The following is a 144,179-nucleotide window of genomic DNA, read 5'->3' as shown; positions in this document are numbered from 1 at the left end:
TACTTTCCCTATGATTCTACACTAGAGTAAAGAGGTTGAAAAAGTAAATAATTATATACACCTACTTACTTGTGACTGATAATTTTAATAATTTTATTTGGTACGTACCTACCCACACCATATAAAAACCTTCTCATAAAATTGATGTCACTGTAACGATTGAATGTCATATAGTCCTAATTATTATTAATCAAATACAGGGTTTCTAATTATTTCGAAATAAACATTGACTCTGTGGTATAATATAGCAACAATTTTAATCCGTTATGAAGTGGAATATGTATGTACCATTATATAGAAAGACTTTATCAAAGATATGAATCGGTTCATAGTTTTATTTAAAAATGTGTAGGTATATTCAGCGTCTACTCGTGAGTTCAAATAGATGTTACTCTTTTTATACTAATTATTGGAAAATTAAACAACTATAAAGACCACATATAATATGAATTACGAGTACCTAGGCTATTTCTCACGCGACTAAGTAATTGTATTACCACAATAAATATTCCGCGTCTGAAAAAGAGTTTATTGGCAATGTATTATTGTATACCTATTGTTCTAATTTATTTTCATATAATGTTAAAAAAAAACTTATTTTCTTTATCATTTAATATGGATGATTAAATTTAAACAATTTTTGTGTATATATAACATAAGTTAATAGTATTTCTGATTCACACAGTAGTTAATATTATTATTTTTATTGAAAAAAATACTGAATTGCCGCTAATTCATAAAAGCACCATATCATTCACCCTTGTCTATTTGGGTGCCTACCTATCGCTTATTTTACCTGTAATATTATAAATTGCCAAACTTAAACGCCATCAATGCTCGAAACACATCATCCCTTGTAGAATATGCTTCTCTTTTGACACTTGGTAAGGAAAAAAATATATAGATATTATGAAAATACAACATTTGCAAAATGTATAGGTGAACTTGAAATAAGTCAGAATGATAGCACATATATTATATTGTGGTTTATTGAGAATTATTGGTGCCCATTAAATATAAGTTTATAATTACCTAATTAATATTAAAAAATTAAATTAAAAGTCAGAACCCGTTTTGAGTCCTTACCATTTACACATATCGAACAAGGGTTGGTAAACTAGGTATATCCAGGCTGTCCAAATTTTTATTTAAACTTTATTTTATTTCCTTTCTTTAATTGCTTATGACTTTTCCTGCGTGAAATACAGATAGAAAATACAAAGTGACAAAGTGACGAAATATACTGATTTGTATTAGTAATTTACCGATTCCTAAGTGCGCGCTCACCTAATATTGATTTAACTAATTATCGCAGAATAATTATTTGATTTCTAGACTCGCGCTTCTAAACCCATGCATCACTCCATATTGTTGCAAGCGCGTTATCTCAGAAAAGTTTATTTAAAAATACCAAGAATTAATATTAAAGTCTACTAAAGGTCCGAGTTGATATCAACAATGTATCTTATAGACTGTGCAAGCTTAAATATCAGTTTATTATTTTTTTAGTTACATCCGAACAAATATACGAATGAACTGGACTGCAATTTTTTAGTAATAGGTACAGAGCTATATATAAATCAAAACTATTAAAACCATAAAAATATAACAAAACACCAATGGAAGGTACAATTTTTGTATTAAGTTTTGTTTATTTCTGCATTGTAATATTTGGCTTCTGAAGATTCAATTAATTATATTTGTCTAACGATTCTGTTCTTGGAACAATATGGATACTTTTTTGTTTTCTACCTTCAATCATCATGATTCAGCTTAAATTTTAAATAAATCGTTATATTTTTCCTGTCGAAACTTTTGTGATGAATATAAATTAGTAACTATAAGAAAAAATATTTATATATTTTGAAGGCTTCATCGCTATACAAATATTAACATAATCACATTCGTCTAAATAAAAATAAAATAAAATTCTCAGACGTTCGACCTTTGATTTATTCATTTAATAAAAACTACCTTCACAATCGCACTTTGAAAAATGAAAATTGCAACTACTGCTTTCAATTTTATGTGAGTTTTAACGTAAATTATAATAGGTAAAAATGTATTTAAAAAATATTCATTAATATACGTGCCTACTTTATTATCATTTTTGTTTCATCTCCGTTTCCGGTTGTCTTTGATGATTTCGTTCTTTTCTGCTATTTTTCAAAACATGGATGATGTCTTGAGGTCAATCCAATCTTTGAGATTTCTGAACCAAGACCTTCTTCTTCCGCCAAAAGTTTGCTTTCCAGAAATATTCCTTTCAATAATAAAGCATACGTTTATAGTTTTGGGGTACCATAACGCCACATCGTCATTATCAGCCAGGTTCGATCCACTGCTGGATTAAGACCTCCCTTAGCGCCTATCACTCTTACATATATATTTAAGTACATATATATATTCTTTTTAACACTACAAGTGGCCCGATGATAGTAGTGTATTTAGTAATAGAAAGGAAACAATCACAAACACCCAGACTTTGAAAAATTCATATAAATATATTGTATCTTCACCGGGATTGAGCTCAGAGCTCTCAGATGAAATGCCAGTACCTTATGCACTGTACCATGAGAGCCTCTCGGTTCCTTGTTTTTGACTGCCACGTACCTACATCATTTGCAGTCATTTAATATCCACTGTATCATTTCATGTATCTACTAGTGGTTGTACACTCGTTATGTGATACATGTCCAGCCCATTACCATGTTATCTGCTTGGCGATCTCTATCAAATCGCATACTCTTGTCTGCCTCCCCTTATCCATTAATGTATGTTATGGTTTTTTTACGTTATTTTCAACATGCACCTTTCCACCCATGTTTTACATGCATACATTAGCTCTGGTAAAAAATACTTTACATTTAAGACATAATGGGATGTTACTTTTGAAGACACTCTTCAGGCACTCCAGTAATCGGTTTATATTGAGTTTACTTTTAAGTATACATATTATTTTATTGTGGAACGATATTTTTCGAAACTTTTTGAATTAGGTACCTGTTAACGGTAGTAGTGCCAAAAATAGTAATAATTATGATTATGTTTTTTTTTTCAAAATGCATTATTTAGGTACATAATAATATGTTTACATCATGCTTACAGGTATATACTTAAATATTATGTTTGAACCTAGCTTAGTCAAAAATAACCAGAATGGACTTTGTTAAATATACTTGTGAAGCACTCATATGTCACTATAAATGTACGTATGACCACCGGTAACCGGAAACCTTTGCCAACCTTAAGGTAAACTTTATTAGGTCCGAAAGATGCTCCATAGCGGCGATTGCGTGAAAACCTCCCTTGAGAAATGTCTTTATATCTTACTATATATTACTGACAACATTGGATATATTTAATGAAAACACCGTTAGTGTAAAACTCTTAAGCTACTAACCAACTGTTTTCCAGGCGCATTATGTTTTAAAAATCCTTTTATTCAGTGGTCCATTCTCAGCATTCCGAAAGCTTCGAAGTAACCTCCTGGAGTTGAACCCGATATATTTTATTTTGCGTGGTCACGTGAGTGATTGACTACCGTCATAAATGAAACTAATTTCAAAGGCGCATCGTCGTGGGATGCCAGAGTTATTATAATAAATTTTAATAAATCTTCATCAACCTATGTGGATGCCTACACATAATATGGAAGAATGATATTACTCCACATTGGTAGGCTCTAAAGCCATTATCTAATATATAATATATTATTATGTCATTGTTATATTAGTTTTCCTTATACATGACCAATTGGCTTTATAGACTTAATTAATATTAAAGAAGTTCCCTCTTCTCCATCGTTCCCTCATCGCTAATGCATAGTTGTTATAAACACGACTCTCACAGTCAGCTGCTAGTCTTAGAGTAAACGCTACCAGTAACTACATTTAAAATGGTTACTCCATCAGATTGTTAACAGTTGTTTAGTATTTTGGATTATGAGAAATGAGAAATGGGAAAGCGCCTCCTAACTTTTGTTTGTTTTAGCTGATTGTGTCATATATTGCTATTTCACCTACAGATGAATACAAAATATAGAGTAAGTCTTACGATTATTTTATTTCTGCTAAACAAAAAATCATACCACTACCATTTCCGTCTATAATTACAGTTTCAGTTATATCATCATTAGCCGGGGTCAATCCACTGCTGGATGAAGGCCCCAAGCTTTTTCCAACTCTCTCGGTCCTGTGTCATTCGCTGCCACGTATTTCCACCGAACATAACAGTTCGTCAATCTAGCGGCTTTTAGAGCGACCATGTGGCCGTTTCGTGCTCCTTGGGTACTACTGGATGACAGCATTTGTCTAGCGGCCGTCTTTTCGGCGAGCAATGTGCCCCGCCCATCTCCATTTCAGCTGTTTGGCAACGTCTATTACATCGCGAACTCTTGTCTGCTTCCTAACCCATTCGTTTCTCTTACGGTCCTTTCGCGTGATGCCCAACATACACCTCTCCATGCCTCGCTGTGCGACTCTTAGCCTTTGGACATCTCTCGTGTTGAGGGTCCACGTCTCGCAGCCATAGGTGAGCACGGGTAGCTCACATTGGTTGAATACCCTACGCTTAAGACATAAGCAGTAGTATATATATTATATAAACATTACAAATAACTATTCAAGACCTTTAAGCGAATGATGTTTTTACTTTTTTACTTGAATTGTTAAACAAAACATTCTTACCTTTACAATCCTAATAATATCAATAACCCACCCCACCCATGGATTCAAGGTGTTTTATATAAGTGTTGTATCGACCGTATATCTGAAACTGATTAGTACTTAATTACTTTCAACCTGTTTTTCCCAATCTTTTAAGTGGGCTTTAAAAACACCATACGTAGAATTAAGCCGACCTCATTTTGATATTTTTTTTATAATTAGCATTGAGTGTAAATTTAATTGGATTTCCTAATTTCTTTCAGTTTGAATTTCCGTAGCTTGAAATAATTATTTCGATTTTTCTCGCACAGAGTAAGCAGTATGCAAATTATAATACTCAATAAATTGACATATTTTGATCATGATCGACTCCATTAAAAAAAAATATGATTCCTTATTTACATTATTATTTACTTGGTAAAATTATATTCAACGAAATTATTTCATAAAGATATCCTTTAAAAACTTTTACTATGATGATAATTGTACAAAATCAATATAACCAATCTCGATTATTTATTTTTCCATATTATTCAAAACTGCATAGTCAAAACCAAACCATCAACATATGACTGTATGGCATACAAGAATGTTTTCCTGTTCTGGGAAAAAAATCGTCATTATCAGTTTTATATATTTATATATTCACTGCTAGATGAAGACCTTTAAAAGCTGATTACGTTTCTCTGATTTCTTGCGTCGCCGCGCTTTTACGCAGAATTAAAATATTTCGTTAATCACATGGCCTCTTTGTTTATTTTATGATATTATCAACCACTTGGCTACTACTACAGAATATCTAGATTTGTCTAATGATTGCCTCTTTTTTGAACTATGCTTCCAGCCCATATAAGATTTTTAGCAAACTATAGTACCTAAATCACATACCCTTTCTGGTTTCTTTAATTCAGTTATTCCATTTTTATTCCTTACGCATTATGCCTAGCATGCACTTCTTTCTACGACGCTGTACCAAACTAAGCTGAAGTACCTACATATTAGCATTTTAGATACTATGAATGGTCACTTTTTAAGGCTACCAAAATCACTAAATGATAAAGATACTTATTTAAGCTAGTGCTACGAACCATACAGCTCAATGACCAACTGCACAACCGTTCTCTGGATTTCTCCACCATGATCTTTCTCCCTCCAGTCAGTTATACTTAACACTTTGTATGCCTTTCTACAACACGCCTCGAGGCCCTACGATAGTATTGTAGTAATATTAAATTATAAGTTTACGTAGTAGTAGTAGTAGTGAAAAGTCACAGAAACACTGAAAAAATAATCAAATATATTGTTGTGTCATTAGGAATCAAACCTTGAGCCCGCGGATGAGAGGCTAGTGACTTACGCATTGGAAATCCGTTGTCCATCCATCTTCTCTGCGCGCAGGATTCGTGACATTGCCTATTATATTAAATACTACGAAATATTAATATATAGGTAGTTCTTCATCTTTTAAAATATTGTTATATATTAATATATAGGTATTTTTTAAACTTTTAAAATATTGCTAAGTATACATATTTTGAGGGCACTGGTTTATACTAATAAGCTTCTTCGGAGGTGGTCTTGACTCCCGATGCATAATACAACAGAAGTCATTTCTCTTCCCGCCTGAATGAGTTGTATTAAATGCTATATTAATTTTTTCACTGACTTTGAAACGCACAAAAGATCAGTGCGTCAGTCGGATAATGAAATGAGATTAAGTGCGTTCTGGTTTATACACCTCTTCATTACTGTACAAATCGATTTTAGTTAACGATCGCCCATCCCAAGACAATGGACCCAATCTACATGGAAGCATCACAACAGCCTTTTCAAGTGCAAGGAATAATTACTTTGTAAGTGTTGTAAAGATAACGATTCAATGCAATCGATAGATTAACGATCAAAGATATGTTTGCAGTCTTTTTATAGCACCTATCTTTTATATATGGTTTCAATACAAAGTATACATCGACAGTTCATACAAACTGTTCACTACTTGATTTCACCAGATAAAGTTTTATTGAGTTATTTATATACATAAGTATCTACTCAAAATTCCCATTGATCAATAATAAGAGAGATATAATAACAATGAATCGATACCTATAACACAATATACAAAGAAAGAAATGCATTAAACAATATTTAGTGGATACCTACAACAAGTTCATTTTCAATATTCCTGTAATAATATGGTTAGTTTATTAGTCGATAGGCTAATAATCGTATGGCAACTAAAATAGCTATCGATAACAAAATAATTTATATACCCATAACAGGGCCGAGTGTCTTAAGCGTCGGCTTATAACGTCGTGAGTCCCAAGTTCGAATCCTGGGTCTGGCAGTACATATATTATTTTACAATTTGTGTTTGAGTCAGAGAGTGGACCTAATAGGTTGCGCAAGTGGCTAACATCCATTTCTCGTAAAAACAAATATGTTAACACAAACCCCCACTCCGTGGAGGCACATATGATCTTATTAGGATCGGACATGGTCAAAAAAAATATCGACTTACATGTTATATTTATTAAAAAAATGATTTTTGATTTTTTAATATTTTTAACATTCCATATACTCGTATACAATAAAATTACTGGAGGGCGTCAAGAGCCAAGGAGCTTAAAACTCTTAAATCGACTCTATGTATACAATATTTATTGAAATAACTTAGTTTCAAATAGCTACTAAACTGTCACTGTTTTTACTTTACAATCTTACAAATAACTAACCGACAGCAATATCATTTTTTATAAATATTCTTTATAGTACCTAGGTATTTTAATGGAATTTGACAAGGTATGTAAATCGTGTGCCCTCTTAACAATGATCACAACTTCTGGAGTGAAACTAGCTGTTTAAATAATATATGTATAAGAAAGGGAAAAATATCTTAGGTGGGTGTACGAGTGTTCAAGAATATGATTTTCGTTAATTGGATAAAAATATAAGTTATTTATTAGATACATAACATTAGTATTCGAAAAATCTATTAGAATACTTCACTCATTCGCTGCTGACTAGATAATGATTTTTTAATTACCACCTTTAAAATGCACGTTAATTACATCGATCGGCCGCCTGGTCATTACTCGCCAGGTGCGTCTTCAGCGTCCAAAGTATTAAATAACGTTTACCACGTTGGGTCAAACTATGTGCAAAATATTATTTTAGATACTGGGCGTAAAATAAACATTTTTTTATCTAACTAGTTACATACTTTAAAAACAATAGGCACATTCTAATATTCTATGAGTTTGTACTAATATATACTGTGTATAGAAAAAGGCATAACACTAGCAATAAATTTGTTGGATGCATTTTCTGGTTTGTGTAGGTGTATCAAATATCAGTTAAGTTATTATATAAGTTATAAGGTATATCAATCTCTCAAAAGATATTCGTCATTGTATTTTTATACAATAACTCTATTAAATTAAACACAAAACCGTGAAAACGTGTTCCGATTCGCTCTTTCGTGGGCTTTTTAAAACGTTAAAAAATTAAAGCCTCTAAATAACATTTGACGGCGTTTGTTGCTTTATAAGAGCGAGTTATAAAGCACAACAAAAGATTCGTATTGAGAATTGCGGTCGTTGGAACCATAACAAATTACCCGCCCATTAAGCTTTTAAACTTAACGAAAGCTCTGAAAAGATCTTTTGTCTTGTTCGTCGCGCTGTCTCGTGATATCGCTTCGCTCACCTGACGAGTGACACAATTTAACAGATATGCATAATACACGTGGGGCAAATACAGGGTTAATATAATATAACAGACATTTGTACTGGGTGTTTATAAATATTTTATAATAGACAACTAATTAACATATCACACATACTTACACAATTAGACATAAAAATGATAGATATCGTTAAGTCTAAAAATGCGCTAAGGCTAAAGAATAAAAGCTTAATTACCTGGAATACATTTTACAATGGTTGAATTTCGGAATTGTTCTTACCTATCACGCCGTCGAAAGATCTAGCCGAATTTTGAATTCCTCCAAAGTTGAATATTAAATTTAAATATTTCAACCAGGTACCGACCAATTCTCGTTCGTGCACCACATTCCATCTCATTATCCAAGACAGTATAATTACCATACATTTATATAAAGGTAACTCTTCTTTCAACATTTATATAGAAGTACCTAAGTCAAATACTACTATTTATACCCCGTTTACATGTGCATAGATTTACTACTATTGACAGTAAGTATTATCGCGGCCATAACAAGACAATGTATGGGTGAACATGTATTATCCTGCAGAGTTGCAAACTTGCATGCATGAATCAAAAAAGTTTGGAAGTTTCCAAATTTTCATGCGACTAGTGACGACTGCGAGTAGGGATTTTTTCGATCTGCGCCTACGCAGTAGAACGATAGTGGCGAACCTGCCGACAAAAAAACGAACTATACTCATTTTGGGGTCAACCGATTTTCACTACCCGTCAAATAGTACCATCTTCTTCTTATTGTGCCATCTCCTAGCGGAGGTCGGCCACCATCAAGGCGATCTTATCTTTGTCGTCTGCTACCCGGAACAGTTTGGTGGAGCTGCATTCGTACCAATCACGGAAGTTCTTAAGCCACGAAATGCGGCGCCGTCCTCTGCTACGCTTCGCATTGATCTTTCCTTGAATGACAAGTTGAGGAATGCTGTATTTTTGTCCTCTCATAATGTGGCCGAGGTATTGTAGTTTCCTGGTTTTGATACTACGTAGAACTTCTTGGTCCTTCCCCATTCGATTACCACCATACAATGACAATATACCGTCTCGCTTTCTCTTGAAGAATGAGATTGGAGAGACAGTCAGCACTTTTACGTGTAAACAGTTATTATCACGATAGTTTAAAAAACGCACTATTGCTGCCAGTAAATTCATGCATGTGTACAGGCGCTATTATCTTGTTATTATACATTATTTAAAAACTTCAAAGCTACCATGTACTGGTATTGAAATTTCATCGTGTTTTCATATAACATTTGACAAAAAATGTATTAAAAATAAACTTTATCTATGAAATTTTAATTAATATGTTTTTCTGCAAATCATTATTTTCTAATAGGAGAGCATATGTCTGACGATTTTAGTCATATTATTTTTAATTTGATCTCCTACACCAAAAAAACTACATAAACTTTAAAATAATTAGACTATTAGAGTATTGCGGAATTTATGATTTCTAGCATTAGTCACTTCATAAACTTAAATTACTAAAGAAAACGTATCAAGAAATTCTCAGACAGTCTCTTGTTTATTACCCGAAATAAATTGATACTTGCGCTAAAGCATGTTTTAATTTTGCTCATCAAATGTGCAACACTATAACTTTCACTGCATTAATATTTTAACGACAATCAATCTCTAACACAGAACAATAGGTAATAAACATAAGAGGTTACACTATACACTTGTTTAGATGCAAATGTGCATATATGGAAACTAGAAAGATATAAATGAATGCGTCAACATTTACCATCAATCAGTGGTGTCCTTAATGTAAATAAATAGCAAGAAATGTTTTATGTTATTGTAAATAATAAAAATATAACAGAAAAATTGTTTGATTTTTAAAAACTAACCAATACTTACCGTCTGTAAATTGTAGTCGTAGTTCAATAAAAACAAATACGTATTACAAACAACGTTTAATGTGCACTATTTATGGCGGATCTTAACAGTCTACTTCTACCCTTCACTACTGCTTTCAATCCTAGGAGTAAAAGTCCACCCAGGCTATATGTAGTTATTACTTAATTAAAATGTATATATAGCTAATTAAAATTTATTACTAATTCGATTAATTATTAGCAAAGTTGTTGAAGAAAACTTATTCTATAGAAAATGAGCCTAAATATATTTAAGAGAAGTTGAAAAAGTTACTGGAGCTAATTACTAAATTTGTTTCAAGTCATTTCGTATAGCAGATTTATGTCTATCAAACATAACACATTAGTATTCTGAGATTTATTTTCTCGTGATACACTGAGATAAAAATGTCTTACATTAGTGTTACAAGCATTTATATTATCCATCCACATTTAAAATAACAATCACAAAAAATTGCAAATAATAATACGTCATACGTATCTTTTAAATAAGAACATACAGAATGTTAAATTTTCTATAGCTACCAATTTCACTATAGGTACTTAAAAGCATTGTGAAATCCTCATCGTGTGATGTATGTAATACAAAAAGCTCATATAAATCCCTCCGATCATGTTCTCAATATGTTGATAAATATATTTTTTATATGTACTAATACCAAATAGCATAATGCTTAAATCCCCCATCAAAAATCCTCCAATCGACAGAGTTGGGAATATAATGATATTATTGTAATTGTAAATGAGTCAAGGCTAGACCAGGATGCACAGCGAAACAAAGAAAAAGAAAGCTACCGTTATCTGTTTCTGAGCGGACGAAGGGTCGAGAGTAGGTAGTACAGTCAGTCGGTGACCTACCTTTAAGCCTCGAGCGTCGCCTCTAAAAATACAACTTGCCCCATTTTAGCGCCAAAGCGTGCGTTTACAAAATAATGTTATTAATAATTAATTGTTACTTGTCAAGCGAAATATACTTACAATGTCCCTGAATCAGTGTTTTTAATAAGTAAAAAGTATAAATTAACACCCTACGTAAACCCATACCTATCAGTACATACAATGGATTATTGACCGACTTACTGGTAGGTATATAAACCAAATCAAAAGTTTGATTTGAAACCCATTTCCGTTTGATAAATAATTGAATAATCAAGTCCCTACAATGCGAATCTAAAGCAAGAAAACTGTATTTCAATTTTCAATTTATTTCAATTAATTTATTTATTTCTAGCATATTGTGGATATTACAAATTACAAGTTCAAGACGTTCACAACGTGTCATGAAACATTATTATAAAGAAGTGAGGTGATTATTCTAGCATAATAGCATAAAATGAGATGTGTATTTCATTATATATGTTTTCTGGCTACGTCACTGGTGACAAAACAGTATCTTAATATTGCTAATACTTCCGCCATAGAAGCGTTCAATGGCCAATGAAGATTTTTCGCGTCACATGCGCAGTAAAGCCGTCTCGGCATCGCGCATGTAATGCGTGATGAATTGAAAATGAATAAGACACAGACCTAATGCATGTCGATACAGACGCGCTTTTGCACAAATGAGTAATGATACATACCTACAATACCTACGATTTATCACACTATTAGCTATTAGAAAAATAATAATTGTTTGCAATATTGTGTTAAAATAAAAATATTATTATATTTTTTACTGTTAATAAATACTTCGCGGAAAAACAAAATAAAAAAACAAACACTTCAATATGTAAGTTATTTCGTACTCAAATGCCCATTTAGTCAAATGATAATTTATTTTCGAGCTAATCTAAGTAATAGCAATACATTTTTTAAGACCCGATTTTTTAACAATTATGCATTCCTATATCATACTGCATTAAGTTTGAACTGTGTTTGTCTGAAAAAACGTCACATTAAGATTTTGAAGTATCAAGAGTGAACTTTAGATAGATACAAACTTATCAATATGTGACACTTGGTGTTTTTTTTTTTTTAATATTGTTACAATGTTTTCCAGAAACATGATTATTAATGTTTTTATCATTTAACTATCTAACACAGGTATTTTGTACATTTTTCTTATTTTTCATGAAATGTACTGTTTTTATTTATTTTAATATCTAATTAAAAAATATATGTAGGTACATACATCGCACCATCGCAACTAAACTGCCACAATCTAAAAAACGTCAAACAGAGAAAATCAGTTTTGAAGTTTTTACCTTTCGCATTTTTGTACTGTGTTTTTGAAATATGTTTAGATATTGAATGAAGTTTTAACTTGAATTTGGTGACTTAGAGATATGAAATTTTCGGTACATATACTATGAACGATAGACAATGACACGTAGTAATTAACTCAAAACACGTAAATTTGGACTTGTGGCGGTTTAGTTGCGAGGTTGCGACATATCCAATGACCCAGTAATCGTATTTAGTCAAAGTAATTAGTTGCGTGTTTATAATTTCATATTTTATTATCATTTTTTCTTCCTTTATATTCAGTCTTACCGAAACTGTAAACAAATATATAGGTACCTATATATAAATTAACTCAATTTTATTGTACCTACATTTTTTATTAGACGTTGGCGATGCGTGGGTTATGTTTTATTCCTAATCTGGTGACAAGATAATAGGCATGTATTTAATTTTTAATGTCTTTATTTACGTACAATTACGGTATCAACCCAATAAAATTTTGTTTGCAGATTATTTAAAATCGTCAAGTTCTGCAACACAAAATTCATTTTCATAACTATCTGTACAAAATTCTGGTGATAAAATCATTTTAAAATAAGTGTAATATAATAATATCAAATTTCATTTTCATGATATCAATATTTTTTTTTGTAAATATTTGATGTCTGTGTATATTATATTGTTCCCAATTCGATAATTCTCTTGAGCGCACGAAAACAGCCCTTTAAGGGCCCACATGCGCCACGTAGGTCAAAATGGAGATTTTTATGGAATTTTCAGAGCATATGCCTCATTATCCTTTATATTTTTTTTAAACATTGGATGACTGCATAAAATATGTTAATTATTACATAAAATAGTATTCTTTTAAACCTCTCGATCTAATGTTTTAATAGTCATATTTCAGTACATCCATGTGCAGTGGTGTTAAGATTTTTTAGATTTATGAATTTTTAACGCATTTATAAAACCATTTGTAAAATTGTTGTTAACATTATATAGTGAAATATTTACGATAAAAAATTATATCTATAATCTCTGTGATCCCAAATTTGACAAGAATTAGGCATTTTATTATTCAAAAAATGAGCACGATTAACACATTTGAAGATAATTCTAAAGATACTGATTATAAGCTAGCTTCGCTATGAAACTGAGCTTTGACTGAGTTTACTGAAAGACGGAATTAATTTAAAAAAAATTGACATGGTCACACCGGTGCTTGGCACCAGAATAAGGTAGTATATTCAATGGCTGTTACGTGTTATTTATTGAATACTTGCCCCCCTCCGGGCTCCATTTTAATTCTTTTATTTACAGAATAAGTATGTATTGTTAACTGTACGCTGTCTATCTTGATCTGTAAAATATACCTAAACTGTTTGCTACATTAATAATAAAATTGGACTCGCCACCCTCCAGTCTTATCACTACTTACATATAATATATATTTCATCAAATGACTTGGTGCACAACATTTTCAATTTATAATAATAACAATTTCTTTTTTTACCTTATTTACCAAAACATTATTAGTACAAAATTTAACGTGCGGCACGCTACTTTTCATTAAAACAGAAACTTGTATGAATACATAGATAATATAGGCACGTACCTAATATATGACTGTAGCATTTAATATTATTTCGTATTTTTAAACACTGCCAAATACGATAATCGCAAGCTCAACAAAGTATACATATTACAGAGTCAATAAAACCGTTGAATATGGTGATGAAATAAATTTTAAAGATCAATAAAATTGTAATAAATTCGAGGATTAGTGTGATGCTACGTCGAAGCGTTTACTTCCTGTCTCACTCGTGACAGTACCATCCCACAAGTCCCGCCTTCGATTCGATCGCATTGAACTCGCGATCTGCGCAAAACTTATACATACCTCCATAATTTCCTCAGTATTAGACTATATTTTACAGAATGATTCCGGTATCGGATCGAAAACTTCATTTTACATCATAATTAATACTTTGGACGCTGAAGACGCACATGCACGTAATGACCAGGCGGCCGATCGATGTAATTAACGTGCATTTTAAAGGTGCTAATTAAAAAATCATTATCTACTCAGCAGCGAATGCGTTAAAGTGGTATTTTTAATTAACCATTTCTTTTAATCAACGAATAATTCACAAGATTTAAGAATGTACCATTCTCATTATTGAACATACATAAAGCGTTTTTCAAAATAAAGTGGTATTCTTTATATTTTTCATTAGACGATTTATTAATTTCAGTATTTGGTCGATAAATTGAATCATGAATGAAAGACATCGTAACAGCAGGTGTCTTATATAATGTTCGAGACTTTCATCATTATTTGTTATCGTATAATATTTCTGGAGAATGGCTTCTGTAACGAGATCGAAACTTCGAGAAACGAAGGAAGAAGTTCACACGGTGAAAACCAAGAAATCTATAAATAATACGTTTCTTCATTACACTTTTTCTCTTAAAGTATACCATATATTTATTTTAATTACCATGGATATTAATATTATTTAAGTGCCATTATTCATTCAATCATTTTTAAAAATGGCTTACAAGGATCTTTTGAGTATATACCTAAATAAAATACCTATAAGGCAAGAGTTTTTTTAAATTAAAAGTTAAAATTTCTAATAAATGAATTCAGTAATCTTATTTTTTTATATGTATCATACAATAATAATATTGAACTATCTATAAAATTATTTCGTTTTTAGATTCACTTAAAAATCAGATCTTTGAGACATTATCGATTACAATCTGGTGGGACTATTTCCACACCGCGGATTTTGGTAAATTTGTCAGTTAGACTCCGCCAAACATAAGGCAAGTCAGCATTTTTGTCTTTTCTATCGGATTATTTCATTAATTTACTTGAATAAAATGGTGAGATTACAACAACAAAAAAATACAAATACTTACATTTGAATATGAAAGCTTTCTAATAAATATTTGTTCCAATACTAAAATAACGATAAAAACAGCGTTTATATTGAATTCAGTAAACGGAAACCATGAATTAGGAAACCGTGGTATTGTGCATTTATACTCTCAAATATTTGATTAAAACTGGCGGATAGCCTTAATGGATAGCGTATAAATTCAATCACTTTATTCGCATTTACCATAACATTCATAACTTATGCCAGTGAGAATTTATCATTAAATTTGTCTGTCATTTGCATAAATACCTTGTAGGGTCCCGTCTGTATTCAATCAATCGTAGGCCACGGGACACATCATACGCGCATTAGACAGTCACGCACACAAGTCCAAATACATCTAATAACAAAAGTACTCACACGTGTTTCACTAATCACGCACTCCCAAAATAGTGACCCCAACATAATAAATAAATAACTAAAAATAAAAAATAGCATCAAAACTCAAACTAAAAAACTCTCCCACAGGCTAACTAGCCCAATTCAATTTCATCAATTAATTGGTACCTACTAGTATTATTGTTCGGTGTATAACATCCCCTAAAATATTCTTAAGTTTTAATCAAATCAGTACAGCAGTAAGGATAAACCGTTTCGAAGAGGTTCGATCGGAATACATAGCGTAAAGGGACTAAACGAAGTGAAACATTACAGAACGAACGAAGTACGGTGACATTTGTATTAAATTATTACGCTTTTTGAACGCCCCTCGAAGTAAACAATGCGATGGTAATTTCGCGCATGTGACAGGACGACTAGTGAAATGAAATATGGGAACAGTCGGGTGGCCGAACAGTAGTTTTGCTAGCCAGTAAATGAACAAGAAAATTCTTTTATTGTCCATGGTTGGAATATTACAAATCTGTGTTTAGTCCATATGTACCTACCTAATAACTATTGTCGATAAATACACAATAATTTAAAATTTAAAAGATACGATTGAACTAACTAAAAAGGACAAAATAGCTTTGAGAAGTATTTTCCAAGACGAAAATGAGATTAAATATTCCTTAACTAGAGTTATAAATCCAGAAAAATTGAAAATAACGGATTAAGTAACCATAACAAAAAGTGAATAACCCCACTGAATATAGTACTTATATGAACCTCTCTCTAGCTCTTTATCTGTATATTCAGCTCGAAATGGACCGGAGCGTACCGGAGCGCTGTTCGGTTCATGAAATCCTCAAAATCAGCGCTCCATCTCGTGGACAAATTAATTTAATCAAATGAACTATATATGATAATAACGAAAAATTCTGATATACTTATTTTTATAAAATATTCATAAAATTCCATAACCATTCGGGAAATTATTTAGCGCTCCGGTTCGTAAAATTTTCAATTTCGAGTGCTGTAAAATAATATTTATTATGTTCGCTAAATTTTTAACTTGAAATTTCGTACATTACGATAAATTTCAATGCATAATAATATATTACAGACAGATATTTCAAAAGCTATATTGTGGAAAAAATCTAGCATATTATTTATAATCGATAACCATTAACTTTGTCATCGAAGAGCTTTTTCATAAAGCTTTCCCATCAGCTTTGGCTTTTGCAGTCGTCTTGAATCCTGCCTTGAGGCACCGGAACATCCCCCCTCTACCTATCCCCGCAAAGTCTTTCAATATCCACGCCCTGCGCGACACAGCGTCCATTGTTATTCTTCCCGATGCTTCAAATTATTATAATAATTCGCATTAAATCAAAAATGCCCGCGCCAAAGATCGAAGCGTGGACTATTGTCCCAGGGGATGCATTGTTCTAACGTATGTGTGTGTTTTTATTGTACGTGAATTTAACTTCGTGACCTAAGTTTTGCAAAATATTACTTTCGCATTATGTACCAAATGCTTGATTTAAATGCAAGTAACATTTCCATACTAATAACTAGGTAGCAGAAAATACTGTTGTTTTTACTACATTTTAATTTTGGGGGACGCGTTTTATTTAATTCACTAGCGCAAGTAACAAGAAAAAAATATTATTGTAAATAATCATCGTTTTAAAGATTATTGGTTTTATGTCACTGTATCTATCGTTTACCATTTTTTTTTCTTCGATGGTACCTACTACCATTGAAATCATGTCCTGGCCTCCTCAATCCTACGCCTCCACGATACTTGATATACGGCCGTAGCCATAAATTGACAAATTATAATTGAAGTAGGGAGTAAAATGATGTTAACGCGCATGTTCGAACATGTAGGTACCTAACCGATTTTTTTTTAAACGGTACATGTTCAAACACGCGCGTTAAAATCATTTTACTCCCTACTTCAATTATAGTTTGTCAATTTATGGCTACGGCCGTATGTTGTAGCTTAACCACTGGGGAATGCCAAAAGAAATGGCGTATTTCAAAAAAACACTACCGTATTCTTAGGTCAATAATTATTATAAAGCAATCATTATTCGTAGGATGTTCATTACACTTGAATGGTCAAAGACATAGCTTATAATGAGTATCTTTAGAATTATCTTCAAATGTGTTAATCTTTCCCATTTTTTGAATAATAAAATGCCTAATTCTTGTCAAATTTGGGATCACAGAGATTATCAATATAATTTTTTATCGTAAATATTTCACTATAATAATGTCGATATAAATTATACTGATAAAAATTTTAAATGCGTTTAAAAATTAATAAATGTAAAAAATCTTTACACCACTGCACATTTATGTACTGAAATATGACTATATTCTAAAACATTAGAGCGAGAGGTTTAAAAGAATACTATTTTATGTAATAAAAATACTTTATGTAGTCATAAAATATTTAAAATAAATATAAAGGATAATAAGGCTTCAAAATTATATAAATAGATTATCTACAACGTTTAAGGTATGTCCAGGATCATGCTTTGAAAATAGAACAAAAGGTCCATTTTGACCTACGCTGAGCATGTCCCCCCTCAAGGCTTGTGACAAAGGTTTTGAAAAAAATATTCAACTGAGAGTGGATATGGTAATTACATCTCAAATCACGATTGCAGATATTCATATGAATGAAACAGCAATGCAAAATTTCTTGCAGTTAATTTTATCATAGTTTTCACAGCTTCATTTTCAAATCACGATTGCAGATATTGCTATGAATGAAACTGCAATGCAAAATTTCTTGCAGTTAATTTTATCACAGTTTTTACAGCTTAACTTTCAAATATATAAGCTCCATCTACTTATATAATAATATTCTAGGCTACACATTATTGGACAAACTTGCAGCTTTATTCAACGACACATTCTAAGTACTTTTTGATTATAATGTGTTCACAATGACCTCCACAAAGTCTTGGATATATATATATATATATCTCTATATATATAAAAATCTCGTGTCACGATGTTTGTGGTCGAACTCCTCCGAAACGGCTCGACCGATTTTTATGATTTTTTTTATGTATAATTGTTAGGTATGAGAATAGGTCAACAAGTATATTTCATACCGCTAGGTGATTCGGGTATCTCTATCCAGAAAAAAAATTCTTTAAGGCTCGACCGATTTTTATGATTTTTTTTATGTATATTTGTTAGGTATGAGAATAGGTCAACAAGTATATTTCATACCGCTAGGTGATTCGGGTATCTCTATCCAGAAAAAATTTTCTTTTATTTTTTTGACAATTTTTTTTTTGTATTTTTTTTTATTTGGCATCAAAAAATACCTATAACCCAAAATTTTCACTTTGCTACCTCCACTCTCCCATTTTTTAATCGCGATTTTAGTATTTTTGTATGAACAAATGAACCGTCGTTCGTATTTCAAACAGAACGAAATTATTTATGTTGTTGAATGACAGATGGCGGTACGTCCGAGAAGAATTCACGAGAAGCGTCACGTTATTTTGACAATTCATTCGGCATATCACAAGGCAGTGTGTGCAAAATGTTGTACGATTTATTTTAATTTATCTATTTGTGTGTGTGTGTGTGTGTTGTGTTACAGTGTACAATGCCAGCAAGACGTAAGGGGGCCTATTTGAGCCGTCAAACGAATAAAGCAACAAACATGCGAAACATTAGAGCAGAAATCACAGACGAACAAATCCAACAAGATAACGAAAATGTGCGTGTGAGCATGTCGCGATTGCGTGAATCTCAATCACAAGAGGCACAAGCTGAACGAAATTAACAACAACAATTGGAACGGAGACAAGCGCGCCGGTTCGCAGTTAACACGCGCAGAGCAAATGACCGACAACGCCAACAAGTACATCGAGCATTATCCGCTTCGTTCCTTCGTCTTGCATTCGAATACGAGCCAGATATTGACTATTCCGCTCATCCGAAAGTGCTGATTGGTGCTATGGACAAAGAATGTCCCCATTGTCATGCGCTAAAATTCAAACATGAGTCAGCCGGTATGTGTTGCGCATCAGGAAAAGTGCAACTACCAGAAATTGAGACACCACCAGAACCATTGAACGGCTTGCTCATCGGCACGGATCCAGATTCAAACCTGTTCCTGAAATCCATTCGCACATTCAATTCATGCTTCCAAATGACTTCGTTCGGAGCTACAGAAATAGTTCACAATACTGCGGCAAATGGTCAACAATTCCATTCAACGTTCAAAATCAAAGGCCAAGTGTACCACAAAGTAGGCTCATTGCTGCCAATGCCAAACGAACCACATAATTTTTTACAAATTTACTTCATGGGCGGTGAGGACATCAATCGCGTAGATGCACGTTGCGGCTACAATAACCTCAATTCGCCTAATGCTAGGCGCATCGTCGGCGAACTGGACACCCTATTGAATGAGCACACAATTCTTCAAATCATACATGCACGAATTGCAAAGTGACAACCACGCTATTGTCATCAATCCTGATAAAACACCAGCTGGAGAGCACGTGCGTCGATTCAATGCGCCTGTTGTTGACGACGTTGCTGGAATCATGGTTGGCGACCGCACATCGCCGCGAGAAATCGTGATTCGAAGAAGAAACAATAATCTGGAGTTCATCGCTGACACACACCGTTCATACGACGCTCTCCAATATCCGATAATTTTCTGGAAGGGACAAGACGGATATTGCATAAACATTAAACAACGAGATCCCGCCACAGGTAATTCATTCATTATAAACATCATTATTCATTTTGAATTAATATATATGAATGTATTAATATTTTTGAATATGTTGTTACAGGAGCCGAAACAAACAAGAAAGTGAGCTCGATGGATTTTTATGCGTATCGTATGATGATTCGACGCGGTCAGGACAACGTCATTCTGCGATGTCGTGAGCTGTGCCAACAATTCATGGTTGACATGTACGCGAAGGTAGAGAGCGAACGACTGCGATTTCTACGACACAATCAACAGAAGCTGCGTGCGGAAGAATACATTCACTTGCGAGACGCTATCATGAGCGACGCCGACACCGCCGAAATTGGTAACTCTATCATTCTACCATCATCCTACGTAGGCAGTTCACGTCATATCCAAGAATACATACAGGATGCTATGACTTTCGTGCGCGAGTACGGACGACCGTGTTTATTTATAACGTTTACATGTAATCCAAAGTGGCAGGAGATTACATCTTTGCTATTGCCAGGCCAAAATGCAATACATCGTCATGATATTACAGCACGTGTGTTCAAACAAAAATTGAAGTATTTAATGAGCTTCATTACAAAATTACACGTATTTGGTCCCACACGTTGCTGGATGTATTCGGTAGAATGGCAAAAGCGAGGATTACCTCATGCACACATTTTGATTTGGATAGTCGACAAAATACGCCCTGAAGAAATCGATAGTGTAATTTCCGCGGAAATTATAGATCCGTCTACTGATCAACTACTGTTCGATATTGTTACCACAAACATGATTCATGGCCCATGCGGTGATCTGAATCGTTTATCGCCTTGCATGGCAGATGGAAAATGTACAAAGCGTTTTCCTAAACATTTCACCAACGACACGATCACAAATGTCGACGGATATCCAATGTATCGTCGAAGAAATACTGATAATGGCGGACAATCATTTACACTAAATATCAACAACGCAGACATTGACATTGACAATCGTTGGGTGGTACCATATTCGCCTCTGCTGAGCAAAACATTCATTGCTCATATCAATGTTGAGTTCTACAGTTCGGTGAAGAGCATCAAATACATTTGCAAGTATGTGAATAAAGGCAGCGATATGGCTGTATTTCAAATTCAAAATACCGATGTGAATGCTCCTCTATTGAATGACAACGACGAAATAATGCGCTACCAAATTGGCCGGTACATCAGCTCCAATGAAGCTGTCTGGCGTATCTTTGGTTTCCCAATTCATGAACGGGACCCAGCAGTTATACATTTAGCCGTCCATCTTGAAAACGGCCAGCGCGTATTTTTCACCAACGAGACAGCAATTGAGCGTGCCATAAATCCACCAAAAACTACACTCACCGAATTTTTCGAATTGTGTAATCGTGCGGATACTTTCGGTGCCTTTGCACAAACATTACTCTATTCCGAAGTACCTCGCTATTTCACATGGAATCAAACAAAAAAATGGATGCCCCGCAAGCAAGGCACACCAATTGTTGCGTGCCCCGGCCTATTCAAATCAAACACTTTGGGCCGAGTATATACAGTCAATCCAAGGCAGATTGAGTGTTTCTATCTGCGACTGTTGTTGGTTAATGTCACCGGCTCATTATCATTTCAAGATATACGCAAAGTGAATGGGCAACAGTATCCAACATATAAAGATGCATGCCTTGCACTCGGCTTGCTCGAAGACGACAATCACTGGGACGATATGCTTGCTGAAGCAGCATTGGGCTGTACAGCAACACAAATTCGTCTACTATTCGCTATAGTGTTGACTACATGTTTCCCGGGACGAGCAGACACGTTGTGGGATAAGCACAAAGATTCAATGACTGACGATATATTGCATCGAATTCGTACACGGTGCAATGATCTAACGATTACATTCAGTGACGCTATGTACAATGAAGCATCGATTACTATCGAGGATCTTTGCGTTGTCATTGCCAATTTACCACTCAGTCATTTCGGTATGAGTTCGCCAAATCGAAGTACTTCTGATTTAATGGACACCGAAATGTATCGTGAACTGCAGTACGATACTGCAGAAATGGCAGCGATTGTTACTCGCAATGTCCCACTACTGACTCATGAACAAAAAATCATTTACGACCGCATTATGCTGGCAGTTTTGGCGGGACAAGGTGGATTCTTTTTTTTGGATGCACCAGGTGGAACTGGCAAAACATTTCTCATTTCGCTAATTCTCGCCAAAATACGATCAAATAATGGCATTGCATTGGCTGTTGCATCATCTGGCATTGCAGCAACTTTATTGGATGGAGGCAGAATAGCTCATTCAGCATTTAAGCTGCCACTGAATATTCATAATAACCCAGACGCAATGTGCAATATAAAAAAACAATCGTCCATGGCCACAGTGCTGAAACAATGCAAAATTATCATCTGGGATGAATGCACTATGGCACACAAACATTCTCTTGAGGCGTTGAACAGAACACTTAAAGATATAAAAAACAACGACAAACTATTCGGCGGCACTCTATTATTCCTTTCAGGTGATTTCAGACAAACACTTCCCATCATTCCACGTTCAACGTACGCTGATGAGATCAACGCTTGCTTGAAATCATCGCCACTGTGGCGTAATGTTGAAAAGGTCCAGCTAAAAATAAACATGCGCGTGCAAATGTTACAAGATCCATCTGCTGACACATTCTCGAACCAATTGTTAGATATCGGCGATGGAAAAGTTGCTGTCTATGAAAATACTGGATGCATAAAATTGCCCACTAATTTCTGCAGAATCGTTGATTCGCAAAATGCTCTCATTGACCGCATATTTCCCGATGTACGCACACAATACATAAATCATGCGTGGCTAGCAGAAAGAGCCATTTTGGTAGCAAAAATGTGGACGTTGACGATTTAAACTTCAAGATACAGCAGTCATTGCCAGGCGATTTGGTATCATACAAATCGATCGATACAGTTTGCGATGTCAACGAAGCTGTAAATTATCCAACAGAGTTTTTGAACTCACTGGATTTACCAGGCATGTCAACACACCTTCTACGACTGAAAGTTGGATCTCCGGTTATTTTACTTCGGAATTTGAACCCACCACGGCTGTGCAATGGCACGCGATTGGTCATTAAAAAATTGATGAAAAACATTATCGAAGCCACCATTTTGAATGGCAAATTCCAAGCCGAAAATGTTTTGCTGCCACGAATTCCAATGATTCTTACAGACGTGCCAATTGAATTCAAACGCGTTCAATTTCCTATTAGATTGGCATTCACAATGACAATCAATAAGTCGCAAGGCCAAACTATGTCTGTTTGCGGCTTAGATCTGGGCACACCATGTTTTTCACACGGACAATTGTACGTGGCATGTTCTCGCGTGGGCAAACCATCGAGCTTATTCGTGTTAGTTAAAGACGGACTGACAAAAAATATTGTACACTCAATTGCTCTTCAAAATTAATATTGATTTTCTTTATTTCATTTTCCTACTTTAGGATAAAAAAATTATAATTTTTTTTCACTTTACATTTAACTTTTAAGAGATCAAACAATGAATATGTTATCGGCGGTCATCGTCTACAGTGCTCCATTCCTCTTTCTGTCATAGATATCATCCCCACACACTTACAATACATTCGTTATTTTTTATTTAACAACCAAAATATTTACTAGAAATAATTTAGATGGCAGAACAACGTTTGCCGGGTCAGCTAGTATATATATATATATTTTTTTACCAGCAACAAACTTTTTACCAGCAATCTTCCTTAAAGATTTTCTTAACCCATTAGGTCTTTTTTCGCATAAAATATAGTGAAAAAAGACAGAAAAAAATCTTTTATTGGAATCGATCTTTTTTTCGAAATTGAGTTAATAATATACACAAAACTCGTATACGCATATTATATTGCATGTCCAAATACGATACAAATTTGAAAAGTTATTGTCTTATTAATTATACAAAATTGGATAAACAGCATCTGTGCACAAAATTATACTTATTAACTCACATTATAATATTCAGTAATAATTTTTGAATCAACTGCACAGCGAGACAGGCTCTTTTTGGGTGCCACATCGCATAAAAATAATATATAATATATATATATAAAACAGTCCATTGCCAAAATCATCACCGCGAAAAACCCACCACAGTGCAATATTGTTCCAAGTCGCGATGAATCATCACAACATGTCAGGTTTATAGAAAACTTGCGACCGAACCAGCCCACGAACCACTCGCGTGGGCTGCCATGGGAACCGCTCTAAGTACCTACTTACCGCTCTGTGTGAGATCGTATGTGGGCATCTTTCATTCATCCCAGGCCCGAATTGTATAACATTTCTTATTATTAATTGTCATAAGTCGTAACCTGTTATGATCGATGGATCCTATTAAGTAAGAAAGAACTTCACCTATGTCCAAAAAATAAGTCCAAAAAAAATTCTTTCAAGAAAATGCAATTCAAAAACTGTCGGTCTCTTCTTTTTGGTTTTCTGAATTTCAGGTTTCTGTTATAAAAATACACAATATGTGAATTAGCTCTGAAAGATCATCATTTATGGCACTACAACCCTTGATGGGTCTTGGCCTCTTTCAAAAACTTCCATTCCGGACGATCTAGTGCCGACACTTTCCAATTGTTTTGACCGAGCATTTTTAAATCTCCCGTGGCATAGTCCAGCCATCTTAATTTCAGCCATCCAGGTCGTCTCTTGCCATCGTATATATAGCGTATATAGCCCACCTCACCGGTATATCCTCTAGCATTTCTTGCACGTGCCCGATCCAGCGCAGTCTCTGCATTTTCATATGTCACGAGCTCTGAAAGATAATAATTATAATTTATACGAATAACAAACCTGTTCATCTCATTTTCGACGGAATTTGAGACACACTGGTTCAGTGTGGCAGAATCATAGATCTGCTACAATTATAGATAATTGTTGATAGTAATTAGGAGAGCGATAGCAATGGTCAACCAAATTGCATCAGATATTCCACCTACTAATTAATTATTCTGATTGTTTGTTTATATTAAAAATATATCTTTCTACCCTTTATAATATTAGTGTTTTGAAAACTTGTTTTATTTAATTTTATCATTATATATTTTTTTTTATTATTTTGTAAACTCGACGTGGAAACACTGCTCTAGGCACAGAAATTGTGACAATTTTCCATATAGTGTTTAGATCTTGAAAAGTTGCGTTTTTTCAATATTTGAGTGTAAAAAAACATCCAAAAATTTTAATAAATCCTAATTGGTAGATATTTTTTATACACAGGGGTGGTATCGCATTAACAAAAAAATAATATATTGTGGCACCCACACACCTAAAGAAACTATTAAATCTAATATCCAAATACAAATATTACAAATTATTTCCGATTTAAACCCGCGACCCATAGCTTCTGATAATTATATTCTATCACTTCTACACCTCGTGTGCTTCATAATAACAATTTTTACTTTTTTTTTTTCTTTTAAAGCGTACTGAAAATATTAAAAAGTTTTTTTTAAATAGATTCTCCAACACATAAATCACAAATAACTTGAAAAATGATAGCATAATATATGTTTGTATTTTTCCGAGTACGCGTCTGTCTCTTTAAGAATCAGTCATTGATAAAATAGCAAAATACGCCTTAACTTGTAACAATGTAATCGTGGTAAAACGTTCTAGATCATGTTATTATTTTTTTATATTTTCATCGAGACGTGAGGGCTGCAATATCTTTAATTTAACATTACTCTTCTGACATTTTATATGTTATTTCAATATTATAGTAGTTATTAAAATTCATCCCGTCACCTGTGTGTCATAGATTATAGAAAATCTGTTTCGTTTTATGTGATTCGGCTTTCTTTACTGTCCACCACGTTGATTAAACTTCTAAATACAAGTCGTTCACTATGTTTATAATATCAATAGCTAAATTTATTATAAATATTACGTCTGTATAAAGGCTCACTATAGTCAGGCCATGATATTAAACTGCGAATTCTAATTATAGTGCTAGGTCAGCTAGTTTGCAATGATTCTATATTATAAGGAGTATTTTTTCTTTCCTTTATGGCACGTTTTCAGCTCGGAGTCTATCTTGGATGCAGCAAGCATATTCTTCCTCTTTGCTGGGGTTTTGGCTCTCCTTCTCCAGGTTAAGACTCCCAGTATATCCAAGTCTTTTTGTATGCAATCAACCCGGTGAAATCTGGATCTTTCTATCATAAGGACCATTACATCATTAATTTACAAAATATATAAATTTACTTTAAATACTTTTAATAATTTAAGACAATACAACAAATAAGTGAAAGTAAATGCTACAAATAATATTAGTATTGACATTTTAGTTGTAAACCATTTTAAGTTTGATCTATTTGTTTTGAGTTCATGCACTTTTAAGATTGATTCAAAATACCTATATACTATATTGGAACGAACGGTATAGAGTAGATTTTGAGGTAGCAAAGACTAAACTTAATAAAATCTGCTAATATCTTATGAAAAGAAAACAAAACTTCATAAACTTATGTAATTCAATAAACGAATTCTTTCCTAACATCAACTTTATGTAAAATAACGCTTCACAGTAATATGTAAGTTTTTATAGCTTGACTTTCATAACGACCAAAAGGATGCTCAAATTGTTATGGTTCAAATACATTATGATCACGTTATGTGCTGCCATGTGCTGCCACAGTAAGCTGCGACTATGGGGAAAAGTGTGTAATGTTGTTTTTCTTGGTATTTACAATGTTATCAGACTGATGCTCCCATCCCGTAGCACATTTTCATCCTTTAAACGAATACTTTCAGTTAACAAAATCCGCCGAAATCACCAGAACAACAATAAAGTCACCTCATGCGTACCGCGTCATCATAAACTGCACTAGTCAATGAACGTTTTTTTTCTATTATCTGCAGACCTACACATTTTAGACTCGCGTCGTTCTTTGTTTTGAGTGGTTTTCTCTGTTGATTTTCTATTAAATTATTACCTATGTCTGCTGTTTACGTCTATTATGTATGGTCGCCTGATTAACTTCTGTTCAAAATATTATCTATGGATGCAATATTGCAAATTATTTTAACGTAAGCGCACGTAGATACTGTAAAAATTAATTGAAATTAACATGAATAATGGATTTGAAGAATCTATAGAGATAGTGATCATTCAAAATATTCTGCGGAATGACGAAGCCATCGACTAAATTTATCGACGTGACAGCACGGAACAGCACATAACGCGATCATAATATATTTGAACCTTTAGTGTACCTACTAGTATTGATGTCATCGCTGAGAAGTTTGCTCGTGCCCTGGCCTGGTTATAGAGAGACTTGTTCTGTAATATACTATTCGCGAAATGACTAATATGCTCAATTGAATTAATATAAGATATTTTCCAAATGCATATTAAATAATACAATTGCTTTTGTCTATTAAATCTCTACACATTTTAAACAGTCGTATGTAGGTGCTCTGCAATAATCTAAGCAGCATCTCCTGTTCAAAGCCTACGCAACTTTCTATATCCGAAGTCGTGAGATTTTAGCCAACTACGTATAGGCAGACAACGTTGTTATTATTTTTCAACTACACAATAAACTTTTTACCAAACTTTAAAACATCGATCAACCTCCATAATAACCCATTAGTATAAGATTTAATGATATAAATATCTGTTCTCTGCAAATTAACAGTGTATAAACTGTAGAAAAAAATATGTTTGGACGAAAAAACTGTATAAAATATTTTAAAATGTGCAAAAAGATAAACAAATAATTACAAGATAAAAAGAACTTTTTATATACAATGTTTTTAAATTTTACGTTGAATCATATAAACTTTACTTGACTAGCTTAAACGATCAAAAAAAAATGTACTTGAATGAAATACTTGAATGAAATGTCATTTTGACATTTCATATTGATTTCCATAGTACTGCACGTATATAATAATAATTTAGTTACTAGGACTCCAGACCCCTCCCCTAGCAACCAATAATAGTGTTTTACTTTAAACGGACTTCTTCCGAAATAACTTCATACGAAACAGAATTAACTGAAAATGAATTCAATTCCACAGATGGCTAAAAGTATTAAAAGAATGCGTTGGCATCGTGTTCTGATACAAATTGATTTGTAAAATTGTACTTGATAGAAATAATACTGAAATGTCATTTTGACATTTCATATAGATTTCCATAGTAACGCACGTATATATTAATAATTTAGTTGCTAGGACCCCAGACCCCTCCATAGCAACCAATAATAGTGGATTGGATTACGGATTTCTTCCGAAATAACTTTTCATACAAAACAGAATTAACTGAAAATGAATTCAATTCTAATTAAAGATGGCTAAAAGTATTAAAGGAATGCATTGGCATCGTGTTCTGATATATTCTAAAAGTTTCAAATGTCTAGCTAGTCGGGAAGTTAGTTAAAAATTGATTGCAAGATTTGTATTGGATAAACAACCACCGGACAAATAAGAATACGACCTAATAAAAACGTTGTAAGAAGTACCTACGTTTCATGAGAATTGGTTACTTGTTTATTATTGTTTCGATTGAAGCATGCAAATTTCTATGGCGTAAATTTTCTAATTTCAGCGAGTCAATGCATTCTGCTTTGGGGATTTTTTGATTCTTATGAGATGATTACTGTGTAATCTAGAAAGCACATATGATTCAGATACTTTTCGTTCATAAAGATTACTTTTATCCATTCCAGTCAAATTACTATTATAAATATTCGAAGGTAAATAATTATTTTTATTGAAAATACACAATTTTGAAAACACGAGAGACGCAGGTTCGATTCCTGCTGGTTGTCGTATTTTTTTCAAAAAATATTTTTCTATTGGTTAGATAATACTTTCTCAGAAGTGTTTTCAAAGTATGTTCAATAAAAAGAATGTTACATTCTTAAATCTTGTGAATTATTCGTTGAATAAAGAAAAAAGTTAAGTAAATAATTATGGTGAGATTGTATCACCTTGCTTGATACCGTTTCTGTTAAAAAACCTGTATAATGGTTTATGAAGGTTTTAATATAAACTACTCATAATAAATGTATATCAATTTCAAAGCAGTATTTAAAGAAGTATGTAAAGAAACACTCGGTGGATTTGTATAGGAACAATGATGACAGATGATTAAAGAAACAGTGATATATATGCGGTGATAATAAAATTGTATATTTTTCAAATATAGCATTGAATGGATCAACAAATGTATAGAGTGTTAAAATATATAGCTGTGAAGAGTTAAAAAAATATTTGACCCATCCATCCAACTTGGAGGATGCAATTATGCTTATTTTAGGGAGATACAATTAGGGTTATGCCAAGAGTGGTCGCTGCCCGGGTGACAACCAAAAATTACTCCTTCATAAATATAAATATATTTTTAATCCATCAAAATATTTATATCCAGTATAACAAAATTTATCCTGTTTTTTCTCTATAAAAAATAATACCTAATAACATGAAAGAAAATTGCGCCATAGACACCTTTTTTACTACCATGAGAATGTTTTTTGGGTATGTTTACACCCCCTACAATTTTCTGGCCAGGAGCTGCACACTCTTAACACCCCCATATCATAATTTATCATAATGTCGAACTTCCAAATAGGTATATGGAGTAAAATTTAGGAAGGCCCTTATCCAGCAGTGCATAATTTATTTCTCTCATTTCCGATGATAGAATTTTTTAAATCGAAAACTACACATACAATCCACCGCGAATAATAATAAAGTATCATTTTGGCGAAGATCGATTAATTAGTTTTCCATTTAAGAGATACATTTTGAAAATAATTACAATACAAATACTTGAACAATACCATGGGGTCTCTTAACACCATTCAAATAGGTATAATAACATAATAAGTAGTTAATACATTCGAACCATAAAATACCAAAAGTATAGAATAGCTACATGAAGTATCTTACGAGTTATGACAATGAATGGTGAAGTCAGATATTAATACGGTGTGATACACATAAATATGGTTTTATATATAAACCCAATCTTATGATAACGATCCAAGCTTATTTAGTCGATATTTTATGTAACTTATTTTTATTTATGTACAGTAAAGGTACTATAAATATATATAAAATTAATAAAAAGAAAACGTATTGTAGTCAGTGAAAACTCAACTTCATTATCCTTAAATATAACGATTACATTACATAAGATAAATCTAAAAATGAAAAAATAATTATCAACATACAAGATAAGATAAATATGTATGTAAGTATATAATTGATATTTATAACGAACACATAATACCACACCCAAAAACTGCCATTCTATCCTTTTGTTATGCTATGTTTCAACCTCTTTATTAGCCGCAATGACTGTAAAATATTACTATGCCCATGGCATAATTTTCACTATTTACGTTTTTTTCAAAACATCAATATCGCACAAGAAGAATGTTGTTTAATATTATCGTAATTTCCGTTCCACTATGTGGCAGAATTTTCCCACAGTTTATTGCACCAAAATTATATTATGATAATTTTTGAATGAGTAATATTATTAACAGTCATCGACTACTGGTTTTGAAAGGTGTCACGCGTCGTGTAGACATTATTACTTACTAGGTTAATTGAACAAGTTTACTGCTCAATATGAGTAAGAGAGGTATACAATATATTGATTTATAATCTTTTAATACGATCATTGGTTCACAGAAAATATCTCTATGATACATAATAACAGTATATAGGTACCTGTTTTTTCTTTCATAAACAAAATATATGTATTATTCTATTTATTGAATACTTCCTTTCTAATTCATATAGTTTTTTTGCAGTAGACTCTGCCCAGAAAACAACAAATGATATACTCCACCCCAAGTGAAATTAGTAGAATGCTCATATCTTATTATGATCTACGCACTGTTATTATTTAATTTTTGTTATAGACTAACTATGAAGTAAACCACAAACCTCAGGGATTCCCTTCAACGGTGCTACAAAAGCGATCTACGCACTGCAGGTTACATATATCGGGAGTCGCGAGAGTGGCGATTAACTGAGGCGATCGGCGCGACCTTCAATGCTAGAACGTGACAGGATGAAGTAAGTAATCCTGAAATATTTGTGATCCATTGATGTTTTGGAAGACATTGTACCATAGCAGTTAAATGCCCTAAATATGAACGACACAGAGTATAGCTGCGAATTGCGGATATTTTTGAAAATATCGATGAATTGAAAGGTGCCTTGGCGGTGGGTAAGACGGAAGAGCTTGGGAAAATTGTAAAGTTATTTAACAGAATTTAAGTGAAAACATGATCAGCGGATCCTTTTCTAGATGAAAAGATGCGGTATGGCAGCGAGTCGATAAGAATTATTGGCTACTATACTACTCTAATGCAGGTATTACACGTTCAACCTGGATCGCGATCATGGAGTAAACTGACTCGATCGTAATTTATTTGTAATTTTTAACCCAGATTTAACGTGTAATGTTTACTTAAGAAGTACAAACACATTGTAAGATGAGTTTGAAAAACACTGGTACTGTTCGGTTATACGGAATACAGCGGAAAACGCATTTTGAAAATACCCGATATACTGGATTATCTGTTAGTTTGGGTTAGTTAAGGTTAGGTTGGGTTAGGTTAGGTTAACCTAACAAATAATCCAGTTTATCGGCTATTTTCAAAATGTGTTTTCCGCTATATTCCGTATAACCGAACAGTACCAAAACACTTATTCTAATAGCTTTTTGCGTGTTTGTAGAGTTTTACAATAAAATAAGCCATGTAGGCAGGGCTCGAAATGGACCGGAGCGTACCGGAGTGCCGTTCCGGTTCGTGTAATTGGTAAAATTATCGCCCTTTCTCGTGGAAAAAATAATTTAACTGTCTGATGTATATAGGCCATATAACAATCTAACACAATTATTTTTATAAAATACACATAAAATTTGATAACTATGTAAATATCAGAAAATAGTCGAGCGCTCCGATTCGTAAACTATTACATTTTGAGGGCTTCGTGTAGGTATCTTAATATTATTGTAATGTAATCTTTGTAGTTGACCTGAAAACATTAATATTCATATTTGTTCATTCCATTTCTTTCAGCGAATACATTATATTTATTATATTAGATTAAGAGATGGGTACAATTAACGTAACATCATTAAATTTTCCAAAGAAGGCTCCTAAAACAATATGCATATAATTAAAATATACATAATCTATGATAAAATCATTAATTTCTCATGTCATGTAACTGTAAAATAAATAAAAAAAGTTCATATGCAAATTTCTTCAATTCAAGAAGCCGAATATCTATCAAATATTAAAATTATAAAAGATTTTTTAAGGTTAATTCTTTTGTTTGTTAATTTTTAAGAGTGTTATTTTATTAATACTGTCAAAATTTACCGTTAAAATGTCATACTCCAAGTCGTGAATTATTTAATTGTATCCAGATATTACAAAGAAATATGATAATGAGATAAAACTTCCGAGAACATTAAAATTTTGCCATTTCAATGCCACGATGCGATGTTATCTGTAATATTTTTTAGCAATATTATGAAGATTATGAATGAAGTCGGCTCCGTCTTCTAAGAACTTCTTAGATAAATCGAAAGTGAGGCTGTGGATCGTGACACATCTCGAAGAAACCTGCCAAACGGCTACCGCTTGGGAGTATACTAAACTTCGACTTCTCAGAATCATAATTATTGCCTGCTTACGACAAGAAATAAATTAAAAATCGTAATAATTCTTGCGGTGTATTATTACGATATGGAGACTTCGGTTAAAAGAGTCAAAAGAGAATGAAATTATTTCATCGGTGAATCTGTTTGCCAAGACTGATGTACTAACTTCGTGACTATACAAATAATATCTAAAAGTGATAATGAGAACGATCATAATAGCGAGGGCTGTGCGGCTGATCAATGCACTCCCTACAGATTCAGACATTTTTACCGATGCATTATGAATTCTGTTTTTAACTTTGTATTTTTTTTAAATATGTTGTTTTTTTATGTATTTCTTTTCTATAACATTATTTTTTGCATTGATTTTTTTTCTGTACCTTGTTTTTTCTTGAGTTGATTTACTTGTACTTTTTATTCTAAATGTCATGTTTTGAATATCTTAAATTATTAATTTGTTAAGTGCTCAAAAATAAATAAATAATATTGGTTAAATGTAAAGAATTTGGACTATAAATAGATGGAACCTTAATACGTTATTAATTTGTGTTATGACATTTTAAATTATTAAGTTGGTGAACTACACCTATATTAACATCGTTTGGTTGCCATTCTTACTTTTACTCACACAATGGCTGCAAATTTTATATGCATTGTGATTAATTACTCAAGTGCGGTTGATTTTTACAAGACCTTCCAACTAAATAATAATGCTAAATTGGAGTATTATTAGCTGCTTATCATCGTATTACTTGTTGTTACGGATTGTCTTTTCAGACAATCTGTATATTGAAAAATAAATGATATAGCAGCAGTGTGAAGTTCTCTGCAAATGTATTTTCAATAAGACGCTTGTAGCTAACTTAATGACTGTACCAGAGATCTTTTATTTGCTTCAATTTCATACAGTTAGGCCCCATCTCTAAACATTTTTACAGCATCTTTGATTATGATTATGTTCATTTACTATAAAACCTTCCATGGTTAGGACACTGCATTAGTGACTCAATGGGTCCATGACTCGAATTCCGTTGGTGAAATTTGATAAATATTGTGTAATCGTAGTTCTTCCTTCAAGTTATCAATCTAGATTAACGAAATAGTTGTTCGTCCTCCTGTATTCCAGACTCATAAATGCAGGTAAAAAATATTATCATATTCTCTTTAAAAGTATACATTAAAATACATATATATTTCATTTTTTATTTCTTTTTTGTAAGATACCTACACTATAATAGGTATTATATATGCACTGGCCAATTTTTAATTGTTATTTTTTACTAGGACAATAATTACAAACCAAGCTAAACGAGATTTAAGACATCAAAAAATGTAATTGGACCACTTCATAAAACAGCTTTACCTACTCGAATCACCGGAGACTCTTTTGGTCAATATTTCTCGGACGTCAACATTGCTCATCATTCAGTTCGACACTCTGTTGAGATAAGTACACCTTGTGGAAGTCTATTTTCTCTATCTGATGCGAATAGTGAAAATTTCTTACCGTATTAATTACCCAAATGATATGACATAATATAACACAAATTTTACTCTGTTCTGCGTGTATGTACGTTATGTATGTTTTATATGTATACATATTAATAAAACTGTCCTTTAAACAACCTTTTCACCGTTTCTCTCATAAGTATACAAATTTCGTTTCGATTGAATTTAATATTATAATATAACATTGTGATATATTTAGTCGACACTAACGCAATGAGCAAAAAATGCTCTCATTTGTGGCTATGACATATTTACGATGTGTTTATATATTTTTTTTATTTAATAGATACCTATCTCAATCTATATTTATCTTATTCTGAGATTATAAATTAATATATGGATCCATTGAGAAAAAGCGTTCAATAGATACATATTAAAACTTTTAACTTTATAACTGTTTTGATGTTATTAGGTTAGTATATATCTGTTTTTTAATACTTTTAAGACACGCAGTCTTATACAATTTAAATATTCAATAACTATGGATAAACTAAATAAAAATATTACCTATTGTTGAAGGTGAAAGAGGGAGAGGGAAATTTTCGGGTTTTAAATGAGACAGATATTCTTATTGGTCGAGAATATATTTGTATATCTATTATAACATTACCTTATATCATATTCTACATAAATAATAGCCTAAAAATATTAAAAGCATTAGTTAAAGTTGATAAAGTATACAATTTTTCAATTATTTCATACTTTCAAAGTAACATCGTCTCATAGTTCAGTTAATATACAAAAACAGTTTCACAAGATACATCAGAAAATTTTCAATATTTTTAGTAAATATCTTTGCATTTGTATACCTGTAAATATACAGAAGAAAGTACATTTAAGTGACTGAAATGATGATTTCAAATATGAAGATATTACAAGGGCAAGATGTTGATGGTATTATTAGGAATACAAGCCGAGTATCAATAGATTTTTGTAGTATATGAAAAAACTGTATACGAAAAAATATAATTATTAGATATGCCTAGAAAATGTTACAGATATAATTATGTTTTTCTTAAAGAGGAAAATGCCTGGAGGACTAGATTTTCATATATTTTCAGTTTACAAGTATACTTGATTTTAATTTGGAAAAATGTGATGTCGGTTAATTAAATAAATAACATTCTATATTGAACTACGTGTTGTAGTCCACCATACATTATTTTCCACTAAACATTTATTACGTATTTCAAAATTTCACACATAACGTCATAGTTTGATTATATTTAAAATGTTATAATATATGTATACAAATCACTATTTTGAAATTAATTTGAATTCAGAAAAACACAAAAATTTTATTACATTTTCAGGTCGCAAGAAAAATTTACTTACTACATTTTTAGGTACATGGAATTTTTAACATTTGATTTGACACACCTGTATGATTTATATAAGAAAATATATAGTACACATTACGTTTTTATTCATATAAAAAGCACATGTAGATTAAATACGATAATTCTCTTATACTTAAATATTAGTAGTACAAATTTTTATCGTGAAAAATTATAACATATATAAAATCTTGGAATGTTTAAAATAGTTATTATAATATATTAATATTATAAGGCAAATAGAATTATTAGCAATATTACTCAATGGCAAGGATATATTCAGGCAGCTTTATGGCAAGATTTATTTCAATAATTATATGAACTTTGCATACAAAAAATCTTACATAAAAAAAATATTATGGATGATTTATTTATTTAAAATCTGAACTATTTCTATTTAAAAAGTTAAATACATTTTAATACTGTTGTTAATCATTAGTGATATCTCATAAAAGCTTCATTAAATAATTATTTTTTATTTCATAAATTCTTAAAAATACAATATTTTAATAAAGACATTTTTATTTACATTTTAAATACTAAAATTATAGCAGCAGGGCAATATCATAGTTTTTTTTCTGCTGCTTTTATAGGTTTTCAATATAGTATTAATTGCAGGTAGAATTTTCATTAATTTTTCATTTATTAACATTGAAACGTGTCCACGTAGAAACTATTATATATGAGTGGTCTGCTGTCAAAGGTTGAATTATCACATAATTATAGTATATTATATACGGCATTGTTCTATTATTGATTCTAAATTATACAATATTAAGTATATATAAAAATCCTTTTATCAATGAAAAAATACCATTGTATTAAAAACTTTCTCTACAGTCTTAAGTCAATAAATTATGTAACACGTACAAAGTTATTTTTTGTTAGCAAAATATATTTGACTATTTTTTTTATTAAGTTGAGGAAAAACAGTCACGACTGTAGTCTAAACATTATTTTTCATCTTTATTAAAGTTAATTTAATATTGCCTTTAAAAACATAATATTATAACATGAAACATACGTATATTTAAAAGATCAAAAAACATCCCGATAGAGACGAAAAATACACAACCCCGAAGGGTTATTTCCTTGAAGATCACAATTTATGGCTTCACCTCAGACCACAATAATAAACTCTAATGAAACAGCAATGTATAATTAAAATTGACTGTTTATATATTTAACTGTATATATTATTTGAATAAAAATATGATAGTTTCGCCAATATGATAGTTTCGCCAATATGATATGTACTATTTTTTATTGCGATATAGTACCCATTACACATTTAAATTATTTTGATTTCCAGAATTACATTTTTTTTCAGTAAGTTAATGTCTTATATATTACTGTTTCATTAAAGGCATTGGCCTGCATACAAAAGCGTGGTTAAAATTTCGCTTTGAAACAAAAACATTTGATTGTTTTTTTTCTAAACATTCGTTCCGATGACAATGTGAGCTCTCCACAATTGAATATCTCTAACACATTGATGAATCTAATTATACACTTTATAATACTGATCCCAAATATACAATAAATAGTAATAAAATAAGCATGTGGCTTAATTATATTATATAAAATTTAAATGCAATATAACTATTTTCATTGTCTGCTGTAAAATCTCAAGCCTCTTGTTATATTATAAATACTTGTAATCCTTAAACATAAAAGTTTCAGAAACCATAGAATAACAAAAGTAAAAAATGACTGCAAGTGTGTTTTTTTAGAAGATTTTTTGACGACAGCTAGCTATAAATGCGTTGAGATATACATTCATTATTATTATAACGTGAACATAGTTTTGAGTAAATATCTTATAAATTTTTGACATCGTTTAAGTTAATGTGTACGCATACGTTGTTTTTTTTCGATAGATCAGTGTTACCCGAACTGTGGTAGGTACTAAGTAGAATATTTTATCGTAAAAATATTCCTTTTATCTGCTGCTCAAAACAAATAGATCCTAGGAAAGCGCTCAGTAATAGCACGACAACAGATGAGATGAGCTGATATGTGTATGCATGATATTATTTGTTTTTGTATTTATGATTATGAAAATATCGATAATTTAACTATTTTATTTTTGAATTATTAATAACCATATCCTTGATTTTTCGGACAAGGTAATTGTTAGTAATTTTGAACAATCACAAACAACCAAGCTTTGAGAAAATTACATAAATATTGTGTTCTCATCGGGTCGAACCCAGAACTCTCGGGTGGAAAGCCAGTGCATTACGCACTGCATCACGAGAGCCGCTTATCTTTAACTATTGTAGTCAAATTGTAATACGACGATTAATAAAATGTCTCTAAAACGGGTACGAGCATATAATAATTTTGGGAAACACTGCGGCCTAATATTTTTGATAGTTTAAAGACTCATGATTAAATAGTTTCATAACCATAGCCAATCTTTTTTAGTAAGTATATCATTTTGTTATTCTATGGTCAGAAACACTTTCTTAAAATGCTGGCTCGATAACTAAAATGTAACCTTTGTTGTAAGTAATACTGTTGGAGAAATAGTAACTTAAATATGTGTTATAAATATGAAATGTTTTGGTACAATATTAATAATACGTGAATACGGCTTACTATAAATAAAATAAATTATTCAGGAGAAGTTATATTATCATGATGATTGGTAAATTGGGATCAATATCTTGTATACGAGTTGTAGCTGCTTTCTTTTGATGGTGTACTGTGAATCGACCTGAGGAAGAAAACATAGTATTTAATAAACAATATTCAATATGGCAGGAAATTTAAATTGAAATGAGTGTAGCATGAGAACATTTTATAAAGTGCAGCTTATATTAACAGACTTTGAAAGATGGTTTTAACCATTTCTCAACATATTGTACCCTTGGTCTGAATTAACTGTATTTTTTTTTCAGATGAGGGATACAAAACTTTAAAAAAATTAAACATACATATTAGAAAAAAAAATGGTCAATAGTTTGAGCGGTTTATTCAAATCCTACTTTTTTCTTATAAGTACCAGAATTTTTCTAATAGCAAATTATTAAATTGACAAATTAATGTCCTAGTTTTTTTCAATAATAATAATAAATTCATTTTTTTAAATTGTTTAACGATTCAGTAAAATTATCAAGTACATTTTCTTCATAGACACTCTTCAATACATAATATAACATTTAAATGCGTTATATACTATTGTTTTTTTTAATGTAACAATATGCATATTGTGGACACTCTAAAATAAATATATTCTGTCGTCGCTGTCACCGGTGCAAGGAAGTATAATTTTGTGGTAATGTTAAGATCTTCAAGTCTTCCATCCAATCCAAGCGTTGCCAGTAAGTGCACCAAGACACCACAAATTTTGTATTCACAGAAATTTTAGTAAGACATGACAGCCAATTAATTGAGTTATCACTTCACCGGGCGGTTATTGTGAATGGTAAAAAAACAGCCAATTGAAGTAAAGAGATCTCCATTGATCAAATCCTCGTTAATTATTAAAAGTTAAATAGTTATAAAATAATAGTAAAGAGTAAAAAAAAGTGTGTTCTTACTCTATGTGTTAGAGAGAGGCCGCTGCTAGAGAGCGAGGAATCGTGCTGTCTCCCTCCCCCTCACCGCCACAAGCACTGACTACATCTACAACAGGCAAGTGGAAAATATTTTTCAGTTATTGAGTTGGTACGTTTTCATTTTCCGCACCGAATATTTAAGTAACATCGTCACAAATACGATAAATATTAGGTGTTAAATCGTATATGGAAAATTTAATCTTCATATACAATACCAATTCGTTTACCTTGTCTTAAGGCATGATATAACGTGTTATTACATACAATGCCTTAAAACGTGGAGCAGGTACCTTAATTATTTTTTCAAGACTGAATACACAAGATTTATTTACTGATACATAACTTTGTAAAACTTAAAATCATACATTTTAGACATTTTTCTCAGACTTTTTACCGTTACGTCTTTGAGGCTTTTAAAAATTATATATAAGGAAACATAAAATAAATCTTGGCAATAATCATTTTTTAGAATCATTTTCAATTATTAATTCACATTTTGATGTCCTTGTCTGTATGTAGGTAGGTACTATTTATTATGTTTATACATAAGTACACTATAAATTTACTTATATACAGTATCGATAATAATATCATTTCAAAATATTTCATATTTAAAAGATAATGAATCCATACGGATTTCATTCTTTATTATAAATTCAACATTCATTCAAAAATAATTACTCTAGTTAGAATAATGAAAATAAAAATATGAAGTAAATTCATCAGTGACAATAAAAATAAACATAATTAAATTAAGTATACGTAGACATGAGTTATATTTTGGAACTGTATTTTTGATGAATTTTAAAATAAATGTAATATAAAAAAAATCTTTGATTATTTGTGTAAAAAAATGTAACACCATATCTACTTTCAATAGGATAGGTATTGTATTGAAATGTTTGCTATTTATTTTGTAAGATTATTTGTTAGTAAAATGCTCTTGTCTATTATTTCAGGTGTTATTATACTATTATTAAAAGTGAGGATTAAGTCAAGCATGTTAGGGATTGCAAAATGTCAGGGTGTCAAAATATTTTCTTTATTCAATGTTTTCAAAAAAATCTTTGTGTTTGTATTGTAATATGACAACAGAAAGATGGCACGCACGCCTCACACTTCTTGGAACGGAAGTATCTTGTTGCGAAAGTTAATTATATTTGGCTATTTTTTGTAGTGTATTTTCATTATTACCCCTGGGATATTAAGGAAAAGCATTAGGTATAGTAAAAACTTACTTTGTGAATGTGTCGTGAATGGATCTTTAGTATACATAAATATAGGAATTGTGTTTGATATTGCAAAATTATTTTCTGACGATTTTCTAATTGCCATTTTTTTAAATATATAATATGAACATATGTATTTTAGTGAGTGAAGTATATTATTGTTAGACTATTATATTTACACGTATTGTTTTCACTTCTAAATGACAATACTCTAAAGTATTATGTGTGTGAAAATAGTATAATATGTGGTCTTGTGTGACTAAAAACTGATATTTTTTGAGTTACTTAATTAACTTAATTTTTCTTTATTTACCGGTAAAGGAAATTGTAAAAGTAATTTTATGATCTTATCATAATCATTATTTCGATATTTTGAATTAAAAAATTAAGCTTAGAAATATATCATTAAAGCTATTCCTATCTCGAAATAACTAGCTTCCAATAGTTTATTTATATTGCTGTACCTATACATATTTTTTACAGAATCTTTTTTGTAAGTTGATAAAAGTATATGCTTAACCATATATTAAATACCTATATTTATATATTTGTAACAATTTAAAATATGACGTTAATAACAATATGTATCGAATATTTCACAAATTAAATACTTCACCACTACAAGACAGCTTTCTTGGAATATTGAGAAAAAATTAGACACGCTTTTCATAGGATTAGTGTCAAAACCGATTGTCGCTTGGTGCCAAAGTGGAATAAGCCCAAAACCGAGACTAACTTATTGACACATTCATAATTAAATTTCTCGTTCAACGCTCCTCTTCTTTTGAAATGATAAATTGGTCCCTGAAAGTGTTACATTTTGTTTTTAACTAAAGCTGTAAAAGTATCTACACGTGTGTTAACAATAATTAAATGGTAATTAGGACAGGTGATTTAGTAGGTACGTACGATTAAAAATAACGTAGTTAAATTTTGTCTTAGAACAAGTTAAATTAATTTGTCTTTGTTTCGTTTTTATCTAGTAATCTTATCGCTTATGAAATAAACCTACATATAAGTATACCTAATAGCAGAACAATTATGTGATATGCAAACAAAAAAAGAAAAACCTTAATTCTGAATGAAGAAATTATTCATTATGCTATCAGTATACGTCAAAACTTTTTTAGTATCTTGAAATTTTTCATCTGAGTAACCAAAACATGCTATCTACGATATAGGTACGGTGAATAAAAAAGAGTAGGTACTTATTCTATAGTAATCGTATCATTCAGTAAAGGTGTAATACTTGGCTTGGGAAACGGCTCACCTTTTCCATTAATGGCCAATGTAGGAGGCATCTTCAGTCCTAGAGTTGAGTATTTAAACCAAATGCCAACGAGGTACATCATTGACAGGATCGCAGAGTGATCATTGAGATAGTAGACAGTCACGCCGTACGGCACAATAATGCAACACGCACGTATTGCCTCCTCGTGTTTTCTGTCCTCCTGGTATTTATTTGCCCGGCCGCCGGGTATCAGGCTACTATAACCGCACAGGCAGTTAGCGAAATACTATCCGGGTTTTGACAATCACGCGCGCGTTATTAACCACTCCTTATTACAGTGTGTGTAATACTTCGGTTAACGGTCCGCCGATCGAGGGAGATGAAGAAATATGCGCATGACGAACATCTTCGTATGGAAATGTTACTTTTTCTTTTAACATACGAGCTTGATCGGTCTTAATTGACCTCTAACCGTACGCGATGTTAACAATTTCACCAATAACAATAATAGATACATCACATACATAAACATTATTGTTTTTGTCCACCTATAGCGATCTCGGATTCAACAATATAAGGGATTGTACGCTCAACCCGCCTCAAGCTTTTAACGTAGATTACGTGTAGTTACAAAACCTATGTCAAAAAATTGTAACGCCGTGATATCACACAAATCTGTAAACATGTACTTTACAAACGATATTTTTGTGCGATCTTCGAAACTGTCCCGAACCGAAATCTAGCACTCCGCCTCTAGTCCACTAGTATAGTAAGCGCAGACACAAACCAAAATACCTAGAATAATAAAACTAAAACCTATTCTATTTAAGTCATATATATTAGCAAAAAATAAAACATATTAGGTATTATTATACTGCTGACAGTAACATGCCTGCGTTTTTATGTCTAAAATAAAATTCTATGCAATCAAGCGACATTTAAATATACAATCATTATTGTGTATATCAAATTATATAATGTTATGTTTAATTATTAATAATTTTAAGTATATATAATAAGTATATACACATACCTATATATTGATCGATTTCAAAGTTTATGAAAAAGTAGTTACTTCAATTTTATTGTACACAAAGTACATAAATTTTTAAATATTTGAAGTTTTGAATAATAATTGTCTTAGCTTAGCAAAAACGAATGTAGTATATTTATCAAAAATATATATTTACCGCTTATGAAACTATTTAAAATACCTAACTAATAGATATCTACAATTAATACGTATGTAACAACAAAATATTATGAAACCGTAAGCGATTTTAAAATGAAAAGTTGTGGAAAAGTAATCGTTTGCATTGTAGAATTGATTTTAAATAAACATATGGCATTTAAAAATCAACTCTATGTTTATTTCATTAAAAAGCCGTGATAGTAAATATGGAAAGTTTTGAAAGAGAAAATTTCAAAAAATAACAATATTGTATTTCCGTTGTAAACTTTCTTAGAGTAATGCTATTGATGATTAATGAATCATATTTAAGTCTGAAAAGACACTGCAATTATTTAGAGGTAGGTACTTTTAAAAAACAAAAATAATAATAATATTTTAAAGTGTTTGTATGTAAATTAAAAAATAATAATTCATTGTATTACTTAATTAATTTGTGTACCATGTGCAAACATAGTATATGTGGCTCCCTACATTATTCAGCCAGATGAATGAATCGGTAGAAACAAACGCGATTGGCACTCGAACCAGTGATCTGGAAGAAGCTTGACTATGACAGAAACCACTGGCCCACGCGACCTGCCTTGCAGACCGCACCGTTCACCTTGTAACACTAATGTTAATCAAAGTAATTCGCCTAACCCCTGCAGACATGTTGTCGCAAAGCGTGTGAACATTGCGAATTAACGCGAGCCATTATTGTAAAGCGCATTTTTTTGATTGAACCAATGATTAATTATTATTCGAATGCAAAATGTAGTTACATTGTTTTTTCATATAGACATGGATTTAATGACACGATTTAGTATAGATAATAGTCATAAGGATTTTTTTTTTACTAAATGGCAGTATGAGACAAATTGCAATTTAACAGGAGAGCAACATAAAATAATAAATGTTAACAAACTTCGTCATATATTTTTCATTGCCTATCCTACAAAAAGGTTTTTAATAGATTTCTTATACAATCTAACCTCACAAATATATAAATTATTTTTGCCAGCATTGAATAAGTAACTTCGGCATTTATTTTTTGAAAGAAATAATTATTGGAAAAATATTAAATTGCCATGATTCTACTAAGTCAAACATTAGGGCCTCCATAAAGTATCGGTTAATTGAAGACCGTTTTATAAAGAAATTATGCCGTTCGCCGAATACATTGGCTTTTTACTTTGAATAAAAGATATATTGAAAAACCAACATGTACATTTCCTGGCCCGGGGTTCGCACCCATGACGCGTAAAAAACGGATGCTCTGCTAATACTAAACCGCGTTGATTGCTTTATATTTCATTTTGTTGGTAGGTTTATTTTAATAATATTACGCCTATTTATTACATTTTAATTATTAATTAACTTGGGATTTCAAATATCATAATACGATGAGAACCACAAAGTAAATAATTTGCTGATAAGGAATGTTATTTTTTTTTAATATCTTCATTCCATTTTCTTTTTATTTTTATTATATCTATTGAAATCTTTATAATTAAATTATATTTTAATGAGATAATAAATTATTAAAGCTTGTTAGTTTTCTAGTATTAAAAAATAATAATTAATTAATTAAATATTTTTTTTAATGTATTGTCAACTATGTAATTAATTATGTATGTATGAATAAAGTGTAGAGTATGTAATGTAAAGTATTTGTTATACATTTGGAAATGGTACCGAAGCGAGGACAGGGGGTGAAAGCGAGTGGTGGAAGTGGAAGAGGGGCTGAGGTACTGACCTGTGCTGGCGCAAGTTGTCCTGCCGCTTGAAAGTCTTCCCACAGACCTCGCAGGAGTAGGTCAGCTCGGGGCTCTTGTGCGTGCGCTCGTGGATCATCAGATTATAGCTCTTGGTAAAGCGGCGCTGGCAGTATTTGCAGATGAATTCGCACTTGGCGCGCATCTTTCTCCGGAAGTCCCTCGTCCGGTCCTCGTTCTCTATTTGCATGATGGCAAACATGGTGACGGCGGTGGGTGGCGCCTCCAACTGAACGCGACGCCCCGGCGCGGCTTATATCCTCTCGGCTGCCTTATCTCAGTGACAGCGCCGACAATCGACGCTAATCCCTTTACGGCTCGATAGCGAGCAGCCGCGCGATTCGCCGGTATCCCCCGACGCAGTTTCACTTTCTCGTAGAGCCTCGTAGACCTTCGGGATCGGCCTTGGGTCGTCTTGGCGAGGCTTAGGTGCTTCCGCGGCGGCGATCTGCAACACAATGAAGGATCAGTAAGAAGAATGTTTGCGTGAGTTGCGAGTTGTGACAGAGGCTGGTGAGTGTGCGCGATTGCGCTCACGGATCCCCGCGAGTGGTTGCGCCCCGTTACTCGTCACGCCGAGGAAAGTCGGCCACCAGCGTTCCGCCCTTTACGTCATTGGCGGAACAAACATTTCCCGAACTATTTGTAAACAATATTTCCGGAAAAATTCTATACTTTTAGTATTATCGCCAATAAAGTGAAACGTGATTCTGACCATATTATATTATATTTAAAATTAAATAAATAAATCACTAATAGCACTAACAATCATACTATTGCAACTATTAAGCAAAATAATGGTTCATTCTAAGCAATAATTTATCAGATATTATCCGTTTGTACCATTTGTTTTTTTATATGTTATATGTTTTATGTTTCAAATCATATTTCAAACGTCTTGAATTTGTAATACATACTATTATGTATATATGTCAAGTGTAATTGTTTATTCGTAGTAAATCATATTAAACATAATTACATAATTTAGGTACCAACAAGAAGATTGAGGTTATTTAGGGGTCCCTACATGGGTAAAAAAAATTGAATAAACCTGCTTCAAATAACCTACATTGTATATGCCTAATTGACTGGGAAAAACATTATACTCGTATTTACCGTCAAAAAATATATATGTTGCATAAATTAAATAATTTTAAATTCCACCGATCACACCTGCTTTGCTAAGTTCAAATAAATTCCTAATTAATTTTGATTAGTTGTTCAACAAGAAAGAAAATTAACCCATAACAAACAGTTTAAATAATTGATTTTGAATTGTTGATAATGTTGGTATGTAATATGAATAGTATATACCAGTGGCGAAGGATGGGGGTAGGCCTTTACGATCCACCATAAATAGTGCACACTAAACTTTGTCAGTCAGACGTAATTGTTTTCATTTAAATAAGACTGCAATTTACAGATGGTGTTGATTAATTTTTAAAATTCGACTAAGCCTTGCAAAAACCAAGCCATAATAGATAATAGCAAAAAAATACTTGCCTATATATAAAATATCTAAAATTATGCAATTAAATTATACATAACTTTAAATGTTTTATAGAAAAAAAAAAATTTTATATATTATAGTTTGGTTCAGGCAGGGCTTAACGAATTTTAAAAAATGTATTCTCAATTCAACGAAAACAAATACGTATAAATGATTAGTAAGTGTGCAGATTATCGTGTCGCCTAAAATATATCAAAAGTATCATGGTTTGGTTTAGGCAGGGTTTAATTGATTTTTAAAAACTAACCATTACCGTCTGAAAAGTGTGGTCTTAGTTCAATAAAAACAAATACGTATGACTAACAACGTTTAATATCAACTATTTATGACGGATCTTAACAGCCTACCTCCACCCTTTGCTACTGGTATACACCTAATTTTAGATTTATATGTTCAATTAAATTTTTAACTTTATTTAGTGAAAATTTGCAGTAATGCGATAAACGGTAAGTAATATGTCGTGGCGCATACTGGTTTACCTGAGTATGAAAAATCGTTACTCGAATATAAGCCAAACAATCGCTTCGTCGAAACATCGGTTAACTAAAAGTTTACATGCTCAGATGTTTAAGACGCCACAAGGAACTGTTACACACCAACCGATTCATTGAAGATTGCTTTTAACCCGCTTTCGACTGCACCCAAAACCATTTGGTAATAATATTAACCTTTTACCGCAATATGACATTGATACCTATTATTAGTCATAATAGGAGAAGATGGTATTTACTTTCTTTTGGATCATTTTTTGCGGTTAATATATTATCTATTGTAGTACATACATATGACAGCATTATTTCCTCTCTGAGTACTTTTACGAATAGCCTACATATTTACATTCATTCTAAAATTTACATTGCATTATATATATTGTATTTGTTGACATACCTATTGTAGATATAATATAATGGCGCATTTTCCAAATAAACTGCAATAGGTACTTTCATATGATATGTAGTGGTGATTTAAGATACATAAATATTATTATTTTAGGACCAAAGCTGTGATCAAGTTAAAACCGGCATATGATAAAAATAAACTTTCTCTCGATACACCTAATCGAGTATCGGTATGGATATAAATAAAAATGATTTCAAATAAAACACATTTTTTTCTCTAGAGAAATTGAGTTGCCTAGAGTCATAACTCACATATTCCAAAAATCGAGTTTTGAGATAATCGCAAAAAAACAACCAGAGCATTGTTTTTTTGTAATTAGACGAAAGGTATTGATCTCCCTTGAATATTAATGAGTGAGTGAGTCGATTTAATTTTTTTTTAAATATATATTATAATACACATAAGGTTGCAGATACACAGCACACTATGAAAAATATAACTCCCTGATTGGTTAGAAAGACCTTGATGACAGAACTCACATTATTCGTTTCAATTTTTTATTTTTTTTAAATATAGAAACCATTGTTTATGTTTTAGGTACGTATTATTAATTTTAAATATTTTTTTTATATAAATCATCAGTAAACTGTATTAAATTGCATATTGCATCGTCACTAGATTCATCTAACTCTAGTAGGCACTTCATCTAAATTCTATAGCACCAACTGTATCGAATTTCTAAAAGAAAACATGTCTCTTTTATCTTAACTCATAATATTATTTATTGTTTATTATTTTAATTCGAAATAACCGTTTTTGTTAATTTGATTTAAAAATAATGTATGCAAATGGCGTGTAATGCCCATAATAACAGTTTACCTCAAAAAAAAATTGATTTTAAAACATGCTGAAATTGAGCTATAAAAAATTCATCGAGCAATAATTTAATATTCATATAACCATTACCTAAAGCTTTAAATAAAGCTGTGTTTCTATTCAAATTCAGAATTAAATTGTATTTTAAACGTAAATATTTCATTAGGGTACTATAAGGTTTTATTGGATAATAATATGAAGTTATAGAACACGTAGGGTTAAACAAGTAAAAATCACTTAGCCGCACATACAGTGGGAACCTGGCTGCCAGTAAACGGTTTAACATTAAACGCGGTGAAAAAGAAAGCTGCGCACCTCACATCACGCGCTACGTGATGCAGGGATGACTGCCTACCGGTAAAGACGACACCTCCTCGTGGCTCATCTTCGCCTGATACTCTAGTATTACAGTGTTCCGGAAAACAATGTATACTCTATCTATCAGATGCGGAGAGATTCACAAGCTTACAAAACACATATTATGTACCTACTCAAAGCCATAATAAAGAAAATAAAAACTGTTACATTACAAAACAATAATTATTTATTATCTGTTCACCACTTTCTTTCGCCATAAATAACGTTTAAGAATACAGATTTAAATTTTTTCCTTAAAAATTAAAAAAAATTTAAATTTCCGTAAATAGGAAATGGGATAACTGGACGCCAGGACAATTGGACGCCGCACTGTCGTAGATACGTAGGTATACAGAACGTAGACGAGGAATTTTAATCAGTTTCTATCTACTACTTAGTAGTTTTAATTCATTTTACTCTTAACATAATGTTTTTTATTGCGGATTGAGAATTACCATGCCTAAGGCTTAATATAAAAATAAAAAAACTCTTTTTTTCGTTGGAACTTAAACATATGCACGATTAAATCATTATTTACGTGTGCATATTTAAATTCTCACCAACTATTAAATCATAATATAATAATATAAATATAAATAATGATATTAAATATATTTGTTAAAAGTACCTAACGTCTATTTATTTTTTTAGAATTTCGTGGCGTCCAGTTGTCCCCTCGCCAAATCGTCCTAGACCCCAGTAAATACATAATTAAAATGTAACTTTATTTACCCGCAGCGGTGGATTTCCCTTAAATATCGTGATATATATTGTGATAATTATCTAAATGGATGTATTTTGGACCAGTGATGATCACGAAACTAACATTTCTTGGTTCTTGTCGATTTACAGGAACCAGCGGCAAACAAATTTTAAAAATAGCTGACATACTGGAATATTTGTAAGATTGGGATAGTTTCAGTTATGTCAGGTTAGGTTAGGTTTTCATTCTTGAATTCATGAATTTCGCCAAAATCGGCTATGAAAATTAGCGCACCCTGGCTTCCTGTAAATGAACTTGTAACCATTTTTTTTTAATAATTTAAGTAAATAGGATGTAGGTTCTACATCCTTGTCTACTTCTACTTGTCACTTTGTCGAGCAGATTTTTATGATATAAATAAAGTGTTAAAAACATTCACCGTTTTAGAAACATCATGAATTTAAACAGTATCTATCTACTTACAAAAATACAAAAAGCTTGAGGAAAATGTCTACGAGCTAATTCTTGCAAGTAGTTTTCAATTATAGATTTAAAGAAGCACACGTGTAGAAAGTTATCTCTCTAAACCCAATTGATTTCTTCTATTCATATTTTATAACAAAGTATTGCAATGACAGTTACTATTAACATATTATGATACATTAGCACCCACATAAAGAAAAAATATTTCTTTAAAAATTATCCTCGTTCATTATATTGCTATGTTGATTGGCTTTCGCGACAAATTTGACAGTTTGATAAGAATTCTAAGAACAATAAAAGCCTGAGAACATTTTGACAAAATGAAGTGGTTTGACATCAAGCTGATTAAATCTTTTGACAGATTTTTTGGATTATTAAGTGGCACAACGCTAACTATAGTAGCTGTTAGATACTTAATTATACACCACCTTCATTTCATCATTAAATCATTCAAAATTATCAACACATGCTATACGATTTTCTAATCAAACATTTATTTACACTGGTCAATTTAAATAAAACTCCATTTTGGTTTAAGTCAACAACTTTTCTTTCGCTTTTCTCATGTCAAATGAGTTCAATATTATGAGTTTTATACATAAGGTTTATAAAAGGTCGATGAATCCACTACCACGAATTAAAATAAGTTTGAAGCTCTTCATTTCTAGTCAATGCAAACCTTTCGGTATATACTTTTGTTATATCTAGATAATTATATACACATATATTCTATGGAATTACATATAAAGAACATTATTTAAATGAATCCAAAATTCCATGACACAATATTTGAAGACAGTTTTTCTATCGTGACATATCGTTTGTATGCGTAATTGTGGTAATCAAGGCGTGCCGCTGGTATACTCATATAAATATCATGTATAAAAATAAGTTTGTCACTTGGTATTCATCACATAATATAAACATTTTCTTCCTCTCAATAATTATAATTTACTCTATTTATTTTCCATATTATTTATAGATTTTTTCCTCCACCACATAATATTGACAATTATTGACATTACATATAAATTCAAACGTACATTTTGGTGCTCATACTAGAAAAAGCTCACCATGTGAAAAAAAAACACGTGTCATAATATCATAACGTGTTTTTATGGGTTGAATAGGTGTACCAAGTGATAAACCAAACATGTTGAAAAAAACTTTCTTGTATAAACGTGGAGCCTGACCATAATATTATTAAGTTAAGATTTAAAATGACCACTAATATTCACGCAAACTCTTAAAATAATGCGATCATTATATACCTAAATCATCATGAATTTACCACTAAAGATACTTAATTTTATTAATGAAAATTTTTAACCTGCTAATTAGAATGTGTTCTCCGCGACACATAATAATCATCACTCATCACTACTAACTCGTATCACTCACAGTATGGACGAAATTAAACTAACCTTAATGGGCGAGTTCTAAAATTAAATTAGTTTGCATACGCTAACAAAGTGCTAAGTAATTTCCTTAAGTCGTCAGTATTTCTGAAAAATCACACACAGTGGAAATATCCGTTTCTAAACGTAAGTAAATAAACATAGAACGGAACAAATCGATGATGTATTTTTTTAAAACCCGTTCTGACGTCACGCGCGATGACGTCGACAGGAAATAACGCGTGGCGATAATATATGATTAGTCCGTAGTAAATCCGCGGAATGTGATTCACCTGTCAATATTGCGATTGGCTATAAGTGCATATCTCAATAATTTGTAATCAATATTAATCAGCTTTATTATTTATATATTTTTATATCGTGGAAGTAGGGAGTCATAATACTAGTAATTTCATGGAGGCCGTTTGTATCAAGCGGTCACTACTGTTGTCTCGAATGGAGAACTGCTTCAATAACATCACATAGAGCTGTAGATAAAAATTGAGCTTATATATTCTTTTACATATGGAATTTGTAGTCATCAATACATAAGTGAACTGTACCGATTATCTACTGTAGGGTTTCGCAAACTTTTTCTGCAATGGAACACTTCGCAAAACCCGGAAATTTTTACGGAACAGTTCGCTTATTTTTTAGGTTGGGTAATTCCTACTAATAAAAATTAAAAAAAATGTTAATAAAACACATTGTTTAATTAGTAATTATTTTTTAAATATAAAACTATAATATAATATAAACATAAAAATATGAATAGGTAAATAAAGCACTTGTGTAATGACTTTAATGATTTTGTGTCCTTGAATTGGATATCTTCTTGATATCAGGCACAATATTGGTAAGTTGCATTCTAATAATATTAGAGCTACACTCAATGACATTATTAATGTCATTGGCTACACCAGATATCTGGTGTAGCGTCGAGCCTGTTCCTGCACTTTGACTTCGTTGCAGCATGAGAACGGTGTGAGAAAAGATGGTCCTTCGCCTGTACCTAGATATTTGACTTCATAAACATCAATGGAGATTGATCATCACTCGCATTCCAATATGAAGTAGATTCTTTACTTATTTTAGTTTTACTTATTTTACTTCTATTTAGTAGAAGATCTTTAAATATGTTGCAGTGTATAAAACCTTTCCAAATTATCGCAGAACACCTATTCAGGTTCCGATGATGTTCCGCGGAACATAGTTTGGGAAACCCTGATCTACTGGATAGTTTTTGTTAAAAAAATCAATTAACAATACTAATTGACGTTATTTATCAATGAAAATTTGTATAAATACCTACATGTTAAGAAATTAGTTTTATATTATATTGTAATATATCACCTAATATAAAAGTAAACAAGAAACTTAGATTTTCTGTAGATTTTAAAAGAATGTGTAGAAAAAAATATCCTATTGAAAATATACCTATTATTAGGCACAAAAAATAAAATAATATGTTACCAATAGTAATTATTTATACTTATATTGAAAAAAATGTTTCATTTATAAAACAGATAATATTTGAAAAATAGTCTGTTTTCATCATTTCTCACAACAGTTATGTATATGGATTTTGGCAAGGCATGCTGCTACTCACCCAATAACAAAAATGTTATAAAACCTTTACTAGATGACTTTGCCCACTTCTACATCACGTCGACTAACGTCGAGTTTCCAGTATTAGAAACCCACTCCATACATAATCGGTACAGCTTTCCTATTGGTATTAAAAATCCTTAGCATCTACCATACGGTTAACATATCACTAGAAATAGATATATAATAGAGGTAAATAAAATACCTACTCACAACTACATTAAAAGATCAATTTGTCTAAAATTGAGAGTATTTAGGTAGGTACATCAAAGATATCTCAAGTCTTCGCTTACGAAACATATTAAGTACTACCTTCTGTTAATGATAATATATGTAGCTAAATTACTCTGTATTAATTATTATCATTAATTATCTCGTGTTCTATGTATATAATCATAGTAAACTGTATCCACATAATATAATAATTTATTAATTATACCCACTTTCGCGTAAGTTTTATTTTTTTAAAGTGTGTCCTTAGTATGTAGTTTTAAGTACCTATGTATCTAAATACAACACAAAGGCAAATAACCATACAATTTGACATTTCACGTACCGAGTCGCGTCGTAAGCAAATAGTTATAGGTACCTACAAGAAATCGAATTCAACAGGGCTGAAGCAGGGAAATAATTGATATACAGTAGTGAGAAAAATATATAATTTAGGTTTATTGTAGGTTTCAACTAATTGTAAAATCTTCGACGTTTTACTATTTTCAATATACCTATATACAGTAGCGCACCCAGGGGGGGGGGCAAGGGGCCCTGGCACCCCCCAAAAATGAAAATTATCAAAATGATTTTAAACATTGAAATTATTGAAAGCCAATAAACTATACCTTTGGGCTAAGACAAATAAAGACATGGCAAAAAAATGATTTGTAATAATTCTCCAGATTTTCCAGGCACCCTTTTTAGAAAAATTTCTTAGATTTTAATTTCCAACACAAAATTTTCAAAACACTAATGTCAGGTTTTTTTAGAAACACAATCCCTAATCGAACTGTCAAAAAATTCTCGGTGTCCACCCGAATTCCGAAGTGGTGTAGGTCGTGGCTGGGGAGGGCTGGCAGAGCTCTAGCCTGGGGGCCCGGGCTGTGGGGGGCCCGGCGTGTCAGGTTGACCAGATAAGCGAGATAAACACACATCATAAATTAGCTTTAATAGTAAAAAAAGTCGCCTGCGGCGCTATTATACTTCATGGCCATGAACATTTTCAATTACTTATATAATTGTGCAATATATTTCTTGATTATTATGTGTCGATACTCGACAGCTCCATTATTAAAGTAGATGTATTAAAAATCGCCAATAATTCACTGTATAAGTACTCTTAATTTGAACTGAAACACAATTTGAAGAACGTTAATGTAGTGTTTCACACTGCCTTTAATCTTAGCGGTAGGTAGGAGGCCCGCCAAATATCGTAGCCTGAGGACCCGTTTCAGAATGTGGGGACCATGGTGTAGGTACACCGAGTACAATAGACAAAAGACCGATAAACGAGAAATTAGGCTGTGAAGAAGAAAAAGATCTTATGGGACTAATTTACATTCTCCTGCTTGGGCCCCTCCCAATATTAAATCCTGGGTGCGCCACTGCCTATATATATATATATATATTGACCATGTCCGATCCTAATAGGATCATATGGGCCTCCACAGAGTAGAGGTTTGTATTAACAGAATTTGTTTTTTACGAGAAATGGATGTCAGCCACTTGCTCAACCTATTAGGTCCATACCCCGACTCACACACAAATTGAAAAATAATATGTGTACTTGCCAGACCCAGGATTCGAACCTGAGACCCATGGCGCAATATACCTACTCGCAGCACAATATACCTACTCGATTGTTAATAATAAATATCTCAAAGAAAATCAGAAATAATTTAATTTGTCTTGCATTGTTTCTAATTAATACTTACTTTTGTGGATTCTGTGTTTTATACAATTTTAGATTCAGTTTAATTACCAAAGATTGTGAAATATACCAGTTAGCTCATATGCCTACCATGAACGATCAAAAATTGACATATTATATGATACCCAATCTATATAGTAAAACATAGGATAAGAACAACTCCAAATAATCGCTAATTATTACTAGAAAAACGAATGAAATAATCTGTTGGAGAAAGCCATTTTGAAAGACAATGTGACATTGAAATGTGCCTTTTTAAATTTCAATTTCAATTTCAATTTATTTATTTTACATATTGTGGACAATACAAATTATAAGTTTACGTTCACAACATGACATTTAGAAACAAATTTATATTTTTTTTACAAATACGCCTCTATCACGCGTTGCTGTTATGACAGATACGTCACTGAGAAGTCTTTTATATGCGACTACAGCGACTTCGTGCTATCGGACAGTAGTAATTAATACTTTACATTTTACGGTATAGAATAGGTTAAATAAATCCTTATTTTGACTCTGTTTACAAAGACATTCATTTGAATCCCATGATCTCTTCAGGACTTTACTCATGGCAAACAAGATATCGTTGAAAATCCTCAGCGATTTACGGCAAACCTCTTTTGTTGTCACCAAGTAAAGCAAACATCAAGAGTGGAGAAAAATCTAGCGGCACCTTTCAACGCTTAAGCCGGTTTTATTGCTGATTTTAGAGCGATATGTCGTCAAAGTAAACTGCGCCTGACAGATTGTTGGTTGATGATTGCCACAGTGATTGTGAAAACTACGCGCCTAAACAACGCAGTGAAGCCGTACATTTTTATGTCATTGCTCAATTACTTAATTAATTAATGATTTAATCCATCACGTTAAAACAATTAGTGTAGTTGACTAACTATTTTAACTCATTTAGGTACCTATCTGCGAAGAGAAGCTGTTAAACTAAAACTAGATAAACCTAGTTAGTTAAAATTTCCTGTCGCATCTCTTACATCCTTTACTTAGGATATACCCAGTGATGGGCGTAGGGACGTCGAGACCCGAGGCATTGACTGATTTTTAGAAAAATGAAACCATATTTTCCAATACAAACGTACTTCATAAAAAAATCAATGTAGTTCTCTCCTAGTATCACATCCTGTGACTAAAATGATTTTGTTCTAAGTTGGTAGGTACTTAAATTTAGTCATATTTTATACACTTTCTGATAAATAGGTACGCATATTTTTAAGATTTTGGTTTAATTTAATAATTGTATGACTGTTTTAAAAATTAAACGAATGGATTGCATCATCTGCGTCAAAGAAAATGATGGCCGGGTATACCGTGGCTTAACTAACGTTAGTCGGCAGTTAGTTAAACTTTAATTATGTTATAACTGCAGTGTAGAATGGTATAACTTCATTATAATAATGAAACAATGTAATTGAATATAACTATACCAAGATAGAGCATTTCGATTTTCACAGTTTTTATGTACTTATGTGTAGAATGTTAGGTCCAGTTTTTAATCTAAACACAACACATGCTAGCGTGTTATGCTTCTAATTGTATTTGCAGATTCCAATGACCCGGGTTAAGCGAGAGTCTTCACGAATAAATGCGATTCTTAATTGCCTTTCGTTTTTACGAGAAATATAAGTTAGCCACTTACTCAAACTGTTAGGTCCATACTCTGGGTGCAAACACACATTGAAAAATAACATGTGAATTTGCCAAGCCCCGGATCGAACTCAAAATTCGCGTCTACCTGCTCGCTTATCGGGGGCAACGCAATACAATGTACATACCTACATACTAATAATTATTATAAATTGTCTTGATAGGATTTTTGTCTAGGACAACATGTTTTTAACATTGATTTTTTTAGTTAGAAATAGCAGTTATATACATAAGTTGTTAATATGTTATATACTAACATAACATTTGTATACCTAAGTAAGTAAACAATATCTATGTTCCCCTATAATAAAACAAAATAATAAGTATCTAATAAAGATATATCACAGGAGTGGTAGTTGTAAAAGTTTCATTATTTGATAATATCATAATTATACGTTTTAAAATAACTGCATGTTATATCAATTTGTTGCACGTTTGTGACAAGGATAAACTTTTCAGTTGAACCATTGTTAATTCCCCTTCGTATTAGAGCTGATAAAGAATATTTTTATTCCTACACCCCATCATTATTTATGACAATATATGGTGAACCAGTTTTTTTTTTCATTTTATTTTTTTATATAAAAATAAAAATATATATCCATATTCTTTTAAACACTACAACTGGCCATAAGGCCCAATGACATCACCTAGTGTAGTAAAAAAACATTATTGTAGTTAGTAATATACGTGAATCGACCACAAACACTCAGGCTTTAATAAAATTACATACCTACCTAATTATAATAAAATTCCTCACCGGGTCGAACCCGGAGCCCCAGGATGAAAGGCTACCGCTTTACGCACTGGACTACGAGGGTCACATGTTGGTACATATTATATGATGTAGGTATACACAGTTTTTTTACTATGAGGTTACTGTATTATTCAGTAATATATTAATATTTATAAAAAAAACTGGCGTCATTCATTAAATTAGTTATAAGTTAGAATCGGTTAAAATTATAAAGATGAGATTCGAATCCGTTTTATAATACATTATTAATTTCTAATGAATAATACGTCATATATATGAAGAATAATTATTGCGTAATAATATAGTTATTATTCATTATTTACTTTTATTAACTAATAAGTAGTCATTTGTTAGTAAGTATGTAGTCATGATCAAAATAGTATTAGGTATACAACGATAAAGAATAGATACATTCGATATCATGTCTTACTCGACAAAATGTCTAATTCTGACCAGTAAAAATAAAGAAATAAATGGAGGAACCTAACTCACTATTATATTATAAACTTCGCCTAAAACTCTAATATAGCAAATTTTTAATAACTTAACATCTCACAATTAATGCGAATATGCAATATTGACTCTACGAATCACTTTGTACAAGAAAAGCAATAATGGTTTGTAATAAATTAAATTTTAAAAATTAAAAGATATGTCTTATATCTATATCATATCATATATTATATCATAATCTCAAAAAAGTGACATATCATCCTTTGCTAATGAGTCACAAATATAATAATAAATTAGATATAAAAGTATGAAATGACGTAGGTACTTATTTAAATGGACATGCTTACACAAGGGTAGGTGCTTATATTTTTTATATAATATCACGGCTTGTATCTGAACTAAAGGGTGCATTATCGTCAGCCAGCAGGGTGCTTTTGATGACAAAAGAATGACAAAGCTGCCCCCGTGAGAGAACTTTCCACGCCCCGCGACTAGCTTCTAAATAACCCTCAGTAGCGTTATTAAACTCAACCGTGAGCAGGGAATATTATCAATAATTTTACTTTCTTACAAATATAAATATATATATAACATTATTAAACATGTATATTCACACACCTTTTATTGTCAAGGCTGAGTTAACCATTGATAATCTGAAATCAATTTATATCAATGACTTCCTAGTTACTTATTATGGTAAACTCAATGGTGATAGTATCTTCCTTATACGTGATTGCTCTTACAATACTAATAATATTGATTGTCGATAATGACTTCAAACGTAATAGGTATACTATAATTATAGTTGACACTATGAAACGAAGTATGTAGCAAAGAGATCAACTACATCATAGGGAGTACATAATACAATCTTTTTATATAACAACATTCGATACCAATTCCAGAATGTTTTAATTGGTAGATACGTAACTATAGAAAAAAATATTATTTTCTACATTCAAAATTAAATACAATATTTGAAAAGAAATACGAATGACGGCATAATATTGACATGAACATTGCTGACTTAGTTATCTTATTTATTGTGATTTACGTTATTATTCATTCAGCGCGTTTTTATGTCAATACACATGTTTGAGTATTATCACTAAAAACATTTTTTTTATTTATAAAAGCTCTATCTGCATGCAAGAAAACTTTTCTTCTAAAAATTTGGTAAATAAGCAACCTACTATCTATTGTTGTTTTTATTTAATAAAACGCAATTTTTTGTAGTACTTATTCCACTTTTATACAATAGATTAGGACCGGTTTCGTCCACCTCAGAGGGACATTTTCAAGTATAAAAGTGGAATAAATACTACAAAAAAATGCGTTTTCTTAAATAAAAACAATGTAATGCAGTTCCACCATGTTATTGACAGTTAACAAAATAAAAGAAACCTACTATCTTATTTAGTATCAGTAATTATGGTGTTATAATTCGAATAGTAAAATTTTAGGTGAAGAATGTGTACCTACTGCTATCTAGGCCCCTCAGAATAATAGGTTTATCAAGCACGGCACTGCTATTATCAAAAGGGTGGAATATAATCGAACCTATGGAAAGATAAAAAGGGGCGCAACCTATTCTAATGATAAATGATAAAAGCATAGCGTCACCTATTGTTGTAATAAATAGTAGATGCTTTGATAGTCTATTGAATACTATTTGCCGACGATTTCAGTGACAAAACAAGAATAACATGCATGATTTTTGACAATATCATAACATTAGCTGGAGATTTAAATAAAATTAAATTATTATGTCATTCTTCTAACCGATCCTTTATCGAAGTATATATTGTATAGTTATCAATCCATTATTGTCAGAATATATATTTATGTAAGAGTAAGTGCATACTTGTTAAAAATAGTCTTCATGACTACAGGAATATTCAAATTGGTAGGTTCCTATGAAAATATTATTTTTTTGGTAATCTATGAGAGAGTTAGCTTGTCAAAGTTTCTATATATCATCAAGCCATGGTGATATAACAAGTAATTCAGATTCCTCCAACGCTTCAGGGTGATCGTGATTAAAAGTCGTGAGGAAAACGTCGATAAATATAAAAAATAAGGGTAGCTAGAAAAATTGCAAAGACTAGAGGGCAACCGGGTGACTAGATAAAGTATATGTGCATGTTTACCGACCAGTTAGCTATATTCAAAATGTTCACCAACATTGGTACCTATACCTTATCAAATATGGTGTATGCACAATAGAAATATGAATATAAAAAAAGGATGGGTAATAGTTTGTTTGGATAATTGACTATTTTGAATATAATTGCATATCAATCATGATATAAATTAATTTTCGAAAGAGTCAATCGTAGTGATCTTTTCACGTGCAAAATAAATACGGCTTAAATTATAATATTTTATTCTTACCAAGAATTAACACCATTAAAATGGTACATCCTTATCCTGAAAAGATAATATATATATAATATGTATCTAATTTAGAGTATAGGTGCATATTGTATATTACCTAACACTTCAAAGATAATGAGATTTTGACATAGGTATGATAGCTAAAGGAATTCGAAATTTAAACGATTAAAATATCTTTCGAGTCGCACGCGCCTATTATTAAAAACAATAATCACAAATCGATTCCTCTTCTACAAGTCACTACGGCAGTCACACAAACGAATTCCATAACAGCTATGGTTCGACGCTTTCGAGCTTTCACGCTACTCAAACCTTAAAAAGCTCAACAGATTTTAACAGTGGTGGATTTGTTCTTAAATATATCAAAGTAACGGCATTAAAATATAACATAAATATAAGAACATAGTTATAAATACAATATAATTAATTTACTCAATTTTTATTGGAACTATTCTAAAAATAAAAACAAAATGATCTGGTCGATGTACCTCATGGTTATTTTAAAAAAAAAACGTTTTACCATATTGTAACTATTGTTTATAATTTTTAACAGCCTTCTATAGCTGGTATCTAATAATAAATGCATTTAATTTCTCTAAACCTGTAGATTAGTAGCAGAGTTAACTTCTCTGAAGTAGTGGGTACAGATTAAACTGCAATCCATGAAACAAAATGCAATCGTATTGGCCGCTACTATATACATACACGATAAGCACAAATAGTTGTGTAAAATATAGTATTATACTTGACAACATCTTTTACATAATATACTGATTCGTTTTTTACTAGGTAGGTACTAACTACATAATTAAATAAGTAGTAGGTAATTTAAATGTATTATATTTTAGATATTCTTTAATGTTTTTTTCCAGATGTCTATCTAGGGCCTAGGTAGCTTAGATTCAAACTTTACACAGAATATTTTTTAAATCTGACACTGTTGGCATCCGCCTCTTTCCTTTTTGTGCCAACAGATATTCAAGAATCCTTTTAATCGCGCCGTCCTTTATTTCATCCCACGATGAGTTATGATTCTATCACTGCCTCAAATCAACGGATCTTTAAATAACTATTGTTGTAAGTCAGAACTTTCTGGTTATGTCGGGAGAAAATATTTTAAGAATGCGTTTTTTATCGATTCTTTGATTAGTATAATAGCTTTTTTCGAATTGAGCTCCCGTCATCCTTGCATTGTAATATCACGCTGTTTGCCCGGAGAACAATGTTATACCACCTGTCAATTTACCATACAGGTGATCTGTCATCGCTTTTTCACTGTTCATTGTCGCACTCTGTGTTGTTACATTATATGATAATGGTTATATAAGTAGGCATAACACTTCTCATTATTTCGATTCTAGCAGTGACGTCCCAAGACAAAGTGCTCCCCTTAAGCAGACTTACAATGACGTCCCCTTTTATTTTTTATTTCAAATGGTCTCAAAAATTTATTAGATACCTACATACCTACGTATCTATTTTGTTTTCGGCTATCATAAACAGACAAACAATTACACGTCCTCGATTGTGTGGTCACCCGAATGACTTTTTTTTTTTAACAAATTGTATTATTTGAAGACAGCATATTGTAAAATCTCTCTATACTCGATGTCTACGAAATTTGGTTATGTGCCCATCGATCTACACCATTCAATTGACATACACAATATCTACTGAGAATTAAATCCATGTAGGTAACTTACTCTCAAACAGCGATGGTTTTAGGAACGAGGAGGTCTATAGCACTAACGGGTCTGGAGGCACCATTGTGAAAATTTTCTCTGTACAATAAATCGCCATTATAACATGTAGGTATTACATTGGATATTACCAGGGCTCGAAATGGACCGGAACGCACCGGAGCGCCGTTCCTGTTCGTGAAATATGTAAAATTATCGCTCCGTCTCGTGGAATAAATAATTTGACCATCTGATCTGGATAAACCATATAATAGAAAATCTAACACACTTATTTTTATGGAAAAAAAACACATAAATTTTGATAACTTTACTATGTAAAAATCTTCAGAAAACTGTCGAGCGCTCCGGTTCGTAAATTTTTCCATTTCGAGCGCTGGATATTACAATACAATAATAATATAATATGTACAATCTTGTTAAGATTTAGGTTTTATGATTCGATATTTTGTTTAACTAAGATGTAGATAGTTTCTATTGAAGCAACCGTATCGTCAGTTTCATTGCAAACCGCCATTACTCTCAAAAATTGTACTTAATAATATGTGTATATTTTGTTCCTTCATTTGCCGCCCATTATAATTTGCTGTCACTATGTAACGCATGAGGTGCCTACCCCTACGGAACATAACTGGATTCTAGCATAACATAATATGAATACGAATCATAAATTTAAAATATCTATATTATATTTTAAATTAAGAGTTTTTTTGTTTTTTCATTTCTGTAACTAGGTCGGTACGGTATTATATAATTATTAATAAAGCTGCGATTTCAAATAAGCTTCAAAATAATATTTATGATAAAATGTTTTCTGAAATTTCTCATATAAATTATGAAATTCATCAAAAATAACGTCGAATACACGTGCGTGCTTTTATTTTCCGAGAGAATTATCACATGCAAGATTCAGCGCCTACAATTTGAGGTAAACGCAATCTGCTCAGCAGATAAAGCGCGCGGCTCGCTACACCCCATATATTAGGCGCATCGCCACAACACAGTATTTCAAGATTTTTTTTATTTGTTATTTTTTTTTATTAAAATATCTACGCAATCAATGTGTGATATACGATTATAAAAGTCGGTGCAAATAGTGCCATTTAAAATAGATAGATACATAAGTATTATATGTAAAAAAATAGCGTTTAAAAACTCGCGTATTTTCTACAAGTTGATTGTAAAAAAATCTCGGTTAAATTTTGGCAACATTTTACAATTGCCCCCACAAGCTTTTCAGAGCCTCGATCCTCCACATACCGTTTGTTAAGTAAAGCAGGCAACATATTATAGGGATTCATGTATCGTTTACGAATGAAAATTGGCAGACAACATCCTGCCTATTCACAAAAGGCAGACAAGCATTCAAATCGATTGAAATTTTCACCGAACAATGTCTTTGTCGATGACTGATTTTGAAAGCCAACCAAGTTATAGTAAAAAATATAAATTCATTTTGTTTACAGTTTTGGAGGCCCCCTTATGAGTTTAAAATACTGTAAGTACCTAATGAGGCATTTAACACTTAAGCCACACGCACATAATAACCCGCTTGTGGGTCGCAACAACTGGAAGGTAGTTAGACATCACGCTAGTGCATAGTCTGCGGATCCGCCGCGGAAGCAATGAGACGCGGTAAGGTAATAGGCGGGTCTGATCGAAGAACGCTACGAACTGTACCTGAACGTTCCATACAGACAGTACCTAGAGATACAAAATTCTGTCCGTAGCGTCCGATTACTATCGGTAACTACCTCCATAGGTTTTTGAAACTTCGAATAAATATATAATTTTCTTAACCGCCTCATGAAGAGGCTTTTAACAGATGTTTTACTAGAAATGGATGTAAACTACTTGCTCAAACTATAAGGTGCAAACATATTTTGAAAATAACATAACGTGAATTTTTCAGGCACGGAATACAAACGTAAATCTATATATAGATATACCCATGGTCCCTATAAGGGAGGGGGCTGACAGGGCTCTAGCGTGGCGAGTCGACCAGATAAGTAAGTCAAACATACATCACAAATTGGCTCTAATCTATCTAAGTCTATTTAGGCGGTATTTCCCTTCAATTATGTTATTATTTTAAATTATGTGCTTATACGATATAATTTTTAATTGTGTAGGTATCGATACTCGACAACTCCATAATTCAAATGGATGTATTAAAATATACAAAAAAAAACAGAAAATATACACATTAATTTTACCGAGTACACCATTTGGAAAACACTAATGTAGAGCATCACAGTGCCTTTATCCTTAGCGATAGGTAGGGAGGGGGGCAAATATCCTAGCCTGGGGCCTGCTTCAGGATGTGGGCGCCATGGATATGCCATTATAAATTGTCCGGTGTTCGAATTTAGAACTAAGCTCATCACAGAATAAAAAGTATGTGGCGCCTTCACTCAGCCGATAAATTAGACTGGTGGATCTATCTATACCTACAAAAAATTACACCAAGTAGGTACCTAGGTACTTATTTCGATAGACATTCTATTATAGGAGCACAAAATGATAAATAAGTAGGTACATAACTAGACTAAATAGGAAGTTATCTACTTACAACATACGAATAATGTCCGATAAATGCGCCATCCGAATTGTGATGGTCTTTATTTGTGTTGTAATGACAATATTAACAATTTGATAGAACCACTATTCTTGTCATGTAACGCGCCGTGTTCCACAAAACACGCATCGTATTTTGTTCGTGTCATTGTGTGGAAATGTTCAGGGCAATGACAAAACACAATCGCCGCCATCGTTGCGACACGAACCAATCATTTTATTCAAATTTTATCGTGTAAAGTCAAACTGTCATTGAAAGTTATTCGATTAATTCATCATTTTTTTATATAACTAGATAAACACTTTTATTATAAATGACATATTATTTCATTACCTCGAGATGTCGATAAAACACTTTTTGAACGCAAGATTAACATAATGTACCTATTCGACCTAGTCTAGAAATATTCGATGTTCATTTTCAGTCAGTCTAATGCAGTGTTTCCCAAAGTGTGGTACGCGTATACCCCGGGGTACGGGAAGAGTTTGGTGGGGGTACGCGCTGCACCGGGCTTTGGCTGCACCTGGTGCAACAAGCATTATAGCATGCGGAAGAAGAGCAATTGTTGGAATTAGCTTCAGACGGATTCTTGAAAAATAAATAGGTATAAGGTGTGTAGGTTCTTTAACATCATTCTGGTTGCAAATGCAACATGTGTCCCCAGTTTTAACCGAGAAAATTCTGAAATACATCTTGCCTTTTCCAACTGCATATCTATGTGAAGTTGCTTTTTCAGCATTTATAGACATTAAGTCTAAAATAAGGAACAGGCTTTTGGAAGTGGAACCGCATCTCAGATTAAAATTAACAACCAGAGAACATAATGCCGGGTCCACACCGAAAACAAGTCGCGCGACAACTCGTTAAATTTTACGATAAGCATGATAATTATCGTAAAATTTCTTAAGCAATTATGATAATTATCGTAAAATTTAACGAGTTGTCGCGCGACTTGTTGCCGGTGTGGCCGCACTTTTATGATGATCTATCTCAACATATACAATTTCATCCTTCTCATTGATTGCAGTGAATGTTATTAAAATATAACTTTTATTATTTTATATTTTATTATGAATGAAATTTATTTTTCGTTTATTATTATTTTGTTTATGTACCTACTAAAAAAGGAAAAAATAAATATATTTTGATTGTTATTTAAGTATATGCACTTTTTTTTGACGAGGGGCACTCAGTGTTACGAAAATTATAGAAGGGGTACACCGATGTCGAAAGTTTGGGAGACACTGGTCTAGTGGAATTCGATATTTTTTATAAATCCTTGAATTTGGCAGATAAATAATGTTTCACTTTATCTTCTTCAAAGCACTACATATTATATAAATTCATCCGATTTTAGTATATCTGCATATCAACCTTCTTCTTCCTTTCATACGGCAGCAGCGCTCAGAATACAGCACAAATAAACAAAACCACAGGCACAAAAATATTTACGCGCTGTGTCTCTTACTGCGGTAGTTTTACTCTAATGTATGTATACGTATTTCTTAAAATAATTCTGCCGATTAAACCTGAAGATGTCAGTATCTTTGATTCTAATATTGGTGGCATTAATTGATAAAAACTATGTATAGTATGTAAGCGCCACTCGTCAATATTAACATACATCCGCCATGTTGATATCACAATACGTTTTAGCGTTTAGGATTGCGAAATTACGTCCACCTCGCTCGGCTAGTAAAAATACATATTTTTTATAACTAGAAACAATCTCAGAAATTATCTAGGTACCTACCTATTAGAAAAATCGCTGAAAAAACATTGTTCCGAGTACGATTTGGAATTACTAATGTAGGTATATTTTCTTCTTGATATAGTTGAACTCGCTAATTTTTCGTCAAATATTAGTATCATCATCATCATCATGCGGAGTCGATCCACTACTAGATGAAGGCACCTGACTTCTGTCACTCTTCTCGGTTCCAAGTTCTTCGCTGCCTCGTAGTTACATCCACCGAACGTTATGAGTTCGTCTATCCAGCGGGTTATAATATTCATATCGTACCTATACTGACTTAGTACCTCAACATATTAGTATACCTGTGGATCTAGATTATAGATAATTTAAGCAAGACAATTATTGATGCCTACCTATGTAGGTATATTATATACATACTTATTAGGTAGATATTTAATTCAGTTATAAAAAATATGTTATATGTGCTTTAAATAAAATTTGTTGTGATCGAACTTATTATATTCTCGACTTCCAACAATACAAATATAGTAAACTTGTGATTCTACGGAATGTATACTAGATAACATAGAACTGACATATACGACGACGTGCATATATCCATTAATATCATTTCACCCCGCCTACCAAAATAAATTTATGTAATTGTAAAAGTGTAGCCATATTGATCTTCAAAATCGAATTCCTTTGTCGATTCGATTTCATGAATAAATAATAAATGTTAGTATACCACAAAGATGAAATGACTCGACGAATTCCTTAAAATGTTCCTTCAGAAATATTATTGATGTACCCATAACCTATTGTGTCTTCTTTTTGTTACGTTACCCAGGAAAATAGGTTAATACAAAAGATATGACGATTGATACAAAACAGTACCTACCTACCGCGTGTACTTGTCTATTGTTTACGTTTAAAGTAGATACCTAAACCAATTATTGATTCATGTGTAGCAGGTGTTTATAATAACTATTATAAAAACTTAAAAAATATATACTGACAATAATAATTTCACCAGTCAGTTCCTCAATAGAAACTTCTAGGATTGGAAACTGTTGACGATTTTGTTTATAATATATTAAATTTGCTCTTGCATTAAATGCACTACCTACCTATATTCTATACCCCGTTTAGATGTGCGTGTATTTACTGCTTACGGTACGTATTATCGTGACCATGACAAGAAAATGCACGTGTGAACATGTACCTATAAGGAGTATAAGGTATCCTGCAAGTTGCAAGATTGCATGCATGAATCAAAAAAGTTCGGAAGCTTCTGCATTTTCACGCGACAGTTGGTATTTGTTCGATATCTGCGCCTGCGCAGTAGAACGATAGTCGTGAACCTGCCGGGAAAAATGAACTACACCGCGCAGAGACTAATTTGAGGTTAATCAATTTTTACGACTGTCAAATAGTACCATAAAATGACAATACCACACGTCTCGCTTACTCTTGAAGAATGAGATTGGCGAGGCAATCAGCATTTTTAGAGTTCATCACTATTGGTGCAAGTAAATCCATGCACGTGTACAGGCGCTATAAAGGATACGAAAAGCACAGAAGAGGCTTGAACAAACTATAAAGGAATGGTAATGTCTGTGCCCTGTGTAATGTATAAAACTCCATAAATGACAAAAAGGCGAATATATACCAACGATCAGGAAGAAACAAGTCATGAAATTCTGCAGTTCTTTCGGTCACACAGAAAAGAAAATGATAACTCGGAGAAGCCATCATCGGCAAAATATAACATAGGATACTCGATAATGAGTGGCATGAAGAATAACTCGGCGCTTTGCACCCTTAGCCCCTCAGATGATGGTTACTTAAACCCTGACGGCTAAAATTATTAAACATGGATACATACTTTGCCTACTGATTCTCTGAATGCTGGTTGTCCAAATTCAGAAGAAAATTTATTTGTCAAAGTAACCAAATCCAAAGGATTCAAACAATTGCACTTTTCTGAAAATAAAAATTTATGAACTCTTAGAGCCCATACGCACTTTGCATACAAAAAACGATAGGCGGCAGGCCGGCATACAAAAAACGATATGCGGCCTGCCGCAAGTGCGTATGGGCTCTTATAGTAATGTTGGTGCGTAAGTATTTGCTACACATAATATTTAGAAATAACGGTCAATATGGGTTTATGATAGCTGAAATAAGTTATGTAATTTTTAGAATGAATTTTGTCGATGTGGCGAGCGAAGATCAAATCGATACACGACCCACGACGAGTAGTTGAGGTAGCTGGATTCGTTAGCAGCAGATTAAGTCCGAACGTTTCCTCAATTAAAGTGATGAAATTTAATGTTGGTTTTCTTTTTTCACCTTTGTACTGCACTGATACCCCTCTTCGACTAATTACCTCGCATTAAATTAGATTAAATACTTGTATTCATATACTTATGTAGTAATAAATAAATAGGTAATATATTTAATAAAAGAGACGACAAAAATAAATGACTTGTCTCCGCTTAAGTATTAAAGAAAAATTATAGAACAACTTGAAATTTGTTAATACTTATAGAATTATCAAAATAAATTGCGGGGCGCGCGGCTCGCGGCCATTTGAAATCTCTAGCGGCCGCGCTACAATTGTGACCGTTACGCCCGTGCGATTTTTCGTAACGAATCCGCCCGGGAGGTCAAGGCAAAAGCATGTATCCATGCTAAAAGATGGTATGGGCCTATTAATATCTATATTCACCTATAATTATGTACCTACAGTATTATAGGGCTCGCTTGAGACTTGGAACGAGGACATTTGTCACAATCTTCAACAACAACGCACAGGAAAACGAAAAAGGAATATTAATAACTTACAGGTATTGAAGTCTGGCATCACACACTGAAAACATGTGTCAAAGGTAACAATATTAAAATCGTCTCTTGGCTGGCCTCGAAACAAGCGACGGAGTTATTGCTTTATGATTCATCGCGACCAATAACGCTCTTGTCCAACGCCGACGCGAATTTTCTAACAGCGTCTCTTCCATTAAACATTATTTATTTGATAACAGTATAAAATTAATAGCTAACTTTGGGTGGAGAAGATAATGCGAATGTCGTATAATTTGTTATTTCCTCAAATATTTATATTATGTACTGATCAACATACGTTCGCTGTTTTCATTTGACTTTTTACTACGGTATCTGCATGTTAAGTTTGACCAATAACATGGTCTGTAATTTTTACATTGACGATGTTATTTAATTAATTTATTAAAGTACGAATGATTAAATGTTAATAATTAAAAAACGATTTTAGTTTAATATTCAGTAGATAGATATGAACTTAGGTACTTACCTACTTTGATCTCGTTCTTGAAACTTTGTGGAAAAGCTAAATCACGGATTGGCAGTTGAGACTTAAAAAATGATTTAGATTAGGTATTTGAATATATTTATACATAGGTATTAACTTCTTTTTTTAAATATCTGTGATTTCCCATTAATTGATCATTTTTATCTACAATAATAAAATTGTTTTGTATGAAAAATGTAGGTACCTACTCATTTTTCACATTTTTTATTATTATGCAATTAAAAAGGGTACCATTCTAACTACGTGTAATTATGCAGAGAGCAGCCAGTTCATACACAGCACAAACAGAAAAATAAACATAATAATTAATTGTTTAAATAATTATATTTTATTAAATACGTCAGTGCTTATTATTCTAATGTGGCCATTTTCTACAAATTGATCGCGGCATATTCTGCGATCTGCGAAATGTTCTTTCTGATTTATAATAGATTTATTTTCTATGAATTGATTCTCTATGTGAGTAATGCAGAACGTAAAAACATGTGAAACAATTTGCGTCGAAATTATGGACTGGCTGCTGCCTGTATTTACTATACCTACTCCATTATAATCAGAATAATTTGATATCTTTACATAGCTTCATCTAACACTATTAACCATAAAAAGGGACTGATACAAGAGGCAGTCGGCTGGTACTCTCAACTAGGTATATCAATTACTAAATGCCAGCTAAATTTTGGTAACACTCCACAATTCAAATTGAATAATAATACATACCTACTGATGGGTGGGTAGATATATATTTATAATTTTGAAATGAGTTAATTATCCGCAATGACAGAATGTGACAACATTATGACCAAAATTATGATAAAATCATGTTTTACTTTTTCAATGTGTATTTAGACTCTGGCTAACGTCCATTTTTCGTAAAACAAAGTTCGTTATGAAACTTCATGGTGAATCGGAAAAAAAATCTACATCGGATTGTACCTACAGCTAATTTAAAAAGGGACAGAGTGTGAATTATTATTTTCGCTTCAAAGCCTAGCATTTATTTATTCAGAAAATAGTATCATAACATAGTAACATCCAACCCGTTGAATATTTTCTATGAATCAAACGCACATTGAAGAAGGCTAGCGATTTTTGCCAGACGCGGAATTAGAACCCATACGCATGGCTTTAGGGACAAGCCCTCCGCCACTATTCAACTGTGACGAATAAATATTCTGAAAAAAATACTGGTAAAAATCGTAATAGAATATGTGTAGGTATATGACGGATCCTCATCGAAGTGAGTAAGCTCTATTAGAATAAGATTGTATCATTTATATGAACCTCTGAAACGTTTAAATTGTAAAACACAATGGCCGCTGTTCCCACGGGAGACGGTTGGTCTTAATCGTGGGACATAGGGCGAGTCGCTCTTCCGAAGGCAGGTAGCAATTACCAAAAGCAGCGTACCAATTGGAATGCATGAGATGTGATATCATTTAGCGATGTGCGGAGGACGACAATCGGCGAGCACACCATCCCATAACGGCTCGAGAGAACCGGCGAGCCAACGAGCCGTCGACCGGGCGGCCGTAAACCACTCGCGGTCATAATTAGGTGCGGTAAACAAAAACCGAATCGGCTCGTCTTCTCGCTCCACGACTGTGAGAAACGCCGAACTGAGTAATAAATAAATTTGTGTATTATAAATATGCTCATGACCCACAAACTGGAGGATTCGACACTGGTATATCTCCAGTGCTGTCATTTGGCCGACGCGCAAGATCCAGGGCAAACCGGCTGATATAATAATATGAATACATCGTCGTTTTCATTGCGAAACTAAATAAACACATGATAAAATAACAACAGATCTATACTTTGTAACTATATAAGCAATAAGAAATTGTTGGCTCTGTAAAATTGGGAAATGTTTTTTTAATATTTTTAATAACAAAAAGGTTTCTGTATCCACACCATACTCCATAATATAAAACACATGTTTTGCCAAAAATATCGAGAAATCCTTTCATAAAGATGAAATGAAACTAAAGAAAGAACCACTAATTTCATACAAATTTTGAAAACCCAGAAAGGCATTCATTGTTTGCTGCATAGAAAAATGATATGGTTATAAATGGCAAACTGAAACTAGCTTCAGTTATTTTGATACAGAAATCACAGAAGACTGAAAAGTGTTTCTTAAACCTATTTGAGATTCGCAGATATTTAGTTTAATTTTTCAATGGAGATGACGATATGCATGTATAGTGGTCTGCCATCTGGTTGTTAGAAATAAAACGTTTGAATAATCGTGATCATAATATGCATATTTAGGTATATATAATATACAATACATAATAAAAGAAAAAAAGGTATTTCTAAAGTATGTATAAATCCTCATTGGTTGTTTTGCATCTTAAAAACAGACAGCAAGGTTTTCTGTTATAAGCGCATATGAAAAATACTATAACATATTTTTTTATATTACATTCTCTTATAAAATCGTAAAATCAGTGTTTACCCAACTGTGATACGTGGAGGATTTGAAGTCATACCTACTCGTAAACATATTACTTTATGACACTAATAAAGCCGTAGCCAGTGGTTTGACAAAATAATGATACTTATGATTATATTTACCTATCATATTTTATCCTGTAGAGAAAAAAAAATGATAAAGTTTACTAGTAGATAATTATGTCTTCTTTATTGAAAATTATAATCAGTGCCAATCGATTTCATCTGATACAATAATTAATACTACTGGTGTTAACAAAAATTGCTAAGTGGTTATTTGTAAATTATCATGTCTCCTCTATTAAATTTTTCAATGGACGTTGACGCAATGTCTATTTTCGTATAATTAAGCGCTGACATGCACAGTGACACAAGTGGCATTTGCCTTTATAGTAATCCTATCCGTCCATTATGATAATTTTTCTTCATTCGCTTTATGGAAATTATACTATGACATCTGTGTGAATTGATTCTTGATTCTTTATCTCAACAGGGGATTCCATTGATCTTTGAATAAATAATGCGTTGCACAAGTCTTGAATGAATCTGGTGACCTCCTTTGTGTGGTTTATTTTTAGCGTTTTTAATCATTTTAATCGTGTTTTTATCAAATATGCAGATTAGCCGTTTAAGCCACTAGCGGGTTTTTTTATGATTTTTTTATTAATCGTGCATACAGTTGGCGACCATCAATTCATGCCAAAGATACGTCTGAAAATCATTTAAACAAATCGATTCCTAGATAGATAATAACAAAATACCTACTTCTAATAAAATATAGGTCAGAACCAAAGATGTTAAATTTTCTGCCATAATGAGTCATCTGTGGTTTGTCTATCAAAATTTCTAAAGCAAGTTCCAGTTTTCCACAAGTGCCATTTTCGTGTAGAATAAAGAAAATCACAATTGAATTTCTATAAAAATTAGTGGTCTTTTTTGCTTCAGTTTCATATTTTTAGGCTCCATCTCCATACAAGAAGGTTTTCTTTCGGTAACATACCTATTTGCTCAGAAAAAAATGAGTTAGGACTATATAACTTGCTGAGAGAAACATAACAATGCTTGATGGAAATCTGGAGAGTTGTTAGTGTGGTTAAATAAGTTGCCACAGAAAAATTAATTAATACAGGTACATATAGCATGCGTTTTTAGCATTAGCGTTTTGTTATAGGTACCCACTTTACATATATATAACACACCGATATATGCAATTTTTCGTCGTTGTTTACCCAAATATTCGAAATAAATAACTTTATTGCGATTGTAACAGGCATTTTCAGACCAATATACAGCTAAATATAAATTGAGCTGAAACGTACCTACCTTATGAGCAAAACACGTGTGGTGATTTTTTTTTACAACTGGAAAAGTGATAAATAAATTAGTACATGTTACGTAAAATAAATGTATACTTTGTTTCTTACATCTTCGAGTTACCACTGAATTCCAAAAGAAGGTTATCTTACACCCAGATTATCCAAGTAACGAGCATCTGACATCGTCCCGATGAAGAAGATTTTATTTACTATCTATTGTGAAGAAATGTTTTTTGCTCGTCCAATGTCGACGTAATTCGATTCAAATGTAAAATGTACCCACCTACATCATTTCGAATCGGAAAGTATGCAATTGGATTATATCTATCCCCTCTGGAATAGAAGCGAAAGCAAACGAGGAATAAGCATAATTTAACAAGACTAAAATAATAATTTCATACAATTTGATTCGAACATAAAAGCGAATCACTCTCGGGAGCGCGCGGGCGGGCAGGAGGGCCGAGGTGAGGGGAGCGGATCGCTTTCCAACTGAGATTATGTTCCCCTGGTGTCTGGGAACCGGGCACGCGCCTCGGGCGAAGGCTCCGCGGCCGAGGACCGGGGGGAGGGGGGCAGCTCGCCGATATATCACGGCCCACGCGACGGTGGGAAAAACTCTCGTCCAACTATTTCGGTATCTCCTCCTGCAACGCTCTGGGAGCCTGGTATGCGAGCCGGCGGAATTTCACATTCATTACATAAATCAGATTATTATGATGTAAATAAACGCCGGAGTGTATAAATTTTAATCGCCCTAGCCCGTTTATGGTTGAGTCCCAAGCATAAGTGGATCGCGTTATGACTTTACAATTTAAAAATAAATACCTCTTTATGAATGGAAATCGCCAAAGAAAATTTTAACAGTCAAAAATTATCTACTTATGAAATATTTCGCTACATGGACTACAAATCTTTAACTACAATTTTTTTTCTTCTTCTTCGACCATGTCCGATCCTATTAGGATTATATGGGCCTCCACAGAGTAAAGGTTTGTATTAACAGATTTTGTTTTTACGAGAAATGGTTGTCAGCCACTTGCTCAACCTATTAGGTCCATACCCTGACTCACACATATATTGAAAAACAATATATGTACTTGCTAGACCCAGGATTCGAACCTGGGACCCACGGCATGATAGTCCAACGCTTATGCCGCGCGGCCTTTAAGTATGCAGAATTCATGTATAAAGATACAAACTTTGAATTGGGGGACAAAAATATAGGTACCTAATTTTATAATACGTAAATTTATATGCAAATTACCAATAAGTTCATATAAATATTAAATTTCTGTCAATAAATCCATCATTAATACCTATGTGTAACCAACTTTATTATCCAATGCTGAATCCTGCTATTTTTTTAATGTAGATATCATAACTATACTAAGGTACCTACAAAATTTAATTATTTAACTATCACAATACCGATCCAGTAAATTCAGATCGAATTTAATATAATGAAATGAATGAAACGAATACAACCTATCCCGTCGGATTTTCCGTCCACCACTCATATACGATTTATATCTTTCACATAATATATCAACCCACTCGATTCAAAAACCACACAATGACGAGAAAGGTTCTGCTACTGGCTTACGCCGCGACCAATCAAAGCGCGAGTCATTTAAAAAAACGAATAATATAAACCAGGCTTCCGTGTGTATGGACAGCTATAAACTTTTAGCTACCGTTCATGCCTATATCGCTCCCGTGTACGTATACGAGCCATCGTACTTTGAGTGTGTGCGTAGGCATCACCGTGCTACGCTGTTTTGTAATAATTTTACTTTCAAAGAACGCCTCATGGAAATAAATTATTGTCGTATGATTTCATTTTCTTATTTTTGTTACATCAATATAATCATAAAAATTAGACGATTTATTGTAAATAATATTGCAATAGCTGATGCTGTATTCTACATTTTATCAAAATGTGATATAACGTAATTTATTGTGAAGATATTTCTACGAATGAATTTTAGTGTTGTTTGAATGAAAGGTATAAGTATAAATATTATTTCGTATGAAACATATTTAAATATTACACCTACAAGTTGATTTATTAATTTAATAGGTATATTAAATTATAATATATGACAGATGAGAAGACAAAATACAAAATGATTATTTCATTTTTACCTTTGACTTACAAAAAAATAATACGAAAATTTGTTAAATACCTATAGCGAATATATAATATAACGAATAGTGCAAATCGATTAATCAGTCCATCTATAAGGAGTGCATTTACTGCACGAGAAACTATCGAAATCTTTTTAATAATATGATTTTTTGATTCGTTATTATACCTAACTAATGTTTGTATGATTTAAACAAGCGCCCGTCTTTGGAGAAATAAGGGAGATTTGTTGTTCTCGTACAAAAATAACAAACAATGTTTTACTATTTCGCTATGTATTTACTAGCGATACGGAGATTGCTAGAATAATAAATTTAGTTGTATAAATACCTAATAGATAAATAACAATAGTTAACCACCACATTCGCTCCTAAACATAGCATATGGGCCTACAAAGTGAGGGTTATCTGATATACTAATTAGGTACACGCATGGACGGATTCACAAGCTCTAAAAAAACCTAGGTATTGCGATATTTTTAAATAATAATAGCATTTGTGCTACTACAAAATAATAATAATTGTACATTGACCACTTGTTTACTGTGGTGGTTTTAGATACGTGGAGGCTCATAGCACTGACAGGCCCCACCACAAACGATAATCAAATGTTACGTAGGTACATAAATACAGATGTTGCTAGGATTATTGATGAATTGTTTTATAGGTAGGTACTTTAATTGATTTTTACAGCCAGATTGTGAAAAACACACGTTTTTTAAAAGATTTTTGTACTTTATGATGAACCAATATCCTCATATGTTTCATAAAGAAAACGTCACTGCCCTTTGGCACCCCAATTACCTATGTTTAGTAATATGGAATGGAGTATCACTAGACTTCGAATTATTCGAGTTCACAGCCATTTAAATAAGTTTCTTCAATCGATTTATATTTAAATCTGTTTCTTAATAATGCAGTAACGACACAATAGACAAATCAAATGATAAAACAATTCGGGTAGTCTGCAGATAGTATGCTAATTTTAATACTTTTCAACGAAAATAAGCAGATGTGGTAGTTTAATAAAATAGTTTTTTAGAACTTGAATATCGTGGATGATAATTTTTAAAGACGCAAGTTATATTTAGGATGATGAAAATTAATTTATTATCTATTTAACCCCACCCCATACATGTATAATTAACCTAACCGATTTTTTTAAAACGGTACATGTTCAAACACGCGCGTTAACATCATTTTACTCCCTACTTCAATTATCGTTTGTCAATTTATGGCTACGGCCGTATGTTGTAGCTTAACCACTGGGGAATGCCAAAAGAAATGGCGTATTTCAAAAAAACACTACCTTATTCTTAGGTCAATAATTATTATAAAGCAATTTTTATTCGTAGGATGTTTATCACACTCGAATGGTCAAAAACATAGCTTATAATAAGTTTCTTTAGAATTATCTTCAAATGTGTTAATCTTGCCGATTTTTTGAATAATAAAATGCCTAATTCTTGTCAAGTTTGGGATCACAGAGATTATCAATATAATTTTTTATCGTAAATATTTCACTATAATAATTTCGATATAAATTATACTGATGGTTTTATAAATGCGTTTAAAAATTAATAAATGTAAAAAATCTTAACACCACTGGAATTTATGTACTGAAATATGACTATATTCTAAAACATTAGAGCGAGAGGTTTAAAAGAATACTATTTTATGTAATAAAAATACTTTATGCATTCATCAAATGTTTAAAATAAATATTAAGGATAATAAAGCTTCATAATTATATAAATACATTATCTACAACGTTTAAGGTATGTCCAGGATCATGCTTTGAAAATAGAACAAAATCTCCATTTTGACCTACGCTAAGCATGTCCCCCCTTAACAGTAAGTATGCTTGTATTTTTATTTTTATTCAACATAACGAGCTCAATGATTATATTAATCTAAAAAAAACAGTCATGTAATAGTAAATGTGTCGAAAACATTCTATTATTTCGCGTGTCTGATGTTTCTTATTGAATAATGACTAAAGTATGTACAGTAGTTAAAAAGAGAAACGAGTAGGTTGAGTGTGTTATGCCCCTCACCAAAATGAGAAGCCAACACCACGTGGGAGGACTTCTTCAGTTTCCCAAGAGACGAACTTAAAATATATTGTTATTTTCCGTTCATTGAATGAAGGTTAAAATCACGATGGTGTAAAACAACACATAAATTGAGTTAAAACGATTTTTTGACTTTAAAGCCATATTTCAACAGTGGGCGTGCCATTTACATTGTCTATAAAACACTTTATTTGCCTGTCAATTAATTCTGTAAACAGGTGCCGCAATGGTTTTTGCTAAGATTTAATGAAATTGATTAATTTGATTGAACTATTTACTTGTAAGTAGGTACTTCTATATATAATAAATGTATAATTTAATCGAAACATATTCATAATTACATGTGAAAAATATACTTACAACCACTAGGAAAAATCTTTTGGTGGACGAGGATTCAAACCCGCACCCCTGAGATCCCCTCCCATGTGCTCTAACCGCTAAGCTATATGTGTCTTATCTAATTATGACGAAATTAACAAGATGTTCGTAAAATTCTCGCTGAAGCGTTTTCTGAATTGCGTTATTGTTTTAACAATCGGCTTTTGTATTTTAAATGAAAGTATTAAATGATTTTCCTTGTTTACTAAAGAGTGTTAGGATCTCTTCAAAATTTTGTTATAAGGTACTTACACATGATAATAATTTAACAAACTAATTTTTAATTTAACGAATAATTCGCAAGATTTAAGAATGAAACATCCTTTATTGAATATTTAAAAAAAATAGTTTTTTAACTTATTATGTAATTCAAGTACCTACAAACAATAAAAAACATAGCTCACCAAATAATACTACTTACCTACACGTAAATTTATTATGTTATCTTATATGTTTTTACTGAGTGTACTGATAGAAAATCTGTGTATTTTTTCAACATTTTATAACCCATGTTAACAAAATATGTGACTTAAAAAAGAAAAGTTTCATATGATCCAATTGGTACAAATTGAATTAATGATATTAGAATAGATATCTATTCAGATTATTGAATTTTCCAAACATATGACGTCTCTAATAATTCTGGTTTTATAAGTAGATACAATATTATAGTAGGTACACACATTTTCAATTAGCTATTTATTTACAACTGTATGAATAATATTCTTTAATTTAAATGTAATATGTAGATATATGTAGAGCTCAATTCAAAACAATGATTACCTAAAGGATAATATAGTAGGAACATAATATGTAATATAATATAAAAATATTTTAATATAAGCCAAATTTAATAATATTTACATCCAGTGATATAACATATTTGCGTCGTCGTAACGTGGGATCACCTTAACTCAATATTGATTGGATAAATCGAATACATCTTAACTGTTTCTAACACCTACGGCTGGAAGTTTTGAAAGAAACGTGAGTCGATCCGAGATTTTTTTTTTGTGTTGCGTTCGATGACAGTTTGTAATTACTTGTATTAATCAATATTCCAACTGTAAATCATTTGAGAATGATCCGACATGCCGTCGCAACCTGCCTACAAACTCATAGATCTTTATTTCTTATGATAAACAAAATTTAAAAAGTACGTTAATCAACGCTTTATATCGTAACAGAAACACATAGATAAAAAGATAAACATCATCGTTGATTTGCTTATAGAAACTGGTTAGTGAGCCGTTGTATATCAATTATATCAGTTTTACGTTGAAAACTTAATAAGCCGTTGGTATAGTAGGCTTTACTTTTGCAACGTTTTACGGCAATGATAGTCAGGTATAATATTATGGCACGCTATAAACATAAATATTGAATACATAAGATGATATTAATGAGTGACTAATTGATATTATATTAAATACCTGTACCAATTGTGTTAGGTATAAGTTAACCAACTACATATACGAAAATATCTAAGACGTACCTACAGTTTATTTTTTTTTAATTCAGTAAATTCAATAAATATTAGAGATTTAATAAATAACCTACGTAGCATATCAACCAGGTGAATATGTTATATAAATTTCACAAATAATTTAACATTTTAAGTGACTTTTTCTGGAATAAAATTTCAGTAGAAATAGTAAAATTATAGTACGCATGGCGACACTACCATCCATTCATGCAATCAATAGAAACCACGTGTTTGATGTGTTTGCAAGATATCGTGGTGATTTAAAACAGGCAAACGTATTGTGTAAAAATGAATTAATCAGCGCTTTTATTATATTAGCTACCTATTAGGTAATATGACCAGTAAAAAGCTTATTAAGTAATGGGTAACAATATAAAATATAAATCTATTCTCACATATAAAAATTAGTGTAAATAATAATATAGGCAGGAGATATAAGTACAATTTAGATAATTTTGCAGAATAATAATCGTTAACTTTTGCAATGAAATGTTTTATCGATATATATGTCGCTATATAACTAATATAACTTTCAATTTAAATAAGTTGCTGAAATATGAATCATTATCAAAAAGTAACTTTGAAATGAAATCATATCAATTTATAAGTAATTATTTATGTCAAGATAATGTATGTATATTTTGTCTCTATTTCAAAAACAAACGAGCTTCTGTATATAGGTAATTGCGTGCGTGGTGTGGCAAAACAGGTGCAAAACTTACAGGTGTAATGTAGAGGTGTACAATGTAAATGCATGTTAACAGCTCGCTTAGGTGTGGTTTAATTGAAGTGTATTTAATGCTCGGATCATTCGAGCGGCATATTTGCATAAAATATTTCGTTCTACGTCGTGGGTTCAGTCAACTCCTAAGACAGTTGCATTGATAATTATTAAAATAAAAGTAGATTAATTTATTACTCACCTAAAAACGTATAGATATATGACAGTAATACATACGTAGCTATTTAAGTAAGTATGTAAGTATATTTTATTTCTTAGAATAGTTGCATCCGTCAAAGTTGCATCCGATTAAAAATGTTTGAATGAATTCACGTAGGTATCTACTGGTAAGCCGGAAATATACGTTACAATAACATCGATTGCAAAATATCCATATATTTTTAATACATACTATATAATAGAATAGCTTAACTCAAAGTCCTCCAACCTATAATCCAGTTAAATAAATTTATTCGCTTGGCTAATTATATTCCATTTGTTTATATAGCCAACGTATTTAACAATTATGGGATAAAGTAATCAATAATAGGTAGGTACTAACTAAACCATAAGTACAAATTCACAACCATTTCGACGACCGATACTAGGTTTTAATATTACCCGTGCGTTGAGCTCTAATACGTGATTTACTGTACTCTGATGTTTTACTGAATTTTCATCTGCATTATCGGCTAGCCATTTAAATACACTACAATTTAAATAATTGTATGATCTAAACGTTATATTACTTATATACGTATGTACCTATCTATAATAATATAGGGCGGGTAGGCAATTGATAATATCACGTTGTTCCTTCGGACAGCCTCAGCTAGGAAAAAATATTTATCTTACACGTTTCTGAATTAAAAATTATAAATCAATTTAATTTAGTACTGAGTATAAAAAAACTCCATTGCGCACATGCATGGTAATAATATAATCACGCAACGGCCATAAATTGAAAGAAAAAAAACAAGATCGTTTTGAATATGGAATTCTTTCCGGCTAACATCTTACATCCCTCTCGGCAGTCAATTTTCCTCTGACTAGAATCACTGTATCTCTTTCACTCGCTCTCGATATTATTATTTTTCCGTTCTCGAGAGCTACTGCGCACGCGCGCGTAATTCGGTGGCACACCGCCTCGCCAGGGGCGTTCTTGCTTGCGTTCCTAATACAAAACGGAGCTTACCCACCTGTCGATCAAAGTGATGTATTTTATGTAGTTTATGTATCAAATAATAATCCTAGATATTGCGTCAGTTTTATAAAGATAACGGGTAATAAAAATAAATGCACTTGAAAATAAATACTTATCGAATGGCCGAACGAGTAGTCACATTGACTTATATGTAAGTAGGTAGGTATATAACTACCTACTAGATATTGTCATTACCAATATTGAGCCATTTTAATAAATTATAAACAATTATAATTATTACATAGGTAAATAGCTAAAAATGATCTCTCCTATGGGAAGTACACTGACCTCAAAAAGTATATTATGATATATTACCAAAGTTTTCCAAGGAATGATAATTATTCATTCTTCCAATCCATTGGATCCTCAGAATGAAACAAATGTAGGTACATCAAAAAAAACAACATTGATTTATGCTAGTCGCGAGGCTGAACCCAACTTACATATTACCTATTAGTTATTTTCTTACTTTTTAGATGTATTTGAGAAAAAAATATCATATGATTAATTATTCAAAATTTACGTCGGTACGTAAAATAATTTTAAATGAACCAATAATATAGGTATTCTATGAGCGTTCTTAATACCATGAATATCGACAAAAAATACAAATAGATATTTTCCTAGCTACTTATTATAATATATATTTAATACCTACACACACTTTTTCATGATGTTCGTCTAAACTCTAAACACTCTGAATGCTAAAAACTGCCGTGTTTAATTATCGGCAAAAAACTATTAAATCTGTATATCTCAACATGGTTTATTTTAATGTTAGTTATTAAAATGATTTGTCAACAGTTAGTAGTTAAAAATTGTTAAAGTTAGATAGGTACTTCATAATATATAATTAAACCGTTCTTGCTTAGATTAACCGCAATTAACTAAATGTTAAATATAATACTTATTGACCCGTGTATTTAAACTATGTATTAGGCTGAGAGCAAGTATATCGTAATATATTCACACGGTAGGTAAGTAGACTAGGTAAGTACGTTATTATTTACATAATACCTACTACTCTTTCTCATATGCTTGCCCACGTTAAAAGAAACTGATTATTTATTTTGAAACGAAAGCCATTTTAATACGATTCTTTCCGTTATGACGTCCAATTGAGTGGTAACTAAAAAAACGTGACCTGGATAATCCACGAGCTGAACTAAAACAATGTGTAGCTGGTTTCTTCGCGGAGGTGAGGTGATGGAAAAAAACGCCCGCGGGCGAAATTAGCTCCGATGCGGCCCTCTCTCTACGGTAGAACAATACTGCGATATTATCATTGTGTTTACGTATTTAATACACAAACATAAACGTTTTGGTAACCGAGATACTGAATCACTTAAGTATAGGAAATTTCTCGGAATTATTTTATTTATAGCGTGTATTTACAAGGTAAATTGATCATTCCGTGAATCGGCTTGAGAAATCTGAGATTTTGTGAGTAACTTTATTTTAGTTCGGTATGAGAAAATCCAGTTCCGTTAATAACATTGGTGTATTAATCTACAATCATCTAAAAATTAAAACGCTGTCATGAACAACCCTTATACTACAAATTTCATTCGTTTAAACATCGATAAATTTTATTGAAAAAAGACTACTTAAATTGTACTAAAAGTTTACATAATATACTTATTCCAAATTAACATTTAAGTATATCTTTACAGCATATCATGTAGGTAACGTGTCAGCCTAAATACTGATTTTAAAAAATCTATTTACATTGCAATACAGGTGCATATTGGAACGTTGAGTTCATATTGTTTACCTTTGCTATTAACGTCTGATCTAAATATTAAAATGATGTATCTAAAGCTGTGTCTATTTATTTATGTCAATGGTCAATACTCAAAAACTCCGGACATTACGTATGTAAAATACAAAAAACAAGTTGATAAATGCCAATTAATAATCAATAATAATTACCCGCCTTACTAGGGCGTAGATAGCATACTGCGCTAACGACGAGAGCTCAGGGTTCGAATCTAGTTATTTACCGAGCGCATTAGTATTTCTCTCAAGAAATATAAATAAGTTACTATCCTAATGCATATCTTGGGTTTTTTGCTTCTTCATCCCCCACCCTCTTTTTCAAAACTATATAAGCCTCTGGAAAATAGTTATTAATATAATCACTCCGTGTTATTGATATAACTTAACTTTTAAACCTCACATATTTTTGGAAAGCTATATTTTCCATCTGAAATCAAAATTCGTATTAACTTTCATTCAAGTACTCAATTTTAAATACATACGTATAAAACCAACATACTATGAATCATACCTACACATAGAAATCTTCGAATGCACCCATTGAAAAGTAGGTAGGTAATATTATTGAATATCCATCGTTACATTTAAAAATATATATGTCATCAATATTGTTTCAAAGAATATTAAAAACATTTATGAAATAACGCACATAATTTAATAGAAAACAGTATTTTTTAAAGTTGTTAAAATATAAATAAGCAATACCGAATTTATAATTAAAATACTATACTATAGAAAATATTTAAGTTGGTATCTGTCACTATTTATAATATATACCCACGGGAACAAACCTATCGATATTTAGTCAAGCAAATTTGCGATTAAGTAAAAAATTGTCGGAATCCTTTATCTTTAGTAAAGGTAAACAATGGTATTGTTTTGAGAATTCGGTTTGTCGGGCCTGCTATATTATGTCTATGAGGCAGGTTGCACACTAAAGCCTTCTTAACAGTCATATATTATCCGATTATAGGGTTCCTTTGTGTTTTTTTTTTCTTTTAGCTGTTCACTTCTTATATTTTTTTCTTCTCGCATCGTTCACTGTGGGAAACTTCGTGTTTCATTGATGTCTCGAGGTTTTTTTTATTGTTTTCTTCTGAAGCAAGGTGGACACACACGCTGTAAAGATTTTTAATTATCTCTGCGACAGGTATGTTTGTTTTGGACAATGTAAGGTAATTTTGTTTGTAAAAATAGTGCTTATTATGCTTTAGGCTGCAGAAAAAATGTTTTATTTTCGGCGGTCAGGCTACACGCTTCATATTTACAAAATAGTTTTATTTTCAATTTAAATTCCTATTAAATTCTTACCAACTTTATTGTACCTATCAGTATTATCGTTATAACTACTCACTTGACTTGTTCTAAACATCTAAGGCTATTTATTAACAATTAGGTAGTATTTTCATAATTCAAGCGCATGGCTAAAAATAGTTTTATTTTAAATATAGACACCATATTATATAAATACTGTATTATATTACAAGAGTCTTTAATAACCTATAATGTGTGTCTAAAATCTGGAAGCTATAACATACCTATTCAATAATGCGTAAAGTTTTTTTTCGCTTCGTAAATGTAATCTGTATTCATTGTAATTTAAAATTAATTATAATTAAATCTTTACAACGCTCTAAAAATTTTATAAGTTTAAAATTTTAATATTCCTCATATATATTATGTATTTACTATATTATATATATTTATATATTAATTAAACCGTATCTCTAATATCTGTCACTATGGCGCATACTGTTCGGCCGTACAAACGTGTGTATTTTTGTACAATAACAAAAACACTGAGTAGTATCTATAATCTATAATATGATCTACCAACTTACATATACGAATCACAATACACGATGATGCGTTTATTACCAATTAAACTATAACATATTTAATCATTGCCTATCTACTCCACTTTAGTAATAAAATTAATATTTTACTTATTTGGTACTTACTAAATAAGTTCAAAATACAATAGGTCTTTAGGAAGATACTTTTTGGTAAATTTACGTAGGCACGATATTAACCAGCTGAATAGTTAATATTGTGGTAAATAAATGGTGTTATTCAAGATATTAGCTATATTGTTTATGTTTGTAACAAAATGAAAAATTTTACTTACTTTAAATTCAGCTGTAAGCATCCGAATATTATTATCAGTATCGATTTAGATATAATACAGTCCTAAGCGCATGTAACAAAGAGACATAAAGCAAAACATGACACAAAATAGTAATATATTATTATTTTATTAGCTGATAATATCACTACATTATATTATTATGTGTCAAATAAAAACGATACCTTCCAGGTAACCGCACCTTACTATGCAAATAAATAACGATTTCTAGAATAATACATATTATTTTATTTACATAAAACTCTTCATTCCATGTATTATCCGTTATCTAAAACAAATGCCAGTTTCCGGCCCGCTCTTTTTGTGATCGTCGTGTAAATATTGTCAGGGCATCATCACAGGTCTGTGGATGAAGGTATTATTTAAACTTCAGGATATAAGGCTTTATCTCAAACGAGGCGCGCTGTTGACAATATAACAAACATATCAGCACGTCGAAAACTTGAAAGAATAAACCCTCGCTCGATTTTGTAGTGCCGCTAAATAATCCCACTTTGAGATAAATCATCACAATCTAAAGACACATTGATAAATAGAGGATCCATGACTGAAGAAAAATTAACAATTGGGCACATACGAAAAGCTGAGTTATATTTTAATTTTTACAGTTAATTTTGTATCGTTATTTTTACTTACTGGATTATCCAATAAGCTAAAAACTTGTTTTTTTTTATTATTTCAAACAAGACACTCAAATCAGTCTTCACACAGCGTTAAATACCCAATAATTGGGTTATTATTATTTTGTAATGTCATAGTGTATATTATTTTTTTTAAATATCGCGGTGAGGTAGCTAATGCACGTGAATCTGTCTGACTGCTCAATTATCCGAGTGCTAAGATCCATTGAAATATTACATTGCTATCACAAGCCTTTAGTAATTAAGTTCTCGAAGTATATTCCTGGCAACAAATTGAAATAATAAGTTAAACTACATTTTGCAAGAAGGGTAAAAAAATCGTACTTTAAATGTGTTATGTGGTGTATAATATCATCAGTTATGTATTCTGAGTATTCAAATGGGCAGTAAATCTTAAGACACTCATATGCCTGTGAATCAAATCAAATCTCATTGCTCGTAGTCGTAGGTATCTCAAATCAACATATTCAACAGATTCAGAAACTGACAGATAAAGTTACTTATCCACCTAAATGCAAAACACTAACTATTTTGGTGAAAGAATTATAGAATTATAGCTTAGTTTTCCTTTTCACAAATTATTTTATTACTTGTTCGTCCACTACAATGACATGTAGACAATTAATACAATTGATTGAAGACATGTGATTGAATAAAAATTTAAATATAATAATATATAGGTACTTACGTATTTTAATAATGTGCATCTGTCAAAATTTCATATAAAAATTTGTTTTTTACTTATTGTTTCCAAAATTGTACAATATTATTTATTTAGATACCTATTTCTATTTTTGTTAATTTGAATTTTAAAAGATATGCTTGTCCAGTGACTCAACTGAATACTTATAATATTGTAAATTTCAGCAATATTATAGTCTTCATTGGTATAATAAGATACGAGGAATTTTTCGCGGTTCGATCTAAGGCAGAGTATACCCAGCAGGGGGTGCTTTGACCCAAAACCTATATTACACATATTTTTTCAATATTTATTACATAAAATGCCTTAAGTACCTAACCGGTATAATAATATAAACATCTAATTTTTAATTGTAGATTCCGATGAATCATTCATTATTTGTGATATCAGGTATGCCTTTGTTCAATCATAATCTATTTACATATAGGTATACCCTACTAACAATTAACTCAGCTGAAATAATATTCTTCTTATTGTACACATATTTAAGTTTGCTAAAAACTTCTCATATTAAAAAAAATATTCTAGATTTAATATATCGAAACATTACTAGATGCACTGCGATCACTCTAGCAATGATATGAAATAACAATTGATTACTGTAAACATGGAAAAATATGTGAAAATAACCATTGTAATAATATTACCGCTATCATTATTCATTACAGTAAGTGGTAGGAATGTACATGACTTTTATAATTTCATCTTGTCATTATTGACACAGCCAGCTTATAGTAAAACAGTCAAAATAGGGATCAGATGATAAATCTATGAATATTATATTCAGCATTCACAGACTCATGCTTTGCTATTTTCAGTAAAAACACTTCTTGCAAAGATGGTACAGTATATTTATATACGATAATAACCGTAACAATTCCACTTTTTGCATTCATTTAGGATTTAGAGAGCATTACTGTTGTCACTTCAGTAAATATTAATTTTGTCGTTCTCATTAATGTAAGTTTTCGATTTTAATGATATCTCATTGTAATGTAACATATTGCTGTCTTCTTCGCGGTTAAAATATTTGATAACACAATTAAGATTGCTATGTTTTGTAAATTGTTTAATTTTTGTATTATTATTAATATTTATTTGTTACTTTTCCTTTTACGTTCGAACTCATATCTCAGTACTTTTCGTATAAATGTCATAATTAATGACATTTATTTGTCCTCTGTTTTCCTGTTATTTGTTTATATATGTACTTTATTTATACATTAATTATAACTTACTGTGTATTGTGGTGGATTGGCTAATCGTATTTATCATTGAATTAAAAATCTTTATAAAACAGGGCAAAGTTTGTAAGTATTGTCAGCAATTGAACGATCGTGATTCGATATAAGATTGAATGTATTTTTTTTATCAATTTTTGCACAAAGTAGGTGAGGTGAAGGCGGTGGGGCCCGCGCGGGGGGCAGTGCGAGATCGGAATTGGTCACAAACCGGTCCTCGCTTGATCCGGCGATCAAAAGACACTCGCGTCTCGATTCGATCCTCATCGCCTCAGAGTAATTCCGCCACGCGCTTCTGATTCAAAGCGGCCGACGCAACAAACGCATCTCTTATGCAATCAACGCAGCTGGAGGAATTCTGCAGACACTGGTCATGCAACGTGTAACTGAACAATGGTGCCGAAAATAAATTATGACTGAATCTTTTGTACGTTTATTGATAGGTAATCAAAAAAATATATAGTTTTAATTATATGCAATGCATACCTACATACCCAAGAGACATATAATTAATAAATCTACAATAGTGCAACATTAATTATGGTGCATATAATATTAAAAAAATAATTTAAATTTAAATTTAATTTAAAATCTGAAAATACCTCGTATAAATAATGTGATATGTGATAGCATTAACTTAGTATTTCATTTAACAACTGCACATTATCAAGTATAACATTTTTGTTAAGATAAGTGCGTTAATGAGAATTGGCAGCATTACAGGAGAACAATTTGAAAAAAAGAACTTTATTAATTTAGTAATATATTTTTACTGACTAATCTGTCAAAAAATAGTCACAGAATAACTATTGCTGAAGTAAGTTAGTTATGGGTTACGATGAAGATGGTAATATAAATGATTTAATTGTTTTTGCTATAACGTCCCCAACTCGTATTATTTGGCTTAGCATCTACAGTTATTAAATTTGACAAATTAGTTTATAAACGATATATTCTTTGCCCTAATGAGCATTTAAAGTAGTTAGGTAAGAAGGAATCATTAAAAGTATTGATTATCATGTCATATAACAACCAAAATAGTTGTCGGCAAAAAACTAATTTGCTGAATTGAATATAATTAAGACTACATTAGTGCCAACAACTCAAGGATATGCATGATGTGGCGATGGACCGAATGAAATTGTACGACTTTGTGCTTGCTATATGCTCAAACTCCGGAATGCGATAGGATAAAGTAAGTAAATTGTGCCAAAACATACGAATATACATTTACGAATTCTATGAATAATTTGATAAACATAAATAATTGAAATTAATATTTTCTTTGACTGAGATGGCCTGGTCATATCGTACAAATGGAGTTGTATCAGCCCGGAAAAATTAAGATGCTGGTTGGAAAAGCGTAGGAAAGCCCATGTTGCTTTGATTGGATGGCATTACCTTAGAAACAATCACTATTTAGATTTGGAGAAATACGTAGTGAAATAATCACGACAGCTAGACCAGAAGGCGTCTGGAACTACCCCTGTTTTTATGCCACTAATAACAACTACTACAAAAATTTGTAGGTACTTTCTAGATAGTTAACATAGTTTTAATCTAAATATTTTTTTATTTACTGTGACTAATTAGAAAAAAAAATGTTTATTTGTGTCTGCTAGTTTTGTTATATTCATACATTTCATTATTTTCATTATATTATCACAATTGAATTAAAATGATTTACAAAAAACTCTTAGGAATTACGTAATGTGAAGCTAAAGTAGTGGTGAATAAATTAAAAACTTAACAATAATTGACAAGTTGGTTTATAACAATTACTACAATTAATTCGTAAGGGTGAAAAATGCAATTAAATATAAAGAATCTCCGATTATCATTTTTAGTCAAATCGATGGATTTCTGCCAAAAAACTGATACTTTAATAATTTAGCAGTCATTACAGTAACAATTGAAAAATGTGACAATCATAAATATGACACCATAGTATTAGATAATGCTTATACCAATAACATAAGGTGCATAATATACTTCAAATATTACGTAGCCTACAGATTTTTTCTTTGATAAAAAATTTAATGCAAATGACATTTTTTTCGAAACAGAAGCTTAACTAATTTAAACGTTCCGGAAAAAAATCATCCCACATACAAAATTTAAATATCGAATAAAAATAATAAATGCAAAATGTTTGATTGGAACGAATTCAAGCACGCATCGTTTCGAAACAATAATATTGCATACACAAATTGCAAAGACTCGTAAAATGACCTTAAAAATCGTATATATTATTAGTGCAAGTGACAAATCGAAAAATAAGATCAATAAAGACGTCAAATGTATCTTGGAGTGAATACCAAAAGAGGCTATGATATCATTGGATCGATTCTCCGTCGCTTTGTGAAGATATCGCGACATACAATGCGAACGATTTCGGTAACAGACGTTTATGCGACCTTATATTATTACAAAACAACTTTTAAAAAAAGGGCAACAGTTTCGAAATGTTGGTGGTTTTTGCAAGCGAGTGTGCGATGCTCCCTGCAGTGCTGGATTAAGGAATAGGTATAACAAAAAAATATTCAATAAAATAATATATAAAAAAAAAACTATTTTCTAGCTAAATAATCATTTTTTTATTGACGATAAAATGGCCAGTGTTACATGTAATTAATACATTGAACGAGAATTATTACTTATGCAATAATTGTTTGGTTATTGACCCGGCAATGTCTAATGTAAAAAAATGCATACCTACGTACACATGGACATACTTATGTAACACGAACGGAATTTAATATTTTTTATGTTTAAAAATATGTATTGATTAATTTATATTTTATTTAATAAATAATGTAAATTACATTTATAATTAGCATAACGACGATGAATAAATATGAATATTATTATAATATAGGGATAGTGGCCTTCTTATTTATGTTAAAGTTATTATAACTAATAATTAAGTCGAATACCTTATACATTACAATTGCGAAAAATATTGTAATATTATTTAAATGCTACATTTTAAATAATAATTATAACTTGTTATTAAATTGATTTCAATAAGTGTTACTTCTCCAAAGTATTATATTTTCTTACGCAAAGTGCATTTATTATATTATTCTTAACATATCTACTATTTACGAGGAATGATTGTTAAGGACTTTCTTAATTCATTTGAGTCCTTCTTCTGAGTCAAACAAACAACGTGTTATTTTTTTCAGGCATGGATGTTAAAGAAAATAATATATTAAAATTACATATTATTAAAAGCACAACTTATTAACAAAGTAAGCAGTATATTATTATTTAATATTAACGGGCTCATTAAATACATATTCACTTATCTGTATGTTTAATTTGTTATGCAAATATCTAAATAAATAAATTAATATTTGTTTTAAAAAAAAAAGATGAAACTAATAATACTATACTCATATAGCTAGATTAACCCAGCTACTACTACGTTACGTAGAGCTTGACTTCTGGCGTAGAAGTAACCGTGCTACGCCTAAACGGCTCACTGCGTTACGCATTGCTACGCCGAGTAATATCTTGAATATTGACCTTTTTATGAAAGATTGGTTTAATTATAATTAAATCTTGCATTTTTTGGTACAATAATAAGTGACTACTATCTATAAATACAAATAAGCATATCTTTTAGCCACTAATAACTAATTGAAATTGTTTACTAAATTAACGCAATTGCTACCTATTTATATATGTACATATTATTAAATATGTATTTAAACATTACTAAATACTAAGTCATCTTTATAAAATGTAACTACATGTTTTAAGAAACTCTCAGTAGATTTTAGAGTAAGTTAATAATTATATGTTGACGTTTTAATAGTTTTATTCGCATATAAAAATATACATAAAATGCAGAACTATGAATTATACACTTGGCTTACGATTGCTAGCTTCCGTGAATAAAATTGATTAAAAACAATTATATCCGTAAGGTTCTTCTAACCCGTTAAGACGGTCGGAGGTTCCGTTGAGATCGTGCACGTTATAAAGATTCGGATACCCGGAGTGCAAAAATCGCTACCTGTCATATATTTATCCTCATTTATTAACATCAATAAAACTCTGCCGTATATACAACCAGAGAAAATAATATACAATTTGTAAAATGATCAACTATGTTGCATTTCATGACAGATGATATAAATTGCAATAACACGCCGAGGTACTTTTAAATTTTAACTTAATTTTTTTTGTTCAAGATTGTATAACTTCACTAAAAATACATAACTTTGAACACCATGAAAAACATGCATATTATAAAAAATGTGGATATTTTAAACCGAATACGATTCAAACTCATATATTATATCAAATGCTGTGCCAGTACTTTACCAATTAGGCTACCAACTCAAATAATTGGTAAAGCATTCGCCTGTCAAATGATTTATGTAGGTTTGAATCCTGATTGGTCCAAGATTTTTACAAGGATTTATCTAATATCGTCGTTGAGCTGGTAAAACCATCAATGTGACAATATTGAAATTTTATCGAGGATACTTACAAAAAACTGCAATAAACCTAAGCAAAAATATAAACATGAACGAAGACTTTGAATGTTCTAGATGATAATCTGATTTAATCTAGATAATTAGTAGTAAATGACTTGTCATAAACGAGAGTTTTTAATGACACCGATATGATTTCTACTTGTATTACGGGCTTATTCAAATGAATATGGTAAATCGGAAATAAATTTCATTAATTTTGGTGGTATATAAGAGAAAGTTAATCGTTTTACTAAACTATGCAACATAGTATATGAGTAAATATGTACAAAAAACATTTTAGCGAAATTGTCACATCTGAGGTTTTACGGGTCGAAAATTTTATATACCTACGTATAAATTATTTATATATTTGTTTTTTTCTTAGTCAATTCAAAGTTATGCTTCATAACATAATATTTTTAACGTTTGTTTCCGTTAAAATATATACAGCATATATTTTAATACCTAACCATACATTATATATTTACAAATTGATATATTCACCGTTATTTTACGATATTTTATTTTGTATAAGTAGTTACCTACTACAATAAAAGTAAAGGGGAACTCGATTGTCAATTTAACAAGCTACCAATAAATTACGTCCTACTACAAAATTCTTTTTCTGTAGAATATTTCAATATCTCTTTTGTTAAAATTTTGAAACATTTCCATATGCGTAAATTGGGTTACTTTTGCTTAACTAATTAAATGATTGCGTACCTAAATTTGTCGATTCTTAAGCAACAATGAGTTTTGAATTAAATATGTGTTTTCAGTTTTTCATTTTAAAAACACTGATAATCAGATCATATCTTTTATCGGCGACAGCTAAAACTGTTTGAAAGATATGTACTAAAACATACTAATCATACTTATAATTAATTTACACAAAATTACCAATATAAACACATACTAAAATGAATGCTTGTTTATTAATATCAACAGAGCATTTTGTTCAACAGTTTTACATTTTCAGCGTCCGATTTTCATGAACCACATTGACATGATTGCTTCTTCAATAAATAGAGAAACCGTGTATATTTTTTTTAAATTTAAGTTTAAAAAAAAAACAGTCCAAAAACTAAAAAAATCTGGCATTAGAACTTTTGCTTTATTTTATCACTCAATGATGGTGTTAATATTGCAGAGGCAACATTTCTACAAGAGGACCTCCAAATTTATCAGCGCCTCAAACATCAATGGATCTAAAACCGACACCATATTTTACAATACTAGTTTTGATAATGATGTTATATCATTTTTAATCTATATATAAGTAAAATGCATTATTCAGTCGCGTTTATTATACGTTTATATATATATAATATTATACTGATATATGCTTATCGCATATTAAGGGAATATGAAGAAATATTATTTTTTCTAAGTAGGTATATTGACTAGGTATCTAAAATGTAGGCCTTTTAAAATTTAAGTAATTTGTGACTAGAATTGGGTTTGACGGTTTCTTCGTACTTTTCTCCAATTCGACAGAATTTTATCAGGACGAAATATTAAGGAAACCTTTTAATGATGCGACTCTGATCATCGGGTTTCGAGCGAGGGTATCGTTTCTTTGCGTGGCCCATATCTTTTGTTTGACACAAAGGGGGCGAGAAGAATGGAATCGTCATAGCGCCGTCGGTGACATTTTGAAACGTCCTTAAAAATCGATCGGGCACTTCTGCGGCCCCCTTGCAACGGACACCGCCCCGTGGTGTAAATGACATGCCTCACAAAAGACTCCGGAGACCGACGTTGTCAGTAATTTATGTGATATTATGATTAAATTAGCCCAAATTTATGGAGCCAATTGAAAAGAGCGTCATATCGTTCAGACACCACACTCAAAGGTAACGAATTAAATTTTGTTTATGTTCAGTCAACTGTAAGAAAGTATTGTCACAATCTACAATTAATTATATTCATGTCATACTAATATTACAATCAAATATTTGTATAAATAAAAAAAACCAATGGTGCGGTTTTCTAAAAGTTTCATCGGTAATTACTTGTGTTGCAATATGTTTTATTAAGACTACTAGACAAAACCTAGCATATTTAGTCGCATAATGTCATTATTCAAAAATATATCTGCATCCAATTAGTTCTACAAGGTTCGCGGTAAATCGGTCATAGGCGAAAAATATTTTTTTTTTTAATTTCAGAATTGTTTTAATACATATTTGTTTACTTTAGGATTGCTGCATTATTAAAGAAAATATACAAAGACACATTCACTTGTGTAATATATTAGATTAAATAAAAATTCTAAATGATAGGTTCATTGACATCGCAGTGCTTGTTATTAAACATTAGGTATTTTTGATTGAATGGGTGGTTAACACACAATTTTACTATTGTCTCGTAATGGCATAGTTATTTTTAAATTCCTTCAACATTGCAGTAAGTAGGTAGGTTTGATAGATTTGTAAATCTGTCGGCTTATAATTGTCTAGGTAAGACAGATTTGGCAGGTGGATTAAAATTATGAATGTCTCAGAAAACAATAATGGCGTAACCCTTTATACAGGGCTCTAAATGGAACGGAGCGCACCGGAGTTCCGTTCCGGTTCATAAAATCTCCAAAAATATAGCTCCGTCTCGTGGAACAATTTTTTTATCAGTCTGAGATAGATAGACCATATAATAAAAAATCTAACACACTTATTTTTATAAAATAAAATTAAATAACTATGTTAATATTATCGTAAAATTATCAAACGCTCCGGTTCGTAACATTTTCCATTTCGAGCGCTGCCTTTCTATTATCTTTAATATTTTTCTTTAATAAATTTATTAAATTTATAAAGATACCTAGGTAATTTCAGTCTGTTAGTCACAATATATAATAATGAAAATGCAACTGTTATCTTGATGGCGCTAAAAATCCTTTTATTTGCATATCCGATGATCCAGCGTGTTATGTTGAGTGGCAAGATAAAGAAAACCTATCCAGGAAATTTAATTTGACATTTGGAGATAAGCCAAAATTTTCAATGCCACTATTGCACTTCTGGACGCGGTTTTTGTTGATATCGTTATCAGAATAAAAACTGACTTGTCAAAAAAAAATCTACTTGATATTAACAATCAAATACTATTGTGTTATTGATACATATTACATAACAGTAGCGTTACCGATAGAAAGTATCTCTGAAATTTGTCTGTCTAAAAAATACACAATTCTTTCTAACAAATATTTTTTTTATTATAAAATTTGTTGCCATCAATTAGGTGTTTAATATTATTTAATTGTAAATACTATCTAAGATTATTACAACGTGTACCTTAAATTGAATGAAAAACAACACCGATTTCTTTTATATATAATTTACGCATAATGTGAATCATTTAGTTACCTATCATGGTAGGTATAACTTTAAAAATTATATGTAGAATTAAGTAACTATATTGATATTTTTATCCATGTAATTATTACACTGTAGCTTAATGACAACACACATAATATGATAAATACCAAACAAAATATAGATATAAACAACAGATGACACATATTAAAAAAAAACTATGTAAAACAAGCAATAAATTAGAACTTTATATTAAAAACAAAAACTTAGAACATTTTTTATAATTATTTTGAAACGATGTTTAAAAGTCACAGTCAAAGTCAAAGAATATCTTGTATTCTTTCAAAAAAAATATTACATTCTAGTATTTATTTAATAAATCTAAGAATGATTTAGGATAGTTTTACTTTGGTTTTAAATTCAGAAACATATTGTATTCTTGATTAATGAACTGTCATAAATTTAACTGTTGAAGAAATGCTACTGATTTTTTGTTTCGTAAATAAATAAATCAGATACGTGCGTAAATCAAACAATGTGTCTCTGTTTATTACAGTAAAATAATAAACATGCGGTTCAGTGGGTACACAGATAATAAACAATCAATTAAAAAAATAATCACAAAACTCACCTGAAAATGTCGTAGCTATGTTCTCGGGGAAAAAATCAGCAACAGCTCGGCGATATGACGGTAATAAAAATACAAATAAGCGCTGGAGATCGTTGGAAATCTACTCAAAGCGACGATAACGACTGGAGGAAAAAACAGGCAGGCAATTATACGCAGGCGATAAAAAAGGCAATTTATGTCGGCTGGCTTCCGTGCTACGCAGACGTCGTTCGCCAGAAGCGGAAAGTTCGCCAGAGTTCGTTCTCTGCGGGCTAAGTGAGTCTCGCGGCGTAGCTTAATGCTTCGACAGCAGTGGCCAAAGCGAGAATAACGCCAGAAGTCGAGACACACCGGTTCGATTGCGCTTTAGTAGTGGTAGCCACTTCGACCACGCTTCTAACTGCTCCCTGCGCTCGGAAAACTTCCGAAGGCTCTACATGAGATCACCTAGGTCTCGGCTCCCACACGGCCGCCGACCCGCTCACATCTCTCTCACACCACACTGCAGACCCAAACAAAAAAACGAGATGCACAATTTACCCTTCCGCGGCTAAACACGGAACATTACCGGCTTCTTGGTTTTCTACATTTAAAAAAAATACATTTTTTTCAAAGGTCCACCTGCATCAAAATTTTTCTCGCTCTTCTTTTGTACGCTACACACATAAGTGGAAGGGAGATGAGTAAATAATACCTAATAAACTTGAAGTTGAAGAGCGCTAGCTTCTTCTCTGCGTGCCTGCTAGGATTCTGCCCTGCGTGGTCGCGTCTGTGAGTATTGACTGGTATTTGTGACGGATCAGGATGGTGTGCGAGAGGACCTGCTTCATGTGTTTGTGTCATCTTTGTGGGTGTGCCTGGGGCTGTGTGAGTGTGGTGACGTTCAGAGGAAAGAGGGAACGGCACGCGAACCGAGAGGTCTTCGCATCTCTTCTTTATTTATCATCGATTCGATTTCAAAGGAACAATGAGTCGCACAATGAAAGCAATAATATTAAAAAAAGCTTTCATAAATAATACCTATAATAATATTTACTACAACATCATAATATGAAGTATTCTTTTATTAAAAAAATCAATATTTCATTCACTTTTATTACGATTTATTTTATAATATGAATATTATAATACATAAGTCTTCATCCTTAATATTTTTCATAAATTAACTTAACGTTGGAGTCTAAAATCTTGTGAATAGTATTTAGTATTAAATTATATAATAATTTAATTAAAAATTATTAGCAAATGAAAGTAAGCTAAAATTTTAATCAAATTCTGATACCATTAATAAGATAGTTAGTTATGTAAGTAAATATTCTCTAAGATATCGGTAGTTGAATTGGTGAAATATTTTTAATTATTTTGAGTCTTACTTAGTTAAATTTTTTGTAGCAGATATTTTTTCAAAAATTATGTAGGTACTTAAGTGTTTCAATAAACAAATGTTTTTAAACAGATATTATGTAAGTAATAAAATAAATTTAAAAAATATAAATTATATAAGTATTATATTTTATTAACACTAATTTTAACTTTGAAATCAACTTAAACATACCCATTGTTATAAAACATTAGAAAAAATGTCGTTAACCGGAAATTTGTCGAAAATTTAATCGATTTTAACATGTCCAAAAATAATGTCAATGATTCATGTCCATTGATGAAATCCAAAACACACATTTATGACGTGTAATTTTTTAATAGAGGTCTTTTTTTATTAGTCATTATTAAAATTCAAATTACCATAGAATGCATTCTTTGAATGAACGTCAATAATTTAGTGGTCTCACAGTACTATTTTGTCTATACAAAACCACAAATCAGATTGTATGTATAGTTAACCTTTTTCCCATGGACCAACACAATCAAGCATATGCGGAGGCTGACGGGAGAGTTTTTTTTAATAACTTTATCTCTCGTGTCTCCCTCTAACCACTCATAGCTTAACGGTTTAGAGAAAGATAAAAGAGTGCCGCAGAGTTACGCGTGCCTCGTACCTGGCATTAACCGAATTCCGAATATGTCAGGTGTTTTGCACCTTACGACAGTCTGTACCAACAATAACACGCTTCTGTTTTTATTTAATTTTATCAGGATTTAATGTTGACGATATTCTTTAATAATTTATATTTAGATCACCAATGACTAAAAATTTCTCATAGAAAACTTACAGAAGTTAAGTTGCTTAGATTTTAATTATTCTAAAATTGCTTTACATTTTTGGTCATTATTTATTTTATATTTGCTACATTATAATATATGCATGGATAAAATAAAAATCTACAGCTATAACATATTATTATTTACTTGCTGCAAATTCTAGTTATTTAAAGTTCTAAACGAGACACTCTAATCCGGATTACCAACCGTTATTTATGGTGAAGATGAATAGACACATAATACTAATAATAATAACTTTATTAGATACAAAAAAATGGTGAATAGTGTTTAATAAGCATGTAAATTTCTCCATACTTTTCTGCCTCCCGAAGAGATTTGCCAACAGTTTTTTCACGAGACTTGGTTGTATGACATTGGCTCAAACTATTTTAGGTGTGTGGTATGAATCCAAAAACACGTTGAAAAGAACGCATGTTTATTTATAAAATGTGGGATTAAACCCTATACCCACGGTTTCACATGCAGAAATTCTATCGTTCACATTATAATGAATATTAAGAATCGTTTCCCGTTTCTCGTCGATATATTTTAATTTGGATATGATGACCATTGAATGAAAAAGACTACTGTGCGAAAACATCTTCTTGGCTACGCTTCTAGGCGCTGTTGTCTAATAAATGGGAGAAGCTTGTTAGTTTTTATTGTAAGTGCGGTTAAAAATGGGCGGAGCATGTTAGTTCACAATTTTAACACGTAGCCAAGAAGATGTTTTCGCACTATACTGACTGACATTACTATTGAGCTGCTAATTATTGTTTAAATTCTTCTTCTTCTTGATTTTTAGATAGCTTCTTAAAATAGTCATATATTTTAATCAAATTTTCATAAATAATTTTTTTATGTATCAAAAATGCTGCCCAGGTTTTATATGTAGGACTTTATCATTTAATATATAATTACATATCATTTTAAACTGAATAAATATTTGATAGTTTTATTTAAGAATGCACTTGCTTTTTGATATATTAAGTGCTTGAAGTTTGTTCTCATACTATATTATGTTATAATCAAAATCGGGTAGTATTGAGATAGTGATAAATCAATTTGTAATATTCTCAGGGCTCGAAATGGACCGGAACGCACCAGAGCGCCGTTCCGGTTCGTAAAATCCCCAAAATTATCGCTCCGTCTCGTGGATATATTAATTTGACCGTCTCAGCTAGATTTCCCATATAATGTAAAAATCTAACTCACTTATTTTTATAAAATACACATGCCAAGAGATAACTATGTTAATATTTTCGTAAAATTCTTGAACGCTCCGGTTTGTAAAATATTCCATTTCGAGCGCTGAATATTCTTTATTTCAATATACCGATGTAGTTATCTAATATTATAATAAATACCTATGTTGTTTTGTACTCTTTATTTACCCAGTAAATATATTATCACTGAATAATGAAATACTACAAATCTATTACGATGAATTGTTACTGAACAGCAGAACAAATTGTTTTTTTTAAATCAATAAAAAAAAGTTTATTCAATCAACAAAAAAAAATCTGAATACGCCTCTGCAATGTATCAAATCATCATTTTTTTGGAAATCCAAAATACAATGACATTTTTCGCGTTGTTAGACCTTCATCTGTCCGCGGGCCTTTGTCCGGGAAAGCCCAAATTCGGTACGTACAGCTTTGAGGCTTTTTTGTGTTGTTTCTGTCTCCTTCTGTCGTACGATTTAATGAGGTCGTTTGAAAGAGACACACACTGCCGCGGAGTTACGCGCGCGTCTTACCTGGCATTAACAAAGTTTCCAATAGGCAATACGTTATACGTTTTTTATTTGTCTTCTAATCTGAATAATGGCGCTATATAATATAAGAAGGAAGTAAATATGTGCTACACACTTACGCGCGTGTGTGAACGCCTTTGTGATGCCATCGTCGATTGGACGTTACACCTGTAGGCATTTTAGTCTTATTTTATTATATTATCTACATAAAAGTCTCCTAATGGATGTTTTATTGTTAAGGATTATCTGTTATTATGACTATTTAATGATATATCGCATATGAAACATTTTATGATTTTTGCAACATAATCGACTGTATTCTAGCTTATTATTGATACCTTTATGTACCATCACTTAGTTGAATATAACAAAAGATATTTTTATATAGAGTTTAAACATCATTTATTATTAATTTATATCAATAAATAGGTATCTAAGTATATTAAAAAATCAAATACATTTTTTATTTAATACCTAAGTAATATACCTATAATCATTTAAAAAATTCTCTCTACCTAATATATACTAACATTTAACTTGATTAGCAAATATTATACCCAGCTACTTATCTGAAGATTCAAAGTGTAAAGTAAGTGATAGGTATAGAAGAAGCTGAAGAAACGACATATTCGGTTGGTACTTGTCTCGATCCTGATTTTATTTTTAACATTATGAACATTGAAACAATGTGCATTTAAATACATATATTTTTATAATAACAATTATTATAAAGATATTTTTTTAAATTCTTTTTTCTTATTCTACCGAAATTACGTCATTAACACCAAGTAATCTTAAACGTAATAATTATTATTATAATATGTACGTTTTTATGGTTATACGTAAGTAAACATGTAGATATTATAATGATTTGTTGTGAATCATTAGCAAAGCAAACACAGAATACTTAGCAAATAGAAAATCTCAATAGTATCTACATATGAAAAACTTAAAAAAAACATGACTGTCATAATATCAAACACTAATCTTAAAGCTTCTGTTTCATTACCATCCATTCATCCAAACGCTAACATAAATAATCTCTAAATCTCATATGCAATTATGTATTTATTCATATTGTATGAATTGATTAGGCTCCACGGCGGTCAGGAGTCTGAAGAGGTAGGCGGTCTTCCTCCCACGGAAAACGCCTGCCTACCGCGCGTGGGATCACTACCACGTTACGCGCGCCTCCCGGTACTGTTGAAATCTATTATGTTCGCCTGTTACCTCTGGAAGCCGCTGCCTACCGCTTGTGATATTCCCATCCCTCTCTTACGCAATCAAAAATCCTTCGGACGTATTAGGTGCATGAATATTTTACTCCTTATCATTTACCCCTTTTTATTTACTTCACACAGTCATATTGAAATTTATGCAGTTTTATGCAACGAATGGTCATGTGTTGTAAAATCTATTTCAGAATACTTTCATAGAATCAATTAATTATATTATTATAAAACAACATAATAAATTATGACAAAACAGTCTAGGTATATAGTTTTTTTTATTTAAACAAATGAACGACGATCAGGGCCTGTTTTATTGTGTCATATCATTAATTTTCTTCTTTTATCGTGTTTCCTTATTAGTGTTCTTAAGTAAAATTAATTTACTTCACTAAAACTAAATTTATGCAATTAATAAAAATATTGAAGGTATCTACCTACAGGGTATTTTGTCAACATATAGTAGATACAATTAGTGTCAAGATCTAATATTAAAAATCGTAACTGTTTTTGTTAACATCTATTTCTCAATATCACGTGACGCGACAACGGGGTGATCGATCAGACATCTTCGCCGTTTTCGTCCACCTTCAGCTGGGTGAAGGGGAAAGAGGGTTAGCATGTCCTCTTTGTGGAAGGTTCCTCAGTCGCCCTTATAACGTTTTTCAACACGTGAATCGACATTATCTTTACTTGATATTTACTTTAAATTTAATCGAAAAATCATAAATATTATTATTTACATACTTCAACTGTCATAAACTACCTCCAGATTAAAAAAACATACTTCTTTTTATCTCGGTTTATTGTTATAAACAAAAAAACTTATTCTATGCCTGATGTGTTAATGAGTTAATGTAAACTAGTTTACCTATCTAAAAATTTACTGAATGCCTGCCGTAAATTTAATGTAGGCATCGAATTAAAATATTTTAACTGCCTATTATCTATATGTATCGTACATTTTACAGAAGACAAATTTATGACTTATCCATTTAATTATGTTTAACGATTTTCAATATTTTACAGCACACTATGACTACTTGAATTTTCCGGAAAAAACTAATTATTCTGTTATTTTAAACATACTTATAAAAAAAGTAGCAAGACTCGTATAAATACAATCATAAAACTACGATTATTTGTCAAGTAAGTAAGTAAATAAAATGTAATGTCTGTACACGTATGAGATGTCAGATGAACGTAAATAAATTCAAAACCGCATCTCAGCATGTTCAATGAATTATACAGTGACATTTATTTCAACCACCTATTACACGTACAAGCCTCGCGAGGAATTAAATCTTTCGCAAATACCATTAACTTTGCAACAGACGTATTATTTGCGGTGGTAATTATTGTCGTTAATAATGTGAAATGCTTCAAAGTCGTTTAAAATTTTTACTCTAATCACAAATGGCCGTACATTATAGGTACGTTATTTAAATGGTTCCGTGGTGGTTTTATTTAAATCGCAGAAGGCGCTTGTTTCGCCAAAAATTTCTAAAAAACTAAACAAATATCTAAGTAGAATTTTTTATAATCTGTATTTATCAAGTGTACGAAATTATTCTTTCACAACTCATTAATGTACAGTATTTTTAAAACTCAGTAGAGACAAAATTTCTCAAAGGAGGCTTATTACCTATAGCATGTGAGTATGATCCTAGATAATAAAAATAATCAATATCGTTGAATGATCAATAATTATTGCAAGTTAAGTGTGTTATTCTGATGCTCTGAGTATGATTAAAGCATAATGTTTTCAACCAACGTATGCTATCTATACTCACGGATTCCGGGACAATACGGAGACGCTGACTGAGTGACAGGACAACTACTATACAACTGGACAACTGGACGATGGATATCCGGGAACCACAAAGATGGATGCAAAGTGAGATGAGTCGTTCGTTGTGCCTTGAATCAACACCCAGATGTCCCGTCATTTAGTTGCCCTGGCGTCCAGTTGGAATAGTCCATTTGTAGCCATAATTTGAGATAGATACGCGAAGTGGTAAATTATGAAAAACTGTATGTTTGTTGAGCGTAGTGCAGACCACAAGCCAACAACATACCAATAAATAAAGAAGCGTGCAAAATTGTTTGATAGTGCGATAAATACCGCTTAACTGGTGAAATGGTTATAAAATGGACACTTTTTTTAGAAAAATGGATAGCCAATGAAAAAATGTCATACTAGGTATATAATAATATTCAAGAGATGAGAAGAAGGCCTTCAATTGATTATGTTTCGTGAAAATGTGTGGCTGAATAAATCTATATGTGGTAGTTGAATTATTACACAGCTTATTGAATTAAATTTAGTAGATAGTATAAGGTAGGTACATAATATCTAAATGTGTAAAACTACTAATGATGGTTATCACATGTCAATTAGGTACCTATATTATAATATTTTATGTTACCTAAGTAAATCACCAATCAACAAGAATCATTGGATTTAATACTTGTATTTAAGATTTGAGATTTGATGAATTATCATTGCTCTATTTAAATAAACAAATTTAAAAGAATGCATGTTTTTCATATGCCAAATATATCATGAGAGGTATTGCTTAGTAAAAAAATAATTAAAATTAAATAAACATTATTTGATAATAATTAAGACAGCATAAAGCCTACGATTCTTTGACAAATTGTTCTCGGGATTTCTTACAAATTATAATATATGAATTTACTTACCATAAAAGTAAAGGACTGAGAAGTATAACGATTTGAGACTTGCTTTGGTTACCTAGTGAAAAACGCTACGGAATACATTTATTTTCTTAATCGTTTTCAGAGCATAGAATTATTGAAAAAGAAAAATCGTTCTCGGAGAAACGATTAAGAAGAATATTATCTATATTATGTTTATTTAAATCAACTTTGATAATATGTAATGCTTTTTCTAGTTTCATTGTTTGATATAAAAATGTTTTTCCTGAAGTGTAATTTAATTCAAAAATACCTAGTTAAGTACCTACCTGTTATTTGTATTTGTCATTGGCTTTCATGATTTTCCAAACACCGTCGCCGAACAAGACAAAATTGTATAGTTCAATCAATTTTGATAATGTCTCCAGACATCGGCGTGTACTTACAGTATACTAATCAAAAGTCAAATTTATAATGTCACTCTTAAGATAAAATCCTGATGCCAGACGCGTACGTAGAAATATTCTCCATATGCGGTCGGTACTTAATTTTTAAAGTCCAGATATTTCCAGTTAAATTTAAAATATATATTTTTTCATATTCAGAGCATGATGCCCGCATGATGCCCGCATGATGCCCGGTCACACATGTAAAAGTATGGCGACTCAATTGTCCAAGCTTTGTCTCAATGATGGAAGGCACTAAATCACTCAAAGAGCTTATATTTAATAAACTGTGAGGGAAAAGGTTGGAAGAAATAAACTGGGGTAGTTGGACTTTTTAGATAGACATCCCTAAAGCTGAGCCAGTAGAGTGAAGTTGCTTAGATATCTGGGAGTGAAGAGTGAAACGGCCAAGAGCCACATATCCGATGGATTTTGACACGTACCATGTCTTTTTTCTCATTCAATTCAAGACTGCCTGATTTGTGATCTTATTTTTTAGTAGATTCTTAATAATATATGTTAGGTACGTCCACATCCCAAATATATATATAGTATCTATTTTTCTATCGTGCATTAAAAAAATGGTTAAAAGATAATTCCTATCCTATTACAATTATTTATTTATTTATTTAAGAATATAAATCATTGTGGACATAACAAATCTAAATTCAAGACATACACAGCATGAGATTTACATTATAAGTCAAACATTACCTCACAAGAGAGAAGAAAATAATATAGAGAAAAAATATATAATAACAATAATAATAACAACAAAAAAACATACTACCTAAGTACAATTTAATACAGAAAAATAAAAATTTTGAAAACAAAATAGAAAGTACATCATTGAAAATGTCTATGTCTTTAGGGAGCGCATTTGCTAATCTTGCACCCTTCGCTAATGGTGCCTGATAGGCTTGACACGAGGAAACGGTTCCGATCCAGAATAAATCATGGCTGCGACCACGTAGGTAATTGAAAGGCGCATGTAAATTCAAATTCATTAGGACACCAGTGGGTCTATTCTATGCTTATCGACCGCTAAAGTGATAAAGTGAAAAATATTATCACACTTAGGGTAGGTTTGTATCAAAATATTAGCACTTATTGTAACAATTACACGAAGCCGGTTTTTATTGTTGCAATAAGTGCTATATTTTAACAGCACCTATCTTGCTGCTGTTAAAATATCGCACTTATTGCAACAATAAAAACCGGCTTCGTGTAATTGTTACAATAAGTGTTAATATTTTGATACAAACCTACCCTAAGTTTGATACTATTTATCAATTTAGTGTTCGATAAGTATAGAATAGACCCACAGGATTGGAAAACATCCCTCGCGATACCAGGCAAAAGTGTTTCAAGAGCAGAAGAGACCTACGAGTGAAAAGTAAGCATGCCTTGTAGAAAGGCAGTCGGAAAATAATCATTTGACAAATTATCGAAAGGAAAATAGTTAAATGTCTTAAAATGACGACACCGAAGAAATTTCTTCTGGACGCGTTCTAAAATAAGCTTATAGGAAACCTCATTAGGACACCAGACAATCGACACATATTCAAGAATGCTACGCACTAATGAGATGTAGAGTGTACGTAATTGTACGTGTTATAATTTTATTTATTCCGGTTAACATTTAAATGTATATTTCGGATCATATAGATAGCATTATCACGTTAGAAATTTCATTCAGTAAAATACCCATTCATAATACTGTATCGTAGTCATTATAATTATTATTGTTAGGTTAGGTTAGGTATCTCTAGATTGTTAGTTTTCCAGCCGGTCTCACACCCACATTATAATAATCCAATGATTCGTATACTAAGCGTGTTGTCAATTGGCCGGAATAAATGGAATAAAAAATGTATTCTTTTGTGGGCAGATGTATCAATTAATATCGGTGGATTAATAAAAAAACCAGTTTTACCTAAAAATCTTGTCACATGTTTTTTAAAACTAGGTAATATTCAATAAAGTCAGCTTCTGAGAAGTATTTTTACATTGTAATTTTTAATAATTTCCATTGATTATGGACATTATAAATTATTTATCGATAGTAAAGTGCTTCTTAAAATGTCTATAAAATATTAATATTATATATCTTCCTCAGATTGCATACAAATTGGTTAAATATCTAATTATAATGTTACTTTATAAACTCATTTCTATCATAATTTATATTATTTAATAAAATATTTAACAGTTTATATTTTTGTTTTAACTACTCACTTTTTATTGTTTTTATAATTACAAGGGTTATTGTTTCATTGTAGGTGTACCAGATGATAAAACATAATAAAAAGTATTGACAAAAATTATATTAGAGTAAGATACTCTAACTGAGTACGTGCCTATATAATACTTTTATTTTTTTATTTTATTTATTAAGGAAACAAACAGTTACATATTGATTACAAAAATTTTAAATATAATAATGAAAAGTTATTGCAACCAGCAAAGTTTCCATGTATACATTATAATATAGTTAAGCCTAACAAGATAGAGATTAAGAATAACATAAATATAAAGAAATTACACAAGAAAATTACGTGAGAAAAATGAGGAAGAATAATGAATAATTAAATTATATACTTACAAAAAAATAATTTTGGAGATAGCGCGTTTAAATGAAACAGGTGAATTATTAAAAGGATCAACGGTGGAGAAATACATATTATAATTTACACAAGAGCGCCGAATAAAAGTGTTTTACGAATAATTAGAACCGCTACGACTGATATGGTACAAAGTTTGGTTTCGCGTAAATCTTGATGGACAATGGAAACCCACCCTTTCGAGTAGGTTTGGCGAGTCAACAAAACCACTTACTCTAGTATATTCGATTATATCCGAGACAACATAAATACTTATACAAAAAAAACTTTTAAAGTTGGACATTTTAATTCAGGCTATGATTTAAAGTTGACTTCCGGTTATGACTTTCCAAAAAACCGGAAACCTAATACTCGATATAAATAACCCAGCCACGTAAAATATCACCGTTTTAATATAATATTTTCTCAAAGAAATTTTCAGGCATCAAACTTACATTTTATTATTTTATTCTTTCTTAGCATTACATCAACTTGGACAAATCCACTCCTCTATAACGGCATCTTCAAGCTGATTAAATTCTTCTGTGTTATGTGCGTCGTGGTGCCACTACAGAACTTAACTATTTCGTCCATACAGTGGCCTCTGTGACTACCTTTAGAGAGTGTTCTACCTCTTGGGTGACACTGGACAGTGGCTGTTTTCCATGAAGCAGATGAGGTGGTTACTTCATCAGAAAGTATCATAATCTTAAAATAATAACATGTCTTTTACATGAACTGAGTATAATAAATAAATCAAAGCTTTAAAAAACGTGGTAACATAACTATTGTTTTATCATAATATTATGTTCACACTAAATATCTAGTGGTATATCGCACATTCAAAACAATTGCGAGGGGGACTCAAAATCTGTCAGCGCCTGGGGCATCCAAGTTCATTTTTAAATCTTTAGCATTAAACACTAATACTTAACAGATTTTTATAAAAAAACAATGTATTTTATCTAAATCGTAACATGTATCATGCAACATGCATGATTGGTGCATGATTCAAATTCAGATGTATTTATATAAAGTCAACATTACAAATTAAAGGTTTAAAACGTGACAATAGCGTAATAATAAAAATATATACAAATTCATAAAAAACACAAAGTAGTAGATTACTACAGTCTACACCGATTGCGCTAATAAAACCATATTTTAAGAATTTATAAAACAACGTCTATTTAAACTCACTCTCACAACAATTGGAATTTATCAATATATGAATAAAATAGAATAAATATTGTTATTGCCATCCCAATTAGCATTACCAATGGAAGGTAGGTTCTGCAGTTTGGAAGATCATGTCCTGATTTCTAAGATTGTTATATCATAAAATATCAGTGGCAAAAGCTTCATAGTAGGCGATTATTTGAATCCTACCTTCTAAGAAAATTAGATAGAAAGTATTTAAATACTTAAATAAAAATATGTGCGGGAACCAATTGAACATATCGTCAGTATAATAATTGATATTTTAAAAATATATAAATGAGAGCCAACTATCGTCAGAATAATGTAGAATAAATAAATAATAAGTCGCAAAACAGCGCCTCTAGTGAAGAATATTGAAATATCGATTCACTCGAGGTGAATTCGCCGAGCTTATTGTTTGAACTAGGTACGTCTCAAGGGCGTCGTGGTTGTCTGGTTTTATTCATACGAATCTCTAAGCTGAAAAGGCAAAGCTTATATATTTAGTGTCGAGGACTGTCGATTTGGCGCTTTATTCAAATAATAATTAATAATGCGATATATAAAAAAATAATTTCTATTTTTCAATCACGTTATATAAAGATAGAATATTTTTAAAAATAGTTAATAATAATTTTATCCCGTGATTATTATTTAATTCAGTCATAGACTAACATATGCTTATATTATTTTTTTGTTTAGTTGTTTGTCATATTGGGCTGTTGATACCGCTATATTTATCGATGATATATTTTTAGGCGTATGTTACGTTAGGTATAGAAAATACAAAATTTATATTCATTGCTCAATTCTGTATCGTCAGTGAGCTATCGAAATTTCATCGATTTATTGTGACGTTGACATTAGTGTGTACCTATTCATCAGTATTAAGATCGTATTATTTCCCGTGAGTATACCTGACAAGTGTGCTCTTTTTCTTTGATCTCCACAGCCTACATCTTTCCAAAACTCACCCTTCGCCACTGTAAAATATAATATTGATATTAATTTAGCGATATAGAGAATTATAGCCAATTGATAGTCCAGTCCGGCCCCTGTCTGCATTGAAGGCACGGCCGCGCGTAAGGTATTCGTCGCGTAACTGAACAGCCAAATGTTTCAATCCGCCACCCAGGCGATCGACGGCGGAGGAAGACAGCACCAGGGGGAGGGAGGGCCGAGGGGCGGAGGCGGCAGGGGGATGGCCATCTCTTTCTCTTTTCCCGCCTTCCGAACTCCTCGCGCCGCAGCCCTCCGAGGCGCGGACCACAGCCCTCCAGACGAGGTCTTCGTTGAATCATCTTAAACAAAACCATTCAACAATTTTATTATTCTAGGAGAGACACTCACTAACTGCAGTGATGTAGAACATTGCCATGCAATATATCTTTAAAAATAAGTATTGGCTTAAGTCTTAAGTGCATGTATATGCATTCATTTGACATTTAAACAATTACACCCCATAAATGACTGATTGTCGCCAAAATGTCTGTTATGCCCTTTTGGCTGAGTAAACTCGATATGATCTATAAATAACATTATCTTAACGGCCCACATGCTCAGCGTAAGTCAAAATGGAGCTTTTATGCTATTTTCGAAGCATGATCATGGACATTTCTTAAACGTTGTAGATAATCTATTTACATAATTTTAAAACCTTATTATCCTTTATATTTATTTTAAACATTTGATGACTGCATAAAATATTTTTATTACATAACATAGTATTCTTTTAAACCTCTCGCTCTAATGTTTTAGGATAAAGTCATATTTCAGTACGTCCATGTGAAGTGGTGTTAGGATTTTTTACATTTATTCATTTTTAAACGCATTTATAAAACCATCAGTATAATTTATGTCGACATTAGTATAGTGAAATATTTACGATAAAAAAATATATTGATAATCTCTGTGATCCCAAATTTGACAAGAATTAGGCATTTTATTATTCAAAAAATGGGCAAGATTTACACATTTAAAGATAATTTTAAAGATACTGATTATAAGCTATGTCTTTGACCATTCAAATGTGATAAACATTCTACGAATAATGCTTGCTTTATAATAATTATTGACCTAAGAATAAGGTAGTATTTTTTTGAAATACCCCATTTCTATTAGCATTCCCCAGTAGCTAAGCTACAACATACGGCCGTAGCCATAAATTGGCAAACGATAAATGAAGTAGGGAGTTAGATCATGATAACGCGCGTGTTTGAACATGTAGGTACCAAACCGATTTTTTTTTAAACGGTACATGTTCAAACACACGCGTTACCATGATCTTACTCCCTACTTCATTTATCATTTGTCAATATGTCAGAAGAAATAATAATTTTATTTATTATCAGATCACATCACAGAACAGATTAATAAATAAAAAAATTATTGACTTTAGATACCCCAATACTCAAAATTTTGACCCTGGGTTTTGAATGTGTGAATGTCCTACGAAAAAGAAACACACACTATCGACGTGCAATAGTGTGTGTTGCAACCTTCAAATACACAAATATTGAATGAGCGTCAGTGCATAAACCGAGAGCAGTTGTCAAAACAAAGAAAAAGCATATTTTTGATACGTGTTTCGACAATTTTATCCCATATTCTTCCACACTCGAGATCGGTTGTCTGTCACTCCACACCCGTTAGGTATTTCAGTTCCCATTATTTCTGACTACATACATTAAGTACTTAGGTACATCGATTTATATAAAATTGATTCTTAAACTAGATTTGTAGGGTATTTTTTTCAGTGGATTATCGATTATAAAACATTAATGTTTTATATTTCCAGTTACGATATCAAGACGATCTACTAACGCAGTCTTTTCTGTCATAAAAATAATATATGGATACCATTAATAGTACAGGCCATCATTATTTCTTATGCCTATTACCTACCAACTTTCCAATTTCAAGTTCACCAGATATTATTTAATAAATACCTATATTGCATATTAATACAATTACATAGTCATATGCATTCATATAAAAATATACAATTTGTAATATGCTTGCCTAATTATTAATATACCTTCGATGTTAAAATGTAGATATCACTATCAAATCCGTAATTTCTGAAGAATTTTCACACAGACGATTTCACATAGACAGAGACTATGAAATGTGTAAAGTATTCAAATTAGGAAGGTCTAATTAATCAAATATTTTAAATATGTTAGCATATAAATGTATATAAGCACTATATTACATAAGATCTCATATAGATTTGACACTTTGGAACTCGTTTTTATTTTTTGATTTATTCGTAATTCTTCCGAACAACATTATCGTACAATTATATCAAAAATATAATGTATTATTTTTAAACTGAATATATGCCACATAATTATTGCCATTATAATTAATAATAATTAATAGTGAACGTCCCGTCATAATATTTTTATCTACCTACATCAAAGTTCATAATATTTATATCATAAAATAGGTAGGTACCTACTGTATTTTCACGCATGATTCATTAAAGTATTACCGAAATATTTGACTTTTGATAAGGGTGTTGACTATTTCCATGATTCCTAAGTACTAAATATATACTTATACTCATGGCCCCCACAAAAGGGGGGCTGACAGGGCTCTAGTCTGGGGGCCTGGGATCAGAAAGGGCCCGGCGTGACGAGTCGACCAGATAAGTGAGATAAACACAGATCACAAATTCGCTCTAATAGTAAAAAAAGTCGCCGGCGCTATTTTGCTTCAATAATATTAATAATTTTAAAAATTTGGTTTTACGGTGCAATTTTTAGCTGTGTGCCGATACTCGACAACTCCATAATTCTAATGGATGTACATATTAAAACTACAAAAAATCACTAAAAATACACTTTAATTTTACCGCGTACGCCACTTGGAAAACGCTACTGCAGTGCGTCACACTGCCTTTACTCTTAGCGATGGGTAGGGGGGCCTGCCAAACACTCTAACCTGGGGGTGTGGGGTTCATGCCTATACTTATATAAGTATATTAATTTTGCCTCTTTGTTCCATTATAAAACAAAAACTATTTTACTAATATTGATGAAACCTGAATTAATAGCTTGTAGACTAGATTGCTGGTACTATTTTAGTAGAGTTTATCTTGATATCTAAGAATCTGAAGTTAAAATAACACATGCAACAATTCACCTCGAGTAGTTATATTTAAATGTTGTATATTTTATAAAAAAATATTTATATTTAACATTTTAACACTACAACAGACCGTGGGATCCAATAATAGTAGTGAAGTGAAACGATCAGATAAACACACAGGCTTTGAGAAAATCACATAAATTAGTACATTGTGACCAAACCGGGAAGCCCCCGGATGAGTAACCGGTGCCTTATGCACTGATGACTGAACCACAAGGACCGCTGGAATGGTGTGGTGATCTGACTTGAATGCTGTGAGATAAAAAAAAAAAAATTAGTGACAGAACTCAGTACTTATTGTATGACATCTAAACCAAATTATAAGCCAATAAAACATAATCATTGGTCAACATTCATTACATTCGTTAAAAAATCTATTTTTTGAGTTCATTTTATTCGCACGATTAATAAAATTTAAAAATATTGAGACAAAGTTGTTTGATATATATAAATTTTAAATTCAATAATACTCTGTTTAATTGAATCATTAGCCCGCGCAATTATGCGGGATCTAAGAAGTTAACAGGCGTGTATCAGTAATGCGAAGATATACCTTTTTTTGATGGCTCTGCCGCTAAATCTTATGACTAGCCTTTTAGTGATGATTTATCACGGAGTCCCCGAGGCAACGCAGATGGTCTGTGGCAGATAGTCAGGAGTAAAAGGTAAATATCTGCCGACGTGATAGATTTTTTCACATGAAAAATTTGGAGCCAACTGAAAAAAATGGCACACTAATCACTGTGGGTACGGACCACCAAACAATGCATCTGGTATCAATACATCATCCTAAAATAAAGTTTGACATAATTTAATGATTTTATTTGTTTTTTTATGTGTTATAATTATTATTATAAACGGTGTTAGACAATTAAAGATATTTCGATACCACTATACCTTGTTATTGGCATACTTCATCACACCCCCGCCAAAATTGTGTCATATTATTGAACCCTCTTTCTCGTTTCAAAAAAATTATCAATTTCAAATCTCACAGAATATCGTAACAACATGCATTTTCTATAACTACCCATTATTTTTCACACTCTATCGTTGGAAAATCATTACATTCTATCATACCCACCCTCATTATAACGTCGCATCATATATGGACGAAACTTTAAAACACTTCATATATTATAATAAAGTATTAAGTGACATATTGAAAAAAAAATATAATATATAAATGTTATATACCTACACAAAATAAATATATTTTATTTACTCATATTTGTGGGGAGACAACGTATGGTGAAATCCTTGCCCTTGATCTGAGCACACATTGAAAAAATAACTCCAGATCCGGGATTCGAACGGATTTAGAGGCAGAAATTCTGTCACTACTCCACAGTCCACAGCAAGCAACAGATTTCGTATTTTAATTGTATTAATATTACACAGTTTTTATTTCAATTTTATTTTTCATATCATAATTATTATGGTCGTGATTGTTTATCCGAACGTAAATTTCATATCATATTTCATCGGTTATTGTAAATACTTTAGTGGACGATGTTATGCCATCGATGTATCTAAAGCATCAGTTTATCACGTCGTGATGCGTAGACCTTATCGCATTGTTTCGAAGGTCTCGCGAGGGCCCGGCATACTCTGCACAGCGCCCCATCATTCATTCAACCCCCAAACATGACAGAAGGAACATGGCATGAGACGCAAAACCACCAGGCCTCGAGGATGGAACATTGGCCACAGTCTTTTGTTGACTCGTCCATCATTTGGCATCGTATTCTTCGATGCAAAGATTTATCTCAACGCGAAGAATGTGACAATATTTATCTTTCCTAAGTTACCCCATCATCAATGTATTATCATAATTATATAATAATAATAATAATACTATCCCGAAATTTATTTTATTGTTTATTTAGTAAAATAATACCTATCTACATTATGTAACATAGTAAAACATCGGTACCACATTATACCAGGGACCTAGAAACTTTTTGGGACATTACGAAAAATTATTTTTATTATATAATGTTACTGAACATAAATCTACATAATTTTGAAAACACATGAGATAATATATTATAACCAATAGAAAAAATCTTTTGTAATGAGAGATGCAGGTTTCTCTCTCGGGTTTCGCGCCCATAGACCTGACATAGACCGCTATGCTATAGGCGCCATACTTAATTGCGATAAATTTTAACTAATGGCTCTTAATAATCTCCGAAGCGCTTTCCAAATTGAGTTACTATTAGCGATCGGCCTTTGTATTTTAAATCAAAGTAGGTATTACTTTAGTTACTAACCGACGTCACGGATCACACCAAGATTTTTGGTTGTAACTTATTTAAACTTGCTAATAATTTTAAAATAACTATTTTTTTTATTCAACGAATATTTCACAAAATTTAAGAATGTAACATTCTAATTATGTATGTTCAATAATAGGAATGTTACATTCTTAAGCCGTGTGAACTATCGTTGAATAAAAAAATAGTTAATTAAACAGTATTACTCTTCTCCCCAAACTATAAAGGAAACAAAACAATATAATTGCCGATAAAATGTTTTTTTCGTAAGTATAATAAATTAAAGATTTAATAAGCCATACTGAACCATTTCATTAAAACTATCTCCACTTTTGAATATAAACTGTTGTTTAATTTTTTGATAACACATTGTTAATTTTAGGACGTTTTTATTGTAAGTATATTTAGTAACTTGGATGCTGTATTCGTGACCCAAGTTTTTTCTATACGTTGTATTCAAATTCAGAACAAAATGTCTTTGTTTGCAACGGTGGGTTGTTGCAAAAGGCAGCAGCATCTTTATTGCTTTCACCTATGCACTTGAAAACCTTGCCACTAGTTTGATTTTCCAATATCAACTTGTATTATATAATATCAAACATCACTCACAATATGTAGGTACCCAGTTACATATTTTTATATATGTTTTTACCAGTTTTATTCTTCTATACCTACATGTTATTATTTCATCTACACCACGATACAGATCGGAAAATTTAAACCAATATGTATACAATATTACCCTCAATATGCGCATGAAATATTCTTCATGAGAGGTTCTTCGTCTATTTCTTCGGATGCCACTGTTTAAATTTGACTGAAAATACATTTTTAAATACCCTCATGATTAGAGTTGGGTTTCGGGAATTTCCCGACGGGAATTCTCGAGAAATTTTCGAGATTTTCCATCCCGAATCTTGAGAATGGAAATTTTTAACATTTTGGGAAATCCCGGATCTCGAGAATTTTTCCTCGGGATTCGGGATTTCTTTATTATCAAATATGAATTGAAAAAACGATTTTCTATATGAAAAAAGTAGACAGAAACACAAAACGTTCAAAGACTGATCGGAGCATTTAACACAATTAAGCCAACGTCGACTCAAAATGAGCGCAATTTTTGGAACATCAGGGAATTTTGTGTCTCAAACGTGTACGCGATTATCAGACGCAGCGATTGACAGTAATGTTTTGAACTATTTTTATTTTCCTACTTCTATTTTGTTTGTCTTCTTACATAATTAAAAAAAACATATTTTTTTGGAATTTGTCTGTTTTTACACTGATTTTAGGATTTTTACAGGTTTTTTTTTAAATTTCCCGATATCTCGAGAATTCTCGAAAATTATTTTCTGGAAATCCCGAATCTCGAGAATTCAAAATTTTATCATTTCATCATTGGCCGCCTTTAATATTGATTTCAGCGTACTTCAAAATGACGTAGGTATAATCCAAAATAAATAATATATGGTCCAAATTAACTTTGAAATTTGTCCATCTTAAACTCACGTGTTTTCCACCCACCACCTGCCATGTTGCCAACATATTTTTGGCATATACTACACCGCAAATATACTAAAAGATTGAACACTAGATCGCAATAGCCGATCGGCCCCACTGAAGGTCGGACAACCTTGGTGGCTCTTCGCTTCGCATTGAGAATACTCTCATCAAATTAATTAGTATCCTGCGTTTTGTACATAATATAAGTATCTGTGGAAAATTGTATAAGGCCAAAGTGGCAAACTTTATGACTATTATCATGTAAGTCTCTATACTTCACTCAAAATTCATGTCCGAAAATATTATATAGATTTTATAAAAATGCTTCAGACGTTTAAGATGCCGCCATCAAACTACTGATGAAACATTCCAGTTAACGATAGTCTTAACAAGTTCTAGGAACTGGTTAATTAGAAAAATATCAATGCATATACTTACTTACTTACCTGCATATATGTAGTTAGACATGTTAATATAATATGTTTTTGATTAGATGACGTAGCACTAGTTACTAAATATTAAATTCATGTAATGCAAACTACATACTTATATTACCTATATCAAATTGTATATAAAAATATTATTAATTATATTATAAACTACAATATACTTAGATAAATAATCCACATATTTTTCTAATGGCATATAATTATCAATTTTGTTCTTGTTGAAGGATACCTACCCTCATTGATACAATAATACATTTTTTCACAGTTTTGTTTTTACTTACTCGTATATTAAACGAAATCATTTGAGAAATAATAAAAATACTCTGAGAATAACTTATTCAAAGTTAAGTTAAAATTAAATAAGTACCTAAATAAAAGTTATATACTAAATAAATCTAGTTAAGTTAACATTAATAATATCACTAGGTATTATAATTATAAAAACTAATTCCCACTAATGTCTATTAACTTTAAAATATGTGTGAAACTATTTTTTAAACCCTGATTGTATAATATGCATAGTATTTAAGAATGCAATAGTGACGAACATAATATGGCACACGTGCTACATTTGGCATGGAATTTGGAATTGTACAAACGCGTAAAACCTCAACCATCATCGGTATGCAAAATGTCCCAGTCAACGTAGCACGGATTTATTATCGCATGAATAAAAGAATAAAAAAAGCTCTTGACATGGATTATGGACTGAATTTTTAATTATGCGGAAAAAACAGATCAGGTTCAAAAAAAAAAATAGAAGACAGAATAAAAAATAACGATTATGGAGGCAGGATAGTGGATTTTAAATGTAGGATACGTCTCAGGATTAGGGGTTGAGAAACAAAACATCGGTGACATTCAGTGACAGCATAGTTTTATTGAGTAGATGCCTTTGTTATAGGAATTATGTACGAAGATTATACGAACTAGGTAGGTACGTTGAGCTTTCTTACAAATTTCACGTCATACAGTAAACGGTTGGACGCAGATACGCTGGAAATTTTGGCTGAAGTATTCATTGGGATCATTGTTGTTGGGGAGCATAATGGGTACATATTATATTCATGTTTTTTTTTTTTTTTGACCATGTCCGATCCTAATATGGGCCTCCACCTAGGGGTGCAATACTAGTCAATGCGCTCCCTAAAAACATGGACATTTTCAATGATGTGTTGTGCATTTTGTTTTTGAAACTTTTTTTTATTTTTTTACCATGTCCGATCCTAATAAGATCATATGGGCCTCCACAAGGTGGAGGTTTGTATTAACAGATTTTTATTTTTACGAGAAATGGATGTCGGCCACTTGCTCAACCTATTAGGTCCATACCCTGACTCACACACAAATTGAAAAACAAGATGTGTACTTGCCAGACCCAGGATTCGAACCTGGGACCTACGGCGTCATAGTCCAACGCCTAAGCCGCGGACTGGAAAATCGATATTAAGAATTTAAGAGTACCTGAGTAAGACTTGGAAGAGAAACATCTAAATGTTGAACAAACAAACGCCAAGATACATACATACACTGAGACGAGTGAAAACTTTCGCTGGTTTCTGAAATGTATATCAACAGTACATATATCACATATTTTAACAACGGGAATAACTTTCAGAAATCGTTGCCGATCACTAAGTAATAACTGCAAGTATTTTAAATATAAGTATCTCGTTTAGACAAAGCAGATGCAGAAACCTTACGTGTGTAGCTCCTGGCTTCGTGTGTAGTTACAGGCGGCTTAAGTTCACCTTACAATTCGGATTTATCATTTATTATAGGTACCCCTCCCCATAGGAGTTGCACTTCACAAGCATGTATAACTTCCGATGTAGTTTTTCCAACGGGATATCACTTGTTACTCTCCGTTGATTGTTTGCTAATTTATAGCTGTCAAAGATTGCTACTGATTTCGTATCACCCCAACTCCAGGATGGCACCCCATACGGAATTTATTTCAAAGGTGTATTATTTATGTCTAAAAGCTATTGAATTAATTGATTTTGGATGAAAATAATATTTGTACTTTGATTTATGATGTTGTAGAGAAGAACTCTAAAAAAGTCCTCGACTCTGAATATAAAATAAGTTCTATATGTACTCTTATAATGAGAGTCTCATATTGCATAGGGAGATATTTTCTTACCGCACACCATTATTACAAATTAAAATTTCTTTTTTTTTTCGCAACTAAGCATAAAAAAACTTTGCTATTCTTGTAAATAGGCGATATAAGCGAATTAATCAATCATAGTTTTAGAAAAGGCGTATTATATTATATCTGCTCAGGTAAAAAGAAAACTAGAGTGTAGTTCTTGATATACGATATGCTACAGGGTCACCGATGACAATACACACTGTACAGCAAGCGGTATGCCTACAACCATAAGACAGCAGAGCCTACTTTGAAAGCAGTACAAAGCCTTACAAAAAGCTCGACGTTGAACAAAATGTATGGAGAGCTTTTAAATTAATGCCTTCAAAGAAGAATACTTAATGGATTCTTCATGAACATAAAAATTCCAATGAACATTTTCTCTTTGCATTTCTGCTGGTCGTATGTACATAACAAAAGATTGTTTCTTGACTTACCCCATACAAAGGATGACAATATTTTTATAACTAGCTTTTTAGTCATCAATGGATGCACATAAACTTAAAAATTTACAGTGTACAGTGTACATTTAAATAATATATTTCAAAACTATATAATATACGTCATCATTCATTTTTATTAAAATAATGTAGACAGGTATTACATTAATATATTTTCATTCAATACTGCATACAACTACATAGGTACATTTAAGCTTCTTAGTATTGAAAATATATATCTTTGAAAAACCACAGAAATCATACATATACGAAAAAAGTTTTAGAAAAAAATAAACCTAGTGTGACTCGAACTTTATATTTTTCAGTGAGTACTTTTATCCTATGAGCTATCAGTCCGCATATGATTCATGCAAATTAAATGTAATATTTGTGTCATCAGATATGTTTAGAGAATTCTGTATAAACTGAATGAAGGCCTTCCCAAGCTCAATACACTTCATAGAACCAGTGGATCCTGTGGTCACTTAGTGCCACTTAGGTTAGGGCTGGATTTTTCCAGCGATTGTCCACTCGCCAAGCGACTTCTCTGGGGTTCATTTAAATTTCATCAGCTTGTCAATCTCTATCACATCCCATTTTCTTGTCTCCATAAGTTTATTTAGTGGTCTTTCTGCGATATGTCCACCACTCTCCTTTCCATGCCACGTAGCGCTACTTGTAAATATTTGAAACATTTTTTTATCGGAGATAGACGTAGTCCTGTACATTGTTTGTTTAAATAATTATTATTAATGGAATTGGCGTTCACGTGGTATAACTTCATTATAACGGAAAAATTCAAGATATTTCAAGTGAAATGAATAATAATAATAAATAATTTCAAGATAAAAAGAACTTTTTATATACCACGTTTTTAAATTTTCTGTTGCATCATATAAATTTGACAATTCCATGTTTTAATAAAAACTTTTTATTGTACTTGATTGAAATCGGTACTGAATAAATATTATAGAATACTGAAATGTCATTTTGACATTTCATATTGATTTACATAGTAACGCACATATATATTAATAATTTAGTTGCTAGGACCCCCTTAGTAACCAACAATATTAACTTTCCATACTTAAAACAGAATTAACTGAAAATGAAATCAATTCTGCTTAAAAATGGCTAAAAGCATTAAAAGAATGCATTGTCGTCGTATTCTGATATATTATAAATGTTTCAAATGTATAGCTAGTCGGTAAGTTAGTTAAAAATCTTTAATCGTCTATCGTCAACATGAAAAAATCTGTACCGGACAAACAAGAATACGAGCTAATGAAAACGTAGTAAAATAAATTAAATGAAACCACGGCACGGTTTTTCGAATGAAAGATTATAAATATGCATCCTCTTTTTATGGCATAGCTTAGTATTTGCAAACGTTTATTTTGAGATAAGTATCGAAAATTAACTACCTTATGGTCATTTTGGAAATGTGTTTATAGCCCAAAATACCTCTCAACATAGATAAGTCAAATATCATATAATTAATTAAAAACTTTATATTTTTTAAAATATTAAAAATGTCGTTAAAATTGTTTCAAAACCATTTATTTTAAATCAATAGTCATCCTTATTTGTTAAGATTAACAACTTCCTGTGTTTCGTGTTGAATATCTATTACCTGCAAGTTACTATGGGATGTAAAATAAATATTACTTAGTATAACAGTCTACTTTTCACATAGCAATAAATCCAAATAATTCTTACCCACTTTATCATACGTGCAATGAAAAAAAGTAAAAAACAATATCCAATACAAACATTCAATTTTGTCTGGTAAAATCTTATTGGTCAATATTATTTTCACTCATCGACTGATCAAACAAACTTCATAATAGGCCTATCTATACAGACATCTTATTATTACACAATCGGTTTTACGTAGGTATGTGTCAATGGTTTAAGTGTTAAAATAAATATGACAGGTCAGGGCGCCACCCTCGAATGCCGTCCACATCCTTTGGTCCATCTTTTGGGCAAACAGGATGTTCGGTATTTGCTCATGATACACATCTTTTCTTAACACCGCGTCATGTTTTGACGCTTCACTGCTTTCCGGTTAACGCCGAAACAAAATAATCAATTAGAAGGTTAAGCATTTTGCTCATTTTTGTGGTTTATTTTTTATTATATTATAAGGTAAATAATATAGGTAGGTACATCTACGTCAATCAATTTATTTTAATATAATTATTTTTTCGGGATTTTTTGTTTTATTTATAACTAGCGAGTAGGGAATAAGATCCCGAGCCAAAATTCTGATCCCGGGATTTCGGGATTACAATTTGACAACACCGGGATTGGCATTTTTTCCATTGTTAATATAAAAAAAATATATTTACAAATAACATTGATGAAATCGGTAAAAAAAAATTTGTATAATTTATACTATTTAAGACATTTATTGTTAATATTGTATACGTTCAACTTGGAAATACATAAGTATAATGGATTAAATAATATTGTAATATAAATAATAATGTGAATTTAATATGAGATTGCTGTTTCTGATAGTAAAGACTTAATGAATGGGTTAGCGAGATTTAAAATAGTAAAGCAAATCATGGTGTACTTATGGCCTTTCCGCTTCATAAATCTAATAAGTCAGCCAAATATGAAACTGCCGAAAAACGTATGAGATCAAGGTGGAATTACTTTGTTAATAGTGCGAAGCATTATTTTTTTCCAATCTTTCTCATTTTTTATTAATTTATGTGAAAAACTAAAATGAATCGGCAACTTCACATGGGTATAAATCAAACTTCATTCAAACTCAGTTTATTTCTAATGTAGTTATTTGTTATTAAAAGTACATTTTCTGTTATATTTTCGTTTTTATTTTATTTTCCATAAAAATTGATAAAAAAAATCAATCAATCCCGGGATTCATAGGTATCGAAAATAGCTCGGAATCTCGGGATCCCGGGATTGGAATCCCTACTAGCGAGTACCCGGCATGCGTTGCAATGTCACCCAAAGAAATAAATAAAATACACAATATTTTTTGTTTTTCCGTCTGGTGCGTACATGAATAAATCAGAAGGTTTTCCAACGCGTGAGCTGGCCACATACAGCTGTCCGCGTGAGAAGCATGGATTTTCCAAATTTGATATAGGAACGCATACCAATAGAAGAAGATAGTTGTACTAATTCAAAAACCTTTGCGGGTGTGCACACAACAATTCACCAAATTTTCATCGCAATCGGATGAATGTTATAGGAACGCTTACGGGACTAACAAACAAACAAACATTCCTTTATATACATATATATATATATATGTATCATCACCAGATTGTTTTAAAATATATTAAATCACTGCTATATGGAGGCCTCCTCTGATTCCTTTATTTTTATTCTTATGAATTGCGTTGTCTGAAATCTGAACTTATCTTTCATTTATAAATGTTATAATATCACGAACTACGGAATATAGATCAATTAAAAATATGGTAACATTTACCATGCTATTGATATTCTCGTAGGACGATTCGTCGTTTAAAAAAAATGGGAACCTGGTACAGTGAATTCAACATTGTAAATTCTTTAAATTTTTCTAGATAATTCTAGCAAATTGTTTTGTAGTATTTCTGTATAGAGACATCCGTATATTTAACTTAAGCTGAGTATAATACTTAATGCCAATATATGATAAAATTAAAAATGTGTTTTGTTTTTTCTGTTATTTCATTGACTACTTTTGCACCTTACGTGGACCTTATCGCATATAATTATCACGCAATACCTCTAAGAATCCATGGCATCTTAATTTTTATGACTCTTCTCGAGTATTTCTAGATTATTCCAGTACCTACCGATAGCCCGACCAAATACTTCTTTATAATCATAGTTGTCTGAAGACCTTCCATAGTACCAAAATCCGATTAGCTTATAAAAAGGATAGGGTAGGTTGATATTTTTTGAGGATCTACAGTTGTGTCAGCTAAAACGTCACACCTTTATCTAATTTTTACTTTGCAAACCAACATTTAAATCAATCGTTTTCCAAAAAAATGTGAAATAATTGGGAGTGTTTATTTAAAGAAAACAATATCGGTGGTGATCATGATCATGAATAATCTCTCTTAAAGATGACATACAACTAAAATAGTTATTGAACTTTAAATAAAATATTCTGTATTGTATTGACTAATGGTGTTGAGTCTTCAATCAAATATGATGAAATTATTTCTCGAAAAAAATCGTTCAATGTGATTTCAGTTTGACGTAGGTATCAATTTTGTATGAAAAAAAGTAAGTGATATCCTAGTATTTTATCAGGATTTGTATGAAAATTAATAGTTTTAGTAGTTTATAATACTTTCCCCAAGTTATTGTTTGTTTAATCGCTTCTGACCAAAAATGAGTTCAAGTTGATATTGAAACTAAGATCAGACGACACCATCGTCAGAAATAATCTCATGGTAAAAAAATGATTTGCAGCTTTGCGATGAATCTGATGTTCAGGAAGACATTGCACACATAGTGGTACAATGCTTTTAATTTTAACGACACAGAGTATAACTCTGACTTTCATATATTCCGAAGCAAGAACTCGGTAGGATTGTAAAAATGTGTGTGAAGTATAAAAGACAATATGATAGCGGGTCTCGGTAAAATTATATAAAACGCATCGTTAAATTTTGAAATAAACAATGTAACACTATTATACACCTAAAAATATGAAAATTGATTTTATTCCATAAAAGTATTTTATCATTAATTTTTACATAAAATGTTATTTTCAAGATACCTAATTTTTTATGTAATAAAGAAAAACCACATAGAGAGGTTGGGTGATTAAAATTCCACATTATAGGTATGTACTAAATAGTAGTATTATTATTTTTATGAAATTATGGATATGAATATATTTCTGATATAAATTCAATGCGACAAATTACAATACGCTATTGAGATAATGTCAAGATAAAACTACACAATAGCTGCCTATTAATAATATATCACGCGTTGACCCTCTATTCACCGTTTACATAATGTGATGTGACTTTATATGGATGCCCGTAGTTATGTAAGTACTAAGTACATATGAATTGCGTCCAATAGAGTGCAAACGCAACGTGCCGGAGCCTATTTTCCCGGCTAAACGCTTCATTAACAAACCGGGTTATTGCGTATTTTTACGACGAGAGAACAATAGTCGGCGAATACTATTCGCGATTTTATTGGCAGTTTAATGCATTTCTCTGGCGATGTAAACTGCGTGTGGCGCGATATAAGATGTCGTTTCTTACTTGTTTCCAGAGATGAGAACTGAACCAGTCCCGAACCCTTAAATCTAGAGAACCCAATAACAATAATTTTAACATATATAATAACAACACAATCGGAATCAGATACATTCTTTCATAATTACTAGAATCTAAAACCGAGACTCGTGGCCAATTTCGGGGTTTTAATGAATACACTTGAAACCAAAAATCATAATATTATTATGTAATATTTATTAGATTCGTAGGTTTTTGTAAGTTGCCTATTTTCTTCAGGTGATAACACCGTATAAGCTGCTCTGTCAAATATAGATAGATAGTCTTTATTGAAATAACGTTGTTATACCTTGAAGAAAATAGGCAATTTACAAAAACCTTCTGAAGAAGACAATCCATCATTTTGTGTCCTTCCAATTTATTTTTCTTCCAGTAGTAGATCCATAAGTACTAAATTTAAAAGACAAAGAAATGGTCAAACACTGCACATTGATTAGCATGTAGAAAAAAAATTGATTCTGATTAGGACACTTTCGATTGGAAGCTCGGAAATCCAAATTATGCTACGAGCCTCCTATCTAATGACGACAATTTAAACTAGTTGGTCATACGAGTACATTAAATGCTTATCAAATTACGTAATTATTGACTATCGATTTTTGTGTAGTAAATCAAGGAATATTAATTACCTTAATTACTAACCGACGCCCGGCTCTTGCCAAATATTTTATATAACGTCTACTTGAACTTGCTAACATTTTTTAATAAACCATGTCATTCGTGTATGAGCTACTAGTTTAAATTGTCGTCATTTGATAGGAGGCTCGTAGCATAATTGGTTAATGCAAGGATTGGCGCGACACCAATGGTTATACGGGTTCAAATCCCGTCGAGTTTCGTATTTTTTTCAAATATATTTTTTTCTAGTGGGTACATGTCTGAGGTGTTTTTTAGTTATGTATGTTCAATATATAGAATGTTACATTCTCAAAATCTTGTGAATTATTCATTTGAATAAAAGAAATGGTTTATTAAAAATATATATTTTTAACCTGGTTACAATACTGACATATTTTGTTATCATAGAAGGTTATGTTTGTATTTTTTTTACAATTAGACCCAGATGATTTTCACCGTAGCAAGTGAAAAACTTTTTAAAAAATTTCCCCTCATTAAAAACTGCCCGCCACTTCAGACAGTCGATTAATAATATTTTGGAATTTTAGGCACATGCACGTAAAAAGGTTCACCATCACTGGCATAATAGGCGGTTGTAATGATTATCATCGTTTTAAGGAGGTTCCAGCGTGAAGGCAGTAGGTACACTTCTGGAATGACACCGATAGTTATTATTGAAAATCCGACACGAAGAAGAAGGCAGCTGAAGTATGACCTCAGAATCTAGTTTCCAAATTTTACTTTTATTGAGCCATGTCCTGGAACCGTGCCGTTGCAATTTTTCAGACTGGAAACAAACCCTTAAAATTGAGTCGTTCTACAGCACTGCTAACGTCACACACTTGGTTGGTTAAAATAATCTGAGCTCGACCCCGGCTACACACAGTACACACATACACGACACTAGTGGTATATATTTTTGAATGAGACCTTTATCTGCCCGGTCTTAGTATAAAAATTCATGAAATACCATTTAGCATTTTTTATCTGCTGTTTTCTGAAATGATATTCTTAGATGAAATATTGCCCTTAAACCGAAACAAAATTCTACAATTATTATCAATTTAGAATTTACATAGACCTAGATCGATATCACATTAGTTACTATTTTTTTAAATTACTTGATTACTAAGAAAAATGTTTAAAATTTATTCATTCAAGAATAATAAATAGATTTTGTTTTCCGCCTTTAGAAAATGGTTAACTCGACTACCTCTATTGGACAGTAGTATAAAGTGCGTGTTAGAGGGAGCTAAACGATAAGTATTCAAAAAATACTTCATACATAATATTTAAATGACTAATTAAGATAGTAATAAAAAAATCAATATTATAATAATATTAATAGTTACACACTAATACAAATAATATTCGAAATCAGTGATTTGTAAAAGCTTAATTACGATTATGGATTAAATGATGCATTTAATAAAAAATATCTTAAAATTAATATTAGTAAAAACACTCATCTATAACGATGACGTATTTACAATGCATTTCTCATTATTTTTTACTTAAAATGTATCTTAATAATACTGAGTTTATTTATGTGAAGACGTCCCTGTTAATTCAATGAGCCGCGCGGTTTAAGCGTTGTGCTATTGCGTCGTGGGTACCAGGTTCGAATCCTGGGTCTGGCAAGTACACAATATATTGTTTTTCAATTTGTGTATGAGTCAGAGTATGGACCAAATAGGTTGAGCAAGTGGCTGACATCCATTTCTCGTAAAAACAAAATCTGTCAATACAAACCTCCACACTGTGGAGATCCATATGATCCTATTAGGATCGAACATGGTCGGGAAAAAATATGATTTTTATGACTCATATAATATAATAAGTTTTTAAAACTAATTTTTTATTTATTTTTAACTTAATTTTAAATGAAAATATTTCAAAAAACGTACATTATTAGACTCAGTATCTATTTTGATACTACTAGTATTTTCGCATGAAATATCTCGGTTCTACGAACCTGCGTAGACCTACACTCCTACAAGATAGTAGTACTATATAGATAGATTTACGTCACTTGCGTAGTGGTAAATGTGTGAGTGACTATAATATTCTTCTTCTTCTTTTGCCATATCCGCCCCTTAACTGGAGCATATGGACACCACGCGTCGCCTCCAAGAATCCCTGTCGCTCGCCAGTCTCCTTGCTTCGTTCCAGGTCAAACCGGCATCCCGTAGTTCCGCCGTATACACTCTGTAGATTGTATTTAGCGGCTTTCCAGGACGCCGGAATTCGGTCGGCTTGAAGAACAGGCAAGCCAGGTTGAAGTTCTCTTCTGGCATCCGCAGCACGTGGCCGAGCCATGTCCAACGTCGCCTCTTCACTTTCAGCGTGATGAGAGGCTGCTTGGTGCGTTCTCTTATCTCCTCGTCGCTCTTAAAGTCATACCACCGCACACCCAGTATTCATCGCAAACATCTGTTTTCGAAGCTCAGTATACGGTTGCTCTGAGCCTTCGTAAGGTGCCATGATTCGCTACCGTAAAGCAGCACCGTCAGAATGCAAGTGTCGAATAGGCGGCATTTGGTTTTTACCGAGTACAGTCGTGAGTCCCAGACATTCCGCATCGAGTTAAATGTTGCTCCAGCCATTCCCATTCGGATAGCGAGCTCTTTCTTATTTTATTATATTTATTGACTTTCACTGTCACATAATAAACATGTAAGATTGTCACAATAATACTGTTATAAAGTGGAGATATTGCGTGATTCATCCTTCTTATGGTTAGGTTTATTTTACAAATATATTATTATAATAGTGCGAGCAAGCTTCTAGGATTCGTCATGAGACAAGCCAAGCCATTCAAGAATCCAACTGTTTTACGTACACTCTATGTGTCGTTAGTACGTAGTATTTTTCAGTATGGGTCCATCTGGAGTCCTTATGAGGTTTCCTATAAGCTTGTTTTAGAGCGTGTTCAGAAAAAATTCTTCGTCATCTTTATTTTGATGTTTATAATTATTTTTCTTTTGACAACTTCTCAAACGAGTATTTTCCGACTAACTTTTTTCAAGGCATGCTCGCCTTTCATTCTCTTGAAGCTCGTAGGTCACTTCTGCTCTTAATGCATTTTCCCTGCTCTCACGTGGTATAGTTTCCAATCCCGATATTCTAGAAAATTTGAATTTTTATGCACCCGTCAATTACATGCGTGGTCGCAGCCATGACCTATTTTGTGTGAAAGCTGTTTCCTCATGTCAGGCTCACCAGGCACCAATATCGAGGGCTGTGCGGCTGGTCAATGCAGTCCCTAGAGATGTAGATATTTTTAGCGATGCTTTATAATATTCTGTTTTTTAAATTCTATTTTATTGTTTAATTTGTATTTTTTTTTAATTATTGTTGTTTTTTTTATTTTATTTCTTTTGGATAAAACTATGTATTTTTTGCTTTGTTTTTTTTCTCTACGTGTTTTTTCTCTAACTGATTACTTGTACTTTTTATTCTAAATGTCATATTGTGAACGTCCTGAATTAATAATTTGTTATGTACTCAACGTGTATTTTTTAAATAAATAAATAATCAAAAAGTGTTATCAAAGAAACAATCATCTCTTGATATACAAACTATAATAAGGCCCACTAATCGTTCTGAAACATGGTGCCTAACCCAGTCCGAAGATATTAAATAAGTATTCTTGAAAGAACAATATTGCAAATAATCTTTGGATCACTTGGAAAATGGTATCTATAGAATAAAATGAACATTAGCTGGATATCCTAATAGAAGACCAAGTCATTGTTAAATTATGTACGCCAGGTGATATGGCACTAAAGATTTTGAACAGATGTAGGTATATCCCAGTAAAAGGAAACCTAGAGGGAGACCAAGAATCAAGTACATTAGGAAGACTGTAGCAGGATGGGATGGCCTTGAAACTGGAACTGGAACTCAAGGACTGGTGAAGCATAGACGTTTGTGAAATGCACAGTCTGGGTCTGCACTATTTTGATATAACTGACTATAATTATAAATTCCAGGTGTTGAGTTAAATGCTGCTTCAGTCATTCCCATATGGGTTAAATGGCCCTCTTTTTAAAATATGACCTAATTAATAAAATTTAATTCAATAAGTGAATGACATGTGTCATAAAACAGCTGTTCTATTTTCTTTCACAGATGTCTACTAATAATTATGTTGTCGTGTACTCCTATGCAAATTTAACTGAGAGATTTTTTGAATGGTTGTAGGTACATTATTTATATTATTAGTATTATTGTATTAAAGAGAACTGAATAAAGAATATCTGTATTTAGTACAGCTCTTTTCATAAATCATAGATAATGGAGTCGACACGAGCTAAAAAAAACATTCAAAAAAGGAACGACGTCTCAGAAAATCGCGCGGGAAGCATTTTGTCAAAGACGAATTTTATTTCAAGAGCAGACATCGAACCGTTCTGTTTAGCGATTCTTACCATCACATTGATGCGTTTTGAATAATTACAATAATTTGGAAACACAGTTAGTTACAATTGTCCTGTTTTTAATTCATTACTAAAAGTTTCTTACGGCAGTATTATTCATTTTTCAGCAATATAATAAACCGAGCACATACCGTTTAACATACATAGGTATATAGATTCTTAAGCTTATTAAAACCCATTCACTGCGGGCCTTTTAATTAATTTACCACATTTAAATAACATGCTAATTATAACTAATGGCCACCTGATGGGCAACGCACCAGTTGCGTTGGACGCAGTCCAAGTAATAATTGCGAAGTTAAAAATAATAATTATTATTTATTCGTCACATCGTTTCACTGCGAATAACGTTAAATAAAACGGATTAAAGTGACACTTTTACAATTTTAAATAATTAGAGAATAGAGCAAATTAAATGAGTTGTACAAGTAGATTGTTCTTTTTATACATTCGTAAATATTTCAGCAAGTATATAATAAATAAATAAATAAATAAGTATTAAATACATTAAAATACAGTTAAAATATTATTTAGCTTTTTGCGTGCTGTTTAAAAAATATCATTTTCAGCGTGTTTTTGCTAAAATGAAATTGTGGGATTATTTTCCATATTTTAAAGGCTACTCATCCAATTGTCATGAAGTTTTTTTATTTTGTAGTAATAATTAATTTCGCCCAGCAACACTGTTAGCATATTAATACGAGTATATGGTGTCTCCAGTCATCACCATCGGGCCATAATTTTAACATCATCTGTTTTAAGAAAAGAGTTATAGACATAAAATGGATGAAAAACTAGATAAAAATACAAAAAAAATATATTCATATCATAAAATTATTATTTATGGTCTCAATTTATCGCATAGTATCTATGGCGCTGCCAATAGTAATGGTCAAATATCGAAATATTCGAATATTCGTCAGTTTATTCCATCATTCGACCCCTTACACACGATCAATATTACTGTCAATACTTTATAGTACTAGTTTTAATTGTCTGCGGTGGAAAAATTTTCAGTGAATACAATAAATAGTGCAATTTAAACATTTCATTGTTTTGATGAATTAATATGGTAAGCTCAAACAAGTTTCTAAGACCCATGAAGTTCTTTTTATGCTAAATTCTTCTCTTGACCAATAAAATGCAGACGTAAATTAATAATCTCTAATCCAATAATAATAATTATTAACAAGTGGTATGATTTTCAGTGTTTACTGGGCTGTGTACCAGCTTTAATAGATTCAATATTACTGTATTATAAAATTATATTACAAGTTAACACCTGCAGTTAACAATAACTTCAAATTAGAGTGTTCATTATGTATGATTATCAAATCTCATGATATCTAGTAAATTGCAATACTTAGGTACATACTAAAACAATAATTAAAAAAAAGTATTCACACTCTAAAGTACTCTCTCTAACCAGTTATCAAGTGGAATATATTATATTTGCCACTTCCTTATGGGCCTCACGCACATGCTTCAATCGGGCCTCACACTTGTGAGGACCGGCCCTATTTTCAGTTATACATTATACGTGTCATTAAAATTGCATTTTAGTTACTGTTCTATCTTTATAATCGACAAAAACACTCAATTTTAAACCTGTGATCAAGGTTAGGACAGACACAGCCAAAAAAAATGTTTATTGTGAAACCTAGAAATGAAAACACCAATGTAAAACGTAAGTATATCCGAGAAATTTTCAAAATTGAGGATGTGGTCGGATGGGGGAAAATAAATAAAATTCTGGAATGCACATAATGCGAAAACTGAGATCCCACTTACACGGAAGACCTGCTGGCCATCGACTTCTCGGCAGACGTGCGGAAAGATGGAACTCAACTTTGTAAAAATCTGAAGAATCCGAATAAAAAGGTACCTAAGGGTCTACAAGTATAATATGATGTAAATATGTTTTTAGTCTTATAATATATAATATATAGGTATAAAGGTGGTGACATTTTTTGTAATTAAAAAAAAATCGGAAAATTTTTGCAAATTTTTTTTATCGGCCGATTTTCTTTCTTCAGACACCTATATTCAAATCCCATCAAAGTGATAATAGAGTTCGTTTGACTTCTCGACTGGAACCCGCCGGTGGGCGTTCAACATTTGATACGGTGTGAGGGGGACGGTGAGAGGGGAAAATCTCGTGGGCAGAAAGAGAAAAGCGTCTTCCGAGGCGTTTTGCTTTATGTGAGAAGGTTCGGGCTCTCTCATAACTTGGGAACCGATGGTAATGTAGGCACGCATGCGCGCGCACACGTTCATTGGAAAATAATCGCTTCACTTTATTAGCGAGGAAATGAAAACACTTTTTATTAACTTTTCGCTTAAAAACAACGTCGTTTTGTGTATTTTCCTACTACCACCCTAGGGTCTACGCCGTAGCACTACTGCTACGTTTGAACATTATAATATGAATATTAAGTTTCCAAAGTATGCAAACCAAATTTGTAAAGCTGAGTTATATTTTTATGAATACAGTCGAACTTGATTATTACGAGGAAGATGGGACCGACTGAATTTTCTCGTTATAAGCATTACTCGTTATATCGTTGTATAACATTTTCCGCGCCACATTCACACACAACATAAAAAATCTGAAAACCATCGTAAAAATCCCCGAAACAAGCATGGCATTCATAAACTACAAAAGAAGTTGTTTATTGTAATGAACGCTGGTAGGTACCTACTGACTTCGCGAAGCTTGAATTTTTTACATGCAATATCAACCATATCCGTGGATACTTTTTCAATGTTGCCAGCGAATAAACCAATTAAATACTTAGACACTTAACTCGCGTCATAAACGTAATCCGATCCCGGCGGCATCCTGCCCGGTCGGATTTTATTGCTTAGGGTCGAAAATGTTTGTAAATGATCGACACATTAACAGTTTTAAGAAAATTTTTGACGATATTTTTGCTCGGTATACACAATAAGTAGCTCGTTATAAAAGTGAAGAAATATATAGAGAAAATCGTAAACTAAAATGTCAACGAATGTTTCCTCATTACATCCGAGATCGACCGTACATACTTAAATAAAATAAAAATGAACTAAGCATACCATAATAACGGCCCAGCACCTCGGCACGGGCGCGAGCCGGCCGACTTCTGTGCAGTTCCCACGGGCCGCGCGAGACTAAAGCCTCCCCCCGCCTCGCCACACCCCGCCACACCGGTCCACCTTACCTCCGTCACTCTCCCTCCCCCTCCCTCCCGCGCCTCGCACTCCACTCTCCGCAGCAGCCTCGCCGCAGACGATCGCTAATTAAAACGTCTCGTTGTGACAATATCGGAATCTATTTTCAATTATTCGGCAATCTACGATATTAAGTTTCATATATATCCAATTCTGACTGCATATATTGGCTTGGAGCGTTTCTATTGTATGTCTATTGCAAATGTATAGAGAAGATAATGATTAATGATATTGAGATACCACTAAGCACAGTAATTTATGACTTCTCTAAGTCATACAGATCCTTATAAACATTTGAACATTAGTCTTGTAATTAATATTCGAATTTGTAATGTTCACATAAAGTTTGCGGAGGCTTTCATTTACCAGAAAATCGACAGTGTTTAATTGTGAAAACGAATACAATGTATTCCATCGGCTATATTGGGAAAACAATTACTCAAACATATTGAAGAAAGCCTTCTTCTACATAAATATGAAAATCAAGCAAAATAATTACAAGATAAAAAGAACTTTTTATATACCACGTTTTTAAATTTTCTGTTGAATCATATAAACTTGACAATTCTATGTATTCTATTCTATGCAACAAACAAACAAATATAGAATATGTACTGAAATGTCATATTGATTTTCATAGTAACGCACGTATATATTAATAATTTAGTTGCTAGGACCACCCCCTTATAGTAATAATAATAATAGTGGATTGGATTACGGATGTCATCCGAAATAACTTTTCATACAAAACAGAATTAACTGAAAATGAATTCAATTCTATTTAAAGATGGCTAAAAGTATTAAAAGAATTCATTAGCATCGTGTTCTGATATATTCTAAAAGTTTCAAACGTCTAGCTAGTCGGGAAGTTAGTTAAAAATCGATTGCAAGATTTGTACTGGATAAACAACCACCGGACAAACAAGAATACGAGCTAAGAAAAACGTGGTAAAAAATAACCCGTGGTGAACTGATAAGTTCAACTATAAGTGATTTCACATTTCAGGTCCATTTGAAGTAGGGATTGCAATACCGAAGGGATATATCAATACCGGTATTTCAGTATTTCTCATTGAATACCGGTATTAATAGCGGTATTCGTCAACACATATTATAGAAAAAAAGATGTAGGTACCTATCAATAAATATAACTAGGTATAAAAATCTATTTAAAACACTATTTTATAGCAACCTACCTGCATGTATTATGTTGACATTTACGTATATGTGTTGATCATATATTTTAGAACTGCTAATTTTTAGAAATACTTTTAAGTCCGGCTACATGAAAATCCCTCTCAAAATCGACGTTTAATTGGAAATCATTGCCACGAATGTTTTCTTTTTTGAAATATGTTAATTTTATAAAATTATTTGAGGGATTTTGTTTTAATGTTATTAAACTGTTGTAGGTTTTAGTCAATATATTTGCATTTTGGCAGCATTAAATTCATTTTCGAAAATCATAAACATAATAATATATGCTTTCTTAATACTTTAAATACCGGTATATTGCATTTTTGAAACCGTTATTTCGGTATTGATAAAAAATTTAATACCGGTTTTGAAATACCAGTATTGCAATCCCTAAATTTTAAAAGAACTACATAATTTTATATCTTCCATTATTTTTGCAGGGCGTTTGAAAAGACAATCCGTTACTACGAGTAGATAAACATAATTATTTAATATTTAAATTAAGAATCTTGAACAATCCATAAGCACTAGTAGCATGCACGCTTCGAACAACCGGCAGTTAGCCCCCCCAGAGTAGATACATCAACAAAATCAATGCAGATTTGGTTGAACGCAAGCCTGGCAATGCCCATACGAATACTAACTGCATTTGAAACACTAGAACCAGGAATATTGCATTCTCATTTTTCAGTTAGGCTGAGTATGTATCAACAGAAAGCACTTTATTTTCATACAGAGTGATATGAGCTAAGAAAAATGTCAGGCGGATCAATACATAATATGTAGCAGAAAACCATACAAGCTGATTTTAGGGAAGTTGTAATTTTTGACATATTTTAAATGTCATTTGATTTATCAGAGGTACCTAATATCTAAGTGTTCCACTCATATCAAAGTAAAAAAACATTAATTTGAAATAAATCTGTAATAATAATCACGGTGGATAGGTAAGATAGGTAAGTACATGTACCTACTTACCATTTAGCGTTTCTGAACGTCTATGGTACTAATATATTATTAAACTCATGCAATTTTAAATCATTCACATTTATATGATTCGCGGAAAATTGACCACAGATCAAAAATAAAATTGAATATCTTATATTTAAATTAATATCATTACTTACGGATAGAATATTAAAGCAATTCGTACTATTTGTGATAATTTACTTATGATGACAGTAATCTTTTAGTATTGCATCTTCGCCACTGTACAGTTAGATGATATATTTGGCACACAAAGACATGTTCGTGCATTGGCCAGACCTATAGAAAAGGTGTCAATTTAAGTCTGAAACGTCCAGAGATACAGAGCATAGATATTTTTTTTGCTATCGGGAATGGCTTTAGATTGTATCCACGATATCACTCTTTGTATGGGCGGATCTATTTGTCACCGGATTTTGTTTGACAAACAGTTAGCCAAGTTATTGACGGTTTGGCATGATTTCGTCATTGACGGCATCGTTTTCCCAGGCGCATGAATGAAAAATAGAAACGGACCTTTTCTGAGAAATCTTTTCACTACGTACGTATTTCCTCTTCTTATGGACATGAATGTGAGACACCGAAATGTTTAGCGTCTTTATAATAAGTTTTCAGAGCACATGAGCGATTAATATTTAATCATCTTAAGTCTTAAGACACAATACATAATATTGTATAAGTAGGCACTCAATGATGAAAATATAATACTATCTAAAGATTTGGAAAGAAAACTGTTGGTAGGTACCTAATTCCTTTTAAAAAAGCTGTTTCCTCATGGCACCAATAGCGAAGGCTGTGCGGCTGGTCAACGCACTCCCTGCATTATGCATTCTGTTTTTAAAATTCTATTTTATTATTTAATTTGTATATTTTTAAATTATTAATGTTTTTTATTATTATTTTTTTTATTTTTTTTCTATAAAATTATTTTTTTGCTTTGTTTTTTCTCTACCTTGTTTTTTCTCTATTTGTTAACTTTTTATTCTAAATGTCATGTTGTGAACGTCTTGAATCAATAATTTGTTATGTGCTCAACGTGTCATTTTTTTAAATAAATAAAATAAATATTATTGACAAGTGTTTCGGACTTATCGACCCATTCTCAAAAATTCCAACTAAGTATCTTCTTCGTCTTTTTTTACCACATCTGCTCCTCAATTAGAGAAATTGTATAACACATGGCGCTTCCGAGAATTCCAATAGCTCACTAGTTTTCTTGCATCATCCCAGATCATACTAACATCCCGTAGCTCCGCCGTATATACCTAATATGTTGATAGTATTTAGCAGGCTTCTAGGATGCTTCACCGCCAACGTAATCGCATGCTGGTTAGTCTGCTCTATTATCTCCACATTACTCCTAAAGTTATACCACCGTACACCCAGTATCCATCGTAAACATCCACAGAACAGGAGTTCCCTGTAAACATCTATTCGCAAAGTTCAGTACTTTACTCTTAGCCCTCGATAGGTGCCACGACTTGCTACCGTAAATCAGCACCGTCAGAATGCAAGCATCGAAGGTTTAATATCTAAAGTTTAATATCTAAACAGTGAACATTAAGTAATTTACGTATATTGTATTTTAATAGAATGTTTTATACATGTTTCGCTCTCTATGAGGTTTCAGTTTAATTTAATTTAGTTATTTTATATGATTTTAAAAAAAGTGGTAGGTAATGTATGAGAGGGATGAAATTAGGGTAGGTACTTCAAATATATTTACACGGACCGGAAATATCAGTTTTAACATAGAAATACTAAGTTAATACTGTGTTAATGTATCTCAACTTGTTTCTTATAATAAAAACGATAGCCCAATAGATACACAAGTATAGGATCATAAGTTGGATTTATAATGTGGTTGATTTATATAAAGTGTTTAATAAATTATGAATTACTATTTTTACCTTATAATCCTTCAGATTACTAATACAGAACCCATAGAACCAAAAACATAATGTACAATACAATGTACATTTAAATTTAATAAATAATATGTATTAAACTGTTACCTATTATTTTTAAAGATTCGTTGGCTGTCATCTTTTTGGCATACGTCCCAAAAAGTGTAAGAATAGCTGGAATTTCTACTTCGCAAAAATTGGAACAGAAATACTTAACGGTTTATAACAAGAATAATAAATTACTACATTGTATAAATTGGTTACATTGTAGTATGTATTTAATATGCTAAATTATACATACAGGTGGTATGTTTTGTATCGTTATTTATCAATATTGAGTTTCCTAATAATATGAGAGGACAAAAATGACGTCCTTTTTATTTTTAACCAACATATTATAATCTTTGAATGCAGAGCATATTTCCATGTCTAGGAACGTCATTTGATATGTCTAAGCTGAATCGATAATTTGCATAGAAGACAATAACATAAAAAATACAAAAAAAACCTTTATTTATATCGACAACATTGTGGATAAGTCTACGCCCACTTTTGACGACCGCAGTCGCTCGCGTCGTCTAGTTTCAAAAGCATCCGTTCCCCGAACCGACACATCTTTTTTGACGAGCCAAACATGTCGATGATTACAAAATTACCATAACTACAATTCATCACATCATCGTGCTCGTGACAGAAAAAACAGTGTCAGTTAATTCTGAATGTTCGAGCGCCAATGACGAGGTGATGAGATCAAACATCCACGTCTCGAAGAATAACACAACTGAAATTTGCATTTAACAAGTGTAGACATTCAAATAATAAAAGAAATAACACTATTTATTCAAAAGAACCAATCATTAGATACGCACTGTCACACTAACTCTAAGAAAGGATCGCCTTTTCTCAAATGCAATCAGCAAAAAGGCCAATAAATAATTAATTCGTGATCAATAATTTAGTTAACTATATTATCATTATCATGAAATATATATTATACCTAAATAGTAAGTACCTAACAGGCAGCTGAGGCATATCCAAACGATTGACTTAAGAGCATACTTCAGTGAAACGGCAAATAATTTTCAACTATAGGTGCGACGAAATTTTAAACTCGCTGGCAATCGGAGAGCGAAAGTCGAGCTGTGAACACGTCAATTTGTTTCGTGATGGCGACGGGGGTATTAATTCTTAAATTGTGTAAAGATGACTAAATAACGTTACCCATTTACTTGAAAAAGAAAACATGTCAATGAATATATTATTATTGTTACTAATAGAACAATAAACAGAACATTTAATGTACGCATGTTGAATTTTTATGACAAATTATGTTTTATTCTGCAGGCGTCGTTTGCACAATCTTCGCGTCGCGTAGTCCCGATCATTGTAGACCGTGCCCCAACTGAAGTATAGCCTTAATAGACCATTGCACATAAAGACATATTTAGAAACTAATTAAGAAATCTATTAACTACCTACTTACTATGATATTGAAGTCGATTTACAATCACTATTACGTTACAAAGCAATAGGTATAATAAGTATGCCTTCACCGCTTTGTTTTTTTTAATCACAAATAACGTTTTATTATATGGATCAGGGTAATTGATCGTCCTCTTCACAACACGCCGTCCTCTATCGGAGAACAGCCATCCTCAGGGCGACCTTTTTATATCTTCTTCTACCTAGAAATATTCTGTGGTACCTACTGCACTCATACCAATTATGGAGGGTTTTAAACCACGAAATGTGGCGTCGTCCTCTGCTATCACTCCTTGGCTAGTTGAAGAATGCTGTATTTTTTTCCTCTTATAATTTAGCCGAAGAGTTTGATACATCACAGTTGTAATTTATAATTTTAAATGACTTAAGAGGACGCTCTACAGAATCGGCCTTGAGAATTGAAAATATGATTTTTTTACATGTGGTCCATAATAACTGGTCTACTAGTTAATATAAAAAGGTTGCCGCTAATGTTTGTCTCAATAAACTCCCTACAAGTGAAGCTTGTGAAGTGAAGCTATGGGGTGACCAAAAAATAGTACTTTCTAATAAAATTTATTTTCTAATAAATTTACTAATAACATTTAATGTTACTAAATTCAATATGTTTATCAGTTCTTTGGTGGGAAGTATTGCAACTGATATGATGGATATGATAACTTTTTTGATTATGTGTTGGCCACGATATAAACTTAATAATATATTAATAACTTTTTAACCTGAAATTGTCCGACAACTAATCATACGAAGGATGTTGACATACATATCAACCTACATTTTTATTTCATGTGCTATCCAAAAAACATTACTAATGAATAGTGCTTATTTGTAATGTTTAGGACCTACATATTAAAAATAATAGGTATTGTTTAATTCTAATGCATATTTTTTAAAACGTAGAATTTACTGTCTGCCTATAAAAAGAAAGTGACTTTTTATTGCCTGCGCAACTTCACTTTTATACTAGTGAAACAAGTGGTAGGTAAAGCCAATGGGCGAAATTATATATTATATTAAGAGTGCCTAAAAATAATTATTAACATACAGTCACTAGACACATTATTTTTTTATTAATCCATCGGACTGGCGGGCATATAAAAAATGACTATAAAAAATGACTGTCGCTAGAAAAAGTGTCTGACAGGGCTGCCGACGCAATTAATTATATTGTACTTTTTAAATTTAATTTATAATATATTTTATTTAAGTTTTGTGCATCTAATGCCGGGTCCACACTGGCGCAAAACAATGTCGCGCGACAACCTCGATAAATTTTACGATAATTATCATAATGGCTTAAAAATTTTTACGATAATTATCATACTTATCGTAAAATTTAACGAGGTTGCCGGCAACATGTTGCCAATTTGGACCCGGCATAATATCCACTGTGGTTCACGTAGTGGCATGTACCTGTTTTTCTGGGGTCAACTAATTCAAAAAGTAAACACCCATAATAGAATTTTTCCAGTTTTGGTTGCATTATATTCCAACTCATTTCCGATATTATTAATGGAAATTTCTCGGTGTACATAGTAAACAAACCTACGAATAAAAAAAGACAGTAAGGAACACAGTGATTCATCGCAGTAAAAACTGGCAACCAAAATGGATTATATAATATATTCCATCGTATTATTTTCTCGAAATCATAAAGATACTATAATAGTATTTGAGTATCAACCTATGTTCAATTTGAATTGGGTTATAATAATAATATACCCGTAGATATATCAATAGTATGTTTGCCACGATATCCACCCAAGTTATCAGTATGTACTTGCACAGGTTTGATTAAAAACTATGATGAAATTAACATTTTACAAATATTATATTATTTTGACAGCCCTGTTTTCTGATCAGCGGACACGTGCAGGTGGTGTTTATCAAATAATAATGTAAGATTGTCCACAATAATAATAATGTAGAAGGTCGACAATAGTAATAATACTAATAATAATGTTTTTTTTTTAAATAAAATCTCCGATGATTAGTGATTTTTGCCAAAAGATCGATTTAAATTAACGTGCGTACGACGCCGAGGTCGATTTCATACTAAATTATATTTGAATACGGAGCTCTTCAGCCGCCCCTTAAGTGCTTTTTCTTATTAAAAAATCTTAAACAAACCAGCAACCATTAAATGACTAAATAAATGGTTAAAATCCTGGAATTAAAATAATATTTACTGAATGTTCTAAGAAATATAGATGTTTCTTTTAATGAACAGTTTTTCATCAGGGCGACATCAAACAGACTGTTTTTCCTTTAAAAATGTTTTTTTCCCAAATAAATATCATTTTACAAAATTGAATAAATAATAAGCAGTCAACCAAAGTAATATATTTCAATCGCTGTCTGGAGTGCCTAATATGGAAATTTACTTATAAATTTATTTCATTTTTAGATCAATTCTGTCACCACGAGTCTGTTTTATAAACAACCGAATGCAATTTATTATCATTTTAACGTTTCAATTATCGAAAAAATATCACTAACGGTATACGAATTTTACTTAAGTAGGTACCTACACAATACAATAATTGAATTGAGTTATTTCAAAAAGAAACCAAGCAATATAAATTGCAAATAAAGTGATCTTGGAAATCTGTAGCGGAAAATTTGAGGCCGAAAATGTATTAACATAGATAATTATTATTATTATAGGTACCTATATTTCAACCATGGTTAGAACATGGTTAGAACAAAAAATTAATTCTGCTTGATATCCCATCAGAAGGGACCAAGAGGCAGTTAAATTCAGGTGGATTGACAATGTCGAAGAGAAGCTATATGTTTTTAGGGCCAATAGAGTTGTTGTAACTTCAGACCACCATACGAACATAATATTTTAATAGTCACGGGGACTTCGCTGGCAAGCTCTAAGAGTATGGACTTATTGATACATCTACCTATAATATGCCTCTGTTACCGTTTAAAAAAAAATCGTTTAAGTACATGTTCAAATACGCGCGTTAACATAATTTTACTCCCTACTTCAATTATAGTTTGTCAATTTATGGCTACGGCCGTATGTTGTAGCTTAACCACTGGGGAATGCCGAAAGAAATGACGTATTTCAAAAAAACACTTCCTTATTCTTAGGTCAATAATTATTATAAAGCAATCATTATTCGTAGAATGTGTATCACATTTGAATGGTCAAAGACATAGCTTATAATTAGTATCTTTAGAATTATCTTCAAATGCGTTAATCTTGCCCATTTTTGAATAATATAATGCCTAATTCTTGTCAAAGTTGGGATCACAGAGATTATCAATATAATTTTTTATCGTAAATATTTCACTATAATAATGTCAATATAAATTATACTGATGGTTTTATAAATGCGTTTAAAAATTAATAAATGTAAAAAATCTTAACACCACTGCACAGTTATGTACTGAAATATGACTATATTCTAAAACATTAGAGCGAGAGGTTTAAAACAATACTATTTTATGTAATAAAAATACTTAATGCAGTCATCAAATGTTTAAAATAAATATAAAGGATAATAAGGCTTTAAAATTATATAAATAGATTATCTACAACGTTTAAGGTATGTCCAGGATCATGCTTTGAAAATAGAAAAAAAGCTCCATTTTGACCCACGCTGAACACGTCCGCAAAAACATTGCGTTGCTTGGTGAGACTGGTGAGAGGATCTCTTCACTTATAAACTCAGATTTACTTTTGCTTCCGCAATATACATTTAGGTATATTTTCTCGTTTTCCCACCATTTCTTATATTCTATTTCCCTTAAGAATTTTAAGGAATGAAACTCAGTAAACTCAGTCCAAGTATGTATACATGAATACCTGACAACCTCATTCATGGATGAGTGATATTCCCTGGTGTGAAATACTGCAGGCTTCACACTAAACTTCACTTATGTGTGCTTCGTGTGACGCCCGATTATGTGTAGGGTAGATTGAATGGTATTAGGTATGTTTGGTGGATGAGAACTGGACTATGATGGAAAAGTCGAAATCAGTTTTCCCATTTAAAAAAATCAGTCCAGATTTGAAATCAAGAGATTTCCTTTGTTTCACAACAGCTTTTCCGCCCAAAAAAATACTTTTGCTCTCTATCCATGTGCTTCTTAAAAATAAAGTATGAATTTAAAATTTAATGATAAGACTGTGTTTTAAATCGGAAAGATACTATGTTCAAATTAAGAACTGTGTTCTTACATAAAGGACGATTAATAAAGTATTAAAGTGGGACAATAATAATACTTAGGTATTTGGCTAAAATACTGATATTATTTTACATAGCAAGATGTAGAATTAGTTCGGAAATATTTGAATGACAAAAAGAGAACATTGCAGAGAGATATTATCTTGGATTACCAGATTATTTTTGCAGATATTCCCCATTCCTGACCATTTCTACCACGTTTTCCTTCACGTTTCAGGAACTGAATGCCTAGTAGGACTAGGTACTAGGTACCTACTTTATGAATATCATTGAGTGAGACATAATATTTTTGATCTAGCCAAAAAAATACGTAGGACTTTTTGCACGATTCGTGCTTTTGTCAACGAAAAGCGGAAGCAACAGCAATGTTCATTATTCCATAATATACTATGGAGGCTCTTGGATGAAATCGTGTCAATAGTTTTACCGTTTAGTAAAAAATACGTTGAGTGTGACGTCATCTATCAAAATCATCTATTTCTCAAAAACTGGTTTAAAGTTCGGCCAATAAAGATTCTTATGACTTGTAGTTAAATTAATTAAATTTGATTAATTTATGAACAAAAGATTGAAGGGGTAGTTTTCTCGAAATTTAGAATATGAAGATTGACACTGTTTTATCCCAGCCCTTGTCTTACTGTTTAATAGTTTAATATTTTAATATTCAGGTGCCATTGATGATATGACATACCTGTCCACTTCGGCGTGTGTTGATCGTTTAATATTGATTTTCGATGTCGAAATGAGTTTTTCACGTACCTACAACGCTCTCCGCTTTCCATTCTGACGTCACACGCTGCGCGGTCACGTGACGTCGCCGTCTCCACAATGGAACATCTCCTCGACTTTATGGTCCATGATAACAAAGTATAAAGGCTCATTGTGACGGCTCATTACCGGTATTAAGGCAGAGGGCATCAAAAGGATTCCTCGCCAATCGGTTCCAGTTGTCAGCCGCGCGGCCAATTCGGCCCGCAATGACGCAGCGTGGAAATGGGTAAATCGCAAAAATATTAATTTTTTAATACCTATTCACTAAATATTACCTACCGGCATGTAATGTTAAAACTAGAAAGTACACTTGTGGCATTCCGAGAGAAGATTCCTGGTAACGAGGCCCTGGTAGAAAAAGAAAATCTGGGTTCGACAATCACGAAAACCGGTTTGACCTCCTCTATAATATATAACAGGGATTTATCAGGGATAATTAAGGACGCCAAAATCATCGCCGGCGTCCGATAACGGATATGGCACAGAAGAAAGAAGACTCACTTAATATTACGGGCATATCATAGGCTGCAATGGACAGATCAAATTCTGAGGAACAATGGTGTTGATGGAACTATATATTTTTTTTATATTTATTCTGAACCGACCTATGTATTAGCATCCTACAATCCTACATGCTACATCTTACATGTTACAATTTACTTGAAGTGTGAAAAATTTTCCGCTCAAACAATAAAATTATTGAGAGTAGCTGATTATAGTTAGGTAGGTAGTGTTACACCCCCGCATGGTCCCCATTTGGGGATGTCTTTGTGTATCTGGAGAGGCCCGAGTCGGTGTCAAATCCAACAAATAGTAATGGCTGATTACGAAAATAAATAATAAAAGAGCCGACAATGCCGTAGATTACGACCGTTGAAAAATATTTGCAACGTCGCCGTTTTTGGAGCGAAGCGAAACACAAGATGGCGGGTAGTCCGCTGCAAACAGCCAAACAGTAAACACGCACATTTCGTTCTCCGTA

General features: G+C 31.8%; 2 protein-coding genes across 2 annotated transcripts; both read right to left on the bottom strand.

Annotated features, from left to right (window-relative positions):
• Positions 1–36,963: 36,963 nt before the first annotated feature.
• drm (odd-skipped family member drumstick) lies at positions 36,964–96,395 on the bottom strand. The gene is made up of 4 exons (XM_085952070.1): positions 96,040–96,395; positions 45,001–45,467; positions 39,596–39,680; positions 36,964–38,769 (listed from the first exon to the last, which is right to left on the bottom strand). Exons 2-3 carry the CDS (start codon positions 45,219–45,221, stop codon positions 39,656–39,658), a joined length of 246 nt encoding a protein of 81 aa, XP_085808196.1. The 5' UTR covers positions 45,222–45,467; positions 96,040–96,395; the 3' UTR covers positions 36,964–38,769; positions 39,596–39,655.
• A 12,797-nt stretch (positions 96,396–109,192) lies between these two features.
• On the bottom strand, positions 109,193–143,320 carry LOC147068387 (uncharacterized). The gene is made up of 3 exons (XM_085952976.1): positions 143,235–143,320; positions 132,493–132,584; positions 109,193–109,374 (listed from the first exon to the last, which is right to left on the bottom strand). Exons 1-3 carry the CDS (start codon positions 143,318–143,320, stop codon positions 109,193–109,195), a joined length of 360 nt encoding a protein of 119 aa, XP_085809102.1.
• Positions 143,321–144,179: the final 859 nt, after the last annotated feature.

This window comes from Rhyacophila brunnea, unplaced genomic scaffold, assembly GCF_057557595.1.
Source record: "Rhyacophila brunnea isolate RB1 unplaced genomic scaffold, BYU_Rbru_1.0 scaffold_3, whole genome shotgun sequence".
NCBI classification, from domain to species: Eukaryota; Metazoa; Arthropoda; class Insecta; order Trichoptera; family Rhyacophilidae; genus Rhyacophila; species Rhyacophila brunnea.
This window is presented reverse-complemented; position numbering and strand designations above follow the sequence as displayed.

What these genes read in the sequence shown, in the direction of transcription:
- drm (XM_085952070.1), bottom strand. Translation starts at nt 45,221, where the DNA reads ATGTTTGCCATCATGCAAATAGAGAACGAGGACCGGACGAGGGACTTC. An exon ending in GACAACTTGCGCCAGCACAG is followed by an intron (nt 39,681 to 45,000) that starts GTCAGTACCTCA and finishes TGCCTGTTGTAG; the next exon opens with ATGTAGTCAGTGCTTGTGGC.
- LOC147068387 (XM_085952976.1), bottom strand. Translation starts at nt 143,320, where the DNA reads ATGAGCCGTCACAATGAGCCTTTATACTTTGTTATCATGGACCATAAA. An exon ending in TGTGGAGACGGCGACGTCAC is followed by an intron (nt 132,585 to 143,234) that starts GTGACCGCGCAG and finishes GGGTGTGGCGAG; the next exon opens with GCGGGGGGAGGCTTTAGTCT. An exon ending in GGTGCTGGGCCGTTATTATG is followed by an intron (nt 109,375 to 132,492) that starts GTATGCTTAGTT and finishes GTTTTGTTTAAG; the next exon opens with ATGATTCAACGAAGACCTCG.